Here is a 122,500-nt window from a genome sequence, read left to right on the forward strand (position 1 = left end):
GAGCACTTCTACGACACCTGCTGGATTTGAGATTTGAGTTGGATCTGTCATATAGTTCGGCGTATATGTTAAATTACCATTAAATGTGATTTGTTTTCTCACATGGCAACACTTAGCTTGTAAGTCAAAAGCAGATGGATTATAGACCGTGTGTTATTAAAAGGAAGGAAAAAAACCATCTAACTTGGCAGTAAGAAGGTCAAAACTGTAGCAAAAGTCAAACAACAGACAATGAGATTCTTCCACAGATGACAGTCGGACCCAAATAGGCTGCAGATATCCAAATTTTCATTTCACGTACATCGTCATCTGGAATTCATTTGATTTTATTCCATTAAGTTTAATTTCTCTTTCATTTGAATAAGTCCAATACAGCAGAGCTCATATAAGTCCAGTTTAAGTCCCGTCAGTTCGGATCACTCAGTTCATTGTAGTTCAGTTCAGTTCAGTGTGGGTTGAGATATTTATGATGCACAAATTCACAACAAACCCCATCTTGAGAAGCTTTATGAATACAGTTTATATGAAACTATATAGACTGTTTTAGTACAAATAAATCTGGGCCAAACCAAAATAAATACAATCAATTACAGTCCAATTCAGTCCGACTATAATAGAGTATGAGTCACAACGACGCATGCAGACAGTCATAATTACGGGCTGCATTCTGAAAATTAACTGCTTGAAATTTAACTTGTATTAACAAGGCAGTAGTATTGCTCTTCTCTCACAAACTAATGAATGACACGAAACTAAGATGTAATTAATATAAAATCTAAGTCTTGTAGCTACATTTCTCTTTAGTTTTTCGTTAATTTAAGATCATAGAGCATAAATGTTTGACAGTGATGCTTATCCCAAACCTTTGCTTTTCTTGTATTCTGCATAGATCAAGAGTGTGATGCGTGGTCATGATGAAACAAGAACTCTGAGGATTCACGAGAGGTTTGTCGCCGGCTCTTTGGCTGGAGCAACAGCTCAGACCGCCATTTACCCGATGGAGGTAATGGGCCAAACGTGTGCGAATCATTCGTCGGCACTAAGAGGAAACGCCAAGGTTGCTTATAAATGAATCATCTCAGTCCCTCTGTCTATACATTAGGTGCTGAAAACGCGGCTCAATCTCAGAAAAACGGGTCAGTTCAAAGGGATAGCAGACTGCGCCAAACAGATCCTGCACCGGGAAGGCGCCGCGGCCTTCTACAAGGGCTACGTCCCCAACATGCTGAGCATCGTCCCTTATGCTGGTATTGACCTGGCCGTGTATGAGGTCAGAGGGAGACGCGCAGCTCTCAGTGTGGCGCATTTCCACTGGCTCTTCACTTCCCACTCATTCTTGTCTTCCACAGACGCTCAAACTTGCATGGCTGAACCGGAACACGAGCTTGTCTGACCCGGGGGTGATGGTGTTGTTGGGATGCGGCGCAGTCTCCAGTACATGCGGGACGCTTGCGAGTTACCCGCTGGCGCTGGTCCGCACACGCATGCAAGCACAAGGTTAGGACAGGTGCTGGCAGCTGGATTCCACCAAACTTTTCAGAGAATGAAATATAGTTTCACATCAGCCAAATTATACATCTAATTACAGTGGATGTATGATTTGATTGAATTGACATTTGTTGTAAATTGTCCTTTTCCTACGATTGCTTCCTGGACGGGTGGACTGTGTTAAGGTTTTCAATTTTACCCGATCGCTAACGTTTGTTACCGGTTCAGTGCTTTGAAGCTTACCGGAAATTCTCTGCTCTGCAAACAACCGTCTTCCACTGCAAAGAGAGACGTGCTATTCTGAACGAGGCAGATATTGATCTTAATTCAATATCTGGAAGTGTGGCCGAAAGACTGAACGGCTTCATTCACTTCGTGGCTGAAACTACAGACAGACTACATTTCTAAAACAGTGCAGAAGATCGACATAATTGTTCACAAGTTCTCTTTCTGTTCGCTGATCGGCCCGGGTAAAAATCTACCCGTGGGAATCCAAGGGAAGGACAAAAAGCCCAGATTGTATTCAGGCAAAACTGCACAGGAAGGCAATGGCCAGTTCTAAATAAATGAGATTAACTGAATTTAATTAAATTGAAAGAAATACAAAAAGCAGTTTTCAAATAATGATTTAATTTAATAAAGGTTGAAAGCAATCAAAACCGACTAACTTTAATCAACTGATAGATTATTAAAAAACGATTACTTTAAATCTATCAGTTTGTCTGCTGATATTTGAAATCCAAAGACTCAACATCTTTGGGTGCAATTCCCGAACTACTTTCTTCATTTTAGAAAGAGACCCAAAGTTCCTTTATGTGTATCTCTATTATTCTATAAACATATATATAAAAAAAATGTTTTTCTTATTTTTCCTAACTTGATCTTTCCTATATTTCTCTCCAATCAGCTTCAGTGAAAGGATCCCCTAAACTTTCAATGCTGTCCTTGCTCCACAACATTGTTACACAAGAGGGCATCACCGGACTTTACAGAGGAATCTCCCCCAACCTGCTAAAGATCGTCCCGGCCGTGAGCGTGTCCTACGTCGTCTATGAGTACATGAGAATAATGCTAGGAATGGACTTCGAGGGTAGGAGGGAAGGGAAGGGGCACGGGTAGATAAAGGAGACGTGGTTTGCTGTGAGTTTTTGTCTGCAAGCATGTGCAGAAATGTTGTCAGTGCATGAAAAAAATGGGCTTTACCCGTGAATAACTTTGAGACAACTTGACTTGCTTTTATGACGCCTTGAAGGAAAAAAAGACTACTGCAATTCCGGACAAAAAAAGTTACCAGACGTTGTACTTATATTTAATTTATTTTGGCTTAACAATAATTTGATGGTAATTACTGATCATCAACTGGAGGAAAAAAAAGTACAAACTGGGCTTGAAAAGGTGCAGAACCTTGTGGACAGGCGGCTGCAGGTGAACAGAGGGAAACAGCTCACCATGTACAGGGTTTGGATCCAGTGCAAGTACCGCAAGCCTTGTTGAGAAATAAGGCGAGACGAGAGGAAAAATCCTCCAAAGATTACAGCTTTTTCCAGAAGACATTGGGAACAATGGGATAGTGGAAGTTTATATATATATATATATATATATATATATATATATATATATATATATATATATATATATATATATATATATATATATATATATATAACCCTAACCATCATTATAGTTTTAAACAAAACTTCACCCAAGCATGATGTCTTGCAAACATATTCAGACCTCTTTAATGTTTTCACATTTTGTCAGCTAAAATTATTGCTGACTGATTCAGATGTTCTTGTCATTCAGCTTAACATGCACTGCTGAACAAAATTATGACACATGCTAGGTCACAAATAGAAACCAGCTGGACAAACTATAAAAGAATATAAAAAGAAGTATAAAATAGAATAGGAACAAGAATATTTTATTGGGAGTTAAGGTAACAGATCCAAACAGAAATTCTCGAGAAGTGGAAGTAAAATGATGGGGGAGACGAGAGCAAGTTTGCATTCAACCTTCTTTTCCTCTGATGCCCCTAAATAAAATTCAGTGCAACTACATGCCTATATGAGGAACTTAGTTTACAATTCTGCACTATTTTTGTTGCTCTATGCCAAAAGTCCAATATACAATACAATGAGGTTTGTAGTTGTAACATGATAAAAATGTGAAAAGGTTTAACGGGTAAAAATACACCTGAAAGACAGAGATGACTGGCATAATATGGCCTATGCAGAATTATGGCTTCACTGTGATCAAATAACTAAAAGGCCTGAAACTCACTGCTGGGCTTCTAAACCACTGGTGGATGCTGACAGAAATGAACCCTTGATGACATTAACCAAACCACATTAGTGCGGGAAACGCAAGCAGTTTGTTTTCAAAATCAGGGTGAAAAGATGGGGAAACATCTAAATGCTGTATAATGTAATGGATAATCAGGCTCAGTCTGCACAGGCTGCTGTTAATTTCTGGAGTGATGTGCTGCTTTTGAAAGCAAACAGCTGTGTGGGGAGTTAACCAACAAGCATCTCACTGCTTTTGCTGCTGCTGCTGCTCCAGGAATCTGCAAGGATGCAGGCTTGCATGAACTTGCCAGACACAAAGTAACCTCTGGAAGGCAGCTCATGGTACATTCCTTCAGCAATGTTTTCTCTACCAGGTGGGGTATAGAGAAGATTGGCTGTGGGAGGAACCTGCACAGACTCAGGACAGTTACTGATGGGTCTTAAACAAATATTACCTATACCAAAGCACAATGACAGCCTGACGGAAAGCAGGCGGTCGGTAACATTATCGCATCTTTGAGTGAAAGGACAGTGGTGAGAAGAAGAAAAGACGCACACAGAACTGCCTTTATGGACTGAAACCGGACAAAGGGTTAAGGTGACCTCACCTGCCATAACATTACAACGGTCTATGCAGAAAAGTGTGGATTGGGTGATACCTTTCAAAGACTTGACATGGTCCACTGGCACAGCGTGTTTCCTAAAAGGTTCATTGTATCTGTTTGTAAAACAAGAAGTTATATTTAATGTTTAAAAAAATAACATGCATGCAGACAAACTGTATGCACTGTGCTGCTTTTGTGAACAATTTTCAGATTGCTTTAATGTAAAATTAAAAGAATTATATTAAACCTTTGTACATTTTTGATGTCAACTGAATAAAGAGAATTAATATTGGACCTGTTCCTCCACAGGCTCAGGTCTGTTGTATTATTGTGTGTGGAAATTTGGGTTATTTATCCATCCATCCAGGGTCGGGTCACGGGGGTAGCAACTTAAGAAGGGAGGCCCAGACCTCCCTTTCCCCAGCCTTCCGCGGGAATCCCGAGGCGTTCCCAGGCCAGCTGAGAGACATAGTCCCTCCAGTGTGTCCTGGGTCTTCCCCGGGGTCTTCTGCCAGCAATGCAGACCAGACTCTGACACCGGTCATACAGGGACCCTGACAGCCTGTATCAAAGGGCCCGGTACCCCATACTCCCGGAGAACCCGCCACAGGGCTCCCCAAGGGACACGGTCAAACTCCTTCTCCAAGTCCACAAAACACATGTAGACCGGTTGGGCGAACTCTCATGCTCCCTCCAGGACCCTGCCGAGGGTGTAGAGCTGGTCCAGTGTTCCACGATCAGGACGAAAACTGCACTGCTCTTCCTGAATTCGAGGTTCAACAATCCGATGGAACCTCCTCTACAGGACCCCTGAATAGACCTTGCCAGGGAGGCATGAGAGTCCCCCTTTTTGAACAGGGGGACCACCACCCCAGTCTGCCAATCCAGGGGAACTGCCCCCGATGTCCATGCAATATTGCAGAGTCGCACCAGCCAACACAACCCTACAACATCCAGAGCTTTAAGAAACTCCGGGCGAATCTCATGCACGCCCAGGGCCCTGCCACCGAGGAGCTTTTTAACCAGTGACCTCGTCCCCAGAGACTGGAGAGCCCAACCCAGAATCCCCAGGCTCAGCTTCCTCAATGGAAGGCATGTTGGTGGGACTGAGGAGGTCTTCGAAGTATTCTGCCCACCAGCCCACAACATCCCGAGTCGAGGTCATCACCAACACTGTGTTGGTGATGCACTCCTTCCCCCTCCTGAGACGCTGGATGGTGGACCAGAATTGCTTTGAAGCTGTACAGAAGTCTTTCTCCATGGCCTCCAAACTCCTCCCACTCCCGAGTTTTTGCCTCAGCAACTGAGGTACCCATCAGCTGCTTCTGGAGTCCCACAGGCCAAAAAGGCCTGATAGGACTCCTTCTTCAGCCTGACGGCTTCCCTCACCTAAGGTGTCGACCAGCGGGTTCGAGGATTACCGCAGACCCTCACAACACATTTGGGCCTGCCAGGTCTGACTGGCATCCTCCCCCACCACCGGAGTCAACTCACCACCGGTCAGTGGACAGCTCTCTTCACCCGAGTGTCTTGGGTTATTTATATGTGTTTAATAAAGAAACATGCCTGAATATTAACAAGTTATATTCAGTTTATTTATTAAGTACTTTGAAGGCAAATGAAACATCCCGTATATTGTTATCGTGGCCAAACATTTGGGAATGTTGCCGTAATCAATGCCACGAAAGATAAATGCATGGATGAGTTTCTCCAGATCCTTTTGGGACATTAGTCCTTTAATCCTACAAACGTTCTTCAGGTGACAGAAGACCAACTTTGTAACTGTCTTTATGCGTCTTTGAAACTTCATGTCTGAAACCCTGATAGGATGGTTTCATGCTCTCATTATACATCACAATACTTACTCTACATCTGCATGCAGGATGTTGCAGCTGATTTATAGAATCAGGCAACATTCTTCCGTCTTTGGGAGACGGAACAAAAAAGAATAGGCCGACCTGGTAGGTTATGATGAAGGTCTGCGCAGCGGGGCTTCGTTCTCAGAGAGGATGCCATACTGTAACTAATGCCTAAAAAGGGTTAATTGTCCAGCCAGAAGGTGGCGATAGTTGTAGCTGAATTGGTAAACCAGTTAAAAGACTTCGGAAGAAAACCTTGTGCAGCAGGAAGCAGTGTGATTGGTAATCTTGAGAAGTTTCTACCGGCGTGCTGCGCGGCTCGCGTTTCTGCCCCCGAGTCCGCTCCTGGTAGCCTTCCCGCTCCTCAGCAGCTTCGACCCGGGACAAAGCCTCGCCTGTTCTGCAGCTGTTTGCTCCTTTAGGGCAGCATGTCGGATTACGGCGGAGTCTCCTCTAACGGTGTTGGCGCTGGGGTGAAAAAGGACGCCTTTGCAGACGCCGTTCAACGAGCCAGACAGGTCAGTCTGAAACGGAGGAAGCTAGCTAGCAGCTAGCATAGCTGACGTTAGCGTCTCACTGCCATTCATTAATTTTCTGTCTTTAATTCTATTCAATTCGTCGTTTTAAAAAATGTAGACTGTAGAATGAAAATGTAAACCTTTTATTTACACATACGATGATTTTAGTATCTGTTTTTATTGATGGGTTTAAGTAAAAACAAGCTAAGTTAGCTCGGTTACCTAGTTAATGTTTAAGCTGATCATAGAGATCTGTTAGCATCCCACATGAAACCTAATCTAAAATGTTACTTAACTATCGGCTGTTATATTTAAGCTCTATTTCGCAGTTTTGCTACAGATCATTTGAAATAATTCGTGTAATGACCTAAAATGTTTTGTTTACATTTTAATTGCCAATCGATGAGAAGACACATGTCGAAAACGTGTGTGGGTACAAGAACCTGAAACAGACTTGGGAAAACGTTATTTCACAGTTGATTTGTCTGTTAATTATTATAAGTAAGCACCCATCTAACCCAAGGTATTTCTTAACTTGGGTTAGAAAAGAAATATAATTCATCCGATCTTTCATTCATTTTGTATTTATACTTTAAAGACGCTGTTGAACATCTGTAGTGTATTTTTTTTAAACATATTTTACAGACAGAAAAATTATTTGAATACAAACAAAAGAAGCGTGTGGCTTGAATATAGGTCCCCTATTTTCCAGCGGTCCTCAGAAATGGACACGTCCCTGATGAAAGTCCCACGTTTTTCACATCGGAGGTTCAGGCTGTAATAAATGAGCATTCAGAAATCCCAGCAATGTTTAATCAACTTTATGTAAAACGGAATCACCGATTCACGTTGATGACCAACGGGAAGGCAAACGGTCAACCAAACAGTACGTCAAGCAAGTGCAGAGCACAAAATGACTGAACTGTTTAACATTTATTTAAAATTTTTTTATAAAATGTGCATTTTTTTGAAGCATTTCATAAAATACAGCTTTACGTATTTAAAAAAAAATCTGCACCCGTTGTTTTTGTTTTGTTTGCCTCAGATCTCGGTGAAAAGTTTAGTCGACTTGGTTCATTCATTAGTGAAGTCATGTCAACCACCTGAGAGCGCTGGGACGTCCGTTTCCTCCTCCTCAAAATTTCTGTATCTCTGTTATTTAGTATGTTATTGAAGAGACGAAGACAATAAATATCTTAAGAAATAAATCTTTTCAGTTTTATTGTCACGCAGGTAATCAGTGGCAGTGGACCTGGGGGGAATGAAATAAAGGATTGCTATTCTAGTTAGATTTTTTTTCTTCTTGTATTTGCTCTTCTTCTCCCTTTAGTGAAAGCCATAGTTTGAGGTTTCAGTCAGAGGACACTTACAAAAAATCCACAACTAAAATTTCTAAACATGTTTTAAAATGGGACGCTTGGCGATCTAGATACCAATACCAGAAGCAGCTTAAATGGAATATTGATATTTCACACACTACTGCGCTGACGATGTGTTCGCATTATATTGTACAGATTTAGTTTTGTGTTTCTGATGATTTGTTTAACATTGCGCAGTGCTTGTTCGTATGTTCTTTGATGATCAACCAGAGGCATGTTGCCACGGTTTCTGAAAATTTCGTCTACTTTTGGTCGGACCGGGTCTTTAAAGATAATAAGTCCAGTGAAAACGTCTCGGCCTCACTAGAGTTTCCTGGAACCTTTTAGAAATTATGATTTGGTTGAAACTAAACAGGACCTTAGTTGTAAAAACTGTGTTCGGAACAAAAACGTGACGGTGGCAGCTGAAGACGTTTCATCCAGCTGAGTGGCTGTGCTCAGCAGCATTTGTGAGAGGTTTAGATCTTCTCTTTGTCATGGGTGCAACTAATGACTCTTTTAGCAATCAGTTATTCTATGTAGACTATTCTGACAGCCAGTCGGATAAAGAAAATGGCACATTCTACAAATTTTTCATTCAACAATTTAAGCATTTTTATGCAATATTAGAAATATACGGGACAATTAATTCAATTCCTTTTTAAATTAAGAGAAACATTTTATTGCCTAAAATGCAACACCATAGCATTCCTTCAGAAAATGTGAACCAGGTGAAGATAAAACTATAAAGGTCTTGACTAAACCCTATCTACAAACATTCATGTTTTTATCTTAAGTACAAAATGTATTTATTTTTTTGTATAGTTTTGGCTCGGTTACTGTTCTGAACATATGTATTTTTTCTGTAAAAGGCCTTTTGAGTCTCACTACTCCAGTTAATTAATTGATTACTAAATTAGTTGGGGGTTATTTCAATAATTGATAAATCCCATACTCCTGATAGAGCAGCAGAAAACTCATTTCTGGCATTTGGGTGAAAGTACTTCAAGCAGGAGGTACAGGATGATGGAACATTTGACTGATTTCGAGACTAGTGCCAGTACCAGTAACTGACCCACCACCAGTCCTTAATATTAACCTCTCTTTCTGACTTGGCAATCAGTTTGTCCTTTTCTTCATCCTCCGCTCTCTAGATCGCAGCTAAAATCGGTGGAGAGACTGTGCCCCAAGTGACAAACAACGGAGGAGCTGAAAGTTATCCGTTCTCTGCACAGAAACGATCCCTTGAAGAAGGAGGTGGGAAATCAAAATCAAATAAGCGCTTGGTCAACATTCGCTTAGTAGGAATGCCCAACTATTTATTTATTTATTTATTTATTTATTTATTTATTTATTTATTTATTTATTTATTTATTTTCTTTCTTTCAGATGAACCCGATGCTAAGAAGTTAGCATCACAGAGTGAAAGAGATTCAGCAATGTGTATGTTACAAACACTCTGTGGATTTCTGAAAAGCTTTTGCTTTACTTTATTCTCCAATTAATTGCGTTCTCCACTTTTCCCTCCCTCACAGCTATTGGAGCTCAGTTAGCTGCTCTGTCCCAACAAAGGTGGGCTTTTTCCTCTGCGTTTGTTTATTTTACATGAACACTTCAGCCTTGGTGGTTGTGTTAAACTGATTGTTTCCCTCTCCTGTATCTCCAGTGTCAGGTCCTCCACTATTACAGAAGAGTACAAGGTGCCCGACAGCATGGTTGGCCTCAGTGAGTACGAGCCCATATATTTCACTTCAACAACGCAGAATAGGGCTCCATGTTGCATTTGTTCAAATTAAATTCAAAACGTATTTTTTTTTTTTCTTTCGTTCCCGTCAGTCATTGGACGGGGAGGGGAACAGATCAACAAAATACAGCACGACTCTGGCTGCAAGGTCCAGATTGCGCATGGTGAGCTGCGTGAATCTCTTTATTTTGCACCACCGCTGTACGATACGTTTTAAATGTAACAGGCATTTTGTCCCGTTTATCCACAGACAGCGTCGGTCTTCCAGAAAGAAGCATTTCCCTGACTGGATCACCAGAGGCAGTACAGTAAGTTTGGTAACCTAATTGTTTTGGGGTTTTTAAAAGAATTCGGTTAGCTTTCTTTAAAAAATTTTTAACTTATTCATTTTGGGGTTGGTAAACCCACTACAAAATAGCCTTCCTGTTACCACTAGAAACTTCTTTACTTTCTGACAGCTTTGATGACTGTCGGTGCATTTCCATTACGAATGTACGCAACAACTGTTGTCAATATTCTGCTAATGTCGAAAAAATACAATTTTGGAAATTGCGGTATTTCACTTAAATAAGAAAAGCAATTCAAATTACATGTGAATAAGTCTGTTCACAGGGTAAACACAAGATAGATATTTCAGGCATGGCACTGTAGGAGACGTTGGGATCTTATTCATCTATACTCCCATGTAGATGAATGAGATCCCAAATATCTGCAGCGTTTTTGGAAAATTATAGTCTGTGATTTTACAGAAGCTGTATGTATTCAACACCTTCCGATGATAAACTCAACTTCTGATGCTGTGTGACCTCTGAAGTCAGCTGAGCAATGTCTAAGTTATTATTGTATTTGTAATTGTTTTTGAATTGGATCCAAAAAGACGAAAAAGATCTTGTTTTTCCACATTTTCCATTTCAGTCTCGGATCAAAAATATGACAATGGGACCAAATTTGACTTAAAGATTTTATCGCTCAGGCTTTTGCAACCCCCAAAAAATTTGTTTTTCCAAAATTTGAATTTTCTCCCAGGAGGGCCAAGGCTTTTTTAGAGGACATTGTGTCCAGAGGTCACGATTCCAGTAATGGTCAGTCCGGCTCCATGCAAGAGATCATCATTCCTGCAGGAAAGGCCGGCCTAATAATTGGTAAAGGAGGAGAGACGATCAAACAGCTCCAGGTGAGACGTCCGTGCTCTGCTTTGGAGAAATATTTATAGAATCAAATGCTCCAAAGTGCCATTTTTGTTGTTGTTTTTTTTTTTTTTTTTTATAATCGGCGCATCATGTTCCTGTGATGAATTTCTAGGAGCGAGCTGGAGTTAAAATGATTCTTGTTCAGGACGGATCACAGCCACCAAACATAGACAAACCCTTGCGCATCATCGGCGACCCTTACAAAGTGCAGGTACCGTCTGGACGCAGACAACACGGGTTTGTTTCAAGATAACGTGTCCGCTTTAGTTTCTTACCGCCTCTTCTCTCTGTCTCTGCGTGTTCCTGCTGCAGCAAGCAAAGGAGATGGTGAACGAGATTCTACGAGAACGGGACCACGCTGGGTTTGGCGATAGGAACGAATACGGCTCAAGGATGGGAGGGGGCGGCGGCATTGATGTAAGTGATTCCTACTAAAATCTCAACGACACAGTCACTTCTAGATGAGTATTTTTCAGCATTTCAGAGTTGTGATCAGATGTCTTGTAATCCTACAGATAGCTGTACCGAGACAGTCTGTAGGAGTTGTGATCGGTCGCAGTGGGGAGATGATTAAAAAAATCCAGAGTGATGCTGGCGTGAAGATCCAGTTTAAACCAGGTAAACCACACACAGGCCAGATGCTGGTGATGAGACCTGATTTTATTTTAGTACACAAAACTGAATCATAGATTTATTTTGCTTTCTTAGGATTTGATCATAGTGGGGGTTTTTTATTTTTATTTTAATGTCTATTTTGTAAACTAATTCACAAAATTAGGATTGGAAAGGTTCTTAAAATGCTTGATTCAATAAGGTTTAATAGCAACTTATGTTCAAGTTGCAACCTCTAGTTACAACTTAAACATAATTTACTCTGCAGGAAACATTTGGTCGTAAAATAAGACAATATTCTTTAACATATCTTCTAATGGTAATGCCAAGTGTAACTAGATATAATGGATTACATCATCACTGATGGCTGTTCCAAACATGAATAATTGGCAAAAATAGCTTCTGTCGATTTACAATACCTTAACATCAAAAAATTATTTTAACATGTAGCGTGGTGCATACTTTTTTATTGTAACCTTGTTTATTTGTGGGGGAAAAAATACTGAAATAAGTAATTAGATTCTCATTTTGACCATCTAAGGTTACAGCTGGATATGACTCTGTGCAAAAATGAGAGCTTTTGCTATTTTTAAAAGTGAATTGCCTAACATTGTTGATCTTAAGGATACCATTATCAGGAGGGCTTTCCCTCCCAGGCACGGCTTCTTACAAGTACAACTTGTACTCTCAATTGTCCATATTCAAACAAATCCAAAGAAACTTAAAATGTTTGTTCCTTTATTTACTATCAGATGTCAGCACAGTCTTACTAAAAAAACTCTCTAAACAACTTTGGCTGTTTTTAAGTAGTTTAATTGTTGTACAATTTTATGAACTCACAAAAATAAGCCATAATCTCCAGTTATCTCTGCATTGGTTTCGGTCTGAAATACTAGAACACATTAGTAAAACCAAGTCCTTTCATAAAGTGCCTAAACTATTGTGGCGCTTTGAGTGAGATAAAACATTATGGTTTAAATTCTGCAAAACTGTATAGGCTGTGCAGCAGGTTGTCATGACCACCAGGTCTTTACATCCAGGGTCAAATCTTGCATGCGATGATGAAGATGCTACTTTTATGGTATAGATCCAGCACTTTGACTGAAACACTGACGTTCACCCTGCTCCAACTCTGGCCTTTAGAGTTGTTTATTAATACCGTATAAATTACAGATGACGGTACAGGCCCTGATAAGATTGCACACATCATGGGCCCTCCGGACCAGTGCCAGCACGCTGCTTCTATTATCACTGAGCTGCTGCAGAGCATCCGTGCCCGAGATGAAGGCGGGCAGGGGGTGAGTGACAGGAAAGCCCTGGATTTCTGACTTTTGTTCCCACGCTTCTGAGGGAGGGGACAAATGGCATGTTGCTGACTGGTGTATGGTGTTTCTGCGATAGGGCCCTCCAGGTCCCGGTATGTCGTCGGGAGGCCGAAGTCGTGGTGGAGGTCAGGGCAACTGGGGTCCTTCAGGAGGAGAGGTGACCTTCTCTATTCCCGCGCACAAATGTGGGCTCGTCATCGGCAGAGGAGGAGAGAACATCAAGTCCATCAACCAGCAAACCGGGGCGTTTGTGGAGATTTCCCGTCAAATGCCACCAAATGGTGACCCAAACTACAAACTGTTTATCATCAGAGGCTCCCCTCAGGAGATTGACCACGCCAAGCAGCTCATAGAAGAAAAGATTGAGGTAAATTTTGGGTAGGCTACTTATTTGAAAGTCGTGTAATTTCTCGACCAATCCTTGAATGATTTGATCTGGTTTTTCCAGGGTCCTTTGTGTCCAGTAGGAGGTGGTCCCGGTTCTGGAGGTCCAGGTGGGCCGATGGGCCCCTATAACCCAAATCCCTATAATGCAGGGCCTCCTGGTGGAGCGCCGCAGTAAGTGCAACACGCTGCAGTTGTTGGTTTATTTACATTTAGACTGGATTGAAGTGTTTAAGGTGTTGTGTATAACTTTGTAGTGGAGCTCCTGGGGGTCCCCAGTATTGTTCTCAAAGTTGGGGAAATCCTTACCAACAGTGGCAAGCTCCAAATTCACATGACCCCAGTAAGTGTCTCCAATTGGCCACATTCTCTTTTTCTGTGGTTTTGAAGCATGATTTATTTTATGCGTGTTTTTTTAAATTTTGTTTTGTTTTTTAATTCTCTTTAGACAAAGCAGCTGCAGATCCAAACGCAGCATGGGCAGCGTATTATGCTCAATATTATGGGCAGCAGCCAGGGGCCGCCATGGCCCCCCAGGCACCAAGTGCCCCTGCAGGAGCAGGGGACCAGGGCCAAGGAGCTCAGACTTGTGGCGGCCAGCCTGACTATACGAAAGCCTGGGAGGAATATTATAAGAAGATGGGCATGAGTAAGTTGGATGTGATAAAACAAAAATCTGACTGAACTTTGAAATGCAGTTTAGTGGCTCAGGCTGCACCAGTCGATCTGCTAGAGATTTGAATCCCCTAAATTTCTCCTGAATGCTTCCTATTGGTGAGCAGCAGGAGCAAATACTGAATTTATGTTGATACTTTTTTTTTTTTAGGGGATTGGTGTGTTAATAAAAAATCACAATGGTGATTAGGAATAGAAACAAATAATCAACTGATGATTGTCAACTAATGTTTTTTTTTTTTTTAGATTCAAATTAGTAACAATCCATAACAGTTCACTTAGACTTTCTTTCAGTGTTGTAGTTTTGTTGCCATCCAGCAGAGGGCACCGCTGGTCCTCCATAAGCAGAGTCAATTGATCAGGAATAAAGGTGGCAGGGCCATACAGTCTGGTTTTGGATGCAAAATTCTTTTGTTGTGGTTCTTTTGTAAAATGGAAACACTTAGCAGGTGCCTTAAGTTTCAAATTAATGGCACTCATTCAGTAAATATACGTAAATATAAATATACGTTTAATAATGGGAGAAAACTGCAATTAATTAGTCGGTATTGGATCCAGTTGCGATGACTCAAAATAATGCTAAATTTTACTTAATTTTTTTTTAGATTCAGCATATCACAAAAAAAGTATTCCTTGATGTTATGGAAAGACGGTCATAACTCTTGATACAAGAGAAAACGGAGGATTTAAAAAAAAAATGGCCGCTTAGTCGATCCATTAGATCAATCTACTTGAAATTAATTAATCAATAACTTGCATCCCTAGTAGGAAATTATCTCTTTATCTCTATCAAACAACTTGCAGTGCATCTTTTTTCTTATTCATTATTGCCTCGTCAGAATATGCTGATGAGACCTCAAAGAAAACTGGAGATCAATATTAACCAGGAAGACCGTGCATCTCTAGTTTTGTCTAGTCTAGACACTCAAGTTCTACAACAAATTACTTTTTTAAAAATTTATTAACGCTTTCTAACTTTCATTAAAACATACAATTGCAGACAGAGCACAGAAAATGACAATCTAAAATTGATATTTGAGTTGAAAAACTCAAATAGTAAGCAAAGCAGCCTGATCTGATTAGCATCACACAGTAAACTGTCTATAGAATGACAGTCTTCAATCTGGATGCCTTTAATAAAATAACTGGTGCATCTCTAATCGATTTTGTGACTTACTGATGGATTTTTATTTTTATTTTTTTTTCCAGCTCAACCAGGTGGAGGAGCAGCAGCCACTCCAGGCTCGGCACCAGCTGCTGCAGCACCAGGTGGCGCTGATGCTGGTGGACAGCAGGACTACAGTGCAGCCTGGGCTGAGTACTACAGACAGCAGGCCGCCTACTATGGACAGGCAGGACAAGCTCCCGGACAGGCAGGTGGTCCACAGCCGGGACAGCAGGTAATGCACCTCGTTGCTTCTGATGAGACATTTTTTTTAGAACACACGTTCACAACCTAATATCTCGTACTTTCTGTTGAGGCTGCTAAGTTATTTACTCTTGAGAGAATCTTAGCACACAAAAATAATCATCCTGTGTCTGTTTTCTCTTTTTAGCCCCAGTAAACCCATGGTTGATCTGTTGGACGGCTGTATTGGATCTCAGGATGCGTTTACTTTTCCTTTATTTGGCTTTAATAAGACAAGGCCAAGGTCTGCTTATCCCTCATAATGTTATCCATGTGACATAGTTTTTGTTTTTTTTATGGATTTATAAAGGGGAACACATTGCGCCCATAAATTGAACAAAGCACTAAATACCTTTCCTGTTCGGTTTTCCCCTTTACATGACTGCCTCACCTCATTATTCAAGTAAACGTTTCATTTTTTTAATTATTTTTTTTTAAATGAAAATGTGAATGAGCAATTTTGCTTGCAAGCTATCACAACAGCATCTCGATACTGATTCACATTTAGTATTTCCCTTCAGTTTTCAGAGGGTACAAAAAGCTGTCTAGCAGTATTTTGAATATATTCACTAATTATCTTTGTATGAAAGATAATTGCAAAGTTGTTTTGACCTCGGTACTTTTTTTTTTTCAACATTCCTAGTGTGTAATTTGCAGGTGTTAATCTTCCTGCCGTGAGGATTTTTTAATTGTATTCTTTCTTTTTTCAAGAGGGTATTGAGTGTTTGTTATACCTGTAATGCTACTGAATGCTACAGAAACTGAATGCGGTTTGGCAGCAATTGGTCACTAATTGTCCTACTAACTGTAGGCTGGTTCTGTGTGCATGTATATTTGTGTGCTTGACTGCCCTCCTTTTCATTGTCAGCTTTACTTTTGACACATTTCTTCAATTAGGTTCTGTCCTATTTTTACTTTTTTTTTACGGTTTGTTTTTAAAGACTTCAATAAAACATTAATATGATACCGCTGTGTTGGTGTGGCTTAATTCTTATCCACTTGGTGATTTCATATTGTTTCTCATGGAGAAATATTAACCAAGGCATATTTAAATCACCCAGTGTGTAGACTACTGCAGGGGCATAACCTCGTTTGGTTCAACCCTTTGAGGTTTTGATTGAGATGTCCACCAACCAATAGGAGTTCAGTGTTGTATTGTGAGAACCAATCAGGATACACCTTGCTTCAACTGGGAACAACGGCTTGGTAGGATATGGCGCCCAGCTCGAAATCTGAAAAGGACGATAGCAAACAGAAAACACAAAGAAAACATAAAGACCATGTCGTAAAGCTTCTAGTACGTGGCAAGGCGAGTATACTTAATATTGACCTAAAAATAGTAATCTAGTCAAGAGACATAGACAGACTAGTTGAGACCTCCCCGTTTTTGCAACCGATGAGGCTATTAGCCAGTTGCTAACCAGCTCAGCAGCTAACCAAGAAACAACTGGCTAGTGTCAGGTGGCTAATTAAGCTAATGCTACACACAGTAAACCTTTGCCGTTTTCTGGTATTTTAACGTTTTCCCAACATTTTGTCCACTTGCTAATGAGCGCATACCTTTTTAGAATGAAGTTGATCGATGACAATAGGTCAGTAACAACATAAACGAATTATTCTTTTTTTCTTGCTATAATTCGTCAATGTCTGGTACTACCTGTCTACTTATGTCCTCTCATTAAACTTTTTAAATAAATGGAGCTCAATTGTCAGGCCAGTTGTTTTTGACGATTTATTTTATTGTTGTATAACTACAATCCAAAATGCTAATAAACTTCAGACCTGAATATTTAAGAGTGCGTCCATGACTTTTATAAAATATGAAAACATTGAAGAATGAGTAGCTTCACCTTCCTAATTAAATGGGTTTTCTGATCACAACCCAAAATCTTGCTAATTTCAAGAGTTCTGCATAAAGACATTTTTCTTTTGTATTTTTTTTTTATCTATTAATTCTCCAGGGAGAGATACAGGCTGACTAATAATAACAACTCGATAGTGTTTATCTCCTGAATCCTCTCTTTCTCTGTACTCTGCTAACCTTCTCCTCCTAATATGCCTAAATTCAACAGTTATTCAAGTTTATGCGGCTTGAAGTTAGAAAATACACATAAAATTGAGTGGGAACATTTCTAAGTTGCCTTATAATTGTGCAAACAGGGGTTTTAATATTTATATTTAACTTTTTGAAATAATTGGTGAAATGAAGAATTAAATTTATTAGAATTCAACTGTAGAAAAACAGCCTGTCACTGTTTTTTTGCTACCATTTTCTTTTGTTCTACAGCTGTCGGGACAGTTTTCTCAGCGCCTGTTTAGGAAGCTGCCGCCTCGGGTTTGTGTCCCATTGAAGAACATTGTCAGCGAGGAGTTTCTCAGAGCGGGGTCTGTGTTGCTTCATATTTCAAAATGTTTTTACTTGTCTGTAAGTTAGTTTTAGAAGTAAAGATCCTTTTCAGACCTTTTATCAACGCACGTTCTGGCTTGGATAGAAATGGAAGCACAAAAACATTTTATCACCCTGAATGATCGCCTCCTTTACTCGCAAATAATCACTTAGCCACATTACCCAGTGGACTTTCAGCTAAACAACAGATAAGTCTTTAGATATTTCTGTAACAAAATAAATGCAGGAGTCATTGGAGTTTTCTCCAGCTGCAGGGAGCAGAAAAAAACATTTTTCCAGCAGAAGAAAGAAAAGTTGGTTGGGAAATCTTTCCAGTTTGAAAAACATTGGCAGCCATGGTGTTGAAACTGAAGATGTGCTAACCATCACTTGGACTGAGCTGTCAGAATAATATCATCTTGTTATGTTAAACTCTACAAAAAAACTAAAAAAGACAGAAAAGGATATTATTCTGATCACTAAACAGTTTCAAACTAATCCTAATCAAGCTTAAGTTTCAAATCAACATAATGAACAAATGCTACTGATCTAACTTCTGTCATTGCTGCTTTATTTAATAGCAGTAGCAGCACTATTTGTTGTTTTTCTCTTTTAAATCAAAGCAGTTTGGCATTTTTATACATTTTCCTATATTTTATTGTAAGTATAGTGTTGCTGCAATATATTTCCCAGAGGAAATATATTGCACTACGTTTTAAAAATAGTTTATCTTCACTGTGTCAGTGTGCAGCTTTTATACCGCACATATTTTCCAAATGTTTTGAATCGAGTCTCTGCAGCAGACAGCCGTACCTCACTCACATCACTACGCTCACCAGGCTGAAGGTCACACACTGTGTGGGAACAACTGTAGCGAAAGCTGTGAGAGAGAGCGGTGCTGAACGAGTAGATTTAGTACAACTGATATGATTATCACAATATTAAATGTAACACTGCGCTTGCAAGATTTTTTAGCCTTAATACCAATGTTTTCTCTTTTTCTAAAGCGTGAAATTGGATTTCTGCATGCTGTCCTGTACGCAAATAAACAGTAATAATTGTAGAAAAACCAGAAATGTTCTCTAAAAATGTGCTTTACGGCATCAGTGTCAGAGAGAAGTTATCAAAAAAAACAGCAGATGCCTCCAAAAATGCCGCAGAAGATTTTTCCATTGCTCATTGAGAATGATGTAAATAATTTTCCGTTAGCCGCTGTTGCTCACGTGCTGCAGTTCAAACGGCGTCAAGTATCACCGTTTGGTTCCAGGCACATCTTCCTTGGCTTCACCAGATGCGGCCGCTACGTTCTGTCTTACACCAGCGACTGCGGAGAAGACGACGATTTCTCTTTTTACACCTACCACCTCTACTGGTGGGAGTTCAACCTGCACAGCCGACTCAAACAGGTAAGTGGAAGGAAACCAAATCGTCCTTGCAGGCGTTTTGATTGGCAGACCTCTGTACGAGCATCTTCCCTCTTGTTCCCCTCAGGTCCATCATGTGCGACTGTTTGCAGGGGAGGAAATCTACAGCGACCTGTACCTCACCGTGTGTGAATGGCCAAACGACCACACCAAAATTGTCATCTTTGGTTTCAAGTAGGAACTACTGCTGGCACGCTTGGTCTGAAATTCTGTCAGTGCCGATGGTTAGCTAAGAGGTTTTTCCTGCTCAGTACACGCAGCTCAAGTTCTGTGTTGATGAACCTGATGATGAGCGATGAGAACAACCGGGACATCTACATCACCATCGCCTCCATGCCTCCGTCCCAGCCGTGCTCAAAGTGCTGTCCGCTTCCTTCGGCCACCACCATACGAACGGGTGAACCTCCACGCACACGCAGCTTGCTCCTGCTCTTGCCTCCTCCTCCCAGCCGCGTTAATCCGTCTGTCTCCCGCAGGAAGTGGCGAGTGCCTCGAACACGGGTACGTGCTGAACAGCAGGTACCAGGTGGTGTACCCGTTCCCCACGTTTCAGCCAGCTTTCCAGCTGAAGAAGGACCAGGTCGTCCTGTTGAACACTAGCTACTCCCTGGTGGCCTGCGGCATCTCGCTCTGCCCTGGTGAGGCCAAAACACGACGAGAACCATCTAAAACGTTAGTGCGGATGCTATGAGACACTTTCAGAAGAGAATTAAAGCAGTGTTTAACTTCACATCCACTTTAAAATGATGTTTGGGTTGTACAGGTATATAATATCCCCCAAAACCACTGAGGTACTCCATCTTTATCAGGTTAAGTAGAAAGGGCCGAGCTTCTCACATGTTGTCAGAAATGTTTTATTTTCCCCTAATCTGTGTTCACTTTTTTTCAGAAAAACAAGACCAATCATCCCAGATCCTTTACACAAAGGGAGCTGCCCAGTCAACTCAAACCTCGTCCTCTCTTTCCTCAACGTCACCTGATTCTTCATCGTTACCCCAGGGGTCCCCAGAAAGCCAACTTTTTCCCTGCAGGACCCCTCCGGTTCCCTCGTCGCCCAGCCAATCGCAAGCAGCCATGAGAGCCCGGGAGTTTGCAGCCGACCTTTTCCGGCGAGCCCAGGGAGGGTTTGGAGCGGCCAGAGAGACTGAGCGCCCCGGGGAGAGGAGAGCAGCTGACGGCGACGAAAAGGAGGCACCGCATAAAGCGGCAGATAAAGGGATTAACTCAGGCACCGCAAGAGCGGAGGAGGATTGTAAAGACAGGAGAGCGGAGGACAGACGGACTAGTTCACAGCAAGCGTCTACGTCGTGCGGAAGCCCTCGTCTCGCCGCGTCCCCCGCCTCTCCTCCACCGTCACTTCCATCAACCTCAGCGCCGTCCTCAAGCCAGGAGCCGAGCCCCAGCGAACCCGGATACGTCAACTACTCTCGTTTCCATTACCGCCTCCAACAGCAGGGGGCAGCAGAGCAGAGTTCAGGTGAAGCTGGGGGATGAGAGTTCCAGTGCCATAGAGTTCCTTCCACACTTTCCTTAGTAAACTAATAGTTTGTTTTCCCAGGCTATGAGGACGATAAAGTCCAGCTGCCCTTCACTGTTACCGATCTAAAAGGAAGAAACCTGCAGCTGGTCACTGGGCCGCATAACGGACAGGTGTGTGTCTGACATTGTTATGTTAGAGAATACGTCCGTCGAAGCCAATTAAGGTTGCTAACTGCTGGTAAAATAATTGCTTGACGTGACTTTTGCAATCTCACAACAATCTCATACTGACCTGCTTCCATGTTAGTCGTAATGTTGTGGGGTTTTCATTGTGTGCTGGGCTCCATTAATTGAATATACGGTCGTAGTAACGGAACAAACCATTCAATTTCCCATTTAGCCAGTTTCAAGCTGCCTTCGTGTTTCTGTGGCAGAGTGTTTGTGTAGAACAGCTGACTCTGGACTTCGAGTATCTCATCAACGAGGTGATCAGGAACGACGCTGCCTGGGCTCCTCTGTTCTGCTCCTTCAGCGATTATGACGTCGTGATACTAGAGGTAAATACACACCCACTCACTCGGCACGAGTCACAAAGTTAAACGGGAAGTCTACAGAATTGGGAAATATGCAGTTATAGCAAGAGTTTTTTTTTTGTTTTTTTTATCATCAAGGAAATAGTTGGTCGAAGCTTCCATAGAGGAAGGAATAAAAAGCAAACATTTCATTCAGCAGCTCCCAGAAATCTTCAGTTAAAATGTCAGCATTTTTTCCCCAATCAAACTGTGTAGTTATGGAAATAAAATCAAGTTTTGCTACAAAGCAATTGCAGAGAAATATATTGGTTCGCTTATCACAAAGCATACTGTTTATGCAGAATCACCATTTTCACAAATTGCATGCTTTCTATTCCACAATCCTGGTTTATGTAACATAGGACAACGAAGAAAGATGTTAATAGCAGGAACAGTACAAAAACTGCACATTATTATAAAATATATATATATATTAGAAAGACAGTAAAGAAACCAGTCAGGGAGGCGACAAGAGCCAAGCAGCAACACCAAAGTGTCAGGAATTTCCCACAAGGCTGCTTTTGTCAACATGAAGCCAGAAATATTACAAGACGTGGGACGAATACGGACTGAAAGCGAAAGCTGTTGGATCTGTTATTTCAGCACAACTATTTTAACTTTTGAGAGCCACTGTGTACCTGTGCCAATTTTTCAAAACTGATATTTTAACTGATTATGCAATCTGGATACTTAAATTTTGACAAGTTGTGAAGTTAGATGACTTCCTGAAAACAAAAAAACATGAAAGATGAGCCCTATTTCAGTTTTCTTTACTCTTCTAGTCATTGTAAAGTTTTGGCAAAGATAAAAGAAAGAATAGATGCTACTATAGTTAATCTGGATTGTATATATTGTTGCTAATACTTTTAGAAAACTTTGTTTTTGTGTGAACCTTTATACCTTGATGCTGCTGTTATACCCAAATCTGTCCTTTGCTGGACAATGAAGTCTGTTTCTATTCTATTCTATTCTACTCTATTCTATAGTATCTCTTGTTGGTTGTCTGTACAGCAGGAATCCTCTAGAGTCTTGATTTATTTAGCATGATGATAAGTGAAAAATGTCAGATAAATACATGAAGAGGGCTTGATGCTCCTCAGGTTTGCCCAGAGACCAACATTGTGATGATCAACATTGGTCTGCTGCTGTTGGCCTTCTCTGTCTCAGACGAGGAGCACTGCAGGTAGAAGGTCCTTCTCTTCCTCTTCCTCCTAATTCCACTCTTTAGCCTTTTCAGCTCAGCGTCTCTCTCTCTCTTCTCATTTGGTGTTTTTCAGGCCGAACACATACCATTCCAACCTGCAGGTCAGTTGGGACCTGAACACAGGCGTGTGTCGCACTGTGGGTGTGGGTGACTTGACGGAGGTTAGGGGGCAGACTAGGTGAGCACACAACACACACACACACACACACACACACACACACACACACACACACACACACACACACACACAGATCTGGCTGTTCCTTGAAAAGCTGAGTGTAAGGGTAATTCCTCTCTGTCCCTGGTAGTGGGAGTGTGTGGAGCTCCTACAGAAAGTCGTGTGTGAACACCGTGATGAAGTGGTTGGTTCCTGAGAGCAGCTCCCGCTACATCAACCGCATGACCAACGAAGCTCTGCACAAAGGTGAGCGTAGTCTTACACACACACACACACACACACACACACACACACACATCTGCGTCATGTCATCAGTCTTGTCAAATTAACTAGGATGAACATAAAAATAATGTTTGGCGATTTTATCGATTAATCTAAATTTTGGTATTTGGGAGATGTGGATTTTTATTTATTTGTTATTTTTTCCACCAATGCTGTCTTTGGGGTTTCCATAGTTCTGAGTGATGTCAGCACGCCCTGAGCAGCCATCCTGCTTGACAACCGTGTTTTAAATTTGAGTGAAAATCTCTTAAATTTCACGTGCGAATCCCCTCCTAATTTTAAATAGTAACTCTGGGAAAAAAAAAAAAAAAAAAAACATTGTTCCTACAAAATGTTTTAACGTCTTGGTCAACTCGTCTCGCTCAGGCTCTTCTCTGCAAGTGTTGGCAGACAGTGACCGATGCACCTGGATTGTATTATGAAGGGAAATTTGGAAGGAAGAAGAGTTACAGAAACCAAATCACACATTCACCCATGAAGGCGCGTCCTCTCTTCAGCGAAGAGCTCCAGTCACAGCAGCACTCTCCACTGTGGAGGTTTGAAGTTTGAAAGTGGAATTAAAACTAACCAAACAAAAGGCTTGTCTGCTGCAGATTCGTTTTGTTTATAGATTTTAGTTTTGTAAATCTTTACTGTAAAATTGCAGCCACCGAAACCAAGAGCTGAACAGAACAAAGATCTCCTTTGTACTTCGTTTTTTGTTTGTTTGGGGATTTTTTATTTTTTTTAACACAGGAAGGTATGCCGTCTTAAACCAGAACCAGCTCTGTACTGTTTTCATATTCCTGTTATCATCATCTCCCAACTGGATTAGAAATGACTGTCTGACAGGAAATATTTTGTTAAATTAAAATATCTGAATTTAAATGTTATTTTGAGTCTTTTGTGTTCACAACCTGACAGATTTCAACAGTGGCTTCATGTTGCAAGATTGTATTTTAAAAGAGCTGTTTTATGTATTTTCCAGGCACATGCTGTCGTTTTCTAGCACAATTAAGTAACTGTTACGTTGATTTAATATAAGTACGCCATAAATGTCAAGAAAAGAAATTTGACTCTCTGTCTCTTTAAGAAACTCCCGTTCTTTCTGACGGTCCGCCCTCAATGCATCGTCACAACAACATAATGGTTACCATGACAACATCCTGACAGATTCAAGGATTTGCCAAACATGCATGAAAGAATCATGGTGACCATTCATGTTTTTGATGAGAAAATAACACAATGTGAAGTTCAAAGAGTTGATTTTACATAATGCAACCCCATTAAAACTTCTTCCACAGATATTGACATTAATCCCACACATTTATTTGTGAAGATAAAAGGTGGCACAGCATAGCTCACCCTTAACGCTTTCTTTACCCACTGATCAGATTTGGTTTCAACATTCTTAAATTCATACCAGCCACCAATATTGTTGATCTGATTTACCTAAAATAAAGTTAACGTTTCTGTCGTTCTTTGCATCCACATTCTTTAGATGACGCAGTTTGCAGAGAAGCTCCAGAATGGAAGATGCAAAATTCACAGTCTGACTACTTTCTTTTGTGATATTAGTGTTATTTTGTTGTTGTTGTTTTTTTAATGGGGCCAGTTGTAAACTTAATGATCAACTATGGCTGAAAGTTTAATGCTCTTTACACACTTCCTGAATAAGTGGTCAAATAATTACCAGCTAAGTTGATCTGAGAAGTCTGTGGCCACATGGCCTACGGTATGTTGTTCAAGTAGACGACATGTTTAGATGTCGTCTACTTCTCAGTCAGTTTGTCTTCACATTTAATATACACATTAAATGTTTGTTTTTTTCTTCACTGTGTATAATAGTTACTATTATGACTAATACTTTGGACTTTTATTTTCTGTTTTCGTGTTACAGCCCCTAGAGGGCGATGTAAATCAGAAATGATACATAAGTCTTGTGTGGCTTGTAGACTTTTGTGCTGTGCTTCTTTAAAAAATACTTTAAACTTTTGCTTCGAAGGTTAGCCTAAGTATTCAACATGCTAAAGTGAGAGAATCTTTATCATTGCAGACAGAGCCCCTGCATATCGTCTCGTCGTATTAATAAGTGAAGATACTATTGTGTAGCTGCTACATTTGTGTAGGACCTTTGTAGTTCTTGTTGTGGCCCTTTTCAGTGGCATCTTTAAGCATCTGGAAGCTGCTTGGTTTAGCTGGAGATTAAATTGTGTTTGCCAAAGCATCTGATAGATGGAAGGTTGAGGCTGGAGTTTATTTGCTTAAAAATAAGATATGTAACGTTATGTCAGAGTTAAGATTAATACGTTTAATTTTCAAAATTGAATTTGAACTTTAATTTGTATTGCAAAATATATATATATATACTTCTGGAAACTTAAAGGCCTAACTTGGCATCTTGATCAGATGAGAAAGACGTGTATAGGTGAGGAACAAAGACGGGACAAAACTCAGGCGTGGAGAGGAATCACATCTCTTTAGTTGAAGGGACGAAGCTACAAACGCCAATCACAGATTTAAGTACAAAGATCTCCAGTATAACATCAAGATGACAGAATTTAGAAAAAAGGTTCCCCAATACAAGCAAGGAACAAATTCACAAACGTTGACATCAAAAGGTTAATTTATACTTTTCAAGTCAGATATTTCTGTCATGTACATTTAAACAGAACATACCATTATTATTTATTTCTTTTTCTCTCTTTTCATTTGCAAAGATCTTTGGTGGGATCTCGGTGAAGAGATGGTCCTGAGAGACATCCCACAGCTAGAATTTTTTAGTTTCACACTTGGAACATAAAAGTCATTTTTGCTCATGCAACACAAGAAGCTGCAGGATGTGAGCATTATGTTCTTTGGAGGAGGGAGAGGAGCGGAGTCCACACAGAGCCACCATATTTCACATGCTGAGACCGATATCACAGAGGAAACACACGCCACGTTTTCACTCCGGATGACGGAGTGAGTGTTGACGTTAGGACAACATCTTAAGGCAATAATGGTAAGACGACATAAAAAATAGAGCAGATATAGATATTTAACCGTTTTCACAAAAGATACACAATAGAATTCATCCACAGTATGCCATTTCATAAAATCAACATCAACTTTCCTCTCTACAAAAACCTCTTGAGACAGCGGCAGCTGGTACGACGCATCGGAAATCCTCCTCAAGAGCAGGGATGGGCTTTGGCCTGGCCATGTGACCCGCTGAAAAGGGGCACAGCATCGTAGAAAAGGTGTGTGTGTGTGTGTGAAGGGGTTGCACGTAAACCAAAGGATGGGTGAAAGGAAGTAAAGAAAGAAACACCATCACCTAGCAGGAGTGCCACCATCGTTTTTTTAAAATAAATATACAACACCTTGCAAAATTATTCATACCTTTTTTTTTTTTTTACATTAGAACCAAAAACTTATGTTTTTTTTTTTTTATTGGGATTTTATGTGACAGATCACTTGGAAGTAGTGAGCAACTATAAAGGGGACGGAAAATATTAGTTGTATTTTATCTTTCTAATAAATATTCTGAACAGATTTCCAGTTTTCCACAAGCAAAGTAGGGGACACATGTTGTGGGAATTCTTTTGTTCAGTGGGAATAAGGAAGAAGGAAAAACATTTTTTTTTTTAAACCTGCAGGAAATAAATTCAATATCTAGATGTGGAAAGGTGGTAGAAACATATACCAAAGAGACATGAAGCTGAAACTGAGTTGAAAGATGATTTATGGAAATACCCGATTGACAGCAAAACTAAAACAAAACCGCATATTTTTTTTCCTTCCACTTAACAGTCATGAAGTACTTCCTGGTGATCTACTCCATCAAAATCCCAATGAAATCTGCTTTTGAGGTGCGATTTTAAACAAAGAAGTGAAAAAGTTCCAAGGGTGTGAATACTTTAGACAGCCACACTAGTTACTCACTGTACTAAAGTTCATGACAACACCAAGACCACTTCACAGGACATTCATTTATTAATCCACAATGCAGATTAGAATATATGTGTCTTTTTATAGATCGCAAACTTTTTGTGTGTTTGCTGTCTTTTTTTTTTTTTTAAGATTAGAAATCTCTTAAAGGCACAGATCATCAGTTAGGTCAAAAACAAACTTCAAAAAAAAAAATAAAAATATGGCAACCTCACCTAAAACTGTTCAGACATAATTCATGCTGCTGTATCGTTCCAGATGCTACTCTTAGATGTACGTTTCTTACAAAGACATTAATTAAAGTCCTCCACCCCCCCCCATCACACCCCACTGCATAGTCATTTCATTAAAGGCAAGCAATGCGTTTGAGTTAAAGAAGTACTGCTGAAGGAGACGGGACGATTCCCATCGCTCCACAGCACTCAGGTCAGTGGTTAAGGCAGGACAGGAGGGAAGTCAAGAGCGTATCGTACTGACAGGTCAGGCTTTATGGGCACTGGGGCAGACGGGGAAGGCACAGGGAGCAAGGGCAGAAGGGCTGGAGGCGGTCGAGTGAAGGCAAAGAGGTCAACGACAGCAACACAAAAGTACAGAACAGAAAGAGAGAGAGAGAGAAAAAAAAAATCAGAGGTGGGCTCTTCCACATTCCCAGGCTTCACAAACAGACAAGCAGACATGGTGCTTGTCCAGACCGCCGTGGTTTCAGGACAGGATGGCATGATCTGAAACGTGAACGCGAGCGCGCGTTTAACTCAGGGTGAAGCGCCGTGGGCCTGGGTCAGGCCGTGGTGCAGGTTCAAACTGGTCCTGGGCTGCTTGGCCGGCGGCTCCATGTCGCACTGCTCCTCGTCCACCTTCAGGGAGCTGGACTGCAGCATGATCTCGCCGCTCTCCTCCTCGCTGTCCTCCTCGTCGTCGTCCTCTTCTTCTTCTGACGGACAAATGTCGGCGGTAAGGGCAAGAGCGTGGGCGAAAGCTAAACGCGCATTGCCGCGACAGAGGAAAATAGATCTTCAGACAACGTTACAACGTGATGATCAGACTGTACAAACGTGACAACTTCTTCCACATGGTGGCGGTAGTGTGCTTTAGGCTGCATTGACGAGACTCAACAGAGGAAGGAGTTTATATACCAGCCTAATTTCGGAATGTTATGAGAAATAAATGGCTAAAAATATGGGTAGCTTATTGCTGCTATTCCTACAAAAAAAAAATCGTAGAAATATACATTCCCCATGAATTTAGGTTCAGGATTCACATCAAGGCGTAGCGTCGACTGCTTCCTTTGCCTTCGATCCAAACTACTGGAATCAAGAAATTTTAACGAATGTCTTTTGTAGCTTTCCAGCCGGTCAATTAGGAAGGCTGCCGCATCTAAAGGATTGCAGTGACAGTACTGGCCTTCATTATGAACTAAAACCACAATACCACCGCCTTCTGGATGAAATCATCACATTTATGCAACATCATTGTCTCCTTTTGTCCAACATAAGCGTAACGTTGCAATGTGACAGCCTGATAATGTTCAAACATCTATTTTCCTCCATGACAGCATCGCTCCTCTGTGCATCAGGGATGTTTTCTTTACCTTTATCCAGATCCGGATAGTTTCTGTTCTTAACGGTGCTGGCAAACTGCAACAGAGAAACGACAAAACAGCAAAAGATGAGAGGAAGACCGAATCCGAAACACACTGCACCTTGCGCCGAGAGAGCGCGCGCCGTTCCAACATACTTCTCCCATGACCGCGATGGGCGTCTCCCCTTTGGCCTTGGCCACCCTGTGCTCGATCAGGTAGTACATGTACTCGTCGTACAGCAGGCGGATCAGGTGGAAGGAGCCGAAACTTGCGGCGCTGCGCAGAGTCAGGTCCCGGATCACCATGGAGCTGGGGAAGAAGGAGGTTATGTACAAAAACGCACGTTGAAAGAAAAAGCCTCGAGCGTTTCCTGGGTTTCACCAACTTAAATTTAAGACTTTTTAAGACGACTATGAAAAGGATTCACAAACTTCTTCCAGCCAACTGGCAATAAATGTGCACTTACCTATAGAAGGACCAGTTGAGCAGAAAGACTTTGGCCGCCTTGGGCAGCGACGCTGGGTTTTGCTCATAGGGCTTTAGCACCTGGGAAACGACTCCGTCCAACCAGGACGCCCACTGCTCCAGGGAGTTCTGCTGCTGCAGCGTGGCCTTGAAGTCCTGCTCCAGCCGCTGGACCACGCGGTCCTCACACTGACACACCCAGGATGCCTGCTCCTGAGGACACGGGGACACGGGGCTCAGTGTCCGGCCCGCCCGGCTTCACAGAGACGGGCGGACGGCGAGCATCAACACCGACCTGCACGTTGGTGAAATCGACGCGGTTGAGGTCGGAGAGCATTTGGTTGATCTGAGCAGAGTTCTTGAGGACGGCACGGGCGGCCTGCGCCAGATGGTTCAGGCTGGTGTAGCGGCGTAACGTCTGGGAGAACGAGCCCACGCACACGACCTGGAAATGAAACACGTGGGAGCCTTAGCAAATGGCTGAATGTCAGAAAAGCACAACATAAACATCAATGTCAAGTTGTTGACATTGATGCGCTAGGAAAGACGCGCTAGGAAAAAATAATTTTTGCTTGGCCCCTGACCACAGGTCAAGAATGGTAAAAATGGGTCCACCAATAGAAGAAGAAAACAATCGCAAAATTTGGAAATTGTCCGTTTGCCTTTTAATAAGGCAGAAGTCTGAAATTCCTTTAACGATATACAGATTTCGTTAAAACTTTGCTTATTGTTGCACAGGTAAAACAAACAAAAGAACAAAACGACACACAATAAACTTGTTTTTCTATTTTTTTTTTTTTTTTTGTGCCAGTAGTTTAAATTAGCCAGTTTTGTCCACCAGAGCAAAACATTTTGGGCTCCACTAATCTAGGCATTAGGATTTAACATAAATCCCACCTAAAAGACGCTTTGAGGAAATAACACGACAAAATGTGGGAACGTTCAAGGGCTATAAATACTTTTCCAAGGTTTTGCATTCAAAGACATATTTAAACTTCTAACATGTTTCTAAACCACCTTAATTAAGTTGTTCAAGTAGTAAAACCAAACAGCAAGTCTAAAACAACCTAGCATGGCAGCCGGTCTGTAAAAGTTCTCACACCTTGATGCGAACCATTTCCTCAGGGATGTTCATCATGGCGCCCGTCAGCCAATTCTCCAGACTCTTGGCAAAGTTGCGGATGGCCTGAGTTAAGGCACCTGAAGGCGGGAAATTTGTTACCAAGACAACAAAACGTACCATGATCTCTCTAAACATTCGAAAACAAAAAGAACCGTTCTACAGCAAGCTAAATATGCAACCCACTGGTAAAAAAAAATAAACAATTTCACATTTACTGTAGTTTTTTTTTTTAATCACAAATTATTTTACATAATTAATATGAACAGATTTGATTTTTCTTGCTTTAAATGCAAACACATGAAAAAAAATATAAAAAATTTGCCACAACATCAGCACGCCCTCGTTCTTTTGGCCGCTAAGTTCGACGCGGCTGAGAGCTGCTCTCCGGGTTCCCTCGCCGACTTACTGGGAATGGGTCTCAACACGTCCGGGATCAGGATCTCCACCAGCGTCTGGTAGAGCAGGTTGTCGCAGTCCCTGGTCCACCGCAGCACCGGTTCAAACTTGCACAGAGCCACCAAACAGGACCTGGGCAACCGTTTCTCAGACTCGTTGTGACTGACAGCGGAGTTTGCACAAGAGAAGAGCGTTTCTGTCTGTGAGTTAGGTCAGGCTGCCTCCTTAAACGTTCATTTATCTTATTGGGATTCTATGTGACGAAGGAGCCCACAGTCAGAAAGTGGAAGAAAGATACAGTTGAAAAAATAAATAAATAAATGTAAATAATCATATTCGACACATGCCGCTGTGTCAATAAACCATTTTTTTTTTTTTTTTTAATAAACTGACATTTAAAAAGTTGGCTGTACTGAATTTTGCTTAGGGATGTCAGAGTAAAAGGGGGCTAAATCCAGACGCACACCACACTTTTTAGATTGGTATTTCTGAAAAAGTTTGATCACACTGTCACTTCACTTCAACGTCGCAGTCAGGAGCTTCTGCGTCACATAAAATCCCAATAAAATGAGAATAAGAATATAACTTCTTGATCACCAGACGTGACCAGAAGTTAATCCAGCCAAAGGGCTAAATATCAGAAAATATTAGGCATAAAATGTGTAGCGCAAGTGTGAAATTACACAGAACCTAAATGAATAAAATTAAATAAAAACAAATATGCACATGGAAATATGCAAGTCTATAAATCCACAAATGACTCCAGAGTAAATTTAAAGGCGTTGTCTGATGGCTGCATGCCGAAATGACTTTCTGTGACGAGGTTCAAGGGGGGAATCATTAATCCTTTTGAGAAATTTTACTAAGGCGTTCATAATCGTGTTTAAGGTGCTTACAGGTTGAGAGATTCTGCGTCGTTGCTCTGGCTGAACCTCCAGAAGGATTTCCACAGAGTCTCAACCAGAGTGAACTGAAGGTTGATCATCACGTCCAGAACAGCCTGTGAGCGAGAGGGAGGAGCGATACGTCAACGTTCGACTGGAAACGTATATTGTTTTTACTCTAAAAATCCAATAAGATACAAACAAATGGAATTCTGTCAGTGAGTGAAGCCATCCGGTTCCTACCTCACAGTGCTCTCTGTACAGAGCCTGGAAGGCCTTCAGGTGCTCCACGTGGATCCCGTCGGGCAGGGCTTGATCTTCCAGATCAATTTTCACAAATTCTGGCAGCAGCTTCGATGCTTCTGAAAGCACACACACACGCGCACACACGCACGCACACACACACACAAAAGAAAACAGAACATAAAGACTTAACTTTTTTTTTTCTTCTCGTTTCAAGAGAAAACAAAAAAAAAACACAAAGATGTTAGCATCTGCGGCCTTCCACTTAGTCACCAGGCTACGAAGAAATCCACTGCTGTGATAAAACCATGTAACAATAAAGAGAAGGGGAAACATTTGGGGTTCCCGTTTCTCACCGAGGAACTGCTGATACTGTTGCACCTGGGCTGAAATATCAGAGAGCGCCGCCACCTGCTGCTGGCCCGCCACACCCGATGTCCCGTTAGCGATCCCCTGTGTCTTCTGCAGTGGCTTTATCCTGTCAAAATCATCAGGGAAACGCATCGGAGCGCACGAAAACCGTCAGAATACGACAGGTGGGACAGCGGCTCATACAACACGGAAAAAAACAAACAAACAAAAAAAGAGTAGGAAATGCATTTCAGATGTTACCAGATTTTTGGCTGGATTTAGGTCAGGACTTTGACTAGGTCATTCTGACACATGAATATACTTTAATCCAAACTAACTGAATTGCAGCTCTGGTTGTAAGTTTAGATTGTAGATATTTTTATATATCTTATCCAGCTCCATTCATCTTCCCATAAACTCTGCCCTTGCTGAAGAAAACTTGCCTACAGCACAATGATGCCACCACCATGTTACATCACTGCTATGATGCCACTTTGGCTATGTACTATGGAAATGTATTCAAAACATTAAAATTAGTTTTTTACATCATTAAAGTACCATTTTTGACACGTGAGATTGTGCACTGTACAAATTGTGGGCACTTCCATATGAATGGCCAATCAGCACTAAAATGATTAGTTTGTATTTCAGTCAATCCGCTTCTTTAAACTACGATAAAAGTATTTTTCATTTAAAGGGGCAGTATTCTGTATTTTTCAGCCACATAGCACCATTTTATAGCACAATCAAGTAACTCTGTTAGCTTCAGTTACTATAAATGTGCTTTATATATCAATACCAACCACAACTTAAAAGGAAATTTTATTTCACAATTTAGCATCTTGAAATCGGACCTCTGCCTCTTTAAGAAGATGATTTTCTGTCACACTCCACCTTCAGCACATCATCACAACAATGTTTCTCCATTAAGCCTTTAACGTTTTTCTTAGGAGCCTTGAACTGAGAAGCAGTTTGTATGATGAGCTCAGCAGGTCGTCAGGTGTTTGCTAATTGCTGCCGCCGCTAGTTTGAAGGAGCTGAGTGGGGAAGGTGACGGGGACGATCCTTAATGCTTCCCCGTTTCCATAAGGAAACTGGAGTGGAGGAGCTTTGTGGAAATACATGTTGTTTTGTGAGAACAAGCACCTAGGGACCCCTGAATGGTTGCCACGGGAGATTCAAGGATTTCTCAAATGTGTGTGAAAGAACTAAGGCAACACTCCAGATATGTTTATAATGAGGGGATTAACATTATAACATGATGTGAAGTTCTCAAGCCGATACCTGTTTTTCTGTGAGAAAGGCTGCTGCCTCATGGCCATGTGCTGCTGCTCATCCATGAGTCTGAGCAGAGGGGAGCCGGATTTGATCCTCAGGCCATAGTAGTGGTACTTGGAGTTTCCTCTGCAGAGGAACGCAAAGAGAAGAAGTGATGCCTTCGCCCTGGACGCCGCTCCTACGTAATTCGGGTAAATGTGTCTACCTGGTGCCCAGTCTTCGCGTGCGGAGCCCCATGAAGACGGACCTGATGAGTTTACCAAAGGACGCAGCGTTAACTGGCTCTAGTTTCTGCTCCTGGCAGTGCAGGATGTAGTGGTAGTAGAGGGTGCAGCGGGGCAAGCTGACCCCTTCGGCCCCCTCGTAGTTTTCCAGCAACCACTGGACCTGAGAGGAGGAATGGGAAGAGAGGGAGGACATGAATGGTCTGGACTTCCTGGTCACTGCATCTCTTTGGATCTCATACACTCACAGTAGCAGGAGGGGCGCGAGAGTTGGGGCTAGAGTAACTCTGTCCTCCCCCTCCCCCACCTGCTGCTGCTGCGCCTCCTCCTCCCAACAGATAGCCCCCCTGGATGACATATCCTGCCGCTCCCACAGCACCAGCCCCACTGTTGGCTACTGCCGTCGCCACGGAAACCGCCTGCGAAGTCACAGATCCGGGGAGGTCTGAGTCAGAGCTGGGCGTGGCTTCGTAGAAGGCGGAGGAGGATGCGGGAGGCGTCTGGGTGTAGAGGGGCGAGTCGGAGAAAGGGAAGCTGTTTGATCGACTGGAGAGGGGGGAAAAAAAACCCAGATATCAACACCTGCAGACAGAATGTTTCCACCTGCGTGTCAAAAAGGATTATGAGGCGGTGCGCACATTCCGGATGTGGTAAAATCCGCATCTTCTGTTCCATCCACGTACTGCACCTGGTCCGAGTAAACGTGTTCCACCTGAACAATCAAGAAAGAAGAGATTAGCATTAATGGCTTCCAGTCACAAGGCAAGAAAACTGGTACAAGTGAAGTTCCATTCTTAATCCGTTGGGATTAACATGATGCAGGCTTTGGGCGAGTTTTAGAATCTTTAGAACGTTTGTGAGGTCAGACACTGATGTTGGACAAGAAGAACAGGCCCTCAGTCTCTGCTCTAATTCATCTACAATCTCCATTTTCTACCACAAAAATGGGACAAAATTGTCCAAAATGTGTTTGTATCCAGAAGCATTGAGTTATTTTCACTGGAAATAAGGGGCAAAGTCCAACAGCTTTCAAGCAATCTGATTATAATTTAAAAGTAACAACACAAGGTTAGTGAAAATAGTTGACAATAGAACATTTTGGGTTTCAAATTATTCTTGCCATATGTTTCCGCTAGTTTCCTTTGGCTGGAACAAAAGTAGTACTAAATGTGACTGACACCTGATAAGCTTGAGAGTGAAACGCAAAACCAAACAGTCGTTTTCAAAAAGTTGAAGGAGATAGATAAAATAAACAAAGTATTTAGGAAAATACTCTAATATAGCTAATGTTATCATGGTGGTGGTTTTATTTTGGAATCCTGCATTCCTGTCATTTTCATACGTTTTAGGGGAAGTCAAATACTTGTCGGTATATTTTAGTCTTTCAAAGTAACTAAAGGGAGAACCTTTTTAGATTTTGTTTTTTTTTTAGAATTGATGCTTTTCGAGCCACCTTTAGTTTTAATGTTACTTAAAAAAAAAAAAGAAAAAAAAGTCCAAAATTTGTGCATCAAACAATTAAAGCTCCAGTGTTCTTCATTTCCATCATATCATTATTTTCTCAGGAGTTACCATAACATGACTACTTCATTCTACTAATGTTGCAACCTTATTCTGGTAATATTCTCAAAATTAAACAAATTCTGGTCCTGATCCTCGGTTGAAGCCGGCTCTCTGCCCCAAGGCAGTTTGAAGAGGAAGGGAGCATGGGTGACTGAAGGGGCTGAGTTTTGGGGTTTTTTTGTTTATCAAACCAATAAAACTCATAATCAGAAAACCAGTCAATGCCCTGTTACCACATCCACCTGCTGACTAGGCCCAACAATATTTAGCAGAGCGTTAATTTAAATGACAACCAATACACTCACACCTTGTTTGTATTATCACAGGATCTTTAAAAAGCAAAATTATACCAAAACAAGCCAATAAAAAAAAAAACAACAACAATCAACAAATTAAGATCCACATTTTCACTCTGAACAAATCATTTTGACCTCCTTAACTTTTAGTTTTAGTTAACTATTTGATGTGCACACATTTAGTTAACTTTATTTGTCAGTTCTTTGTATTTTTTTTGTTAAAGACAAACAATTAATTTCTTCCTTTTGAGTTATTAGTTTCCTTTCTACCTGCCCCTGGAAATTGCAGATGAGCTCCAGCTGAATGAGGTCCATTCATGGCTGTCAAACTTCCTCAGCGGGCCGGTCCATTTGTTCACTATTTGGTTTATAGTTTATTTTGACCATTTATTTAATGTTTCTTTTTTTTTGAAAGTTAGTTAAAATTTGATATTTATTTAATTTACAGATTTAATAATATTCTCACCAGTATTTGTTAGGTTCTTGTGTGTTTAGTTACCCCCTTGTGTGTGTTAGCAGTGGTCTGATCAGCCACTATTTAAGTTTCCCTCATGTCTTGTTTGTGAGGTCAGTTTGTGCTTGAGTTCCTTGTTACCACTTGAGTTACACTTTGTTATGTTGACCTCAGTTTTGGGCCCAATTTGTCATTTTGGAATTATTTTTGGATATTTTTTGTAATAAATTAAGATTATTTTTGGAAATTATTTTACATCTCTCTGGCTGGTCTATGCAAAACCCTCACATACATAAACAGCAATAAAGCTATATTAAACATCGTATGTCTAACTACAAAGATGCAACTGAGATACATGATTTATGTGACAATCACAGCCTACGTGCATGGATCTTATCTAGTGTGTGTTATGCAGAGAGAGAAAGAGAGAGTCTGTTTACCTCCTGGTTAATATGCACAGACTGCAGGCTGCTGATGTGGCCTGTCTGAATCCTCTTGGTTGGCTGCGTCACTGCCTGCAACACTGACCTCTGTGGGAGAGGCAGTCCCAAACTCGTCAGCTAAGGCAGGCTGCTGCACAGTCGTCTGGACGGCATTGTGCGTTTCTCACCTGTGGCGGCGTCTGCACGGCCTGGACCACCTGAGTAGGGATGCCAGGAGCAGGTGGGCTGGAGTCCGACAGGCTGTCGTTGGAGTGAGCCGATCCCTCTGAAAGACACGAGAGCGATGGAGGAGGGAAATGTTCACCAGAAGACAAAAAGAAAAAAGAAAAAAACCCAAAACAAAACAAAGAAAAGTCACAGAGACCCTAACAACAAGTTTGGTACTCACGAAAAACCGCCTCCAAGTCATAATAACAGCCGGCGCAGAACATATTGCTACTTAATTTATTTTTTGGGCTCCACGGAGCAAACATGGAAGAGGGAAAGTGTGTCTGTCCATCTCTCCCCTTCTGTCCTTATATCTCGCATGCAAAAGGACAGCCTTGGACAGCTAATCTCCCCAGATGGAGGCAAAAATCCCTCCATCTTGTAAACATGCAGATCAGATGAGAGCGGGAAATGAGAGGTGCATGTGGGCCGACGGACAGGAGGAGGAAAACAAAGGATGGAGAGCAGGCAGTGGAGAGGGCAATCACTTCTTTGTAACCTTCAGGATTAAAAAAAAAACCTGGAGCAGAACCCTTCTTATCGTGTTGCTTTTTCTCTTCAAACTTTGGCTGAAAACAGCTGAGCTACTGAACCTCCGCCTAACTGTGGCACATATGAATATTAAAATGGATAAACTATAGATCAATTCTCACATTAGATGTGCCTAAAGTGGCTTTTTTGTAAAGCCCACACACACACAAAAAAAAAAAAATAAATAAAAAATGGTGGAGAGTTAATGATGGGTTAATGCAAGTTTCACCAACTCAAATTTAAGGCTTTTCCAGACCTTTTAGGATCATTATCAATTAAGACCTCTCCCATAACAGACATGTACAAAAGAAAATCGCAACAGAAGTCAGCCAATGGTTAAGATGGACATCGTCCGGCCAGCGGGCGATAAATTTCCACTCACTCACAATGGACATATAAAAAAGGCTAGCTAGCTTTACCCTTGCTAGCTTACTGGTAGCCACAACCTCTTTGAGTCACAGAACACAGTGAAGATGTCTGCATGTGACTCAAACTTTTGCCTGACAAAAAAGTCCTGTGAGAAAAAAAAAGAAAAAAAAAAAGACTTATATACAAGATTCAATAATCTGACCACAACCAAATTTAAGACCTGTGATTTGAGGCCAACTTACTTTGTTTTAAATGAAATTCAGAAATGTAAGGCCTTAATGTTAGATAAATTTTAGACTTTTTAAGGACGTAAGGACACCCTGAATAAAGACTTAATCCAGATAATTCTCACAATATTTACCAAAATATATACAGTACAGACCAAAAGTTTGGACACACTTTCTCATTGAATTCAATGAGAAGGTGTGTCCAAACTTTTGATTTGTACTGTATATATATATATATATAAAACAACATGTCTTCCTGAAATAAGAGCTTTTTTTCACTGCGCTATGATGATCATTCAAAATGCTAATTTATATAGCATTTTCAAATGTTGCTAATGTTACTAACTGTAGTTTAAAGTCACCAAGATTAAAACTAATTGTAAAATTTTATTTGAAAGAAAAAATAAGCAACAAACAAATTTTTTAATCCTGAAAGCTTATAGCAAAACAAAACAACAATAAATAAGCTGAATGGGGTTATTTTATGAGTTGGAACTGCTAAGAAATATTCAGATTCAGAGTTGTAGTCCAACTAGTTGCACTACATTCTGAAATGGGAACAAGGCCCGGGCCTGTGAGCTTTTAACTCAGGGTGAGAGGGCACAGTGTTACCTGATACAATCAGGGAGAGATATCTAGGTATAGATAAGCCCTAAATTTAACATACAAGACACATAGGATCAAGTTATGGGAGGTCCATTTGTTTGAAAATGTTACATACACACAAAAGACAAAAAAACCCAGCTGAGCTAGTAAATACCCATTAAAATTGATTAAAGGTTTACCATGGTTTTAAAAACAGTTTGAAATCTTTTAATGAGATGCCAAAGAAAGTGAGCGCAAGCAGAGTTTTCAGCAGCTGTTTGGGAGCGTGGCGAATCTCAGCACGGCCCCTCCCTCACCTGCTGTTACGCACTGTCACTTAGAGAAAGCTATCCCGCCTGCCCCCCTCCTTCCAGGGAAAACAAATTTAGCTGTTTGGAAATATTTCCTTTTAGCAACAGCGGGAATATTTTTTTTCATTTTTGGTCTTAAGTAAGAAGACGTTAAGTAAAACTGTTGTAGTAGCCAACCCACAGCTGCACACTGACAGTCAGCTGCAAACAGGCTAGACTTTAGCCCCAGCATACAAGAAAGACAAATTCAGTGGTTTGGACATATATCGGGCTGAACTAGTAAAATTTGTGTTAGTAATTAGATCATGTTAGCAATCAAAACATGCGATAAGCGTACGTTTGATTGTGTCCAAACATGATTCGGTGAAACTAATGTATTTTTACTCAAAGCCATATTAATTATAAAAAATATATACGTTCAGGACCTCAGATCCAAAGATGGGGTCCAGCACTACTGTCACGCAAACAAAGTTTCAAAAGTTATAATGCAAAAACATAAAATCATACCAAGTATTTTTGGTTTACTTTCTAGGACAAATATCTTAGTACAATTGAAATAAGACAAAACTAGCTTACAAGTAACTTTACAGCAAGATATAGGAGATTATATTAAGTTCATCATTTATTAATATTGACTAAAATGTCTTACTTAAACTTAGATATTTTTTCCATGTTATGAGTGAAATAATCTGTCAGTGGAATTAGTACTTTTTAATAATAATAACAATAAGGAATTATTGACCAAAGCCAAGCTCCTATATCTTGCTAAAAACATACTCATAAGTTAGTTTTGTCTTAATCCAAGTGCACTAAGGTATTTGTATTAGAAACTAGACCAAATATACTTGATAAGATTTTGTGTTTTTGCACTGTATTGATATCCAACAGGAGAGCAGACTTGCACAGAGCTGCTAATTTATGACATATTCAGTGTCATTCACACACAGTAATGCGGCTTCTAAAACTCAAAACAGATGGAGACATCTATTATATTTTATGCTTTTCTAAAGGGCGTAGCCTCTGCTTTGTGAATCTGGTCACTTCATGCTAAAACTAAACAATCCCCAGACTGAGTTTACCTAAGGGCCATAACGAATGAGGAGTAGATGAACCAACTAATGTGATGTAATTATACGACAGCCTCTCACCTGTAACAGTCACTATGATATACTGGGGCGAAGCGCTCTGGCCATTACTCTTCTGGACAGCAGCGTGCTGGATATCAGGGCCCACGTAGTGCTGCGTGGGCGTAGTTGGCACCACTGCCTTCTGGCTCTGGGTGGTTGGCGCTTGTGAACAAAGTGCATCCTGTCCTGCTTTGGAGGCCCTGGCCGCTTGGCTGGCCGACGAAACGCTCCCAGAGGCTGCCGGGATCTCGGACAGGAAGTGTGCAGCTTTGGCAGATGAGGGCGTGGTGGTAGCAGGCGTTGCTATGGTTACTGCATTGGCCTGCTGAGGCTGAAGGTCCTCAGAGTATCCACAAGTCGCCATGGCAACCAATCCGTTGAGGCACCAGTTCTGTGGATGAAAAGGAGGCAGCGCTCATTAACTAAAGTGCCGGGAACAAACAATGCAACCCAAATTGCTTACTTATTATCGATACGCTACATGTTTTACTCAAGCGGACCTTGTGTGCACTATTTTGTGTGTGTGTGAAGCAGAATAGGTCTAAGAACTTAGCAGTTTCCTTTTTTTTTTTTATCTAGTAAGGATGTTTTAATAATAAATAAGAAAATGGCCTCTCTTTCTAACTAATGTGATGTAATTATACATGTTTATGATTTTATTATATGTCTTTCAAGGACAAGTGATTCTATTTTATTACAAATATTATATTATATTAAGTGATAATAAGTTCATTTGTATAGTACATTTAAGCAACAAGGCAAATCAAAATGCGTTGCACAATAAAAGCTGAAGACAGCACACAATTATGAAGCAAGGAGCAAGCATTACATTTTGCCAAATACCTTTGTCAAAATCATCAAGAAAATATAAATTGAGTATATTCATCAATGCTACTAATCAAAGGCAGCTCTAAACAAATGGTTTTTCAGCCTTGATTTAAAGAAATTCTGTTTCAGAATTTTTACCTTTTTTTTTTTGCAAGTTTGTTTCAAGATTGTGTAAGCCTAATATGGGAAGCAATTTTACGACATAATATGTGGACAGAGTCCTCCAACCAGATATTTGTCAAATCGGTTCTTCATATTTAAAATTAATATTTATTTCAGCTGTGCAAAATACTGCTTGTGTTATTTCAGTTTTCTCAAATGTCATTCCTGCTACAATAAATGAGGTCACTGTTACAGTCCTTGATATCTGCCAGAAAATCCTTTATATGTGCCTGAATTGTTTTTTTTTTTACTAAGTAATCACATTTTAAATAAGACCTCACTGCAGCAGTGAGAAACATGGGAATGAACAATTATGAATAAATTAAATTGATTGGGTTTATTGTTACTAGTACATCAAGAAGATGTTTTAGACAACAGCAAAGTAATTTCTGGCTGGAGCACACATGGAGTCATTTAACCCTTTAGTATAAAAAAAACAGCAAGCAGAGTTACCCTGTTACCGTTTGGAGGTTGCTATGGCAATCAGGTTATAGAGAGTATAGCTGCCTTGGATCAAGGCCAATAAAATAATAACTAACTATACTAATAAATTGAAAACTCTTGGTAATTTTGATTAACTACTATACAGACCTTACTGGATTGGAAGAATTATTCAGAATAATTTTTTAACGATTGTGATAAACTCTATTAATTATACATGGACATCTGAAACTTAAAAGTCCTACACAAATTAAGGAAGGAACTTCAGAAATAATTACCTATTTAATAGATAAAATGCTGATTGTAGGAAAGAGTTGAAAGCTGATGTGTTACTTTTCTAAACGACAAATGTACAACTCACCGGCCAGTACCGCCATCAAAGCATCGTCTTTATACCCTCTGATGTTTCTTTTACATATTAAATAACCCCCCCCCCATTTAAATATTTCTAGAAATACTTGTTTTAAGTAGAAGTCTTTCATTTAATTCTGATCAGTAAAAAATATATATATTCCGACAAGGGGAAACCGTATTATTTGCATTTAAAAGTAATTAGTAATCCCAGTGTGACTTTACAAACGGCCTGCCATACCCTCCACTCCCCACAACTCGTCGGTCATGTGGCATACCGTGCGCTCGGGAGTGACTTCAAGAATTCAATGTCACACCAAAAACTTTTCCAAAGTCGCAAAAAGATTGTCAAACATACGCGTCTCTCATTTTCAGAACGCATACAGACTAAAACTGTGGGAGTGTTTGACTCGCGTCGATGATTAATGCTGTTGGACAGCTGCTTGATAAGTGAGTTCAGCGCGAGAAAGTGATACGTAGCTTTCCTCGCTAGCAGCCTGCGTCGACTTGTGACGTTTAAGTGAGCTAGCTGCCTAGCTTCCTATATCTCAAGTAGATAACCACTCTACACAATCACGCCTCAGCATAGTTTCGAGGAAACTGACAAAAAAACCCACACGAACATGAGGTCAGAAAAAAAAGTACGATTGGCACTAGAAGCCAGCCGCCATCTTGTGCTCTTATCAAAGATCTGACATCGCCATAACAACGGTCTGCGTTTGGAAAGAAGCTAGCAACCACTTTTCATCACACGACACGCTCGACGGATTGCACGTTTCAACACAAAACGCACCAGCACACGCATGTAATCAACATAAAAACTACACGATCACTTCTGAGAGGTTTTCACCTGTATTTCCCGGCGTTGTCCTGAATAGTCGATAAAGTTTATTCCCTTTGATCCCGCTTGTTGTTGTTGACTTCGGTTGCTTGGCTCTTGTCGCCAGGACTACCGTGACTATGGCGCCTAGCCTTCACCGGGGCAACTGTTGCTACCCTCCATACATTGTGCCGCCCCTTCTCCAATGCTGATTGGCTTACACGTGAGGCGGTTCTAACGTCAGTGCAATATTCGCTTTCTGATTGGTGGATAGGTTCTGTCTGTAACTTTCTCAGAGGCCTGGCATTAAATCACCGCTTGTGGTGCTGTAATTCTTTTGTAAATTGCACACTGTTGATTGATTAAATCTGAAATTCTTTTTTCTTGTCTAGTCATAATCTTTATTTAGTCAGGGTTGGTACGAAGATGTTATTTAAAACAAATCCATACACAAATGATCAAATTCTCAGTATTTTATGCAAGATTGCAAAGAATAAAAACATTTCACGCCGAGCTCTTGGGACACAAAGTACTTTGAAAACCACCAATAAAGTGGACAATTACTTGGTAAGTTGTAAAAGGCTGCAGAGGTACTCAATTTATGAATCTCGTGTTGTTCTAGTTGCTTTTAATCAACCAGTGCATGTTCTTGTCTTGAGAGACCACTTCCAGTTCCTGTTTGTACTTTTTCCATTTGGGATTAGCTTTGATGCTGCTTTGTAAAATACATCAGAAAACAGGATTAGAGGTATGGAGCTTTGCTATCTTACAGATAGCATATAACTGTGAAATCAAAAATGATACATACATACAATAAACACCCAATAAGCATGAAAAAAGGGGCATTGATTACATCAGACCAAACCAACTTTTTGTCCTAATGGTGGCTCCCAATCCTGAAGCCATTTCTGAATAAAACAGTAATAAGAATAGAGTATCTTGTGTGTGTCTCCAGCTTATTGAATCGTGGGGATTTTTAGGGTGAATGGATTGTAATCTCCATCCAAACTGGAACAGACATCGACGAGGAGACGATTCTGATGACATACGGCACAACCTGATTGATGTCAGGGACTGAAAGGCCAGCAGAAGGTCACAGGTGATTGGATTACCGAGAGTTCTGTCGACACCAGTTCTCGCATCATTCTTTTTCTGCCAGCATTGTTGCCCCTAAAGGTTACCAGTTTTATCTTTGAGGATGCTGATAAGTGGAAGTGAGGCTCTGAAGCCTTTATAAGGTGATGAGACCATCCAAAAATAAAAAAAAACAAAAATCCTGAGCCACAGAGACATTCGTTCTGTCATCATGTTGAAAGGAGCCCTGTTGACATTAGGCCTGGCCATAGTATTTGTGCACCTTGCACAGTGTACCGACGGCCATTCTTTGCTTTATGGGGTGAAACTGTGTGGAAGAGAGTTCATACGAGCCGTCATTTTCACATGTGGTGGTTCTCGCTGGAGAAGAAGCGTGGAAGATTCAGGTAAGATCATAAAAATTCACTTTTGAATTCACCATTTTCATCATTCAAATTCAGATCTTCTGTACTCTCCCTAAAAGGGAAAAGCTGGATTGGCAATCATAGTAGAAACAGACAAACAAACAAAAACAACGGCAACCAGTAACCAATAAAATAATAAAACAATGTTTAAAGTAGTTTTTTAAGAGGTATAAAAATCAATAGAAAACCAAATAAAATAACAAGAAAAGATAAAGAAAGTGCTAGTAGTTCAAAGTGAAAATTAAGCATCAGATGTAATGAATGTGCAATTATTTCTTTGACTTCCTTTCATAGGGAGAAGGTATGTTTTTCCTGAAAGAAGAGTAAAATGTAAAAAGGGACCAATTATTTGGCCAGAGATCAAAATTTACCAGTTTTTCTTGAATGGCTCTAACTGGTGATCTACTGGTCAAATAATTAAAAATCTGATTCTTTTTTTCCCCTGTTCATTAAATGCATCAAAACTAATCATTTTCCTTCTAAAACCTCATCAAACAACGACCTGCGAGTGTTATGGGCATATGGCTTGATTCAATATATTAGGGTAATCTTGCATTTCTTTTTTTTCAGTTGGACTAAAAACAACTACTGCTATCAAATTTACAGCTCAAGCCTTAAATAAAACCTTTAATCTGTGCCAGTCAGGATAAACATTAGCAGCTCATCTGTAACAAGTTCCTTGAAAGGCTTTCTGCAAGCCTTTTCCGTCAATGCAAAGCATCGCGCAATGCTGCTGTACACCGGCTTTTTAACAGGTACCAATCACAAAATTGGACAGACATTTTTGCTCTGTAAAAGCAAACGGAATGAAAGGAGATTGTACAGAATGTCACATTTGATTATGTGACATTTTTTCATAATAAAACCACTGAAGCATTTTTTTTTCCACTTCAAATGTTTTCAGTTTGCACAAAACAATACCTAAAGGGTCATCTTTGTAGATTGCAGGAGTGTTGCAGTTATCCTGAATGGTGTTTTTGTTAGTCACTGTCTTGAGGAACATATCATAATCAGCCATTTCCACAGCTAAAAAGAAATGACTGAAGTTGGAAGAAAATGATTGATATGTCCTTTATTAATTAGTAAACGGATAGTTTGATATTTTTCTTCCTAAGTGAAACAGTTGGTATGAAAATAAACTAAATTTAACTGATTTGGAAAGCAGCCACATGAACTGTTTAATTAAACCAGTACAAGATGTTTTCATGTTATTCAGCTTTACATTTATGTTAGTCACTCAGACTGGAAATGCTTTTGCTCTCAACAAACATCTCAACTATTAAAAGAGTCTTGCAACAGCCTTTGCATAATCCACTGTGACGTTGTTGGTTTGTTTTAAGATGGTTTAAGTTCGCTTTAGTCTTGAATCCTCTTGGGAATGTCGTTGCATTCAGCCACAGGACGAACTAACCTAAATTTAGAATAAATGAAAACACTAACATAGTTTATCTACTGCAGGTGAAATACAAACTGCTTATAAAATTTTACTAGAGCTAAAGGAAGTGGATGCTGCATCATTCCACAAAGTCTGTCACAACTTGGGCTGATGGCTAACTTCTCCATTGTGTAGCGGACTGACTCACTATTACAGTGCCATCAGCAAATTTTGAGAAATTCCTGAGTGTGGCAACTTTTGCTGTCATTAATATATAAAAACACAGAAGCAGAAAAAAATAACACTCTCCCTATAGAGAGCCAGTGACCGACATCACCATGTTTCATGTTTCCTCTGATATCAAACCAGGATTTTGATACATGTTCTCCTTCTAATCAGGCCTCATGGGAGAAGAAATCCTGGATCCGTGGCAGGCGAATTCAATCCCTCAGCTTTCTGAGCAAGATCCTGCTAATTCCCAAACACTGAAAGATCAAGTGATGAATGCTGTTGGGTTCAGCCGCTCAGCTCGCTCACCGCTCTCAGAGAAACTGCTGGAGGCTCTGCAGGGGGAAGACAGGAAAGGACGGGAAGTAGAGTTCGGACTGTCCAACGCTTGCTGCAAGTGGGGCTGCAGCAAGAGTGAGATCAGCTCTCTTTGCTGAAGATGATTTACCCCCCTTCACTGACTGACATGCAGAATTGTTTTTATAAACCCCCAGGTTAAAACTAATGATTTTCCATATATTAATTTAAAAAAATTACTGACTGTCATATGCTGAAAATGTGTTTAATAAAGCTTTGAGTTATCGATTTAGAATCTGTTCCTTTAAAAAGAACAACTGTGATATTTCATGCAATTAAAGATCTTTCCACTTACACAAAATATTGTTTCACAAACGGTGTTGTCAAGGATTTCAAAATAAAGGAAAGAGTGATGAAGATACATGACGAAAAGGAGTTTCGAAAAGACACAATTTGTTATGAAATATTATTTTTTTCCTGCGAACCACAACTCGGGTGCCTTTTATTATTGGAGATTTGTTGTGTGCTTCAGTAAGCTCCCTGTGTTTTCCTACCTTTATTTTTAAACAGAAGGACCTCCAGAAATAAAAACATAAGAAATCATTCAACTGAGGTTCAACTGAATCATTCAACCGAAGTATAAAGTGAAATCCTGCCTTTTATATATAAATTTGTGCACTTAGGGACAATTCTAGAGATTCCAGTATGCAATAACCCATCAACCAAAAGCGTTGTCAAAAGAACAAATTCTTATTTTAAATAAGAAAACAAAGAATCACATAATAGCATCATTAAAACAAAATATACATGCTTAAATATAAAGTGTGATTATTACTTATTACTATATCTATTATAAATGAATATTTGTCTAGTTTATTTCATCCAAATGAGCATCAAACTCCTACCTGTTGCATGTAGATGTTAATAAATTAGGATTGAACTACAGCAATCAGAACCTGGCGCCATCTAGTGGTCAAGAGTAAAGCTCGAAAGAAGTCATATACAGTATTCACGAAATTAAACACACTGCGTATTTTTGTACTAAAAAGATACATTTTAGAAACCGAACAGCCACACTTATAATAAGAAAAAGGCAGTTATTTTAAAACATGCCTTACTGCGTAATCACCTGGTTCAGCACCGTTGTCTACGGCAGCCGGCAGGAATCAAACAGGTCACCCGGCTTGATCGCAAGGCATGCAATCTCTGTCATACACAAGCTAGCGTAACAAATACACAGACCTACAGAGACTATAGTTTTTTTACACAGCCACACAGATAGCTGCGATATTTTGTTTAATGTTAGTTTTTTACAGCGTGACTACACCCTTTTCCGTACAAATATAAAACCAGCACACCGGAGTAACCAGGTAAAATCTTTCGCGCTACTTTCATACAGATGCTAACTAGACATGCTACATGTTCTAGCTTTGGGTTGATGTCCGGTTGTTTATATCATGCATATAAAAGTCTTTCTGTAATTGATGTTAATTACTCGTTCAGATATAAAGTACAGTGGCCGGAAATCTGTGTAATTTACGCCTTATAGCCGTTCAATACTAGTGAATACGCATTTTAATCCATGTTGACATTAAGCTAGCTTGCTAGCTGTCTCAGAGACATTGCGCCGTCTGGGCCTCATGGAGAAAACTCTCATCAGCTCTTAGTTTATAACTTATTAGAACTTACCAAAGCTAATTCACCATAGTTTAGCACTCGCTTTTATTATTGTTGGGATTCATATCTCAGAAAACAGGAAATGCTCCTAGCCACTCATGCTATCAAAACGGGTTCTCGATAGTATTTACAGCCTTTTTCATTTTCTGAGGATTTCAAAAGCCAGTTTCTGTTTGAGTCAGATAATGTAACGGATGGTCAACTAGCTTTAGTGAGTGGCTTGCTTGTTTTCTACGTATAGGTGTGAGTGAGAGCACTTAGAGGCGTTGTTGTCGTGCCTTCCAGACAGCTCATCAATGTGTTATCTTCACAGGATGGAGTGGCAGCCAGACGAACAGGGTCTGCAGCAAGTGCTTCAGCTGCTCAAAGACTCCCAGTCCCCAGACACAGCCACTCAGAGAGCTGTGCAAGAAGTATCCTTACCTCTCAGTCTGCGTGGAAGTTTAACCATGTCTAAATGGATGCCTGGTGGAAAGCTGCTTTGCGGTGTTGGCTCACTGCAAAATGTTTGGTGCAAACCCAAGCTGGACCTTTTCAGAGTGGAGTTTGCATGTTCTGTGTTCAGGCACTCCGGCATCTCCTGAAAGCCCAGGGTTTCTATGTAACCTGGAAAAGTATGGAATTTGATTCAAGTATTTTCCAGGTCTGGATTAGTATGGGAAAAGAAATGTAATCATTTAACTGTGCAATCAGACATATATTTTATTATATATACATTTATTAAATTGCATTTTCATGACTAAAATGACTGAAATCTCTAGAAGATGGAGTCTGGAAAAGTCTAGAACTTGGACATATCAAATGTGCCAAGTTTAAAAATAGGCAACATATGTTCAGTGTGTGTACATGATTATTTGTCCTATGTCTCTTTCATGGATCCCAGTAATTTGCCTCAGCACCACTCTTGAGCAAGATTTACCAAACATAGAAGACGCATAAATGCCAGAGGCATAAGGGTGCATTCACAGCAGCCCTGTTAAGTCTGCTTTCCTCTCATTTTAATTTATCTAGAAAGTCTGATGTGTTTGGAGAGGTGTGAATATACAATCGTCCTCTGATGCAGACCAAAAAGGCAAACTCTGGTCCGCCTAAACACCTAGATCTCAGCTTGGGTGAATTGAACTCTGGTGCTGTTTGAATTCATATGAATGCCAAGCAAACCAGAGACTGCTACAAAAGCAAGAAGTGGACTACTGCACAAGCAATTCTTGGTAAATACACCAAAACACACACAAGACTCCTATGCCATAGGGAGAAATGGTTTATGGTCTTTTACCAAGACAAAAGAGAAATCCTACAACCATTAAAATCTGACACTACTCCGTTTTTGTTTGCATTTCATGAAGAAGGAAGTTGCGCTCATGTCTTCTTAAGACGTTTTTGTGTCGTTTCCGTCAGTGGTTCTTGGTGCAGCACCACCACAGGCGAGGGAGGGAACAGGTTTTTCAAAGGGTTTGGTTTATTTTGACAGTGCGGTGTGAAAGCGCACCACACCAGCTGAAAATGTAACAAATGTTGCCACTTTGGTCCTCAAACGAAAAGAGTTTACCAGACTATGAGGTGTGAAAACAGCCAACGTTAGATGAGGGTGTGAGAATGTTTGTGCCAAGTGTGGATGGTTGAACTCCTTAACCGATGCCCCAGAAACTGGAGCAGCTTAACCAGTTTCCTGACTTCAACAACTATCTTATCTTTGTCCTCACAAGCCTCAAGTCCGAGGGTATGATTGAGTTTAAAAAAAAAAACATTCCATTGTCAATATTGCTGATCTTTCTTTTCAGCTGTGCTAGCGTCATGCTAATATTTCAGTTCTGCATCCAACATCCTGCTTCTCACATGGTATAATGCTGTTTCATTCTCTGTTTCTGAAGACGAACCCACTCGCTCGCTCAGTGGTCTGATTTTGAAGAACAATGTGAAGGCTCACTACCAGAACTTCCCCCCTAACGTGGCTGACTTCATCAAACGAGAATGCCTCAACAACATCGGAGATCCATCGCCGCTTATCAGAGCTACGATCGGTGAGGGTGTGGCAGAAAGGGGAAGGTGGGAGGGGTGGGAGAAAAGCAAAAGAAGCGTTACCCTGTAGTGATTGTGAGTCAGTCTGCCATGTGGGAGGCTGACTTGTTACACAGAAAAGTTGCTGTGTGGGTGCTCGAAAAAGATTTTTGCAGATGTTTATAGCTGAAGAAGGCTATGTTGTGTTAAATAGGGTAATCCAGAACTGTCAGCTGCAGGTTTATTTAATATATTTTTTGTCTTCGTCGTGAAGGGATTTTGATCACAACTATAGCCTCTAAAGGAGAGCTGCAGACTTGGCCGGAGCTCTTGCCTCAACTTTGCAATCTGCTCAACTCTGAGGACTACAACACCTGCGAGGTACAGCCTCTGCACGACTTATTGGGTTTCTAATTGTTCATGTGATTGGATCGCTCTGATTTCCCCTTGCTTTCAGGGTTCTTTTGGAGCACTGCAGAAAATCTGTGAGGATTCGTCTGAGCTGTTGGACAGCGACGCTCTGAACAGACCTCTCAACATCATGATCCCCAAGTTTCTCCAGTTCTTTAAGCACTGCAGCCCCAAGATCAGGTTGGTAAACCACTGTTGTTTTTCTGTCATGTCCCTTCTCCTTTATTCAGTCTGATTTTAGTAAACTCTTGGTTTGGTTTTCCTTTAGGTCCCATGCTATCGCTTGTGTGAACCAGTTCATCATTGGTCGAGCTCAAGCTCTGATGGATAATATCGATACTTTTATTGAGGTGAGAGATAAAAGGATTTCATCTGGCTTGTTCTGCTGAGTACAGCATTTCAGCTCTGGGTCATTCTGATGGTGGAGGACCAGAGTCCTGCCTGTTCAAAATCTTCCAGTCTGTGGAGACGCCTTATGTAGAGGACCAAGGTGAACTTAGTGTTGTACTGAAGAGTTAATTTAACTTTTGCGATGAGAGTTTTGGAAGACCCAATACTGGTCTATTCTTATTTATTGAATGGTTTTAGAAAACACAAGCAGTGAAAGAGTTGCTGCTCTCTGTATGAACAGAAAAAAAAAACATATTTTATGTATTCTAGATTTGGAGAAGGAGCAAATCGAAGATGGCAAAGAGGCCAAGCAGATGATACGAAATAGCTTTTTATCGTGCTGCTGAATTAAAAACACGACTTCAGGCTTGTTGTTTCAAGATGTCTAGATAATGCTGTTAAGAAAACCCAACTTGGTGAATATTTTATGTTCAAATATCCAGAATGGTATTTAAAAAACTTCAGAAAATACAAAAATTTCAAGAACCCTGGACTTTGCGTAAAACTTTGACTAATATGGTGGAATGCAGCAGATTAAGTTCCATATTACCCCAAACCTTATTTTACCGTCTTGTTCTCCAGCTCCTCCTTCACTTAATCCGTTCATCCTTCTTCCTCTCTCCTTTTGCAGAGTCTGTTTGCCCTGGCCGGTGACGAAGACAGTGAAGTGAGGAAGAACGTCTGCAGGGCTCTGGTCATGCTGCTGGAAGTTCGCATCGACCGCCTCATCCCGCACATGCACAGCATCATCCAGGTGAGGCGACCGTCGGATCTTCTGTCACCACCACCATCGTAGATACAGTCCTCCTCCTCTTCCTCACCACCAGCCGCTGTGTTTCTGTCTGCAGTACATGCTGCAGCGAACGCAGGACCCCGATGAGAACGTGGCTCTGGAAGCCTGCGAGTTCTGGCTCACTCTGGCTGAGCAGCCCATCTGTAAAGAGGCCCTGTCTGGACACTTGGTCCAGTAAGTCAAGATATGCTGACAGAGGGATTGAGGTAATGAAGGAGGAGCTCACCTGGTTTAAATCTTCTTTTTATTTTTCATTTTTTTAAGACTGATTCCTATCTTGGTGAACGGGATGAAATATTCAGAGATCGACATCATTCTCCTAAAAGTAAGCAGCTGTTGTTAAATTAAATGCTTCTTCCACACAAACTCTGCCCTTATAAGAATCTAGTTTACTTCAAACTTAATCTTTATCGTCCTCCAGGGAGACGTCGAAGAGGACGATACGATTCCCGATAGCGAGCAGGACATCAAGCCTCGCTTCCACAAGTCTCGCACCGTGACCCTGCAACACGAGGGTGGGGAGGGAGAGGAGGGCGAGGACATAGACGAAGACGAGGATGACGACGACGACACGTTGTCTGACTGGAATCTTCGTAAGCTACTGAAATGCGTTTAGACATTTAGGGTGTATTCATACCAGATTTATTTAGTTTTACTTGGTTCGTTTAGGGAGGTGTGAACATGCAGTCGAACTCTGATGCGGACCAAAAAAGCGAGGCCTGGCTCATTTCAGTTGAAGTGAACTCTAGTGTGGTTCATATTAATGGCAAGCGGACCAGAGTTTTCTCCAAAAGCAAGAAGCAGGCTATTGCGCAGGACATTCTGGATAAAGATCAAACTCACGATCAAACTCTGAATCTATTGCCAGCGGGAGAAATGGCTAGTGGTTCTTTTTACCAAAGACAAAAAAAGAAACCCTACAATCACAAAAATCTGGCATGTTCGTTTACATTTTGAGAAGGAGGACGTTGTGCTCATGCCGTCTTTGAAGGTTTTGTTGTCGTTTCCTTCAGTGGTTCTTGTTGCAGCGCCGCCACAGGCGAGAGGGGACACATGTTTTCAAGAAGTTTGATTTGTTTGATAGTGCAGTGTGAAAGCGAACCGCACCAACTGAAAATGTAACCAGTGTTGTAATTTTGGTCCCCAATCGGACCAAGGTTGAAAATATCCTTAAACATCTGAAGTATGGAAAATATTTCTATTTCAAAACTTTTTACCTGTCAAGTTGTCTCAGTCTTATCTGTTTCTTGTTTTATTACCCCTCTGTTTTCATCCATTGTTAAAAAGGAATTACCGTATTTTTCGAACTATAAGCCTCTACTTTTTTCCCCACGCTTTGAACCATGCGTCAGTTTTTAAAAAAACAACAACTCTATAGTCCGGAAAATTCGGTAGCTTTGAATGACAAAATTCTTGATTTTCTCATTAGAAGCCCAAATTATGTTTGATGTTACCATTAATTTTATTGGATTTTATGGTATCGATCAACAAAACGTGGTGAAGAACAGTGAAGTGGACAGCAGAAGTTTCTCTCCTATCGGTGCGTCTCTAATCTCGTCCATCGGTCTCTGACTCCCAGGAAAATGCTCAGCTGCGGCTCTGGACGTTCTGGCCAACGTGTTTCGTGAGGAGCTGCTCCCACATCTCCTGCCTCTGCTTAAAGGCCTGCTGTTCCATCCTGACTGGGTCATCAAGGAGTCTGGCATCTTGGTGCTCGGCGCCATCGCTGAGGGTTAGACATAGACTCACAAATTACATTCAAATCTAAATTTTAATATAAAACAGGAAGAAAGGTAAGCTCTCATCCTCTTTTCAGGCTGCATGCAGGGAATGGTTCCCTACTTGCCAGAGCTGATTCCTCATCTCATCCAGTGCTTATGCGACAAGAAGGCTCTGGTGCGCTCCATCGCCTGCTGGACCCTGAGTCGCTACGCCCACTGGGTGGTCAGCCAGCCCCCCGACGCCCACCTCAAGCCCCTCATGACCGAGCTTCTCAAACGCATCCTGGATGGAAACAAAAGGGTGCAGGAAGCGGCGTGCAGGTGCGGCTCTCAGCTTTCCTTAATGCTCTTCTTCACTTCCTGCTCAGACATCTTTCTCACTCATACCCTGTTGGCCACAGTGCCTTCGCCACCCTGGAGGAGGAGGCGTGCACGGAGCTAGTGCCGTACCTCAGCTTCATCCTGGACACGCTGGTTTTCGCTTTCGGGAAATATCAGCACAAGAATCTGCTGATCCTCTACGACGCTATAGGAACGCTGGCTGATTCTGTGGGACACCACCTCAACCAGCCTGTGAGCTCAGCAGTCACACACACATTCACACACACATTGGGACTGAAACATTTACTTTTCTTTTTTTTGAAGGAGTACATCCAGAAGCTGATGCCGCCTCTGATAGCCAAATGGAACGAGCTGAAGGACGAGGACAAAGACCTCTTTCCTCTGCTGGAGTGTCTGTCGTCGGTTGCCACGGCGCTGCAGAGCGGCTTCCTCCCGTACTGCGAGCCTGTGTACCAGCGCTGCGTGACCCTGGTCCAGAAGACGCTGGCTCAGGCCATGGTGAGCTGCGTCACAGCATTTTACCTTAACACGCTGATTTTAATAGTCAGGGCTCGTATGGGTGCTTGAATTTAAATTAGGTTTTTTCAGGGTTTGGAACGTGCTTGAAATACTCGATATTCAAACTGCAGTTAAGTTATTAAGTCCACAATAGAGAATTGCAGCTGTCATTTTTGTTTCATTTCTGTAGTGTGGTGCTGGAAAAGTTTGGAAACTTGCCATGAAATTGCTTGAAATGTATTGGGTTAAAGTGTGTGAAGCATGTATGGCTGTATGAAATGAGAACCACTGTGTTGGTGTTTCTCAGATGTACAGTCAGCAGCCAGACCAGTATGAAGCACCAGATAAGGACTTCATGATTGTGGCCCTGGATCTATTAAGCGGGTTGGCCGAGGGTCTTGGGGGCCACGTCGACACGCTGGTGGCCCGCAGCAACATCATGACCCTGCTGTTCCAGTGCATGCAGGTGAGAGTACTTCAGTGGATTTCATCACCTTCACATCCCATCTAGTCTGAGAAACCAGCTTCTGGTCTTCATGATGTGGAATTGTGGAAAATGTGTTCATGTCTTCTCTTTCTATAATTTTTATTGCAGAAAAAGTGTTCCCACTGTTTAAACTCTTTCACTTTTTTTCACATTACAACCACAAAATGTTTTGATTTGGGTTTTTTAAGTGAAATGCCAAAACACATTGTTGGATACTTGTGAAGTGGGTGGTCTTTTGGGGTGTCATTCGGCAATGGTGGATCCAGAACATTCTCATAGTGGTAATCAGGACGATGTGGTGGTTAACAATTAATTGGCACTAGGGCCGCTTCGGAGAACGACATCCGTATTTTGCCAAATAATTCACTAAATACAGAAAATATTTTCTGGAAGCTAATAAATAAATGCCATCACCTCTGGCTCCAACAGTTTTGGATGGGAACTGCTTGTTCTGGTGGTGTGCTCTACTGATGAGTTACCTCCATATTGGAACAACCAATTGTCTGCCCGGGAGGGTCCAATGATTGTCCGGGGGTTAGAGGTCATGGCCACCCCATGGGAACCCTCTGGTTCTGCCCTTGCATTTCGGATTTCGGGGTTTTGACCAGGCTCAACTCAGGCTCAGTCAAATTAATCAGAGAGCGTCCATCTGCCACAGATTCTTACATAAATCTACATCCATCCATCTTTTGGAGATCTATTGATACTCTAATTCAGGGGTCCCCAAAGTGGGTCCTCGAGGGCCGGCATCCTGCATGTTTTAGTTCTCTCCCTGGTGGCACCAACAACCTTTTCAGCATGTCAATGTTCTTCTAGGGCCTTCTAACGAGCCGCCATTTGATCCAGGTGCGTTAAACCAGGGAGAGAACTAAAACATGCAGGATGCCGGCCCTCCAGGACCGACTTTGGGGGCACCTGCTTTAATTGAACAAAGAAGAAGAAGATAGTAAAACCAACAATCCAGACAATGCCGACAGTTGTGGGAGGTTCCAAACTTTATTAATTGTAAGTTGTTGTGACAACAATAAATCTAAATTCTTGTCATTACAAGAAGCTTATTATGATAAATGATAAACAGTACGATAAACACCCACCGCTAGGTTCAAGGCATGTTGAAGACTTTTGAGAGATACAGTTTTATCCCCAAACTCGTTTACTTGGTGTAGAAAAATATACAACTGAGTTTTTCAGATTTACATGTAGACGCAGGTAGACCGACCTCCCCGTCCATCCATCCATTTATTGATCTGTCCGTCATGCGTTTGTCCATCCAGGTAATTGGATGATGTGAAAATTTGTATGAAACCTGTTTACTTGTGTGTCGGCTCTGAGCAGTCCCAGGTAGTCAGTGGATGTGCCATTAACCCATTCCAGGTCAGCAGAGTTTGTTTCTATTGGTCTTTCTTTGTGTGTTTTTGTTTCAGGATACGATGCCTGAGGTGAGGCAGAGTTCATTTGCTCTGCTGGGTGACCTGACCAAGGCCTGCTTCCCTCACGTCAAACCGTGTATTGGTAATCATTCCTTTCTCTTCCTCCCGAACACTAAGCTCAGCTTATTAAAGGCGCTTGACAAGGGCCTAGCACAGTGGAGAAATGTTTTTTTTGTGAAACGTGACCGTAAAAAGTTAGGGAAAAAAATTACACAAATCTGGATGATTATTTTTTTAAATTCATTTTTATCCTTTAGCTGAATTTATGCCGATCCTCGGGACAAATCTGAACCCAGAGTTTATCTCCGTGTGCAACAACGCCACCTGGGCCATAGGGGAGATCTGCATGCAGATGGGTCAGTACCGCCATCTTGATGCTCCTAGTTTAAACTTTAGATACTGTGCGTCTGACCTCGTTCTTTCTTCTCCCATCAGGAGTGGAGATGCAGCCATACATAGCTATGGTTCTAAACCAGCTGGTTGAGATCATTAACCGACCCAACACACCCAAAACCCTGCTGGAAAACACAGGCATGTAGACGTTCGCTCCTCGTGTGCTGCTCGTGGCTGACACCTTTGTTACTTGCTTAATGCCATCTATGCTCGTGTTGCAGCCATCACCATCGGCAGACTGGGTTACGTTTGCCCTCAGGAGGTCGCCCCCATGCTGCCGCAGTTTATCCGACCCTGGTGCGGACTCCTCGCCTTCCACGCAAATCGCAGCTGTGAGAAAACCGTAGGAATCTGCTGCTCATTGCTTTCTTGTTGACGTCCTCCAGGTGCACGTCTCTCCGCAACATCCGAGACAACGAGGAGAAAGACTCTGCCTTTCGTGGGATTTGCATAATGATCGGTGTGAATCCCGGAGGCGTGGTGCAGGTGAGGCGTCGTCCGCTGCAGCTGTATGCGTCGTCCGGTTACCGTCTGTTGAATTAGACCCGCTGTACCTTTTTCTGATGCTCAGGATTTCATCTTCTTCTGTGACGCCGTGGCCTCCTGGGTGAACCCTAAGGATGATCTGAGAGACATGTTCTACAAGGTATGTAGCAGGATAACCCAGGAAAGATTCAATATTATGTCACATTTTGCCTTGTGAGTCACATTCTGCAGTTCAGGGATTAACCTGCAAACACAAACCTCTGCAGATGGATAGGCCTGTCACAATAACACCTCTTACTGGTTTATTGTCCCAGGGATTATTGCAATAATCAATAATATTGTTGCCTCGTCACCATTCTCAAGTCATATATTTATGATAGTATAAGAATGCAAGTTCCCTCTCTCACTAATAAGCTTTAACTTTGTACACAAAACTCCACACTGAACTGGAATGCATTTTAAATATGTAAAATAAAACTTGGCGACCAAAAACAATACATAAAAAGGAGATAGAAACCACGCCTTAAATAAAATGGATTATAAAATTTTTGTTAACAAAATTGCCCTTCAAAGAAAATTTTAATCATCAATATTGAAATTATTACGGTCATTTTAATTTTTCCTTTGATTAAAGAGAGTGTCCACTCTTCCTTAAAAAGTCTTAAATTCATTAGAAACGATATTAAGTCGTTAATAACAGGTCTTAAATTTGTTGTTGCAGGACTATTTACTATTCAATGTAGTTTATTTTTCTTTCTGGGTTTTTCTGTCAGGCAATAGTTTGAGACGCACTCACATGTCTTCATTGTTTTCTGTGACTTGAAGCTACTTCTAACTAGCTGCTAACATATCTTTGCTAGGTAGCTAGCTAGCATTTTGTATCTATCTTTGGTAAGTGCAAATTTATTGCCAGTTTTCTGGAGGAAGTTTGTCTTTGCCTGTACAACGCTACAGTCATTCTGTGCTATAAAGCTTCGTACTGTTACGCTTTAAAATATGCAATTTTCTTTTGTACATTTCTGCCATGATTAGGTCTTGAAATTAATTCATAATAGTCTGAAAAAGTCTTTGCGTTGATAAAACCTGCAGTAATGCTGTTAATTGATTAATTGCTTGCTGCTACGGGCATAACGTCAACATAAGTTAAACATAAAAGGCGTTTCCCATGTACCCTCGACATCAGTTATGTTTATCAAATTTTTACTTTTAATAATCATAATTCGAATCTTTAATATCTCCTAAATATGTTCTCTTTGCTCACACACGTTGGATTTGCTGAGTGTGTGTGTGTGTGTTGGTCTCCACAGATCCTTCATGGTTTCAAGGAGCAGGTCGGGGAGGAGAACTGGCAGCAGTTTTCAGAGCAGTTCCCCCCACTGCTAAAGGAGAGACTGGCAGCCTGCTACGGCGTTTAGGTTCTCCACACCCACCCAATAGGTGAGCCACCACGCATTGGGTTAGAGCAGTGCTTCTCAATTATTTTCTGTCATGCCCCCCCTAGGAAGAAGAAAACATCTCGCGCCCCCCCCAAGCCCCTGTGACTATTAATAGTATCACTGTCAATAAAACTGTTATAAGTACACCTCTGCATAACACTGCATACTTATTAACATATAAGAGAATATAAAAAGAAAGAAATATGGATCGACTTACCACAAATAATAGTTTTATTAACTGTAACAGAAAAGATTTAAAGTGCATCTGAAATTCAAAAATAAAATGAAATCCTTGATTAAACTATTAACATTTTTTGACTGACCATGTCAAACCATATGATACTGAAAAATAAAATTACATAAAATCGATAAATAACAATGCATTTAAACTGATCACCAACATTAACTCAGGAGCACAATATTTAAAAAAACTTTAACCTGCAAAACAAAAATATATAAAATAATCTGTGCTGATTTTTTTTAATCAAAGATGATGTCTGGATTAATGGCTACATTACATTACACATTAAATACATTACACCCCAATCAGCGTGATTGGGGTGTAATGTATTTAAGTGACGCCTTAATTTATTTGGCTTCATGCTGTCCGCTGCCAACAGTAAGCACACCGGTCTTTCTTCGTCTCCCACCGTAGTCACAGTGAAGCCAAACGCTACATACGCTTCGTCATATTTCCTCGTCTTAGCTTTAGGAAGACTTTCGTTTGTCTCTTTATCTCCGTCTCTCTTCGCCTGTCTTCTAATTCCTGTTAAATATTTTTCCATGGTGTCACTTGAGGGTCTGCTACACTTCGTGTCTACACTTCATACTCATACTATGTGCAAAGGCGCACACCCCTACACCACCGAGCAAATGCTCCCTGCGCACACTCTGCCAATGAGAGCGCCACTGTCCCCTAATGTGGTGGAGGTGCAATTGCACTTTATTCTAGGACAGTCAAAAAAATCAAAATAAAAAAATAAAAAAGCATGTTCCCCGAGGTCAAACGCGCCCCCCTTGATGGAGCCTCGCGCCCCCCTGGGGGGGCGCGCCCCACTATTTGAGAAACACTGGGTTAGAGTAAAGAAAAACTGCATTGTTGCTCCATTAACATCTTCATGTTGGTTTGTGTTTTTTGTCTTCAGGTGAGCCAGCAGGAGGAGGGTGAATGGGAAACTCATCCATCTGTGTATTGCACGGCCCTGATCTGGGGGGAGGGAGAGGGACGCTTTTGGCCGCTCCCCCTGATGGACGGCCCCCACGCCCTATGTGTTTGTCCATAGAGGGAGGGTGCGCGGGTGGGAGGGAGGGACAGGGGGGACACCTCTAGATTAACTAGGCAGGGACCTGACACAGAAAAAAAAACAAAAAAAAAACAACAACAACTAACTGGTAGGGACAGATAGAGAAGGAGGAGACCAGCTGGAATAGAGAGCAGCACAAAGAAAAGTTCAGGGACAGACAGGGAGGGGATTCACTAACGAGGCAGGGACAGCAGGCAGGAGAAAGCTTGTTTCCTGGCTGGAACGACAGGGAAAGTTAGGATTTTAATGGGATTCTTAAACTTAAACCAGTAGCTGGTTGCTCAACAGACTCACAGACATTGAGTTGTACATGCAGTACCTGGGACAGACTGTGGGTGGCACTGTGGTTCAGACTTTTTACAGACCTACTACGTGTAGCTAGGGACAGACAGGTAAAAAAAACCCACCTCTCTAATAACTTCATTTTTCTGGGGGAATAGGATTCAATATCAAATACTCCATCTGTGCTCCACCCGATTCTGCTTCTCTGTAAGATGATCTATCCTCATCCATGTTTCCTACCTTTCATTCTTACCAGAGTGCTGCTTTACAGAGCTGTCATCTATCACACCTATTGCTGTCTACATGTTTTTTTCTACCTGATCGAACGAGACAGAGAGAGAGAAAGCGTGGGGAAGCCTTTTCCCACCGAAAACAAACCATTCCTCTGGGAAGGGGGGCTTAGGGCTAATACTTCTGTTTTCTCACCTGAGCGGGAGGAAATCATACAAAGAAAATGCATCCTTAGTTTTGTCTCCAAGGTTCAGCTCGACGCGTGCATGTTGCAAGTTTGTAAATCCTGATTTCGGCATTCTTTAACAGTGTGTGAAATGTGTATTTTTTATTTTTTGTATTTGTTTTTGGACATGGTACCGAGCTAAAACTTGACTCCCCACCGCAATGTCCTTGGCACCTGTTGACTGTGACCAAGTGTTTGTGTATGTGTGTGTGTGTGTGTGTGTGTGTGTGACTGAGTGTGTATGTCTGTCTGTCTACATTTGTGTTGATATCCATTTGATGCCATATTGATATCTTTAGTAAAACTGATTGGTTGTGATTTTTATAATGTTTTATAATTGGTCTCTTTTTTTTTCTTTTTTTTTTTGCTGCTACTGATGAGTTTTGTTTCTGTAGTGAACTGAAATTCACACACTTAACACAAAAATTGAATTGATGCTATATTCAGTGACTGTTAAGTTGTTTTTTTGCACTTTTTATTTTATTCAGTTTTTTTAAATTTTATTTTATTATTTGTATGGTATATATTTTTTAAACTTCACCCATATGATATGTCTTGACCCTAATGTCAGTGTTTGTCATACTGTGTTGCACTGTGAAATTAAGTGTCTTTGACTGGCAAAAATATCTCAATACTAAATGGCAAATAAAAGCAAATTTGTGAAACTGCGACTAATCCGCACTTTTACAATTACTAACCTTGCCATAACGCTGTGTGTGCGTGCGTGTGTGTGTGAGATCCTGCATGAGAGAGTGCATGAGGAGATCTAGTATTTGCCAATAAGCATGTTTGACGGAAGAGTGTGATACGGTTAAAAGAAGGGATGTAGCCTGCCTCAGCATAGTTTGTATGCATGCTCTGTTTTTCCACAGTAAAGATGTACAGTGCCTTGCAAAAGTGTTTATACCTCTTAAACCTTTATACATTTTGTCTAAAAACTACAAACCTTGGTGTATTTTATTAGATCTTTATGATAGCCCAACCCAAAGGAGCGTATGATGATAGAGACATTACTATCCTTTCTGCTCAGTCTTACACTGAATGGTTAGCAACAACACAACTACTACTACCCAACTCAAAAATAAATTTCAAGTTGCGTTTAGGTCGGCACTGCCCTGGTAAAAACCAGCACTTGTTCTACGCTTCGCTTCATCCAGAGGGTCTGGACTCTTGGCTATTGAGAAGCAATTGCTTCCTGGAGGCGTGGAGTTTGTTCAAGTCTTAAATGTTGCCCAGTCGCTAACGTTTGCCCATGACGTAGCCGTCCTCCACTGCAAAGAGAGAAGTGCCGAGCTGAACGAGGCAGATGTTAATATTGATTCAGCATTTGGAAGTGTGGCCAGCACAGATTGAACGGCTTCGTTCACCTTCTCTGCTGCCTTCACTAAAACTACAGGCTGCAATTCTGAAACGGCCCAGAAAATTGACATCATTCCGAACTTCTCCTTCTGTTCACTGATTGGCCTGATCAAAAATCTATCAGGGAGAATCCCCTTCAATGGGAGAAAGCCTAGGAGGAGCAGTGAAGAGAGATTGGAATTTAGAGGCCAGTAGCCGGGCTAGGTTGGGACTTTGACTGGGCCATATTTAGCTCAGTCTCAAGTCTTTTTGTAGCCTCTATAACTGGTTTTCTTCCAGTATGCTCCTGAATTTGGCTCTGTCTTCCTCTCTGGTCTGACTAGCTTCCTTTGCCCTGCTGAAGATCCCCTCAGCATCATGCTGACAACTACTACTCTGAAATGAGTAGCAGTTGTCGTGTTGAGATGCTCCAATCTGAGTTGTAGATCTCTGTGACTTATCCAGAGTCTCCATGAGCTTCTCGTAAGCTTTTCCAATGACACGATGTCCTTTACATCGAGTGTCAACTGACCCTTTTTGGATTGATTAAGCAAAGCTCTGTGGGAGATTCACAGCTCAACATATTGTTTTACAACATATGACTGTGCGTCTGCTGAGATCATAATACAAACTACTCACTTCAACGCTCTTAAGTTGGAAACAGCATAATGGCAGCATTGTTGTGATGACATGCTGAATATGGAGAGTTGAAAAAGTAGGAGCTTCTTAAAGAGACAGAGGCCAATTTCAAAGTAGATTGTGATGTCAAATTTCTTTGATGTCCTGTTTGATATATGCAGCATTTTTAGAACACCTGTAGCTAACATAGTCACTTGATTGTGCTACAAAATAATATACATCCTCTTTAAACTTGTCCTGAACTTTTCTCCCTGACCCATCTGTTCCATATCCATATATGCGCACCACACTTTTCAGATATTCAGTTTTAAAAATTTAAAGCAAAGTCTCAATCCATTTTCACTTCACGATTACACACCACCTTGTGTCAACTCATCAAATGCCATTCCAATTAATAGGTGTATCACTACTGCTGTGGGCTTGTAAGAGGACAAAATGTGGAAAAGCTCAACAGGTATGAATACTTTAGCAATGCACTGTATGGGTGTGTGTGCAGTAGTGCATGTTTGGTGTATGTTTCAGAGTATTATGACTGCCCTTTATACACCAACACACCACCTCGACTCACAAGCAGAAAGGGACGGTACATTTAGATAAAAAGCTAGGACACTGCCAAAGAGCAATAGCCACTAAATTAGAAAGCTGGAGTAGAAGGAGAGGCCACCTGGAGCGTGATGCGGACACACAGGTACAGCCGGACTGTAAGGATGATTTCTGATCACGATTCTGCCAGCAAAATTCAACACAGGGAAGCGTGTTCATTTTTTTAAAAATATATGTTTTTTAATTATTATTTTTATTTTCTGGCTCATTGATATTTAGATGCAGACAAAATGTTGCCGCTTGATTTGACCTGGACTGTGACCATTAAGGTAATTGAACCAATCATCCGTCACTTAAAAATGGGAGACAATCTGAGTCTGTTTCCTTTCTCTCAGTTCGGATTGTGAGGGATTTTTTAAAAACATATATATAAATGTCTCAGTGGCTCAATGTTTCTACGTGATTTCATGTGCTTCTCTGATGATTTCTAGTTCCATGAGATTTTTGTATTGTGAACTTTTTAATGGTACTGTAGAAGTCTGGTTACGGACCAGTGATGAATGCAAGTAGAGAGAGGAGACATGGTTTTTTTATTTCCATTTTTTAAATTTATGTTAATGTAATAAGAAGCATGACACTGAGTAAGATTTAAACTTTTAACATGGAAAATCAGCCTGATTTACAATAGAGCAAAAAGACTTTGGTACCTGCCTCTAATCTGTTTCCCTCCATTTATTATAATTTGGGAGTAGAAATGAAATAGTTTTGGGGTGATTTTAATCCTTTTATAGTTTGTGTGTAAAACTGACTGAAAATCCAGCTGGATTGTGGATTACCTGAAATAAATGTTCTTGTCATGCATGCTGAGAAATGGCTGTTATGATTTTTGGTGCTTTTTTTTAAAGTTAATGTTTTGTTGTTAGTTTTTTTTAGCTCTGTTTCAGATAAATAGTACGGTTCCTGATATATGAACTCTCAAATTAAAAATCAATGTAAAATGAGGAGTGCAACGTGGGCACTTTTTCTGACAATCACCTTCATTGTTCAGACACAAAGGTGTGATTTTTATTATTATTATTATTATTATTATTATTATTATTTTTCAAAATTTGGGTGTAAAAGTTAAAATTTGCAGCATTTTTTTATTATTATTATTCAAACATGTTTAAATTTAAGCCTCCAACAACAATGATATTTGGAGAAATGTCTCTTACCATGTGGCAGAAAACCCACTTAGTTTTGGTTAAATCAAAAACTTAATGCTAAATCTTTTCATCTCCTACAAAAGAAAAACCAGACAATGTGTGTTTGGACTATTTCAACATTGGGACGCTCGGTTGTGTCATATTTCACCCATCCAACTGACAATGTGTTGAAATTGTCAGCTAATTATTCCAGCCATTTTGTCCAGTGCAGCAGTACCACTGAAAGCCAAATAGCCCCAAAGCATGATGCGTCCTCCACCGTGCTTTACAGTTGAAACAGCTTGGACGTTTTACCTTAATTCCACCAAACACTCAGCTTGTCATTTTATCCCAAAAGCCAAATGCTTGACAATAAAACCTCTGGCTTATAAAAACTTGCATATGATCTCAGTCCCATAGAAAAGTCGTGGTCAGCACGACTTTTCAGCACCGAACAAACCTGGCTCAGTCACGCCAGTTCTGTGAGGTCGGAGCGAGTCGAACTTCCACCGAAATGTTGTGAGAAGCTTCTGGAAGAAGAGCATGGCTCATGTCATGCTGTTTCAAGGCAGTGCAACAAAATACTCGAGAATTGTGTATTTTGAGCCTGAATAAAAGATTTTTAAAAATTGTCTTTGTTGTGTTGCCATTTATCGAATAGTGTTATTAAGTCTAACTTATGTGAATCAGGAAATGTTACTTCAGATGTAAATGTCAGATCAGACCATGAGAAAAACAAATACGTAGACTGCCCCATTTGAAAGTGATACTAACAATTTTGTGAAAATGACCTAAAATGAGCCGATAAAATCTTTAAAAAGTAAAACAGATCTACTGTGAAACCATCTAGACTGTGAATAAACAACCACAGGTGTCGAATATGGACACAATGTTACAAGAAGATCCTCTTGTTGTCTGCAGCTTGATGTAAGTTTTTTTTGTTGTTTTTTTTTTCCCCAGAAGCTTAGGGTGGAGTTTGGGTAGAGCCAGGTTAGGAAAGTCCCTGCATTCTTCCATTTCTGCGCTGCTATCACCATTTTGAAGCTCTGTTTCAGAGTAGTCTGTGCTACAAATCTGCACCCTGCAGAGACTGTGAGAAAGCTTCATGTTTTGAAAGACAAATTAGGCTGCATAAGCAAACAATCCAAAGCAACCTTGGCCTCTTCGTAGTACTTTACCTCCTCAGCTTAGAGGCACTTCCTGATGGTCAGATCGTGTGTTCTTTAATTTAAAATGTTGACAAAGTTATTTCCTGTATTTCAAAAACAAGCTATTTTGTTTTGCTTTTATAGCTTTAGACAAAAATTTGCTTTACTGGACTGAGGAGATAAAAAAAACTTCATAGGGTTATAAAAGTTGCTGACAACTTGACAGGAAGAAGATGTTGGAAATGACCAGGGATCAGAAATCGAACTCGGGTCGCCCCACATCCTCCATAGCATCTTGCCCCTGATGTACCACAGACACACACACACACACGCACACACACACTTACACTGAGGACAATTTAGAGACTGATGGTTCTGTCATGTTTTTCACATGCGGGAGGAAGCTGCAGCACCCATTCCGACTTCATTTGCATATTTTCTGAACATTTAAGTCCAACGTTTGAGATTCAAAATGTAGATTTAACATTTAGGATTTAGATAAGAATTCAGCATTTAAATTTAACATTTGCATTGAAGATTTGCTTAAATTTGATTCAACATTTGTTTCTTTTACACGACTACGCTTCATGTTTTTTTATGGGTCGTTCATCTTTTTAATCATGAGGTATTTTTTTTGTTTTTTTAAATCTCTGTTCCTTTATTTTTCCTGTCTTAGTGGTGCTATGCAGAGAAAAAAGCAAAATAAAAAACTTTACTTGGCTATGGCTCTAGGGCTTAAATTCAACATGTGTACGAAGATTTAATATTTGAACATTTAAGTCAAGTTCAATATTTTTGATTTGCCAAACTTATATGAGTTGTCGATATGCCATATTTTTAAACAACTTCCATCTCCAGTGTGACAGACATCTGCCATGTGTGAGAAAAGCGAGCTGAAGTGGAAAAGTGTCGGCTAAATGTTTATATTAAAACGGATCACTTGTTGCTCCATATTTGGGGAACTGCAGCCCTAAATAATCACGGCAATGCACACAGATTCCCAAAGTTTATTCACACTGTTAAATAACAGTATTTAACAGTATTACCATTCAAAACATACTAACTTAATGTAATCAGTCGTTATTTACTTTATAAACTAGAATAATATTCGTTCTGTGTGCACATTTAAAGTTACACAGCATCTATTACAGGAAAATGTTGCATTTGACATAAATCATAGGTTCTTCTTACCAACATATTTCAACAAAGTTTCATCTAAACTGATGCTGGAAATTTTCTGCTATTAATACAGCCGTTATACGACAAACATTGCATAATGTTGCATGCTTACTTCCTGCTTTTGTTATGAATGTCCTTCACATATCTTTACAACAGACTTACACAGTAACAGAAAAAGAAAATCAGCTGCTGACAGATTATAGAGAAAAACGGCAAACCTGAAAAATTCTCGACACAGATCAGGTCCTATAAGAAAGTTTCCGTGGTGCAGATGCAACTTATTTGAATATTCCTTTGGAAAAGTTTCTTCTGTTTGATGTCCTTGCAGTAAAGTTGTTCACATCACAAGATCAGCTCCTAATCCTGCAAGACTTTTGTGCACTAAAGCAGTTTTTGCATGTGCATCTGCTCTTTGTTGAACAGGAAATATGCTTATTGGAGTGTTAAAGCTTAGAAGCAGTTGAGTGATGAGTTGTAGTTTCTTTCCCATGCCAGCTTTAACACGGCATCTCACTGAACAGTCAAATGTTTTTTTTCTGTAACGCATTGCATGCACGGAAATATGTTTGCCTTTAGAGTTAACTGTACACATTGAGAATAATATTTGATATTATGGACTAATTTCACACTAAACAGTAACTACCTTTAATTTATATTTCTGTCCACACGTGTAGAAGATGGAAGAGTCTGTTTTTGGTATAAATAGTGCAGATTCATTAATAAAATTCTCGGTTCAAAAGTTGCTGAAGAGCTCCTGCTTCCTGCTCCAGTCCATAGGGGGCGCTCTCTTCTTGTTGCGGGTGGCGAGGACCTTTTGTCTCGCCTCAGCAGCAGTGGGACTCAGGCGCAGGCCGTTCTCCATGAAGGGGTCTGAAATGCGGCTGTCGTCATCTTCAGGAACCTGGAGTCCGTGCAAACAGGTCACGATTCGCTCCAAACTGAGAGCCGCTGTCGGCTTCATTCTTCACTCACCTGGAAGCTCATGTCTGAGCTGCTGATCTCTGACTGGGTGGTGGAGCTCCTGGAGGAGTGAGACGCCGAGCTGCCGTTGGCTCGGGATTTCGGAGACGTGTTTGCGATGCCCGAGTCTGTCAGAGTGACGCTTATGACGGGCGCGTCCGACGCGGGGAGCTCAGTGGTCGGGGACGGGGTCGGCGGGGTGCTTTCTGCCCGTCTTTCATCCACGTAGACCTCTGTAGAAGTGGAAGCAAGCACAGTTCAGCATCGTCTCAGTGGAGTTGCGTGTTAGAGCTGGAGGGTTTGGTTGACCTTTGGTGTGGGCGATGGTTGGGGTAATTCCCAGTCTGCGGAAGAGTTCATCTGTTTCCTGGTCGACCACCAGAAGGCTGACTTCATCCCCTCTGGATCTGATGAGCGCCACCACCTCCGAGTGCCGCAGACCCTTGGTGTTTACGCCATTTACCTGAGACACAGAAAAAAAGTCAAGTTTATTCCTACAGCACAATTCAGCAACAAGGTGGTTTAAAGTGCTTTAATAAAAACATAATACAATCACCAACTATGAAACAAGCAATAAATATTTCATTTTGTCAAATGCCTTCAGTAAAATCTTCACACAAAAAAAAAAATCACATCAAATATGCTGATCAATGTTCTAGTTACAACTAATCAAAGACAACTCTAAACAAGCCTGCTTTAGACTTAATTTAGATAAACTCTGCATATATTCAGTTTTCTAGAAGTTTGTTCTAGATTTGTGGTGCATAGAAGCTGAATGCTGCTTTTCCATATTTGGTTCTGGTTCTGGGGAGGCAGAGCAGAACCAGAAGACCTGAGAGGTCTGGAAGGTTGACACAACGGCAGATGGTATTTTTGGTGCCATGTCATTCAGTGATTTATAAACCAACAATAAAGTATTATAAAGTCTCTTCTCTGAGCTACAGGGACCCAGTGTTTGGACTTTAGAACTGGTGGGATGTGCTCCGGCTTCCTGGTTTTAGTCAGAACGCGAGCAGCAGCGTTCTGGATCAGCTGCAGCTGGAGGATTCAATTTTTTAGGCAGACCTGTGAAGATGCTGTTCTAGTAATCAATGTGACTAAAGACAAATGCACCTCGGTCTTAGGGGAATATTAGTTCTTTAATCCTGGAAATGTCCTTCAGGTGATAGAAGGCCGACTTTGTTATTGTCTTTATGAATTGTCCCTGAAGCGTCAGGTCTGAGTCCCCCTCTACGTCAGTGCAGATAAGGTTCTGTTGGAAAGGGGAAGGCATCACTAGTGGTGAAACACGAGAGGCAGGGTGCAGTGCTGCGCAGAGAGTGTCTGTGATTTGAGAGGAAGTCGCTTTGCATGAAGTCCTTTCCTGCGTCAGCTCTCTCCATTTCCGCGTCATTAACCGAGCTCTTGATGCAGATGAGAGTGAAAACAAAGTCTCAACTGTGCAACACCATGACTGCTACACAAAAACTGGCATACAGGACCCTTCAAACCTATTAGCACCCCTGGTAAGGATGAACCAAAGCCTTAAAATCATCTCTTTTTTCGCTGCCAATATTTTGTCCATTTTCTCAATAGGAAAATTTCACATGGTTGGAGCATAAAGAGAGAAACATTATGCAGGGGGCACAAGCTAAGTTTTTTTTTTTTTCTGTGCTACTTTTTCAGGACTGCACTACATGTTATCCAGCTGCAGTGTTTTCAGGATTTTCAGCATGGTGGCTGGTTTGGTTGGCGTTGGGTTCATGCAAGAATCTCCACTGAGTATAAAATCCACATTATTTTAACAGCATGAGCTTCCCATTTCTTAAAGAGTGGCCAAAAGGAAAAGTCCTCTGTGTCACGTTATATTTAGTCCCCATTTTCAGTGTAAGACAATATAAATTCAGTAGAGGCCTTTTTACCCATCTTTGCTGGACGTATCACTCAGGCTGGAGAGTACTGTGGATATCTATCCAACAATGTTCAAAAGAAATGCCAGAAAAATAAACAACATGCAACCCTGGGTTATTTATAAGACTAGAAAATATTTTTTCCTCCAATAAAGCACTTTTAAACCCTCCTCTTTTTTTTTTTGTAAGTAAGCACATCTGTCAGCTGTACCTCCACTAATCTGTCTCCAGTTCGGAGGCCAGCTCTCTCTGCTGGTGAGTTGGGGTCCACAGAGCGGACGAACTGGCCGCCTTTCTTCTTATCGTTCTGCAGGTTGAAGCAGTAGCCGTTCTCCTCCTTCACCAGGCGGCACAGACGAGGGAGGAGCTCCACCGTCGACTCAGGGATCGGCTCCACCTGCAGCGGATGGAACATCTTTGATGCTTAATGTCTGCAAATTAGTTTGATTTGAACCTTTAGGTATCTTTGTGTTGGTAAAACAAGAAGCTACAACTTATCCATATTAGCAGGAGTCTTGCATTACTTTTTCTTTGTTTTAGAAAACATCACATCTGGACTGGTTTAAATGTTTTAATTTAATTAACCCGTTTCCGTCCAGTTTTCAGGACAGTTGTTGCCTGGTAGATGTGCTGGTTCATGTCATTGACAGACAAAATACTTGTCAAGTTAAAGTTATTGTGAGTCAAAGAGATTTTTTTTAAATTATTGTTATTGAATAACTTTAAAAAAATATTAATCTTATTTTGATTTAATATTGTTGATGGTTCTGGTTTACAGTTCCCTGCAAAGGTATTGACACTAGTAGAACTTCTCCACATTTTGTCACATGATGATCTATTTTATAGGGATTGTAGTTGACAGATCAACGCAAAGTAGTGGATAATTGTCCATTTTATTCATTTATTGTAAAAAAATTACTGCCAGATGTTTATAAAATACTTTGTTTTGTTTGTCATATTATATTTGAGTCTCTCAATGGCCGTTCCTTGAATCTAGGCTCAACTTCTGCTTTCAAAATAGTGGATAATTGCAACTGAAATGACATATGATTTTCAGTTAAAAATATTGATCAGATAAAGAATATAAAATAAAGTTGGGGTACGTCTCTGCCAGCTCTATTGGCCTCAAAACTTTATTATTATTTTTTTCATACCTGTTCTTTGTTATAAAAATGTTCAAACTAAGTCAGGTTGAGTGAAGAGCATCTCTCATTATACATCTTCAGCTCTTGCTCGGGATTCTCAATTGGATTTATGCTCAGATTTTGACTGGACCGCTCTAAGACATGGATATGCTCCGATCTTAACCACTCCACTGTAGTCCTGTCTGCTTGTTTATGTCTTCTGAAGTGTCTCATGGCTTTTCTTCCAAAGTTTTCCTGCTACAAACGTATTCCCATCTACTCTGACCAGTTTTCTTGAAGACAAGCATGCTGATGCCTTTGCAATGTGTCGCTCCGGTGTGATGTCTTGAGATATGCAGGGTTAGTTATTCTGCTATAAATGACGTTTTACTCGTAGGCCAAATTTTTCAAAGAATTTTATATGGCTGTATCAGGGCAAAAAGGGCTGAAAACAAATGCACAATACATTTGTGACTTTTATTTGCAAAGAAAATATAGCAAGGATGGTTCCTTGCATCAATGCAGGAGGACAGACTTTGCAAAACTAAAGTAATAGATTGTGGTTTGTGATTATAACATGATGAAATGTGAGCTTTGCATGACACTGTGCTATCGTGGGATCGTTTGCTGCCAGGTTGACCTGGTGGTCACAAAGCTGACCGAAGTCGACTAAGTGGATCTGTCTGAGCCATTCCAGCTGATCCAGAGCTTTGTGTCCAGCAACAAGAGCTGACACTCTGCGTGACACCAGCCTGGACACCGACCTCCACAACAAGCCTCTTGCTGGGTGTGTGTGTGAGCCTGACATGCTGCAGGGGCTTTACGTTAGTCATCGTCCTGCAGGCAACGGCGCTTAGCGACCGTCTGGTGATGCAGCTGAGGATCTACCTTCACAGTGAACTGTCCTCAGGGCTGACGGGTCTATTTCCACCGTCAACAGCAGACAGAATGAAGGGAGAGTCTTTGTTGTGTGTGCATCTGTGTATCATATCAAGCGCACCGACCTGTTTGACACTTGCATTGTAAAGCTGCAGTTACGAAACAAAGGCTCTAAATGACCAGACAATGACATGCCTGCTTGTTTTCAGCAACCTGTTCATCGCGCTGTCCTGTGAAGTAGCTTCATCTGAACAACAAACTCAAGCCACACGCATGGCTCAGCTGTAAAGAGCTAATATGTTTTTTTTATGTTTTAAAAGAAAGAGAGAAAAAAAAAGCATTTTTAATACAGTATGTAGTCATAATAATCCCTTCAGTTATTGCTAATCATGACACAGAATAATTTATGACGGCATTTGCAGAGCCCTCTAAAAGTACACACACATTTCATCCACAAATTGCAACATAAGTTTATCTTCAGCCAACAGTGCTTTAAAAAAAATCAGCTACAGCTGATCCGGAACGCTGCTGCTCGCGTTCTCACTAAAACCAGGAACACAGAGCGCATCACCCCAAAGTCCTTCCACTGCCCTCCTGTTGCTCAGAGAAGAGACTGTAAAATACTCCTGATAGTTTATAAATCACTGAACGGCTTAGCACCAAAATACATTAAAGATCTGCTGTTGTTGTATCAACCTTCCAGACCCCTCAGGTTTTCTGGTTAAAGTTTACTCAGCATCCCCAGAACCAGAACCAAACATGACGAAGTAGCGTTCGGTTTCTATGCTGCACAAATCTAGAATAAACTTCCAGAAAACTGCAAAACTGCCAAAACACTGAGTCCCTTTAAACCATGGTTTGAAACACACCTGTTTAGAGCTGTCTTTGATTAGCAGCCAGTAACTGGAGAATTAGTTAACATATGTGTGATGCATTTGCTTGATGATTTTGATGACGGTATTTGACAAAAAAAAAACCACATTTAACCGCTTCTTTCATAATTGGTTTCTGTGCACTTTGCCTTGTTGGTGAAATGTGCTGTACAAATAAACTCGACTGAGCTTGACTACAACATTACAAGAAGGAATAGGGTACAGCCCCCTTTACTCTGATACACCAAAAAATTTAATATATATGTCCGTCTGCATGCAATATAATCTCAGGAAACATTCTCAGGTTTCTCATCGTTCAATCCATTATTTAAAACTAAGACAGAACAAACTCATACGTTTTATCGAGTGGAAAATGTAATAATTATAGAAAAAAAAACATGGATTAAAAAGAAAGTTTTAAAAATGTGTATTTCTTTTTCCTTTACTCTAATTTATTATGGAGTCATTGAACCAAGCCACATGGAAAACTCAAACTTACTAAATAGCTCAGTTCTACATAATCTTTGACCAAAACAACCAAGAGATATCAAATAAAAAGTATAAACACGAACAATTACTGAAAACGTCTAGGGATATGCATACGTAGTTATGCTAGAGGCAGTAGATGACATAACTGAGTGAGATTCGTGAGAATATGTGAGTGTGTGAGTCAGCAGTCTGGGGCTTTCTCAGCTGAGGTTTCGTTCGCCTGCTGACGTCATAACATCACGCAGCTGAACGTTCAGAGAGGTGAACGTCAGTCACAAGGCAGTGAAAGTGTGTGTCCTTTGTGAACTGGGATTAATTTGCCATTTTGGTTAATCAAAACGAGGCTCCATCCGCGCCTTCTCTTTAGATTACTGATTAAACACAAAGTATTTAAAGCAGGTGTTGATCGTTACACGACTGGTTCTGGTTGATCTGTTTTGCCTCACTTTCCAAGTGATCGTTTAACCGAAATGGGGACAGGCAGCAGTGATGAAGGGCGACGGAACAGCCTTTATTTACTCTGCTTTCAGCTAAACACATGGCCGGTTTGACGTGAACCGCTAACCTCGCATATCTGGGCCCGGTTTGTTTGGAGTCAAAACAACGAGCCGGGTCCGTGAGAGCCAGTTCTTGGTTATTCTGACTCCCAGACGTCACACAGGCGTCACAAGTGCAAATGCATACAACGCGCTGAATTTTAGGAATCTGAATGTGTCCGTTTGCCGATTTTTCAAAGCAAGTGGCACTAATCTGGCGGTTTCCCGTGACTGCAGCTCATTTCATTGTGCATGCGGTCAGTTCTGCATCCACAAGTCAGATGTCTTGTGATCGCATTTAATCGATCGACTTGGCTTTGTTGGATTTGATCGCTATCTCCCATTTTTCCCCAGACCACACCAAATGTTGCTCCAGACTCACCTGGACTCAACCAGTTTAAATACATCGTAACAGTTGTAAAAGCAGGTAACTGACAAGAAGAATTGCTGCAAAAGTGATGAAATAGCTCTGGAAAAAAAATTAAGAGACCACTTTCTCTGATTTTACTCTTCATAGATAAATGTTTAGGTAAAATGAACATTGTTCTTTTATTCTATAAACAATTAACAGCATGTCTCTGAAATTCAAAGCAAAACTTTAGCATTTATTTACAGAAAATGAGAAATGGTCAAAATAGCAAAAAAGATGCGGCGCTTTCAGACCTCAAATAATGCAAAGAAAACGAGTTCATATTCATTTAGAAACAACAATAATAATGTTTTAATTCAAGAGTTCAGAAATCAGTATTTGAGGTTTTCAAATGGTTTCAGTCCAGTGACCTCTTTATTTTTTCCAGAGCCGAATTTAAACTCCTAAATATCGTGGTTTTCGATTTCTTGCAAGTAAAAGTCTGAAAAGTGTGGCGTGCATTTGTATCTGCTCATCTCTATTCTGATATCTCTAAATAAAACAACCAAACGGTCTAACAAAGCCAGCTAATTAATGCAATTCAATTTCATCCAATTGAGTAAAACATTATTTGTTCCCAAGAGGCAATTTAAGGGCCCTGTGGAGCAGACATCGACACATTAAAAAAACAAACAAACAAACAAACAAACAAACAAAAAATATATATATATATATATATACATATATATATATATATATATATATATATATATATATATATATATATATATATATATATATATATATATATATATATATATAAAATTAGATGGAGGTATTTTTTGTTGCTTAGGAAAAGCTGAAAAAAACACAATTTAACTAAAAGTAAAAACAAAGTTTTTTTCTTCTAAGCAAACATCCTTCGTAGATCCCAGGTACAGCTGTGGAAAGGTTTAAATGGCGATCAGATTGTTAAACAAAACCCAATAAAATATCGAAGATCAAACTCCAAGATATCATCTGAGTTCTGAAGGAGCTGCACAGATTCACGTTTCATGTGGGGGAATCGTTTTCAACCCAAGAGTCTCATCTCTATGTTGAAGTGGAGAAAATAAAAGCTACTTTTTAATTTTTTTTTAAAAATGAAGTTCTACAAATTGCAGGTTGCATTTTCTCAAAGGTCATGTAAACGAACATGTGGAAAAAGAAGAAACAGACCCAAACAGAACATTCTAGCTTAGATGCAAAATGTGATGTGCTGGGAAAAAAAATAATACTGCATGTCATGGAGTATTATCAGATTCTCCTGAGGGAAGGTTTTCTTTTTTTTGAGCGGGGGGAAGAGAGGAGCAGGAGAATCATTTTTCTTTTTTTTTTTTATTACGAAAATAAACATTTTATTGCCTGGAATGCAACAGGCAATATTGTCTACTGTACAGTAAATGTGTCGTTTGTGGTTTCTATATGTAAAATTATCTAAAATCATAGAGCTGTATTTTATCATCTTCACAACTATGCGCTACTTTGTGTTGGTTTGTCTCATAAAATCACAATAAAATACAATTAAAATTGAGGTTGTAACAGGATATAATGGACGCTCGTTTTCTCCCCATTTTTTTCTTCTACATTTATTTTATTTCCCCTCCGTCTTTCATGGATCCACTTTCTCGATGGCAGTGCTTACCTCGGTGTCTGGCGCTGAGCTCGTCATCGTCGAGGCTCTCGTTTCTTTGTTTTCAGAGGATGCCTGAGGGGGCGAGTCTACAGCAGGAAAATGGAATAAGTGTCTAAGGTTGGATTTGAGAAACAGCGGGGAACCCTCTCTTGGTACGGGTGACGCTGAGGGCGTGGTGTTGGGGGACGGGCGTGGGGAGAGGTTCCCCATTTCAATGGCCTGGTCCTCTGTGCAGGCCAGGCCCTGGCTGCGCAGGTAGTCGTCCGTTTCTCTGTCGACTACCAGCAGCCTGGTGCGGTGGGGCGTCTCACAGATGCGGTTCACCACCTGCAGAGAGGAGAAACAAAGACGCAACAAAAAGAGTGACTTGATTAACACAGAAGCGTTGCGTTACACCCGTCGCGGTCATGAAGACGACCAACAGTCGCCAAGCAGACAGTTTGCAAAGTCATTTTTGGTGTTTGGAGGAGATTCACAGTGTGAAGTCTATGGATGAAGTTTATAAAGTTACAACAGAGAGACTTATCAACAGTATGGGCTGCTGCTGCCACAGCCACTCCTGAACCTTCAGACGCATCCTAACTGGACCAGAGACTGGTCCAGAGTCATCGTCTTAAATAAAAGTACATTTTATATTCAATTTGGAAACCAAGAGGAAGAGTGGAGACTGAGCCCCAGAATCCGCTTTTCTTGAAGTCCAGAGTGAAGATATTTCACCCCAAGTCAGCGATGACTTGGGGTGAAATATCTTCTTACTGGTTTTGGTCCACTGGTGTTTTTTGGAGTCCTCTGTCCATCTACCAGACCGGACAAACGAGATCCAGAAATGAAACTGAGCCTTAGGAGAACCTCATTTGAATCTAGTAATCTAAGCCTTGTGGGAAGGGATATTAATCCAAAATAGATGGTTAATTACCGCTAAAATAATGTGAAGATAAGTATTTTTTTTCACGTAGGACCAGAGGTGGGTATAGTACCCAAAAATTTTACTGGGCTTGGAATAGCACTACTTCTACATATTTTTACTTGACTAAAAAAAAGCAGCCATCCTAGAAATTACTCAAGAGTAAAAATGTATTTGAGTAAGAAGTCTACAAGTATTTGATCAAATCATCAATCACTGAATACTTAAAAATTTCCCCACCAGACAGCCCAAAATACAATATTACGTGGAAATTTTGGTATTTTTAAAAGACCAAAATGAAAATAATTCATATATAAATAACGTAATTACAAAATAACAAAATCAGACAAAAGAAAAAAATTTTTTCCCAGATTGTGAGGAATTGTTTTTTTTTTCTTTGTGTTCATTTAAGTTTGTGTCTGAGTCTCCGTGATGTCCTGTCTACCTCTTGATTACACCTGTGTCTTGTTTCCCCTGATTGTCTCCCTGCGTATTTAAACCCACCCGTGTTTCTTGTTCTTTGTCGGGTCCTTGTCTTGTCAAGCTGTCTAGTCTGCTGTCAGATGTCTCTTGTTTTCCAGTTGCTACCAGTTTTGAGCCTCAGTCTTCCACTCATTCAGTGCTGCCTGGATTTATGGATTTGTGTTCACATCATCATTAAAAACATCAATGTTTCACTCCAACCTGGGTCCTCAGCGTCATCCTCACCACCTCTACCACCGCAAGTCATGACAGATCAATTTCTTTCAATATAAAACTTAGGAAACTTTAACAAAAATCCCCCCCAGAAATCCGAAGTTGGTCAGTTGGACAGTTTCTTTGTCTTCACAATGAAATCAGTTTTTTAAAACTTCTCAATGGTATTTTTTGGGTTATGTTTTTTTTTTTTTTGTCAGATTTTTATTTGAAGATCTAAAACATTTTTTCAAAAGCATAAACTGAGAAATTCGCAATTGGGACATTTTATTCACGCTGATAGCGCTATACATGTGTTTTACTTTTTGAATTGAATTGTCTCTTTTTTCTGATTATGATGATGATGATTAAGCATCATGTGCACAGTTTCAGCATTTTGTCAGTCTGTTTTGCGTCAATTGAAATTTTAGGCTGCTGCAGAGTCCGCTTACATTTCGGGCCTGGAGCTGATTTAAAAATAATTAATACGGTATTTGGCTCTCCCGGCGCCTGCTGGCACATAACGCTTTTGTGTCATGACAAAGACGAGCTGTGATTTCCATTACACAGGCTCACACTGACCCATATAGGGCCGCCCTCGTCTTCAGGCAAGAAAGAAAAAGTTGTCCAACAGGTACATAGTGCATTGTTCCTCTCCTGGCTCATCTTTGCGTAGAAATGTCACGCAGTGTGCAGTTAGTCACTCGCCTGATGATGACTTTCTTTTTCCACGTTCTCCCCGTTCACCTCCACCAGTCGATCCCCCGGCCGGAGCCCGGCCAGGTCAGCAGGGGAGCCAGGCTCCACTGTGCGGATGAACTGTCCGCCTTTCTTCTTCTCTCCGTGCAGGTGGAAGCCATATCCGCGCTGTCCTTTGATCAGAAAGCAAAGCCTGGGTCTCAGCTCGTTCTCCATCCCGGTGTGTGAAGGTGGAAAAAAAGAAAGAAAGAAAGAAAAAAAAACTCAAAGTGCGTCCCAGGAATAAACGGGTAGATCTTCTCCAAGAGCTTTGGGGAGTTTCTGGCTCCTAATCCAACGCGCTTCCACTCGCTCCAGAGACAAAAAGCTCATCGTCGTTATTCGGCATCATAAGAATCCCGTAGTAATCCACAAAAACCTGCAGAGTGCAAATAAAAATATGGCAAATGCCTTACCCCTCACTCAAATAATAATAATAATAATAATAATCTGGGGATTAATCCATTTTTAGGGCGCAAACGCGAGCGCGCAAAGTGGTGCGTAAAATAGCTCTAAAGGGGAAACACGGACACGTTAAATCCCGTCCATCAGTATAATCCAAGAGATCAGAGATTAGAAAGCCGGTCCACGCACGTAACACTTAATTCTCCTCGCCAGCGGGGGCGTGTGTGTCCTCCTGAGCGACCCGGAGAGAGTGGGGAAGCGTCAAGAACACACGCCACTATCCCCCGCAGCGCACACCTGGAGACAGAGCCCCGCCGCGCTGCAGGCTGGCAGGACAGCAGCTACTGTAAATATATAGGCGGGGACACTTATTGTTGCCCCCACGCCCACCTTGGAGCGGGCAAACGTCGCCCTGAGCGGTGCGGCTGAAACCCGACAGGCTGTGACCTGAGAAATCAAATCTTCCCCATCAGACCTCTGCCTCCGTATCTCTGCTGCAGATCACCAGCAGAGCGATTGCGTGAAAGCGGGGTGTGATGCACGTGAAACAAAAGCTTTTCCGTGCGATTGTCCGTGCGTATGTGCACGGAGTTCATCATATATGTTTGAGAACATCTCGCCTTCCTTGATTTGACTCAGATGCAGGGAAGATGAGAAGTTTGCATTTTTGCAAATGAGTAAAAAAATCCCCCAAACAAACAAACAAAAACTTCCTAGACCTTTCTGAGTTTGTTCAACCCTGTTGGGTCATATTCCCACACACAAACAAGAGAGGAGTGTCTTTAAACCTTAAAGTTGTAGAAAATCAAAGGTGATGCTGCTCCATTTTCACTGAAGTTTTCCTTTATAATTGCTTTAAGAAAATAGTGAAAAATACAGAATTTCTAATCTTGTATAAAAAAAAACCCAAAGAGAAAAGCTAGAGTTTTGTTTGTTATTGTGTCTCCTGCTGCTTTACATGTTAAAGCTTCTGGTATTGTATCCTAATATGTTGTGCATGACTATATTTCTGAGAGCCCAGAGTCCAAAACAATGAGCAAGATACTAAAAGCTGATGGTGAAATCAGTTAAATTAAAACTGATTTAAAATTTTTCTGTTACAACTTAAATGACAAAACTTTAAGCAGTAAAACAACAAAACAAAAAACAAAAATTCAAACATGGCGCTACAAAAACTTCAGTTCTTACTTTATTTATTTGAGTTGAAAAAATAAAACAGTACAAAAATATTCCTGTAAATCCCTGCATGTGTTTAATTATGAAACATATAATGTGTTTTTCTGGCCAACATCATAAATCAGCAGTTCAGTGTTTTTTTGGGTTTTTTTTATACTCCTTCTTAGTCTGGTGGTGTCTGGTTTGCTGCTGATTTACTTCTGGCATCATCTTCCTGTTCAGATTCAACCTTAAATTTGCGCGATGGACCTGGAGAGCGTGGCGATCCGGGTTTGGGTCTTTTTGCGGGAGAACATTTGTGTGCAGATGGACAGCTGTGCTGGTTCAGACACACGGAGCAGAGTGGGCTGACTGGAAGACAAACCTGCTGCCCAAAACCAACCAGCAGCCAGTTGATCTCGCTCCACAGCTCCCTGCAGCAGAAACAAAACAAAAAACATTCAGGTGAGGCTCAAACAGACTTTTGTTTGTCCACCGGGGGGCAGCATAACAATCTACAAAAAGAAACAGAGGCTGATTTTTACATGTTGAAGATATAACACTGAAAGTGATTCATTGAAAAATGTTTTTGTAGCCACCTGATAAACATAAAGTCTAAAATAAACTAAATATTTTGTATTTATTTATTTAAGTCCACATATGAAAAAAAAATCTGTATAATAAACACTGAAAGAGAGAAAGAAAGGAAGAAAGAAAGAAAAATAGAAAAATGGAAAAAGGATGGACTGGAGGTAAATGAAAGGAGAATTACAGAAAGCAGGAAAAAAGACAGACACAATGATACAAGTAAGGAAAGTCAGAAGGATAAAAGAAAAATGGACATAAAAGGAAGGGAGAAAGAATGGGGGACACAAGGAAGGTAGGACATTAGGAAGAAGAGAAACGAAGGAAGAATGCAAAGAAGGAAAGGAAGGAAGACAAAGCAGAAATGAAGAAAGGATACATGGCATGCAGAGGGAAAGAACAAGGGCAAAAGTAACTTGAACTAAAAGCAAATCTTTAAGTAAAAAAAGGTCTACAATCTTTTTGAGTCTATTTTTTAAAGCTGTATCGGACATGACTTGGTTACCTTGGCAACCACTCCTCCAGGGCCTTGCGTGTGTCTTCTGGGTTCTTGGTTGGTTTCTTGAGCCAGCCCAGCCTGTTGGAGATGCGATGCACGTGTGTGTCCACTCCTAAACACAAACCACCAGTGAAGACAAGGCCCCTCAGGGAGCACGCTCACACTCACGCACACACACGCACACTCACACTCCTGCAGCTGTGGGTCAGCTTAGAGACGAGGTCCTTTAGAGAACAAGGTTCGCCACGTTGTTCATCACTATCCAGGCAACACTTTATTCATTTCTTATGACAGATAGCTGCATATATTTACATTTTGAAACTATTGCTACTTCAAAATGGCCACCATTAGTGATAAAAACCTATGCCAGACACTTGGTCCCAGGCGATGTCCATAGCCAGGTGGGCCATCTTAGGTCCGACTCCTGGCAGGCGAACCAGACCCTCCACGCTGTTCGGGATATCTCCCCCGAACTCCGTCACCAGCATGGCCGACGTCAGCTTCAGAAACTTTACCTTGTTCTGCAGAGGAGGAGAGGTTCAGTTTTGATTCCTAACTTTCTGAGTAAACAGAAGAAATTAAACAAGCTGGTAAAATCACGGGCGTTACCCTCCAGAAGCCGACGGGATAGATGAGCTCTCCCAGCTTTTTGTCGTCGGTGGCGACTATATTCTCTGCAGTGCAGCCATGCGCCCGGAGCCTCTGCATCGCTGCGCCCGTCACCTGGTCCTTTGTCTGGCTGGACAGCATGAGCGACACCAACACCTGGAAACGCCTCACCTGTGAAAATCGACGGAGTATTTAACTCCACAGACACAGTTTATTGTAGAACTTTAAAGCAAACACGACGCAGCTCACACCTACATGTGCGGGGGCTTGTGTGTCGTAGCATTTCTCAGCTCCCATGTTGTCCACTGGGGCGTCTCGACGGCTCCTCATTTCACGGATGAAACCCAACTGTTTCGTCCAGTTCGGAGGCTCCCAGTGCTTCGCCTTTACCCGGGAGGCGCCATCGTCTCCGTCATACTCCACCTTAACCTGTCTCCTCCTGCGACCGCGAGGAAGCAGCGATGACGCTTCAATCTCTGCGACAGGCCGGAGGCGTTCCTGGCACCCATCTAGACAAAAGAAAACATAATAAATGGAGTAAACATGGCATCAAAAAAGAGAAGGAATACACAAGAATGCATTTATAAGAGACTAAATGTTATAAACATGTCAGTTATTTGTTCATTTTATGACTTGCAGATCTGTCTTGTAACCAATTAGGTCATAAAGGGCTTGTGCATGAAAACTGATGGGCAGAGCTTTAATCAGAGAAGCAGCCTATAAGTTCATGGTAACTCTGGAAGAGGTGCACAGATCCACAACTCAGGTGGGAAACTAACACTCCAGATCCCCCTAAACACACCACCCCCAAGGTGAAACATGATAGTGGGAGTATAATGGTGTGGGACAGAGTTAATGGGGAGAAGGATGGAGTTAAATACTGGGCAGTCCTAGAGGAAAACTTTGTCAGAGACTGCAATATATCTGAGACTAGAGTAAAGGTTCACCACTGCAACAAATCCACACAGTTGAGAATTTGTTGCAAGATTTAAATATAATTTTTACCGAAAGTCTCTCCCATATGACCGAGTTTAGACTGTACCACTGATACTCTGAAGAGTAGCTTGAATCAACAAAGTTAGAACTTATTCAGTACGAAGGCCGTCTGGTGACATGGGAGGAAAAAAAAAAAAAAAGCAAGTCGTAGCCACGACTTAACATCTGGAGGCACAACTTTTATTATTTTCTTCTCCCATGTCACCAGACGGTCTCCGTACTTTAGACTTTACACATGCGCAAATAACCTTATGCAAAGTATTTAAATAAGGGCCTGTTTCTGTTTTGTCAGATTTATAATGCCAGTGTTTCTAACGTGAACATACCGCTGGATGAAGGGGTCAAAGAGGGCTTCTCTTCGGATACTGTCGCCTCCACCGCCTCCACCTTCACCTGCCGTGCAGGAACGGCGTCCACAGCCCCCTGTCTGCTGCTGAGTTTGGACCTCAGAGAGGCCGCAGGTCCACCGCCCGCACCGTGACTGCTGCTCCGGGTGAGAACAGCGCTGCTTTGCATGAAATACGGAGAACTCATTTTCAAAGTCTGAACTACATAACACAGTGTCCTCGTCTCACAGCGGACATTACGAAGCATTGCACAGGGCAGTACTTGAAGTCAGTTTCAGGATCGTAGTCTCTCAGCTCCACGGGGGATTTATAATTCTATGAAACATGTTTAAATATATATGAGATTATACACTGCTGTAGTGGTAAACTACAGATTTTTTTTTTTTTTTTTTGACGAAAGGCATCATTTTCCAAAATACCATGTTAAAAAAAACATTATTGCTAATAAACTAAACAAATAAACTTTTCATATGCAACAAAGGAAAACCAAATGTATAATTCACAATTTCTGAAGTTCCACCGTCTTTGTTGTTGAATATTTGGAATATCACTTTTTCTAGAAATTTTGAACATTTTTACTTTTTTGTTGTCTTGCACTATGGCAGGGTGTCTAAGGTCAGGCGTCAATGGCCAGGATCCTGCTACTTTTGGTTTGGTCCTTGGTTCAGCACAGCAAATGATTGTTCATTTTCAGAGCTCTGCAGAACACATTTGCACTTGTATGAAATTAAATTGGGTATATAAAGTCTGTTCAAAAAGAATAAAACATGAAACTGAAAAATACTCAATTTCAAGCATAAATTTTTGTTTTCAGTATCAAAACTTTTTTTTAAATTTCAGATCTTGTCATTTTAATATTTTGTGTTTCAATCTTTTTTCAGTTTCTAATGTCTTTTTTTCCAGTTTAAAATATTTGTTTTCATTTTTCAAAATATTTTTTTCTGTTTCAATTTTTTTTGTCAGGTTCCTTTTTTTTCTTTTGAACAAAATTTATTGCCCCAACTTAGCCCCATACAAATCACCTTTCAATTTACTTGTAAACGATATGTTCAGGTTGTGTTTGAGTAAATACACAAATGGCTTCCCATAAAAGCACATAGAAGACGTCATAAATCAATAAGAAGCCAACTTCAGCAGTTAGCACGGTTAGCTAACACTTAGGCCAATAACTGTAAAAGCTTCATTTTACATAGCTTGTCAAAGACTTTCCTTCAATAAATAGTTTCACCGTGGTTTATAGTACCATAAAAATTGCTTACTTGTTTTGAAGACACGCTTTACTCACAATAAAAAACTAGATTGGGGGGAAAAAAACACATTCAACTGTCCTAAAACTCCACTTCCCATGAGGGAGCGCGGCAAGCGTGTTTTCACAGGAAGTGTCGCTTGTCAGAGCATTTATGTGTCATCCGGTTGGGGAGTGGAGGTCTGGGAACAGGCTTTCGGCAACAAATAGTAAGTTATATGAATGCACAGCAGCAGCGGATGGCCTCTTTGACTTCCAAAGGGTGAAGCATTGGATAAATGTAGAAGACAGCGACTGCGCTTCCGTAAGGTGAGAGAAAAAAGGCCCAAGAGGTGTCGCTATCTAGTTTAGGTTCATAAATCTTCCAATACGAAAGCAATGTTAGCCTGTGTGAGGAATGGCAAAGCACAGCAGAGCCTTCAGCCGAGCTATTGTCCGTTTCTTATGATGGCGCATTGTTTATGGTGTCCTTGCAGTCATGTTTCCCTGTGGCAGGAGGACACCTGGCACAGATGTTGTTGTTGTTGTTGTTGTTGGACTGAAACAGACCAGCCGTTGTCTGGTTCCTCCCTCCCTCCTCTCTGTCAAGTCCACATGACAGTAAACTCCTAAAAACAGACCTCTGGGTTTACACATTTACAGGCCACTCCGCGACAGCATTAAATGACCTGTTTAGACTATACACGCCAGTCATTTAGAAAGAACTAAATATGTTGTTTTCTCACTGTTTTATATTTGGTCTTGTTAATCTCAACAATTTATAGTTTATGGAGTTCAAGTACAACACAGCAAATTGCTGATTTGCAACCTCTTATCACTATATCTGTTTTAAAAACTAAATGATGGCGTCCTTGTTTCTTTTTCAGAGGCAGCTTTGAAGGACCTTCGCCATGAATAAGCAGCAAAGCAAAGAAACGCTCAAAGAAAAAGTGAAGGGGATCTTTGGGCTCGGGACGCAACGGCAGCAAACGAAGCAGTGCGACTCAAAGCTGCCAGAGTTTATAATCACAGCCGACATAATAAAGGTGAGTAAAACTGCGTTTCTGTACATTTTTGTTCAATCCTGGTTTCTGGTCCTGTCCCTGGCGCTCTTCCTTCGTTTGTGTCTTTGCAGCTGAGAGTTTCCATGTTAAATGCAGCTTGAGATACTTTGACTCTGGTGAGACCGGAAGCCTCTGTCGGTGCAACCAAGCTGATATTTTGCAGATGTTTTGTGTCTGGTATCGAAGGGCCATTCTCCATGGTCATTTCAGACAGATTACACCATGAATTCAGTGAAACTGGTGAAAAAATATCAGTTGTGTTGAATATTTCAAGGCAGAATGTTTTGTGATAGTTTTTGTGGGTTTAAAGGTGAAAGTTACTTAGAAACCACAAACAGAAGTTTTGATTAATAAATAATAAAAAAAAGAAATTAATCTACTCATGAATATTTTCAAGGATTTTGATCTTACCTAATACCTTCCCTCATATTTTGCATGGCACCTTTGCTTTTTTTTTTTTTTTTGCAGGAACTGCATCCTGATTGTGGCCTGAGCAACCGCATCCGGATGATGAACCAAATCTGCGATCTGGCTAAAATCAAAAAATTCGAAGAGGTGATTGACGTGTTTTTGTTTTTCTACTGTTTTTTTTTTTTTTTTTTTTTTTTTTTTTTGTAAGAGCAACATTGTGAATCTTTGGTATTCACGAAAGCTGTGATTCGTGTCGTTCAGAATGCAGTGGAGGCTGTGTGGAAAGCCGTGGAGGACATGCTGTCCCCGGAGCAGCCGCCAGAGGCCCGACACGCGGTCCTGCAGCTCCTCAGGGCCATCATACAAGGACAGGTAGACACGATTCATTTTGAGCAGCGTGTGCAAAATCTGTACAATTTAAAGGGCAGTATAATATTTGTTTCAGTATCTGAGGTCGAAACAAAATCCTCAAACAAACAAACTTGGAATGAGAACAGCTGGACCCGGTGCAAAAGGAGAATGGCATCAGAACGGAGAACTTAAATCTGGGCATCAACAACCAATAGCATGCCCATCTAGGAAAGAAGCAGTGATGATGAGTTGCCATTAAGAAGGACAAACAAAATAGTTTCATTTGTGTTTTTTTTCTTTTTTCATTGTGCTATGGCAGGTTCCAGATTCCATGCAGTAGAAACAATAAAAAAAGGTATTCCTCAGAAATTTAAATTTGAAATCAGTTCACAGACTTCAGACACAGCTACAAGCAGAAGGCTCAAACAATAAGAGCATGTCATCAGTCTGATGTTACACACACACAAAATGTCATAACATCTCTAAAAGTGTCAGATAGTGACTCCCAGAAAATGTCATAACATCTCTAAAAGTGTCAGATAGTGACTCCCAGAAAATGTCATTTTGTTCCAGTGAGTCCAAAATGGAGTAATCAATGTGGTTTTTTTTAAGGGTGAGTGGCTCGGTCCTCTGAGGGCGTACTTTTTTAAGGTGATCAGAGACTACCAACCCTGCAACGAGGACCTTTCAGAAAGACTGGAGGTGTTCAAGGCTTTGACTGAAAACGGGAAGGATATCACATACTTGGAGGAGGACATAGGTAAAAAAAAAAAGAGTAAATAATTTCTTTTAACTAGCAGGTTTTTCTTTTGCATTTTAACACACCAGTCCTAATAATAGGTTTGCTTCGCTTCTCATTTCCACAACGACTTGAAAAGTATTCTTCTCCTCTATCTCTCTCAGCACGGTTTGTCCTCCTGTGGATGGACATAGGTCTCACCTCAGACTTTCTCCATGTTCTTGTGAATTTGGTCAAGTACAACAGCTGCTATCTGGATCAGAACGTCTCCAGCATGGTGCAGTAAGTTTCAGTAACACTTAGAAATGCACTCATTGCTGAATGGGCTTCAGGGTATTTTTAGAAACTCCAGAGACTGAGGGTTTTATTGCCTTCTTTCTGTCTGACCCACTTCTGTATAGATGCTTTTTTTTTTTTTTTACAGTTTGTTGATATTTTGCATGTTGAAAACCTCATTGGCCGTCTGTGCTTTCTGCAGGAAAATCTGTCTTCTGTGCAACAGAACAACGTCATCCACTGACATAGAGGTTGGTGTCGTCTCTATGGTCCACTTCTTAAAAAAAACAAACTGCTTTTCTTATTGAAATATTGATTTGTGTCCTTATACCTTTTCTACTGTCGGGCTTACAATACTCTACAGGATGATCCATATTGGATAAAGGTTATAGATATTTCATATCCAGATTTCATTATAAGACTTTATTTGTGATGCCAGGAGAAGACATGGTTTCAAATAAAAACTAAGAAAAACTACATTATGATCAACTGTTTAACCCATTTCACTTTAACTTCTGACATTTTTCTAAACTAATTAATAGCTAATAATTTAGTAATTGAAATAAGCTTAATTAATAGCCACCGTAAATTTAATAGGGACTGTGGTCCTCTGGAATCCTATCCAGAGTTTACAAATGTATTAGTGCTCCTCAAGAACAGTCAGTGACCTTAAAACATTAATTTTTCTCAGGTATCTTCTTGATCAATCTTCCCTTTTACACTAAAACATTCAGAAGAAACTATAAAACTAGCAGTCATAAGCAGTGGTGGTACTCGGTTGTAATATTTCTGTGTAGTTGAGTTGCATGTTAGCGATGCTAATCGTAGTTTTGGTTGTGTTTCTTGCGTCCAGGTGGCGCTGCAGGTCCTGGATGCCGTCGTGTGCTACAACTGCCTGCCCTCCGAGTCCCTCACCGTCTTCATCATAACACTCTGCCGTACGGTTAACGTGAAGGAGTTCTGTGAATCCTGCTGGAAGGTGGGGGAAGGGAACCGCTGTAGATAAATATTTGTTTTGATTTTAGAAATGCTTATACATGTGGTTCTCGTGTATTTTTAAAAAAATTTCCTTTTTGCTGCTGTGTGTCTTCAGCTGATGAGGAAGGTTCTGGGGACGCATCTGGGCCACAGCGCTATTTACACCATGTGCCGCATCATGGAGGAGAGGTATCGTTCTTGTCTTATTTTTTTTCTTCTTCTTCTTCTTTTCACTAATGCTTTGTTTGAAAAATAAATATCCTGGTGTTTAAAGTGAATTCTTCACCAGGGTGTACATGGAGGACGCTCCACTGCTGAGAGGAGCCGTGTTCTTTGTGGGAATGGCTCTGTGGGGCGCCCACAGACTGCCTGCTCTAAAAAACACACCAACACTAGTGCTGCCGTCTTTCTACAAGGTAACCAATGTATTCATGTTGAGCTACTCACACACATTTACAGCTTGAATTGTTCATATTCCAATATAAACACATCTGAATCTGAATCTTCCTGAGACTTCACATGAATGTTCCAAATATGACTTTTCCTCCAAACATGAATGTTCAGGATGACTATCCTTGGATGTGTGTCTTTGTTTTGCCAGTGGGCCCCACTAGTTCCCCAGTTTTTACTGTGCATGCTGCAGCCACGGCGTTTAATAGCAACCGCTCTCCTTCTCCTTTTTGACCGAAACAGGCCAGCAGCGGGATGGTTTTTGGCAAAACTCGATACAGAGAAATGTCAAAATTTGCGCAGAAACATAAAGGTAGAACCCCAAATAATCGACTTGCACAGTTTATTAGCGATGCTCACAGTGGGAGGTGGAAAGACTTCCTGTCTCATTCAGCGTTATGGCAGACAGATGCAGAAGGAGCTTGTTTATGTACCGCTTTCTGTGTAGTTGTGAGCCTTGTCAAGCTTGTCGAGTGTCTATATTTTACAACAAAGCTGCATAAAGTGCATTTTGGATCTTACACCGCACTCTGTTTGGACCATTTCTCTTTTCCGTTTTGGTATGGCTGCCATTTTTTTTCTGTATCAACTGACTACTTCAGGATGACCAGTGGCGCTCTCTGTTGGATGGCAGCCAAACTGCAACACCGAAAGAAGATCTAGACTAGAACTAATTTCCATCTAATAAAGTATTCCTTTTTTTGGCTTCCAGGTGCTTATTGGTCTGAATATTATATGTTCTGCCATTCTGCTCTTTTCAGATAAACACAAGTATAACACTGTGATTGGCTTGTTAATAGTCAGGGTGTCCAGACTGTCATGGTCTGCTTAAAACAGAATATGGTTTCAAAACAAGAATAATACATTGTGCTTCTTTTGTTCCAGCATCATAACTTGACTCATTTTGAATCATCAAAAATATATTGAAACAGGTTTAATACTTTGTCTTACAAGTAAGAGCAAGATGTAGTACTCTGCTTTCATCCAGCTGCCAGACAGCAAGCAGCAACAGACGACGGAGAGGCATCGTTGCTTCACTCTTAGGCTAACGCACTTATTGCGTTCATTTAGCATCCAGCCGAGTCAGACGGACCTGCTGAGTAATAACTGTGGCCGCCTGACTTCTGCTTTCAGGCCATGTCATGTGCCAACGAGGTGGTGTCGTATGAGATCGTCCTCTCCATCACCAGGCTGATTAAGAAATACGGCAAGGAGCTCCAGGTTGTCACATGGGACATCCTGCTGGGCATCATAGAGCGGCTGCTGCAGCAGATTCAGGTTCACACAAACATAACGCGCACGGAGAGAAGGTGGGAAACCAACAGGTCTGTAGAGACTGAGCTCGTTTTATTTTTGTGTGTGTCGTCAGATGATAGGCAGCGCAGAGTTGAAGGCCATCGTTTATGAGCTTCTGACCACAGTGGAAGAGCTGTATGAGCAGAACGGCTACCACGGCTCCACGGAGAAGTTCTTCAGTCTGGTGGAGAAATGTGCAGACAAGAGACCCGTTCGTACTCCCCTGCGTTTCATCCTCTCCTCCAGGTCGCCTTCCGTTCTCATTTTTAATCTCCGTGTGCGACAGGACGCCTCGGTGCTGACCCTCGTCTCGTACAGAGCACAGTCCATTCAGCCCGCGAAGGATGGCTGGATTCAGAGCCTCCACTGCCTGATGGAGAAATTCTTCAGGTAGGGCGCCCTCTGTCGGGAATCAGTTCACCTGTTTCGGCTTTGATCGGACTTCTAATGACTCCTCTCTTTGTCACTCTGGAAGAAACGAGACGCGCAGTGGCATCAGGATCAAAGTTCTTCACATCCTGTCGTTCGTTCTGAGTACTAATCGCCAGCTCTACGAGGTTTGAACACTCAGCTTCATTTTTTAGTAAATTCAGTGCACTGATCAGATGAAAGACTTTCTAATGTGGGCTGTTTTCCACTTCAAAGCTATTTAAAAGTTAGAAACTAAGCTTGCTTTTAAGCATCTCTCTACTTTTTTGACGGGTGGTAAAGTTTGATCATTTATGTTAACTTTCGGGCTGCAACTAACGATTACTTTAGTCAACAATTATTCTGACAGCAGATGTAAGAAGAAAAACCCTCACAAGCCTTTTGTATACAATTTTAGAAAAATAGCAAATGATGCAAATTAACGAATAATTAAATTCCTTTGCTTATTTTGAAATTTCTAATTTTATTGCCTAAAATACAACAACATAGGATTTCTTTAATGAATCTGAAGTGGTTGAAGCTGAAACTCTGCCACTTGAGACGTTTTGGCTAAAACATAATGTTTTTCTTTTAAATATATATATGTTTTATATGCTTAGGACTTTTACTGCTCTGTATGATTATTTATTTATTTTTATTTTTTTCCAGCAAATGACGTTTTTTTTTTTTTTAGTCTGAATACTCCGCTAACAATTAATCGATTACTAAATTTATTGAATACAATTGATTATTTCAATAACCGATTAATTGTTCCAGCCCTGATTAATTTGATATAAAGTAAAGATTTCTCTAGAAGCCCCTGCTCTTTTTTTTTTTTTTCCCATTTTGTTTCTTTTTCTGCAGGACGAGCTAATTGAGAAGGTGGTGATCCTTCAGCTCAGTGGGATTGCTGAAGACCGGGACCTGGCGGTCAGAAAGCAGGCCACCCAGCTGCTGGTGGACCTCGCTGAGGGCTGCAACACGCATCACTTCACCAGCCTCCTGGACATCATCGAGCGGGTAAACGCAGGCAAAGACGAGATCTCAGAGACATTTAGTCACTTCCAGTTCAGTCAGGTTGAAGTCTAGTTCTCCGTACAGGTGGCCAGTCGCTCTCTGGTTTGCTCTGGATCCCTGGAGGCTTCTGACCCCACAGCTGACTCTCCCATGGAGGATGTCAAGACTGCAGTGCTGGGGCTGCTGGAGATCCTGCAGGTGCTTCTCTGGCAGTGTTGTGTCTGTTTTTACATAAGTCTGTTATCGGTGTGGAATTGGATCATGAAGAGCTCTTATTCTGTCCTGCAACAGAGCAAACTTTACAGCCTGCCAGCCAGCCATGCCAGTCGTGTTTATGAGCTGCTTATCAGCCACTTGCAGCTCCACTACAAGAACAAGTACTGCTCAGCTATCGCTTCTGCTGTTAGGCTGCAGGTAAAAGCCAATCAGTTTTCTGTTCACGTTTAATCTCTGCTCAGCTCCGGCCTGCTTTATTTATTTCTTTTCTTTTCAACTTGTTTGTTCAGGTGTTTGACTTCTTCCTGATGATGCGTGCCGACTCTCTGCACCGCGTCGGGGTGCCCAACAAGGACGGAATGATGAGGTTCAGCCCTTACTGCTACTGTGATGCTGGGTAAAAACGGAAACGTGCACAAAAGAAGCCCGTCTCTCTCGAAGCAGCCTGACCAAGACAAAACCGTTTTGTTTTTCAGGGAGCCAGAGAAGCGGGTTTGCGATAAGAAGCCGTCTGGTTCCATATCGCCCCCTGCTGGCGGTCCGGCGGCGGCTGCTGCGGCTCCTCCTGCTTCAGCAGCCTCCATCCGGTCAGCCTGTCTTCCCTACGCGCCTGCCTTCAGCGTCCTGCTGCAGTGCCTCAAGATGGTACACAGAAACGTTGAAATAATGCAACACAGTGGTTCCTGTCCTACATTTTTTATGTAGGACAGGAAGGATTTACTGTGGAAAAACTAATAATCACAGGAGCTTTGGACACATTTGTAGACATAAACTAGATCAAGATTCCTATGCACACTTAAAGTTTAGAATAAGTTTTTATCATGTTCCAAGTATTGATCAGTTTTAAAAAAAGGATAAAATGTAATAAGTCTTCATAAGTACATTGATTTTAACACATAAGTATATTGAAATGGTTTGTTTTATCCCTTATTTTTCACTTCATTGATTTAGCATTTTACCCCCTAATATTTTGGGATTTTGAGTTGGCGACTGCACGCTCATTACTCATTATAACTCAGAATTGCATGAGTAAATATATTACAGTCTCTTATTTAGTTTTCTGGTCCAGACAGGTCAGCGCACACAAGATTTCAGTTTGGTTTCATTTATTCGTTTCCCAGGAAACTGACTGGAAGGTGATGAAACTTGTTCTGGACAAACTGCCTTGGATGCTGCAGTACAAAGTGCTGCTGCTCACCTCGTCATGCAGCTTGGACCAGCTCTGTTCCACACTCTGCACCATGGTAGCACACACACACACACACACACATTAACGAGTTCACAAACCAGTAATCGTTGTTGACCCGCATCGTTTCTGTCTATAAAGGTGACGGACCGTCAGATCTCGGAGCGTTTGAGAAAGATGCCCGAGGGTTTTTCCCGCACAGACGTCCAGCTGGCTGTGGTTCCCGTTCTCACGGCGATAACCTCTTACCATAGCTACCTGGACCAGTCCAGACAGGTAGACATTATTAGGTTTAGAATTTTAATTATTTTTAGATTTCTGATTAATACCGAACCTTCCTGGCTTTAATTTCCTTCTCCTACTGCAGAGAGAGTTGGTTCAGTGTCTGGAGACCGGCCTCATCTATCGCTGTGCCAAGCAGTGTGTGGTGGCTCTGACGATGTGCACAGTGGAGATGCCTGACATCATGATCAAGCTTCTCCCGGCTCTTATAGTCAAGCTCACCCACATCTCTGCTACCGTTGCCATGGCGTCTCCCATGCTGGAGTTTCTCTCCAGTGAGTTCGCAACGCTAACCTGTTCAGTTCTAATCTCAGACTGAAAGTGTGTAATGTTTGGGATCCTCTGTGTCTTGCAGCTCTGGTGCGCTTGCCCCATCTGTACGCCAACTTTGTAGCCGAGCAGTACGTAAGCGTGTTCGCCATCTCGCTGCCCTACACTAATCCGTCCAAGTTAGTGCCGTCACATGTTAATGTGCATTTTGTCAGCTGCACAGGCTCTCTCTGATTTATTTCTGTTCATCCCTATCAGATTCAATCAATACATCGTATCCCTGGCCCATCATGTGATCGCCATGTGGTTCATACGCTGCAGACTCCCCTTCCGCAAGGACTTTGTTCAGTACATCACCAAGGTGAAGCAAGGCAGTCATTGACGAAACTTATTTTTAACGGTTCATGATATGATGAATGTTCACATTTAGATTGGAAACAGTCTAGGTGATTGGATTGGGTCGGGTTGTGTTGGGCTCAGGCTTCTGTGGTGCGTTTAAAAAGCCTGGAATACATACAGAGAAAACCAAATGAGAATCCACTATACAGTTGTATTAAACTACTTATTATAGTCTGAATAGAGGTGTTGAATCTTATGTTGACACAATACATTTACATTTCATTGCTTTACATTTACATACCAAGAACAAAACATGCAAATTTGTCCATTCTCATTTTAGTTACAGGCTTTGTTAAAATATCAGCCGCCATTTCTGTTGTTGGACAGTATGAGAGAGTTATTTTTCCATCACTGAGTGCTGACCGAATAAAGTGATGTCGAATGTCAATGTGTTTGATGATAGACCGGACTTTTAGAAACAGCAATTGCACCTTGATTGTCCTCAAAAACTGTCACAGGTGCATATTCACGTCCAAAGTCCATTCCATTCATTAGATTCACAAGATAAATACTTTCCTGTGCAGCAACAGCCAAAGCAATATATTCTGCTTCACATGTAGATAAAGAAACTGTGGATTGCTTCTTGGATTTCCGGGAAATAATAGGTCCAGTTTCAGATAGACTTAAACGGTAGCCAGTCATACTTCGTCTGTCCTTCTGGTCTCCTGCCCAGTCTGCATCACAGTATGACACAAGTTTAAGATTTAGATCATTTCTCTTGCAGCATAATTCCTGATTTAGCGTACATTTCAGGTACCTCAATTGACAGCGTGTTGAGGAAAGAAAGACGGATGCAGATGTTTATAAATGCGTGTGCAGCTGCGCCCTGCTCCGCTCCTGTCAGTCACAGCGGATTTCCACTTGACTCTCACTGTGGTTACAACAAGCAACAAAATGAAGCTGGAAGATGTTAAACAGAAGCTGAAAATGGGAGAAGTTACTCAAATTATGGAATAAAACCGAAAGCAGTAAAATCTTAATTAAAATATGTCTGTTTTACTAATTACAGTAAAACAGGTTGTAACGGGCTCAGGATGGGTTGGATTTTTTTTGTTGTTTTTTTAAAGTCCTGATATAAACTCTAGTTTTGTATTTTTTCGAATTCTGTGGACTATGTGCCACATTTAAGGTGGAAAAAAACCTCAAAATAATTTGTTTTACTCGTTTACATCACATCATCCTGGCACTTAAACCCAAATTCACGCCTGTTCTCAATGTTTGCCTCTGGACTGACTTGCGTCGGCACATTTCAGAGTGACGTCTGGAAATGTTTCTCTGCAGGGCTTGCGCTCCAACGCCTTGCTTCCGTTTGACGACGGACACGAGCAAAGCCCTTTCCGCGCGCGGAGCACCAGCCTCAACGAGAGACCCAAAAGGTAAAGCACATTTCCTCCCTCTGCTGACGTAGCAGCCGGCAGCGCCGCACACAGCCCAATGTGGCCGATGTCAGGAGTGACGGGGGGGTAAATACGCTGATGTGTTTGACTGCTGTGACTCCTCTCGGGTTGCCATGGTGATCGTTATTCCTTCTACATCTTCTGTTCGCATTTTTAAAATCGGTTCTGTCACAATTTGTCATGCAAGTGATTCATAGTGGATGCTGTCACTTGTGTGATGTTGTAGTATTTACATTTTTTTTAGCTGCTAGCATCATGTGATTTGGCTGTTTGTTTTTTTGTTTTTTTTGTACTTTGTTTCTCACTCACTACTTTACAATCATACAAACACCAGGATGAGATCAGAGAAAAGCGGAAGTTCTTTCTTCTTTCACTGGTGTTTGTGGTAAGAAACACATTCCATGTCCATGAGGGGAACTCTTGAGTTGTTCTTTGAGCAAGTTGTTTCTTTTCCGTTTTTGCAGTTGAACCAACTAAAAGAAACAGAAGTACAAACACGGCTAAGGATGCTAACGCTTTGGATGAAGTCTATCCAGCTGAAATTTAACGACTCAAAACATCTTCTGAAGGGAGAGCTGTAGTTTTAGAAATATTGTAAAATAAAAGCAGAAACGTTATATTAAAAATACCGTTTTATGGACTGGATCTTCATGTCACTAGAAAAATCAGAAAACACCATTGAGTATTAGCTCTACTTCCACCTGAACAGCATTAAAAAAATATTTAATGCTTTTCGGTATTAAATAAAATCAATACTACGCGGGTATTGATTTTTATTGCCTGAAAGTAACTGGAGCTAGTTAGCAAATATTGTTTTGTTGGAAAAACATGCATATATAAGAGATTAGTTTGGTTTTGAACATAAGGTCAGTTCCTCTAAAGAACCTCATGAAAAATACCAAACAAAAACGCCTCTTCCATCCTCCAAAATGCTTAACGAATGTGGTGTTTTCACTAATATATGGGACTGATATTCAGTACTGCATTGGCAGTACGGTGCCTTTCAAGGGGAATTTGCAACTTTAGAGTTTGTCAAGTTGGAACCATAAATTCCTGTTTTGTTAATGTGATAGGCTAACACAAAGTGCTACATATTGGTGAAGTGGAAGCAAACCCATGCATTGTTTTCATCGCCGATACAAACCTTAAAAGTGTAGTGTTCATTTTAATCTTATACCACTAAATAAAATTCAGTGCAGCACGATGTCCGGTCTTTGATTGTTTTAGATCAAAACATACTGATTTGGCATAAAAGCCACTGGATGTCTGTGGTCCTATTTACTATCAAACTGAATTAGTGGTAATTTTTGACTATTTTTGTGTTGGGGAAGATCACCTCGAGGGCCTCCGGCTGCATTTGGACATTTGGTATGTAATATAAAATGTCTGTGGTTGCAACATGATAGATATGACAAATGCAACTGGAATGAGAACCTCTGTCAGGTTCTCTCTGTGGTTCCTCTACTAATATTACACCAATAATCAATATTACGCCACCTCCAGTAGCTCACACATGGCATCATCATCCTTGTGCTTTTAATGTCTGCTGCAGGATTGGTGCTCAGCACGTCATTACATTAATTCATTCAACGCTGGTTTACTTTCAAGATTATTATTTTTAAAAATCCAAAGCTTTTCTCGCATTTTGACCCGCTGTTCTCCAATCCACATCTTTAGTCCATTAGCTTGATTTTGTTCAATTTCTGGTGTTTTGCTTTCTATTTTGCAAAACCTGTGCTTTAGTCCTGTCCTGGGCCAAAACTGCCACAATCCAGTAAACGTATGTTTACTTCAGTCTTATGGATGTGATAATTTAAGAAAATGGAGATAATTATTTGTAATTAGAATTGACTGTAAATATTTGACTGTCTAAATATTGACAATCAGTAATTTAGACTGTCAGTTTCTTAAATACAGAATAAAAATAACTGTTTGTGTGCTAAAATCATGTATTTTTGTAACTTAAAAAATATATTTTTGTACTTTAGTTCATGAAACAACAGACCAATGGCTTTGTTTTTAGCAGGCCTTGCCCCGCCCCCTGACTTTGACAGGTAAAGAGTACAGATAAGCACTTAAACTTGAGCATTTTGATCAGATTTAAATCATTTAATTTTAATGTTTAACTGCAGAATATAAATAACATCTATAACATTGAGTGTTCTGATAAAACACAAAAAATGTTTTCTGATTAAAAAGGAACACATTTCCGTTTTATCAGAAATGTGTTATATGTTAAAATGTTAATATTTTAGCATACTTAAGCATTTATTTAGCAACTTTATTTATTTATGGATTGTGGCACTTTTGGTCCTCCATACGACCCATCACTACTTCTATAATTCTGTCACATTAGTTGTTTCCGTCACTTTGAACCTGCTGAAATGTGTATTTTGTTGCTCTCCTGAATACTTCCTGTGTATTTTTTGATTTCTGAGTAGCAGAGGCTGTTTGACCCTCTGCTTTGTAGCTGGTGTGCTTTATTTTTGGTTTTACCCTTTCTTAAATCCTCTTTTCTTTCTCCGCTCTCCTGTTATCTGACTCATGTTGTTCACTGCTGTTAATTTTCACCTTATGTTTGTTTTTTGTTTCTTTATTTGACCCCTCCTCCTCCTCTGCTGCCTCCTGCGATTGGGTGCTGCGTTGTGGTTGTGGTTTTGGGGTGGTTGTGTCATCCTGGATCCTCCCCCCACATTGCTCCTGGCCCCTCCCCTCCTTTGATGTCTGTTCTCCGTGCCCCGCCCTCCTCCCCACCTCCTCTGCGTGGCGTTCGCCCCCCGTCAACTGCTCGTGTTGCTGCGGTGCTCGGGTGATGATTCCTGCTGTCTCCTGGTGTACATTTGAAAAAACCACTCCTTCCACTATTGCTCCCAAACCACTTCCATCGTCATGACAACCCACCCCTTTACCGCCCAACGTATTGCCCACCTCGGCCACCAGCCTGCGGGCTGGAAAAGTGGCAAAGCCGGCAGCATCTGTAGCCAATAGCAGCAGCTCTCCAGTTAAAGAGCTGAGGGACCTTTCGGCCATGGAGGCTTTCCGCTCCCGCAGCATCAGCGTCTCCGAACACGCGGTTCGCAGGTTAGAAAAGAATCTCCTTGGTAACGAAGCAAAAACAAAACAAACCAACAATAACAGCTTAAACACTTGTTGCTTCCTCCATGGGATGGTTGATGGGGGGTCAGATGGGTCTGTCGAGGAGTCGTAGGGGGGTTGTTGTAAGCGGGACTCCTGGAATGGGTGGTGCATGCTGGAGGAAGGTGTGTGATGGCCTTTTTGATTTGTTTCCGGCTGCGTCTGTACATGTGCTGTTTTGTTTTTTTTGTTCCTATGATTTGCTTTTGCATGCCGTGTTTGTTGAAGCCATTGGAAAACATCATTATCCACTTTGATGTTTTTATTTTTTGTTTTTATTTTTGCTCTAACACAAGTTTTGCTTTTTTATAAAAAAAAAAAATATATATATATTTTATGACTTGTTTGCACCTTTTTATTCAGCTTTACGTTTTGCTGGGTGAATTGCTGACTGGTTTCGATTGGCTTTAGTTGCAAATGAATGCCAAGAGGGACTGGTGCCGAGCACGTGCGTTCAAAATGGCGCCGTCTTTATTTCCCTTTTTACAGCAACTGCGACCCACAGCTTTGGTCTCTTTCGCTCAGTCGGGGCGGGGCGGGCACTTCTCCTTCCTCTGCCAATGATGGGCACAACAGCTTTGTTTGCCTGCTTGACATCTTTTTGGTTTCATTTGGCTTCACTATGACCATGGCAATCTATTAGGCTGGGATGATGCGAGTAGCTTGGGCTGAGGTGAAACTTTGACTAAAAAGTTCTCAATCACCGCACACAGATTGTGTCTGCATCACTTGTTTGCCTCATTTATGCTCGTGTGTCTGAGTAAAAGGAGATTGAACGCTGCAGTTTAATTCTGCCACAGAGCCTTGGAAAAAATATTCACACTTCTTGAACCTTTTCACTTTATGACCAGAAATAGCTGCATGATACTGTGGGATTTTACATGATGGGCCAACACAAATAAGAGCAGTGAAAGGAAAACATATTATCTCTATCACAGATATTTTTCTTTGCTGAATCTGGAAATCCTTAAAGGGGCGATGTCATGTATTTTCCATAAACACGGTGCTGTTTTATAGTTACAATTAAGTAACTATTACCTTTATCTGTTATAAAAAAATACTGTATATATCAAACAACTTTAAGAGAAATTTGACTTTGCAGTTTGATGCCTTGAAATGATCCTCCATCTCTTTAAAAAAAACTCCTCCTCTTTGCTATATGCTGCAACACTTAGGATCGTTGGACTGAGAAATAGTTTGTATGATGAGCTCAGCAGATATTCCACCAATTGCTGCTGCCGCTAGTCTGGAGGAGCTGAGTGGCATAATAGCTCAAGTTCATTCTGATTGGACGGAGAACAGTTTTGCGACAGATTCTTAGTTAGATATAGCTCTGGGTTTTGACTGGACCATTTCAACGCATGGTGGCTCTTTAAAATAAACTGTTCTAGCATAGCTCTGGCTGTCTTCTTCTTGTCAATATCTGCCATAGTTTCAGCTCGTCTTTTGGCAAACAGCTGTGAATAAATTAGTCTACAGCTGAGCTCAACTTAGCCTCAGGGTGTTGACATTATTTATAAGAACCAAAGTTGGCCTGAATACTAATGCCGACCACACTTCTTGATTATGTTTCACAGTTATGTTATGTGTTATGTTGGTCCATCACATAAAATTCTCCCAAAATTCAGTTCTATAAACAGAATTGGTAATAACGGACATATTACGCCTCAGTTTCCCAACAGATGGCAGCAAAACAGTGAGGTGTGTAACTTTTGGTTGACAAACTGTTTTATTAGAAAACTGCAGTGTAGATCTTCTTAACCTGCTTTCATCTGTTAAAAATTTAAGTTTGTTTCATTTTGTTAAACATGTGTCCATGTGGGCACCAACTCCAACATGACCACATTTAACACTTATCAGTTTTATTTTTCCATTGACTGTTTACTTTAAAAGCATAGAAATATTTAACTTTGACAGCTACAAGTTTGGAGTGTTGACTGGTTGTGTTTTTATGGAGTTTGTGCCCACTGCATGTTAAAAACAAATTAGTTAAAGAAGAAGAAATAAAGGTAAGAGGAGGAAAATATTGTAATTATGATTTAATTCAGTTTCCAGGGCTTGGTCTGAATGAGAGTTTTTTATGTATTTATTATTTCTCCTTCTAAAAGGACAATATTTGTAACATGAAGCCATTTTAATTATTAATTTTTCTACTTTTGTTCACAGACCTCATGGTCTGGATAGAGAAAGCAATAATAAACAAGCAAATTAGCACATCAAGAGGAAGATGTAAAGCTAAATTAATTCACTTTGATGCATTCAGTTAATATTCAATTGTTTCTGGCCATCTATTATTTGTAGATACAATTTCTTTTGTAGGTTTTTCTGTCTTAGTGATTTGGATTTGAAACAGTCTCGGTCCACGTGACGTGTGGCTCTGAAACAGTCGTTGCCACCACAGGCTGCGTCTTGTTTCCGTCTAAATTCAACTGGACACAGATAGAGATTTGACTCGCTCTTAGCTGTTCCGTTCTGTCTGACTTGAGTCAAAAATATATCATTCAATTAGTCCCTTCAACAGATCTGCCTGCATAAAACTAGCCGCACAAAAACAACCTAAAAATATGTGTTGCCTCTGCGCTCTCTCAGACCAAGCTGCAGCCTTTTCCTGTGTTTTGTGTGCTTGATATAAAGTCCTATCATTTTATGTTTAAGCGTGCATATTAACGCTCTTTTTGCATGTGATGTAGGTAGAAACATGATGACTGGTGTGTTGTCTCTGCATTTTTTTAAAATTCCCATTTAATTCCCGTTGTCTCGGAGCATGCACGCCTACCTACTCTGAGTTGCATCCCTTTCTCTTGCTCTCCTGCTGTTTAGTAATCTCTCTTTATTTCCCGTCTTTTAGGATGCACACTTCTACCACGACCTGCAGTCTGGGCTCTGCCGATGAAAATGCAGTGACTCAGGCCGATGAGGGACTCAAGACCGTCCACCTGGAGCTCACGGAGACGTGTCTGGACATGATGGCGCGATACGTGTTCTCAAACTTCTCTGCTCTGCCAAAGAGGTTTGTGGTGGTCTGTGTGTGTCTATCTCTGATCAGATGTTTGAATGGCTCGTCACCGGTCGGGACTGAACGGGGCTGGAAATGGTCCGATTTCGGCCACCAGCTGACTTCTCGTGCAGTTTCAGTATTTCTGCTGGATTGTTGTATTTGTTGAGTAAAACGTTAAACGTCTCGCTCCCCCGCTGTCGTCTTAGGTCTCCGATCGCTGAGTTTCTATTAGCCGGAGGTCGCAGCATGACCTGGTTGGTGGGCAACAAGCTTGTCACCATCACAACGAGTGGCGGTGTCAGAACGCAAGCGTTGCTGGGAATGGATATGTCGGAGCGTCTGGGAGGAGGAGGAGCAGGAGGAGGAGAAATGACCAGGTGATGCTGGCTTTTGTTGTTTTTTTTCTTTGACCTATCTTGACAACCTCGCATGTACTTCTCATCAAGCAGATAACACAAGAAGGTGTAAAATTTCCTCTTAGCTGTTTGTCTTTTAAGAAAAAACACATCTATTCCATTTACAGGCAGTTTTAGAAACAGCCGAAATTTCCTAGAGGCAAATATCATTTCCATTTTTTTTTCTGCCTTCTACCATTTCGCTCAGTCTGCAAGGATCTCTGAACTTCCTTTCCTCCGTTGGGTTCGCAGGTCAGATCCGTCTCTTCACACCCGAATGACTAAAGAGGCTCCGGCCAAACTGGAGTCGCAGTCCAGTCAGCAACAGAACAGAACAACCCGGACCCGAGTCCGCTCCAGGTCGGGTAAGACTTGCTCACTTTTCCAGACGATCACCAGCCGTAGAGCTCCTGAAATCAGGTAGCTTTCATTTCCTCCTGGACGTGTCACTCTGTTCCTGTGTTTTTCTGAATTTTTCAGACTTTTGTTGTGTTATTTTTATTCTTATTCTCTAAATAGTTGATCTGTGTTCTATTTCCTCCTCTTTCCGGTGTAAATATCTCATCAGAGCATCTTTTTGCCTGCACTCCAGCGTGAAGAACGTCTGTCTTTGCGATTAAAGAGACTCCCCTTGTTTTGCAGGTGGTCACGCTCTGCGTGCCGGTCCTATTCCGAGTCTCAGTCCTCTGGTTTCCCCCTCTGAGGGAGAGTTGGCCTCTCCTCTGTCTCCTTCCTCTGGCCCCACCCTGGATGGCGTCGGTCCTCCCTCCTCCACAGCTGCCGCTCTGTCCGCCCCTCCTCCGCTCAAAGACAACCCCAGCCTCGCCGAGTTTGTTCCAATGCTCACTCAGGGCTGGGCAGAGATCTTCATACGGAGGCCCTCAGGTACATCATCCCTGGGCCAGGCCCTTTGTGTTTTTGTTGTTTATTTTTAATCCACTATTATAACCTTTGTTACCTCAGGTAACACCAGCTGGCTGATGTGTCTGGAGAACCCACCCAGCCCCTTCTCCTCTGAGCTGGGCAACATGCCGCTGCAGGAGCTCTCCACCGTCCTGATGGCGATGGAGGGAGTGAAGGAGCCTCCCACTCAGACAGCCAGCGCTCCGACCAGCACGGCCGCCCCAGCGCCAACGTCTGCCTCCGAACCGCTCACTCAAACACACAGCAGTGCCGGAGGAAAGGCCAACCCTTTTCATCGCTCCAGCACCGGTGAGTGGCAGAATAAGGAGTCTTGGCGGACATGTTTGTGGTCGTGAGTTGGATCTGAAGTCATGGATTTATGATAAATCTGATGAATCTGTGTCAGCTGTCTGTGGACAAATTGTGGGAAGGTTTAACAGCTACAGATGCTAAGTATGTCTGGTAAGTAATTATATCCTCCAAAGCACTACACTCAGTGCCACCTTACCTGCCAGTGCTCAGTCTCAGTGGAACGGTTGCCAGATGACCAGCTGGTAAGAAAACGGACTAATCCTTTTAATCGTCTTTTTAATTCTGTAATTTTTTTGCAGCAATTTTGTTCTTTTTTTCTTCTTTTTTTTTTATCCTGGACTTCATTTTTTGAATTTATTTTGTCTTTACTCTTTATTTACTCCCATTATCACATCTTAATTTTTCACTCTTTTTTTTTTTTGTTTGTTTTTTCTCCCCCAACGTTTTACCCCCTTGTTCCTGATTGGATTCTTCTCATGGTGGGAATGCTGGTTTGTGTTTGGCTGTGGTGTGTTTTGTGGCTCGATGTGCCCCTGTCCTCCCTCTCCCTCCCGTTCGTCCCGCCTGCAGTGGGCGGCTCGCTCTGGTCTCTGGGTATGGCCAGTGGCCCCCCAGGACCTCTGGCTCCTGGCAGGTTGCACAGGAGCATTTCCTGGGCAGGTACCGTCATCATGTGTGACCCCCACACCTCTGCCTCCCTCCTTGCTTTCCAGAAAACTCCTGGGGTGGTATATTTCTCCTCGCTTGTACAAAGCAGTGGTCTTTCAGACACAATGCAGACACTTTGGTGTCATTCTGGAGATTTTGATCTGCAATATTGAACAGATTTAAGCAAATGAGACAAAAATGCATAACATCCGTATGCATTTAGGAAACACAAATGAACTTTTAAAACAGTAATTACATAGATAATGAATATCTTGCAAAATGTTTTCTTCTTTTTTTTTCCACATACAGATTAAATATTACAAGAATAAAGTGATATGAAATGAAAGTCTTAATCCTATGAAAATAAAGTTGTATTATTTTGTGAATACATCTGTAATGTCACCAGAATAAGGTTCTGGTAAACACATCAGCTTATAATCAGGAGCAGGACACAGCCTGCTACTATTATGAATTTATTTTCTCATCACTTCGACGACCCTGGTGTTCTTACAACTTGTGATATTGACTTGTTTTATATTATTTTGACTTTATTCTCATAACACTTTGACTTTATTCCTGCAATTTTATTTAGTCTTAGCCCGGCCCTAATGCTTTGTGATGCGAGACGCCACTTTCCCCTGAAGTCTCCTCTGAAAGCGTCTTTAGCTTTCTAAGCTGGTGAACTCCTGATGGGTTCTTGTAAATAATGGAGCTCAGAAATTCACAGTTGTCATTGGAAACAATTATGAAATCACTGAACTGCAAGTTTGTACTTTCACTCCAAGTGAAATACGAATTAAAGGAGCATCTTGTTAGTTTTCTATCCTGCAAACATGAAATAAATCTCTGTTGTGTCTTACGACGGGCTGTTTTATGCTCAAACTTTGTACAAGTTGGGAACCTCACCGTCCCTGCTTTCCGTGAACGTCTCTTCCTAACCCTGGAGGGAAGGTCATCTGTGACTGATGACTAAGTCGTGCCTGCTCTCGGATCGGTCAATCAGTAGCAGAGGAAACGTGGAGTTAGTGTAGTTTTTGACCCCTCCTTTGATTCTTTTTTCTCTTTTCTTTCCTTCCCAACGTCTAACTCTCGAATTTCTGAAATATACCCCCAGGCTGCCCCTTAACGTCTGTTAACAGGAAAGCCCAGATCTCATTAGGCACTCCTTTGCTCTGCTGGGAAACCAGTGAAGCAAAGAAGCGGCTGAAGTTGCATGAATCTGAATGATAATGGGGTAGACGAGCGTGTGACGAGTAGAACCTGCCAAACTGACCTGAGCTCAGCGTTTCTGTGTGTGATTCTCTGCAGGTCGTGATCTCCTGCGTGGGCCTGACTCTGCTGATTGATGTTTAAGCGTGTTTGATTCTGTTTCATGTCGGAATGAATCATTCGCCTCTAAAATCTTGTTAGTCTTCGGAGGGACTGTGTCAATAATAACTACTGACAGCTGCTGAAATATTTACTCCTTCACTCTTACAGCAGTACATGTAGGTGTGACTAACCTGGACGTAGCTCAGAGTGAATTGTTGACGCGTCTCTCCATCTGTGATGCACGTTAACGATGGATGTGTCCCGCTGCAGACTCGGTGGTGGTTCCCGAGGAGGGTTCAGGGGTCACAGCAGAGAGCGCCCCTCTCGACTGGGTAGAGGGTGAAGAGTTTGAGCCGATTCCCACCGAGCCCATATTCATGTCCGACAAGGCTCCGCTTCCCGGACCGCTCAGCAGGGTAAGTCGCTGATTGTGGCCCAAACGAACCCAAGGAAGTTTGATTCTGACGAGAACCGACGGTTCCTGCAGGATGTATTTCTGTCCAACTCTCGAGAGTTCGACGTGATAAACGAGCCGCTTTTGTGTACTGCTACTTATGACTGCAGCGGAGAACAAAAACAATTTATTTTACTTAATGGAGTATATTGTCCGTTTTAAAAGGACAATATAAGGAAAGTGGTGAGAAAATGCTTTTTATTCGATTTATTCACATCTACGTTTATGTGTAGGCCTGCCAGGATAACACATTTTGCTGAGCAGTAAATTACCCTGAAAGCTATTGCAATTAATTTTCTTTTTTGAGGCAACTTTCAAGTAATATAACGGTTATTGCATAACAATGCAAGTACACCCTCTCAAAGATCAATAAACTTTAAATTGAATCTCTTGCTCAAATGTATGAGTTTATGTAAATGATCAGCAGGAGGCTGTCGCCAGGATTAACTTAAAGTTTTTGTTTATGCGTGACCTTTTATTCTGTGCCACTCAGTGTGAAGCATGATGATGGAAAACACTGCTGGAGACATGATTTTTTTAAATTTATTTTTTCAAACAAAAACAAGATTGTCTATTTGTTTAACTGTAAATGGGTTTTTCTGGGGGGTTTTTTTTCTAATTTTTGGCAGGAAAAAAACCATGTTTGGTAGTGTATAAATAATATTTTTGTTGCACCCTGATGTGCGCTGGGATCATCTGGTTTGGTTATTATGCCATAAATCAACTTGATTCCTCTTGGAACCAAATTAGATATATTCTTTATTACTTTTTACAAGTAATAAAATCTTGTTTGTTTGTTTTTTTAAAATATAATTTTATGAGTAAATCCACTAGAAATATGCTAAAGGAATATTGCTGTCCTTGCCTTTTGTCTGACTTTCAGTCCTCCTCCACCTCCAGTCAGGATGATGAAAAATCCACTCTGGAGGAGGTGAGCGAAGGAGCGATTCCCATCGATCAGCCCAGCGTTGGCCCCTCCACCCCGGGCAGCCAGGGCCCCGATCTTCCTTTTCAGAGCCACTCTCAGTCCCAGGGTCACGGACTGAACAAGTCGAGCTCCTCCCCGGAGCTGCAGACGCTGCCGGAGGCCTTCACCAAGGCAGCGCTGGAGTCTGAGAAAAGTCAGGGAGACGCCGCCGCTCGGCCCAGAGCGCCCTCAGATGGCAAGCCTCAGGCACTGCAGCAGCCCTGCTCAGACAAGGTCAAAGTAGAGGGGAGCACCGGGGCGGACTTTAATGGACCAGGAGGTCCGGCCCAGGGTGGTGAGGGCTCCGGCTTGCCGTCTCAGAGTGGAGGAGCTGCCATGAAGTTGGCTTTTCCTGCAGCGCCAGCTCTGCCTGGACCCATCTCTCCCGGCGGAGGCCACCGACCCCGAGGTCACACCATCTCCGTCTCCGCCCCGTCCTCCAGGAGAGAGAGGAAGACCGAGAGGGACTCGTATCACAGCCGACCCGGGCCCAGCAACACAGAGAAGATCTCCGGACTGAGTCCCAGGTAGTCGGCAGATTATTACAGACGGGACTGGACCTGGGCTTTAATCCACCATTACTGGACAGATGGGAAAAACAAAAAGACCCCAACTTTATCTGCATTTTCTCCCGTAGGAGTTGAGCTAAATCTCCACTCAGGTTTTAAGTTTATGTTTTGAAGATTTACATTTCCAATTCATGAGGGGTTCTCTGGAGCCCCTTCGAGTAGTCAGTGTCTTCCCTGCACCAGACTGATGAATGGCAGCCTCACTTGTAGGCAAAATCAACAGCTGAACAGATCAATGCATCTTAGGAGCATAAAGCTTTATATCTAAAAACAAACCAACAGCGTTTAGCATATTCAAAATATTCTTTTGAATATTTTATGTGAAGATTCTCATTCCAGAATAATTTCTTGAAACATTTTCTTCTTATTTTTAGCTTTGTCTTCCTTCAGCTCTATCACTCTCCTTTCTTTGGGAATGAAGCCAATAAGCCGCTGCTGCTGCCCAAAACTCAGGTAAGCCGCCTCTTCCCCACGTTGGTCTGATCCGATCCAGTCAATGAAAACCGAGCGCTGCCGCTTAGACAGTCAAAAGAAAGCAAACTCTCTTCCAGTTTCTAGGAATGTATTGAACATGATCTGGCCTCCATGATGTGTGGAAATGATTGAAATGTAATCACAAGTGTACGAGACACAGAACTGGTTCCATACTGGTATTTATATATAAAAAAAGTAATAAAAAAGGCAAAAAAATTATGTAAATCCTTTAATTCAACTGCTTGTATTGATTTCATTACCTGGTAAAGATCGGATCATTCTTTTATTATGTCTGGAAATGTAAGACCTTACATTTTATAAATGAGGCAGAATTATTGCAAAAATGTGATTTACCTCAGAAGTGCGAGCACCTGATGAAAGGTAACGCCATGACAGTCCAATCTCTCTAAGAAAGCCATTAACCCTTCGCTGTCCGCTGTGCGTCCATCCTGTCCCCGGCTGCAGGTGATTGACCGGGCTGTGAAGGTTCTGGACCAGATGCCTCCTTATGATACCCATAAGATTGGAGTTGTGTTTGTTGGAGCTGGCCAGGTGAGAACACGCCTCTTATTACCTCACATGCAGCTGTGAAAAGCGATCGGGGGAGGCCAGCAGCCGTTACAAACACCTGGCGGACACTGTGCATCTGCTGAGTTCATCACACCGAGTACTTTTCAGGGCAACGCTGCTGAGAGCATAAATAAAGGCTTAATGGAGGCATGTTGTGAGAAATTTTTATATGTATAGCAGGTAATAGTTTCTCGATCGTGTTATAAAATGGCTCCATGTGCCTGGAAAACAGGTAACACCGCCCCTTTAAGGAAATAATAACTATCCAAGCCAGCCTGGGTCAATGTGGAACAGGAATTACCCCTACATCTAGGAACAGGTTCATAATGTTTAAAACCGTTCAGACTACTTCATGTTGTCAGATTCTGTTCTTCATTATTTGAAAGCTGCAGTTTATTTCCTCTGGTTATTTTGTCTCATATACCACCATTTCTTTGATGATGTAAAAACACTTAGCTGTGGCGAAATAGCAAACACGGAAGAAGTTTGTTAGTATGTGCAAATGCTTTCTCACAGCACTGTTCGCCTTTATCCTCTTCATTCTCTCTCTTCAGGTTAACAATGAAGTTGCCATCCTGTCCAACGAATACGGGTCGAACCGCTACGCCGGCTTCCTCACAGGCCTCGGCAAACTAATCCACCTGAAGGACTGCGACCCCGACCAGATCTTCCTGGGCGGGCTGGATCAGTACGGGGACGACGGAGAGTTCACCTACTGTTGGCACGACGACATCATGCAGGGTGTGTGCACTCGCGTTACACCGCCGGCTGTTTCCATGATGACTAGTGGTTAAGCTGTGAATGAAACCGTGTGTCTGCAGCCATCTTCCACATAGCCACGCTGATGCCGAACAGAGAGAGCGACAAGGGCTGCTGCAACAAGAAGCGACACATCGGCAACGACTTTGTCATGGTGGTCTACAACGACTCGGGAGAAGATTACAAACTGGGCACCATAAAGGTAAATGTGCGAACTCATTCGGAGAAACCACTAGAATGCATTTTAGTTTTCATTGCAAAGTATGTTTGTCTCCGTTTTAGGGTCAATTTAATTTCGTCGAAGTTGTTATTAAGCCACTGGACTATGAATGTAACCTTGTGTCTCTGCAGTGTCGGAAAGGTGAGTTAATTGCTGCCGTCTTTGCTCCTCATCATTATCAATGTGACTCTGCGACTCGTTTTATTCTGCCTTTTCAGACCTGGAGGGCCTGGTTGACACCACTGTCGCAAAAATCGTATCTGACCGCAACTTGCCACTCTTAGTTCGACAGATGGCTCTGCATGCAAATGTGAGTCTGATCCGTACGTCTGCAGGGTCTTGTGAAAATATTCACCTTGGTTGAAGTTTTGTCGAGTTTCACCCAGAAACCTCAACGCATCTCATTATAGACCAACTCAATTTAGTATAATTGTGAAGTAGAAGGAAAATGATGCATAGTTTTCATGGGAGAGTGTGTCATTTAAATTTTTAACCGGTTTAAACTTCACATCAGTCTCTTTTGTCTTGTATTCGTGTTCCTCGGTCTTCATGATGTTGTTTGTTAGCTAATGTTCTCTAACAAACCTCTGAGGCCTTCACTGATTATTTGGATTCACACCGAGATTAAATTTCTGACAGACTGAGAGTTTATTAATTAGGGAAAGTTTGAAGGCATTACATTAGGAGATTAAATATTTATGCATTATACATTTTCCATAAAAGTTTCAAAGTCATGTTTTCTTTTTCCTCCTATTTTATCATATAAATACCCCAATAAAATAAATGGAGGTTTGTGGAATTGACATTAGAAAACATGAAATACTTTCAGGCGGTAAAAAGCACAGAGACCCTAAACGAACATTGAAAGAAGAAATAAATAAAAAAGAAACTTTCTGCTGCACACTATGTAGATCTCTTTTATTGAATTAATTTGTTCCCTGAAAAGACTCTTCACATTCAATTTCTTCCCTAAACGCCCCCAGAATAAATCTTTGCTTGCTGTGTCCAGATGGCTTCTTTGGTGCATCAGTACAGAGCGAATCCCTCGGATGCTTACGCTTCCAAGTGGCTGGCCAGATTACGACACATAAAGAGGATCAGGACCAGAGTAAGTTTAAAAACTCAAGAACTACAAGGTTCCCCCTCACCAACACGTTTTTCCTCTTATGTTTGCCAGTCTGAATTTAAACCGTCTTTTCCCAACTCCTTGCTGCGCCTCAGGCTCAGGAAGACATCCAGTCCCGTTCGACTCCAGGAATCTCGCTCACCCAAGGACACACTCAGCAAAATAAAGCATTTCAACAAGGAGCTTCAGGTCCGACTCCTGAGACGTCGGGACAGAGAAAAAGACTTGTTTCAACGGTGGACGACTTTACTGATTTTGTTTGACTTTGTTTGCAAGGGTTACTTTGTTCGGCAGACTGAACACACAAACACAAACACACGCACACACACCCTCTCTCACGCGCACACACATACAAAACACAGACTGGTTGTGTTTGTCTCAACTACTGTGAATTAAAAGTGATCATTTAAAAAAAATCTGAAATCTTGTGTTCCTTATGGGGGGTTTTTTTTGTGTGTGAGGAAACAAAGCCTTTTTGTAAAAAACTTTGAGTTTTGTCTTTCAGTGCTGAGGTAGTTATAAACTCTTTTCCAACAGTCTGAAGACACTACCGTTCTTTATTTTATTTATGGCCAGATATTTGAGATGCTCAGATCTAGTTTTTTGAGGGGGCATCTCACCCAGTCCTGACATTTCTATTTCCGGCATCTTGTGGTCAAAATATTTTCTGAGCAGGAATGCTTTTTGAACATTTAGTGTTATTTCTGGGCATTTCGCTTCTTCCTCTTGTTGTGCCTGTTGTAGTTTTGGTCGTTTGGAGATTTTACACTGACGTCCTTGGGGCTCATATTTTGATGTAGCTAATAGCTAATTAAATAAAAACAATAATAGTTTAAATACAACTAAATGTGATTTTATAACTACTAAGTATTATGCAGCACAAAAATCCATCAAAAGACAAAATTTTTGTTTTGTTTTTACAAAAGTCATAGAAATTGATTACAAAAAATAAACTGCCAGGCAATAGTGTGAGCACATTGATACATAATAGTTTACAGATAGGAAATGGAAGTAGAGAGAAAACCGTTAAATTAACCACTGGTTTACCCACAAAGACACTGATGTTTTTGCTGCTACAGTTTTTTTTTGGCCGCTACTTTGTAGTGATGTTTAATATAAGATGGATTATAAAGTAGTGTACCAGAATATGAGCCTTTTTCTAATAAAAGAAAAACTCCACAGACCTGCAGGTATCAATGAAAGCAGTAATGGAGTCACCATTTGATACTTCAAGCATAATCTTTATATATTTTGGGGTTTCCAAAGGACAGTAGATATATTTTGTTCAGAGAAATAAAACTTTTTTTGGACGTTAGTGTAGAGTCAAGAATGCTAACTTGCTACATTGCAAATTAGCATGGCAGAAACTTTTTCCTTTTCTTTGGTACTTTTTTTTTTTGCTTAGATTTTTTTTGTATTATGTTAAATGTATTTTGATATTCACTTTATGCCATCCATCGGTGAGAAATACACACTTTCAAGCCTTTTTTTGTCCAGTTGCCATGGTGAATCGGTGTCTGCACTTCTTTGATAAGGGCTGCTTCTATTTGTATTCTGAGCTAGCCAGCTAGAGCGCTAGCTAGCTTGCAAGCCTACGTAGCTCAGAGCTAAGTAGGTTTATTCAGAGTATCTAAACAGCGGTTTGTTAACTCGGCTTTCTGAAACGAAGCCCTGAAAGTTAATAACGCAATAGTTTTCAGTCAACACATTAGTTTTGTCCCAACCCGGAATTACTTACACCGTCCAGGGTTTAGCTGTCAAACACTTTATTCGACTTTGTCAAGTGCAAAAGCATGAGAGGTGCTACAACTGCATTGATACAAGGGGAGAAAGCGCGGAGAAATGCTTTTAAACTCACTTTCAAATCACAAAGCTTTTTATACAACACACTACAAAAAGATACAAACAGTTTAGCTTTGGCACCATGCTCTTGCACACACTACACAAAGAGAGGAGAATGACTGCTGAACTTCCTGTGGTTTCTACTAAACTGGCAGTTCTCTCAAACACTGAACGACTTATATTTTTTGGCTGTTGTGCATCATTTAGACCAGAAAAATGTATAACTTTGGAGATTGCAACACCAGTGCTTGACATAAGCGTGTGCCACTGTGCACAAATAATACAGGTACTCAAAAAGCGGAAATATATACATCCCAAATAGGCCCAAATATATACACAAATTATACACAGTGAGAAGGGGTGTCTTTTAATGCTGAATGAAGTAAAACAAAAACAAAAATCTGTTGGAAAAGCTAAACATTCATCCTCTTTTACAATGAGGCCAACACAATGCAGTACCGCTCCTTCAGTATTTATATAACAAATACCAGTATGGGATTATCTTTTAATAACTGGACACTTTTGCTTGGATTTGGCTCAAGCTGTGACAGAGAGAGAGAGGACGGTTCCCTGAGTTTTGTCCACTGGACACAGGAAGTTCGTGTGTTGATAGGACAAAATTATAACAAATCAAAGAGCTGGCGAACGAGCAAACAAACAAATAAAGCCAAGCTACTGCTTTAACCACACGGCGGAAATGCTTACGAAAATGTCCCCTTAACGTAAATGTACTCATAACCTGACACATGATTAATTAAATATGGTGTTCAACATCATCTACGTTAAAGAGTAAAGTGCAAGTACAAAAAAAAAAAAAAGAAAAGAAAACAATGAATGTTTGTCTAGATAAAATCAAAATGCATAAATGATTTAAAAGCTTTGGCAGCGCTTCTGGTTAAGTAATTAAGTACAGTATGAGTGAAGCTTTCTGTTTTTGGCATAGATACCAAGCTTATTACTTTATGCCACATCGCATTTAAAATGACCTGCAATAATAAAAAAAAGTGCTTTAAATTCGATTCCATATTAAACACAACAGGAAATATAATCAGAATGGAAGTCAGTATAGCTTTATAATTGGTGAATTTCATGTTTAGCTGAAACCGCCCATATAACCTTCTTCATTTCCATCCTTTAGTCCCTTATTCTGTTGGCACTTACTATGACTATCCTTCAGAACTCTGCCTTAGCTTTCTGTTGTTTCTTCTGGTTCCGATCTCCCTCCTCTCACATGAACTGTGCTGGTCACATTTATTGTCATATTTATTGAGGAAAGAATGTGCGAAAAGCTGTCAAATAAATCAACTAGTGTTACTAATCTGCTGATGGTTTTTATGTTCAAATGTATTTTTAAAGTGCTACTTTTGTGGTTAGAGCACTGCAGCTAGAACCGGTGAAGGACGTGATCGCAACTTCCTCCTTCACAAAATGTAAACAAAGAGGGAGTGGCGTCAGATTTTAGCAGTTGTAGGATTTCTCTCTCGTTTTTGGCAAAACAACAGGAGCCATTTCTACAGCTAGTGAAAGACTCTCACGTTTGTTTTGGCTGTATTTACCCAGAATACCCTGCGCTATAATCCACTTCCCGCTTTTGCAGTTCACTTGAACAGAAATGCGACCGAGGTTTTAAGGCACACCAAGGTCTGATTGGACGTTCATACCTCCCCAAACGAACCAGACGTTTAACGCAAACTAGAGTTTGATGGAAGTGGACTAAGCAGGGCGGCTGTGAAGTGAACATTTCCAAAGGTTCACAAGAATCCGACAAAGTCTAAACAACTGTCACAACGGACAGAGTTAACTAGACTCCTGAAGTTTAATTCTTTATTTTGTCTGTGCTGCTTTCATCCTCTTCAATAGCAACAGTTTGTTCTTTATGCTAGTTTTTCAGTTTGCTTTAGTACCAAAGATAGTTCTGTTATTAAAAAAAAAAAATCATTATCTCTGTGCATATATTTTCCTCAACGAATCAATGCTCTCAAATTAAAGTTAGGGATTTTCAAAAATTTTTCAGCTGTGCTAAGACATTAATAAAACTGTAAGACTTTTGCACGTATGCCTCTACATATGGCCGGCACTGTATCATCAGCACCCTCAAGAAGTGACTGCTGAACTCTCAACAGCGTCACACACGTGCACGCCTCTCCTCGTACCCCGTAGAGCTGGTTGCATAAGCCACATTTACATCTACTGATATGTAACTACAGTGTTATATACATGCGTGTACGATGTGCGTTCCTGTAGGAGTCTTTGGTTCCAGGATGCATGTCTTGAACCGGCACCTGTGGTGTCCAAACTGCTGACATTTAACAAAATAAAGACAAACAAATATACAGAGAAGTGGTGCTGTACAGTCTGGTGAGCACCTTCCTGTGCTCCTGTCACAGCGCCATGAGACCTCCAGGATCACATGACGACGGGGAAAGGGTGAGGGGGGTTTTTGGAGAACTAAACACAAGCATCTCTTGGTTTCACTGTTTCATCGGTCAGCTTAGGTAGCATCCAGTGACCTGCACCATGCTTTAAGGGTGAGCCGAGACCCAATTCTTCTGCTTCCGATTACCCTAAATCTTTTCAATTATTCCGTCTTTACGTAACTTTCTCATCTCTTTGCGATCCCCCTCGGTTTCTCTTCTCTGTCCCAGGGTTTAAAGAGGTGCGTCTGAGGACAAGACCGGCTGTCCTCGTTCTCCTCTCGTCCTTAACCCAACGTTTTCCTCCTACGTTCTCCTTGTCCTCTAGTTCCCACTCACCCCTAAGGGTTTTGGGGACGACCTGCTAAGTGGGGTGCACCTTGTTTTTCAGGGGAGGGGGTTTCCGTTTCCTCTTCCATGTAGGGATGTGAACAGGTGACAACGGGCGTGGGGCCTCGGGCGGTCGGCAGGGAGGGAGTGGGTGCTCGGGGGTATAAAGGAGCGGAGGGTGTTTTGGAGGGTGGGATGTGGAGAGAGGAAGTGCTCGTTGGGGTGGGGTCAGTGGTGGGTTTATCTGTGGCCGATGACTGCGAGATGTGGGGCTGTGCGGAGGCCATTGTAGGTCTGGGCTTTGAAAAGGGAATCGGCGTGGCGACCGGAGTCTTTTTGGTAGCAGGCTCTCTAGGAAGTTCAGTCTTTTTCTCCTTTCTGCCCCTGGTGTGCTTCTCTTTTCCCGTCCTTCGTTCTTTCACGTCCTTGTCGTCTCCCTTCCCTCCTCGCTTACTCTCGCCTCTCCTGTCATGAGCGTCCTCTCCTCTTTCTCTCCTGCTGCGCCTCCTTTTCCGCTGAGTCCGCTCCAGCCTGCACTCGATGTGGTAAACATCGTCTGTCGCCATGTTGACTCGGTCGAGCTGCTGCAGGAGAGCATCCAGGGTTGGGAGCAGCCTCCTCAGAGAGGCTTCAGTCTCCGCCCTCTCCCTCCAGCTCGTGCCCCCTACCAGCACTCCCGGGCCAAGACCCAGGCCCAAACCCAGACCCAGGCCGAGACTGACCCCGGGCGCCTCCGTCAGGCTGCAGGGGCTGGAGGAGGCTGGACGCCACGAGGCCTCTGAGCCAGCATCGATGCTGTCCGGCGTGGGCGGGGCGTCCGGGCTGTCCAGCGGGGGCAGACACAGGGACTTGCAGTCGCTGGTGGAGGATGAGCGGGACGGCGGGAGCTCCATGCCTTCGAAACGGACTTTGTGACGAAACTGTGAGGGAAAGAAGGAATCATCAGACTGAGTATTTGTGGATCTGGTTTGTTCATTTTTTTTTACATTCTAAACTCTTGCCAAATACATACAACTCAAAAGTTTGGGGTCACCCAAAAACATTTGTTTTTCCCAAAAAAACCCTCACATTTTATTAATCTAATGAACTGCTCCTATTCTGTTAGAGACAGTTTCCGACGTTCTTTGAAGGAAGTGCTGCACACCGCGGTATGAAAGCTTCACTTTCTTGACAAGTTACCTTATGGAAAAGCTTTCATTTCTCAGAACAAGATTAGACTGACAAGTTTCAATAGAAAGTTTTTTTTTTGGGCCATGTGTAGATTATAATCGAATGCACAAATGCTGATGCTCCAGATACTCAACCAGCTAAACAAAGATCAATTTTATTGCTTCTGTTATTTAGTACAAACGTTTTCAGCTGCGCTAAAATGATCAGATAGCATTTTAGCATGATACATTTTGATTTTCTAACAGAATCTACTATTGGAACGTAGTAGTGGTGATGCTGTGTGGATTAATGTTTTCCCAATAAAAAAAAAAAAAAACAGCCATCTCCTGCTTTAATAAACATTTATCACATTAATAATGTCCAGTCTGTATTTTGTAAATAATGTAATCTAATGTTATTTTAAATGAAGAAAATTGTGGCTTTTTATCAAAAATGAGATTTCAAAGTGAACCAAACTTTGAGCAGTAGTGTAAATCAAATAAGATACAAGCCAAATTATTATTTTTTAATTTGGTAAAGTGCTTCACATTTTTACCCTTTTTTTTTCCCCTCCCCAAAACTTTATTTTCAATTATGCATAATGCTGTTTCCACAATCTCAGCATTTGGAAAAGACAATCATATGTATGAAGATAATCCAAACAGAGAGGGGAATGCTAAAGGAGGATTCGGTCAATACATGCAGTGCAGTACATATCTCAATTTTTTTAAGTGCCAAATTTTCCAAATATAAGACTTGACCTCATGGCTTTCTGTCAGAGTATTTGCTACAGTGAATTTGACATTTTTCCAGTATTAGCAAATTATTTATGAGGTACTCAGATTTATTATGCATGTGTTTTCCATAGAAAACAGAAATGTGGGTTTAATAAAAAAAAAGTATGCTTAATGCCAACTTAAATGTCATCTTCAAAAAGTATGATGAATGAGCCTCATCAGAAAGCATATTCTAATTTATCAAACACGACTGTCGACCTTGTCTATCTTGCAAATGCACAGTGAGCTGTGGATGGTATGTTTTTTGAAAATCTACCTAATCCATTTCCTTTTTTTGGGCAAAACTTTTCTAGATCATGGCGCTAGATGCAGACTTCCCCAAATCTGTCAATCTGAATGATGTGCTCGTGAAAACGCTAATGAATTCTCCATCCTGCCTCACAGGGTGAGGCGTGTCCTGGTCAGAAACTGGCCAAAATCCCATAAACAAGAGGCTTACCTCTTTGGTCCTGCTGAGTCCCATCCACATTTTCAGCCGTCTGACAAACAGCTCCACCATCTCGTAGTCTTGGAGATCCACGGCGGGGCGGTACAGCTCTGCTCGGGCGCGCCGGTAGTTCCTCAGCAGCACAGAGATGATCAACCACAGGAAAACCAGCCGGAGGACGGCGAAGGTCGCGTGGAACGTCAGGGAGGAGACGGTGTTTGAGGACGGCCTGGCTCCAACAACGACGGAAGAGCTGCAGGGGGAGGAGGGAAAACAATCCAAAATAAATGCTACATAAAAGTTAAAAACTGCATCAGAAGATCTGACCAGGTGTCCTTTACATGCACTTCAGTTGTAGTGACATCTAAATGCAGCAACGTATTTTAAATTTCCCTCATTAGACTCCAATAAGTACCAAATAAACGTTACATATGCTTATTTTAAAAAAAAATACAGATTTCTTTTGCACCCATTTCCACATTTTATTAAGGAAAATGTGAGATTTTAGCAGCAAAAACTCACACTAACCCACAAAACCCAACATTTAATCTATGTACATTAATTATGTGGGGGGAAAATATTCACTATTGAAAACTGATTTGAACCAAAATAACGGTGTTATTGAGTTATTGACCCCACAGTTTGTTTTTCGTGAACCTTTCACCTGTCGATGCAACTTTAGCCAGTTCCAGTTTCTCTGGAAGAGCATCAATTACCTGCATTTAAACAATAATTACATTAACAATTTTGTAATGCTGCAGGCACTAATTATTAATATTCGGAGCATAGGCGATCGTACACAGTGTCTGATAGAGTATTACTGGAAAATTGGATTGTACTGCCATTATAAATAAAAATCTAAAATGAACTTTTGATTCCTGGTATTGCCTCAAATCTCACTTTTCATAAAAGTTCACTCTTTTATTAAAGAGTGAACTTCAAACTTGTCTGGACACGTCACAGACAATATGCTTCCCATTTAAATGTCTTCTGTGCCTATTGAGGATTAATGAAAAATGCTAACACTGAATTTTCTTTAGGACTCAGATTTGATGCGCTCACTGACAGTAAATTGATAAAATTTTGTTTCTGACTAGTTGTTAACAGCTTAATCCATTCAGCCTGATTTCTCTTTGCATCTCTGGTAAAAACAAAAATCTCCAAATCGCACCAAGAACATACGCACAGCGGAAGCCAATAAGTGTTTTATAAATACATTCTTTTGTTTGATCTTCACCCTAAATTTTTTCTTACCTTTAGCACCAGAATGAACAGTAGCATGGCAGACATGACGCCGTACAGCTGACTCTGCCTGGCCAGCGGGTGGAAGTCCGTGAAGGCACCTCGCCGTCGCTTCAGGAACAACGTCCACTGCTGCCTGGCCATGACGGAGCGGCTCAGGTGCAGCCCGCACACAGACGCCGCCAGACACAGCTTGCATATACCCAGCACTCTCCACAACGACAACAGGTACGTGTAGCCCTCCCTGAGGAGCCCCAGGATTCCTCGCACCAGGAAGTACAAGATGAGGCAGAGGAGGACCAACTGGAAACCACAGACAGACACAGAGGTCAGAGGAACGGAGGGAAAGGTTTCAGTCACGCCTCACGTTTCGCTGCCGTGTGAGGCGGATTTACCGTGAGAAGAAGCTGAAGGTCCAGGCCTGTGATCGGCCACAGAGTGAGGACACTGAGCTCCAGGCTGGACTGAGCGCGCTCAGAAACTGGGAACTCAAACAAAAACCGGAAAACAGCCAGCAGATTCGTGTTGACGTTGTAGAGGGAGAACTCCACACACACAGCTCGAGTCCTGCAAACACACACACACACACACACACTCATCAGACTGATGTCTTCAGCATGTTTTACTTGCTGTTTTTGAAAAAATGTGCTTGTGTCAAAAGATCTATTACAGAAGAAATGCTAAAAAAGAAAAAAAAAAGCAGAAGGGATCAAGTTACATTTATTATCTTTAATTGTTGCTTTCTCCATTGTGAACATTATGAACCTGAAACAAAAGCTGTCCCAACAAAATGAAAGACCACACTGAGGCCATTTTTATTTCACAATAAAATCCCACAGATGTGTCAGAGTCTTTGGTTCGTCAAAACGTGAAAAGTTTGAAGAAGTATGAAGAAGTATGAACACTTTTGTGAGATGTTTCACATATTTATGCAGCAGAGGACACATTTCTCCATTTCAAACCAAAATCTCCAGATCTTCCTACAGTCAGTCACGTCGTTACCTGTGGTCGATCCAGTGCTGCTGCTGCAGCTGCTGCAGGGAGGAAGAGGCCTCCTGCAGGCTTGTGTTGAAGTGGTGAAGAACATTTCTGCTGTCTGCGTCCTCCATCCGGGCCCTCGGAAAGTAAGTGAGCGAACACAGTAAAGATTACTTAAAAACAAACAAACAAAAAAAGATCAAATGTCTTTCATATGTTTGAAAGAAATTGTTGCCATCCAAACCGTATAAACCGTATGTTGTCAGTGTTTTTCTTACCAATCTGTACGGATCGCACTAGTGACCGTCTCATTCTCTGCGGCTCTAGTCAGGGATGTAACCAAGGGAGGCGATCGTTCCCCTGCAGGCGGAGGAAAATGTGAGATATGAGCAAAACAACGATCTGATCATCGTTTTTAATTTCCATCGGTTCCACAGAATAAGACTTACTTGCTGATCTATTTATTGGAATAAGAAAAAAAAAAAAAAAGACTTCAACATATCTTTTTCGGTTGCATTTTCATCAATACAGACAAATAGTCAAACAGTTTGAGAAAGAGAGAGATGGATGGTTTTACAGAGACACTTATTGGGATTCTTGGTAAAACAGTGATGATGCTTAGAGCATATTTATGCGTTTTTAAAAGCTGTTTGAATTAACTTACTTAGACAAAGAACTGATCTAATCTGCTTAAGCAGCCATAGTTTCCAGACCACTCAGGTCCAAACCCCCACAAATATGGAACAAATTTCCAGAAAACTGCAAAGATGCTGAAACACTGAGCTCCTTTAAGTCACAGCTAAAAACCCATCTGTTGAGTTGCTTTTGATTACTAATAACTGGAACACTGGTCAACAAATTTGATGTGTATTTGCTTGATGATATTAGTGATTTGACAAAATCTGTTTTACTTGTTTCACTGGTATGATGTTTTAATGATGTAAATCACTTTGAGCTGCCTTGTTGCTGAAATGCGTTATGCAAATAAACTTGACTTATTAAAATGCTTTATGCCTAATGTAGTGCAGACTTAGCTCACGGGGACTCTAGATGGTTTTGAGAGCAAAAAAATAAATCAACAAAATAAAAAGCATCTCTACAAATAAACTACTGTCAGAGAAGAGTTTTGACTCATTGGTGGGTTGAAGGTCAAAGTTCACGATGGAGTAAACTCACCTTGTATGTCACGGGTTTGTCGGAGCCTCGGGGAGCCGAGCAGCAGGCTTCCTGTGTCTCTGAGGAGAGACGACTCATCCAGCAGCCGAGGCAGCAGAGATCCATTAAGCCAGGTCAGGACGGCGTCTCGTCTTAAAAGACAAAGAAACGAATTCGTCACCCACACAAAGGAGACGTACAAAACAGACACTAGAGTGGGCAGAGAAAAGCAAATTAGCTTTTATTGATTAACCTCGCTCTCTTTTGTTTATTTCAAGCTCGTAAAAAGGTCTCAAAAAACAAATGACTTCCCCACACTTGACAGATCAGCCAAATGGGACTGAAAAAAAAAAAAAATCACAGCAGGTGTGACATTTTAAAACCACGACTCCACTGTGTGAGCACCTGCTGACGGTGTGGTACTCTGGAGTGTGCAGGGCTCGCTGCAGCTGAGTCCGCAGTCTCAAGCTGTGCGTGTCTTTAGCCGAGTCAGAGTAGTTCAGAAGCAGGACGACCAGCAGGAAAAACATGTAAACCAGAAAATTCTGCAAAAAACAAAAAAACAAAAAACGGGAACAATCATTTCTGTTAAGTCTACAAAGCGAAGATTTGAATGCCTCTGTTTGCCACCAACCTTTAGCATGGTGTGCAGCATGTGGACCTTGCGGGCCTGGTGCCGGGCCTGAGACAGAGCGAAGCCCTGCGGCGGTCTCACCCTGGCGACCCGCTGCACCACTCGCTCCTCCCGTGGGAAGTCCACCAGCACGTCGCTGTCCTCTGGACGCAGCCGGCGCACGCACGCAGCGAAGTAAACGGCCTCGCATAGCACCTGAGAGCAGAGGGCAGCTGTTAGGTCTGCAAACGTTGGATCTGCACCAAACAAGACGCCTGACTCTGATAAACTGCAGGAGGAACGGAAAAACCATACTGGAGGTTTTATCATTTCAAAATAAACACAGACTGGAGTGTATTTAGCCAAAACAAACATCATGTAAGTGCCAGAAACATAAAGAGAAGTAGTTTGAATACAAGTTATCGATTAATGAGTTAATTGATTTTATCAATTGACTAACAACTAATTGATAAGCAAATATTTTCTTAAACATCTGAGTTTTCTCTTGTGTCAAGAGGGCCAAACGTCTTTCCATAACATAGCAATATGTTATGGAAACATAACATATTGCTGACTGAATAAACATCACTAAACTTCAACATATTTGTAAAATGCAGCAAAACAGAAAAGTCTTGGGTTGCGGAATAGAGAAATAAAAGATGAAAAGAATAACATATGTGGAACACATAAACAGAGATAGTCATACTCTGTGTGGTTGCTTTTGAAGCAATAATTGACAATTAACTGAGTTAATTCATTGTTTGCATCTCTAATTTGAACTGATGAACATGTAAAACATGATGAAATTAGAAATGAGTCTGGCTGTGGATCACGTACTACCATCACTGAGAATAAGAGTTTGGGTGTGTTAACCTTAATTGGCTCCAGCAGCAGACAGGAGCACAAGAAACTGGCAAAGCAGGAGATTAACCACATCATGGCCGCCTTCTCACTGAACCCGTGGCCCGCCCAAATGGAAACACAGCTGGCCAGAGCGATTCCTGCCCAGCTGCCCCACAGCGCCGCCCGTCCACACCAGGGAGGGAACCGTCGGGGACGACACACATCGGTCACAACTGGAGCCACAGAAACAGAAATCAGTGGTTAAAACACGTCAAGAAACCTGAAGAACTACAGAGCTTTGAGAAGATGCCCATACAACTTGACCCTTTAGAGATTTTGTGGGAGATGATGCAGTCTATACACGGCTAATAATCGTAAAAAACATTTAACAGAAAATCAGAGCTTTCCCTTGAAATATTTGTTTTGAATGGATCTTTTAGAAAAGTAACGAATATGGAGAACGTTACGTTTTGTGGTGCTAGACAAAGGTACTTGGTGGGCAGAGATGCAGTTTGAAAATAACTGATTCACGTGGTGGGAAAAAAAAAAAAGTTTCTGTGACCTTTAAAGTCCGACTCTGAAGGTCACCAAATCACGTCGATTCAGCCTGGCCTTTAAGACGTTAGCTGCAGAGAGACGTTCTTGTCTTTTTCAGCAATGTAAAGTTGACCAAACTCATCTCAAAATCTCAGTAACGAGACAGATAAACCCGACTAAGAACTGCTCTCTGTTAACAGAAAGCCATTATAATGCTAGCAGAAAAATTTAAACAACAGGATCTTTCTCCTTAGTGTTTCTCAAACTTTTTTTTCCTTTATGTTTTTAAGACAGGATTGTACATGTATGTAAGCACAGCAATGATGTCTCACTTTTGCTAATATTTATTCTTCAGATTCTGATTTAACCAAACCATGTAAATCAATTTCTATTACTTGCTGTATATTTAGCATTCAGTCAGTACACATTGCCTTGGAAATCTCTTCTTACCTCTTGAACTCTTTCAACAACCACAGTTACTTCACCGTTTGTATGGAGATTTTTGGTGATAGTGTAACAAATTAATGCATAATTATGACACGTTGTTTTCTTTTCTTCTTTACAATAGAAATCCAATGTTTTTGGAAGGTGTGTCTCAACTTTCAGAAAAAATGCAGGGTAATGTTCACTGTTCCAATGTATTACACTGAATTTGCGTAGTAAACGGCTGGATACAAACTGATGCCACAATTTTCTGATTTGCGTTTAAAAATATTTTGAAACCACTAAACATGTTCTTTCCGAAAAGAAAACATGATTTAGGTGCAGATGACTTTTTTAGATTTTTACAGGTCAGAAATTATTTTAATAAAGAGCTAAAAGTACATTTACATAATTTGAGATTTGTGGAAACGTTTATATTACTAACTAAATCAAAACCTGGTAAAACAATTTCCAGGTTATATGACGCCATCCTACGGTGTAAGAAGGACAGCACTGTTTACATTAAAATGAAGTGGGAAAAAGAAGCCAGCCTGACAATTTCAGAAGAAGATTGGGGCCACATCTGTAAGATTCCATGGACAACAACAAGATCGAAGGTTTGGCGTGAATTCTGCTGGAAAAATATTATAAGATTTTTTATAACCCCAAAGCAGAAACGATACCAGGGAAGGGGTTTTACCTGCTGGAGATGTGGAAGGGATGACGCCAAACATTTCCATATTTTCTGGGATTGCCAAACCATTCAGCAATATTGGTCTCAAATCCATAATCATTTACAGAACATCTTCACGGCTAATTTTCCTTTAACTTTTGAATGCATATTTTTATGTAACATACCGGTTGACAAACTGAACTACAATGATCAAAAACTTCTGTTCATTTTACTGGCCGGGAGCAAAAAGGCCCTCACAAGAAAATGGCTTACAACTGATGACTGGATAAATGTAGTGAAAGAGATCTATATACTGGAGAGACTATCTTTTTCCATTAATGTGCAGAGAGATGCTTTCTACAAGATATGGTCAAAGTGGACAGAATATGTTAAACCTGTTGTGTCTGATTTTTCGTAAACCTTGCTGTCATTCAGATTTATGCTCTAACTTGATATGTCCATTATTGGTCGGTACTCGGGTTGCCCCGCCGCTCCCATTTTTTTCTTTCTTTCTCTCTTGTCTAAACTTAGAAAATAGAGGAAGCATGTAACAATGTGAATGTATTTGGCGCAATTATATAATTGTATTGTAATGTGCCTTCTCAATAAAAATTGTTAATAATAAAAAAAAACATGTTCTTTCCATTTCGCAGTTCATGCGCCACTTTGGGCTGGACTGTTTCATAAAACCTCAGCAAAACACGTTTATCTTGGTGGATGTGACAAAATATGGAATATGATTCCTGAAAAACCCCAGAGCTCAAACTAACGATTATTTTAGTAATCGATTACTGGAAAATAAACAAATAAAACAATTGCCACAATCTGAAGGTTTTTCATTTAACCACTTGAGGGTTTTATTATATATTAGAAATGCACTAAAAGATGCAAATAAACAAATAAT

The 122,500-nt window shown here is 41.2% G+C and overlaps 10 protein-coding genes across 20 annotated transcripts in view; 6 read left to right on the forward strand and 4 right to left on the reverse strand.

Annotated features, from left to right (window-relative positions):
• slc25a23a (solute carrier family 25 member 23a) overlaps positions 1 to 4,701 on the forward strand; it is a 14,574-nt gene extending 9,873 nt beyond the window's left edge. For 3 of the 4 annotated variants that reach the window (XM_044114348.1, XM_044114347.1, XM_044114350.1), the window contains 4 exons: positions 890 to 1,003; positions 1,103 to 1,270; positions 1,350 to 1,497; positions 2,396 to 2,712. In XM_044114348.1, the coding sequence (XP_043970283.1) occupies positions 890 to 1,003; positions 1,103 to 1,270; positions 1,350 to 1,497; positions 2,396 to 2,607 (642 nt within the window). In that variant the 3' untranslated portion in view covers positions 2,608 to 2,712. Of the gene's footprint in view, positions 1 to 889; positions 1,004 to 1,102; positions 1,271 to 1,349; positions 1,498 to 2,395; positions 2,713 to 4,147 lie in introns of those variants that run through there. The other variant, XM_044114349.1, reaches the window with a different exon arrangement.
• Positions 4,702 to 6,352: 1,651 nt separating this feature from the next.
• LOC122829608 (KH-type splicing regulatory protein) lies at positions 6,353 to 16,415 on the forward strand. Its single transcript, XM_044114311.1, has 18 exons — positions 6,353 to 6,755; positions 9,268 to 9,370; positions 9,503 to 9,556; positions 9,649 to 9,685; positions 9,780 to 9,838; positions 9,950 to 10,021; positions 10,108 to 10,165; positions 10,884 to 11,031; positions 11,160 to 11,258; positions 11,360 to 11,464; positions 11,563 to 11,665; positions 12,833 to 12,957; positions 13,061 to 13,351; positions 13,433 to 13,542; positions 13,626 to 13,711; positions 13,817 to 14,017; positions 15,253 to 15,443; positions 15,600 to 16,415. Exons 1-18 carry the CDS (start codon positions 6,666 to 6,668, stop codon positions 15,606 to 15,608), a joined length of 1,941 nt encoding a protein of 646 aa, XP_043970246.1. The 5' UTR covers positions 6,353 to 6,665; the 3' UTR covers positions 15,609 to 16,415.
• A 209-nt stretch (positions 16,416 to 16,624) lies between these two features.
• Positions 16,625 to 23,555, forward strand: dcaf15 (DDB1 and CUL4 associated factor 15). Of its 2 annotated transcripts, none has more exons than XM_044114312.1 (13): positions 16,625 to 16,760; positions 17,739 to 17,836; positions 19,105 to 19,243; positions 19,329 to 19,435; positions 19,513 to 19,658; positions 19,738 to 19,899; positions 20,151 to 20,738; positions 20,820 to 20,911; positions 21,175 to 21,297; positions 22,413 to 22,495; positions 22,590 to 22,694; positions 22,825 to 22,940; positions 23,343 to 23,555. In XM_044114312.1, exons 1-13 carry the CDS (start codon positions 16,665 to 16,667, stop codon positions 23,396 to 23,398), a joined length of 1,911 nt encoding a protein of 636 aa, XP_043970247.1. In that variant the 5' UTR covers positions 16,625 to 16,664; the 3' UTR covers positions 23,399 to 23,555. The 2 variants fall into 2 exon arrangements, with proteins under 2 accessions (XP_043970247.1, XP_043970248.1); XM_044114313.1 differs by having other exon boundaries at positions 16,634 to 16,748.
• Positions 23,556 to 26,914: 3,359 nt separating this feature from the next.
• rfx1b (regulatory factor X, 1b (influences HLA class II expression)) lies at positions 26,915 to 42,331 on the reverse strand. Of its 4 annotated transcripts, none has more exons than XM_044114296.1 (18): positions 42,177 to 42,331; positions 39,566 to 39,935; positions 36,355 to 36,452; positions 36,185 to 36,274; positions 34,070 to 34,143; positions 33,680 to 33,977; positions 33,413 to 33,594; positions 33,214 to 33,333; positions 31,935 to 32,056; positions 31,579 to 31,697; positions 31,348 to 31,451; positions 30,462 to 30,613; positions 30,035 to 30,132; positions 29,228 to 29,377; positions 28,934 to 29,145; positions 28,623 to 28,776; positions 28,477 to 28,522; positions 26,915 to 27,816 (listed from the first exon to the last, which is right to left on the reverse strand). In XM_044114296.1, the coding sequence occupies exons 2-18, from the start codon at positions 39,906 to 39,908 to the stop codon at positions 27,641 to 27,643; spliced, it is 2,538 nt and encodes an 845-aa protein (XP_043970231.1). In that variant the 5' UTR covers positions 39,909 to 39,935; positions 42,177 to 42,331; the 3' UTR covers positions 26,915 to 27,640. The 4 variants fall into 4 exon arrangements, with proteins under 4 accessions (XP_043970231.1, XP_043970228.1, XP_043970229.1 ...); XM_044114293.1 differs by having other exon boundaries at positions 26,915 to 27,819; XM_044114294.1 differs by lacking the exon at positions 42,177 to 42,331 and adding an exon at positions 41,605 to 42,025 and having other exon boundaries at positions 26,915 to 27,819.
• A 1,089-nt stretch (positions 42,332 to 43,420) lies between these two features.
• On the forward strand, positions 43,421 to 46,090 carry rln3b (relaxin 3b). The gene is made up of 2 exons (XM_044114406.1): positions 43,421 to 43,627; positions 45,420 to 46,090. Exons 1-2 carry the CDS (start codon positions 43,453 to 43,455, stop codon positions 45,683 to 45,685), a joined length of 441 nt encoding a protein of 146 aa, XP_043970341.1. The 5' UTR covers positions 43,421 to 43,452; the 3' UTR covers positions 45,686 to 46,090.
• Positions 46,091 to 46,703: 613 nt separating this feature from the next.
• LOC122829603 (transportin-2) lies at positions 46,704 to 60,321 on the forward strand. The gene is made up of 24 exons (XM_044114292.1): positions 46,704 to 46,915; positions 47,536 to 47,635; positions 48,867 to 48,942; positions 49,094 to 49,243; positions 49,495 to 49,601; positions 49,678 to 49,811; positions 49,900 to 49,981; positions 50,653 to 50,775; positions 50,870 to 50,988; positions 51,079 to 51,139; positions 51,236 to 51,407; positions 52,394 to 52,546; positions 52,631 to 52,856; positions 52,937 to 53,108; positions 53,181 to 53,375; positions 53,683 to 53,841; positions 55,287 to 55,374; positions 55,550 to 55,648; positions 55,728 to 55,823; positions 55,907 to 55,982; positions 56,072 to 56,171; positions 56,257 to 56,331; positions 57,479 to 57,608; positions 58,753 to 60,321. The coding sequence occupies exons 2-23, from the start codon at positions 47,537 to 47,539 to the stop codon at positions 57,584 to 57,586; spliced, it is 2,670 nt and encodes an 889-aa protein (XP_043970227.1). The 5' UTR covers positions 46,704 to 46,915; position 47,536; the 3' UTR covers positions 57,587 to 57,608; positions 58,753 to 60,321.
• Positions 60,322 to 65,495: 5,174 nt separating this feature from the next.
• On the reverse strand, positions 65,496 to 78,328 carry LOC122829637 (Na(+)/H(+) exchange regulatory cofactor NHE-RF2-like). The gene is made up of 6 exons (XM_044114376.1): positions 76,742 to 78,328; positions 74,464 to 74,781; positions 68,742 to 68,927; positions 66,951 to 67,104; positions 66,654 to 66,874; positions 65,496 to 66,582 (listed from the first exon to the last, which is right to left on the reverse strand). The coding sequence occupies exons 1-6, from the start codon at positions 76,946 to 76,948 to the stop codon at positions 66,415 to 66,417; spliced, it is 1,254 nt and encodes a 417-aa protein (XP_043970311.1). The 5' UTR covers positions 76,949 to 78,328; the 3' UTR covers positions 65,496 to 66,414.
• A 77-nt stretch (positions 78,329 to 78,405) lies between these two features.
• nthl1 (nth-like DNA glycosylase 1) lies at positions 78,406 to 81,649 on the reverse strand. Its single transcript, XM_044114380.1, has 6 exons — positions 81,347 to 81,649; positions 80,280 to 80,533; positions 80,025 to 80,195; positions 79,777 to 79,936; positions 79,422 to 79,527; positions 78,406 to 78,765 (listed from the first exon to the last, which is right to left on the reverse strand). Exons 1-6 carry the CDS (start codon positions 81,612 to 81,614, stop codon positions 78,516 to 78,518), a joined length of 1,209 nt encoding a protein of 402 aa, XP_043970315.1. The 5' UTR covers positions 81,615 to 81,649; the 3' UTR covers positions 78,406 to 78,515.
• Positions 81,377 to 108,592, forward strand: tsc2 (TSC complex subunit 2). Of its 4 annotated transcripts, none has more exons than XM_044114284.1 (41): positions 81,377 to 81,513; positions 83,480 to 83,638; positions 84,125 to 84,211; positions 84,329 to 84,439; positions 85,031 to 85,178; positions 85,322 to 85,439; positions 85,636 to 85,684; positions 86,287 to 86,412; positions 86,527 to 86,600; positions 86,701 to 86,827; positions 87,996 to 88,139; positions 88,231 to 88,368; positions 88,444 to 88,547; positions 88,633 to 88,714; positions 89,430 to 89,585; positions 89,667 to 89,780; positions 89,874 to 89,996; positions 90,089 to 90,195; positions 90,275 to 90,443; positions 90,920 to 91,042; positions 91,126 to 91,260; positions 91,352 to 91,541; positions 91,622 to 91,715; positions 91,795 to 91,897; positions 93,217 to 93,311; positions 96,273 to 96,413; positions 99,316 to 99,477; positions 99,672 to 99,842; positions 100,113 to 100,225; positions 100,503 to 100,745; positions 100,824 to 101,072; positions 103,305 to 103,450; positions 104,372 to 104,982; positions 105,399 to 105,477; positions 105,964 to 106,050; positions 106,623 to 106,809; positions 106,890 to 107,029; positions 107,110 to 107,188; positions 107,266 to 107,357; positions 108,057 to 108,155; positions 108,269 to 108,592. In XM_044114284.1, exons 2-41 carry the CDS (start codon positions 83,504 to 83,506, stop codon positions 108,434 to 108,436), a joined length of 5,619 nt encoding a protein of 1,872 aa, XP_043970219.1. In that variant the 5' UTR covers positions 81,377 to 81,513; positions 83,480 to 83,503; the 3' UTR covers positions 108,437 to 108,592. The 4 variants fall into 4 exon arrangements, with proteins under 4 accessions (XP_043970219.1, XP_043970218.1, XP_043970220.1 ...); XM_044114283.1 differs by lacking the exon at positions 81,377 to 81,513 and adding an exon at positions 82,757 to 82,922; XM_044114285.1 differs by lacking the exons at positions 81,377 to 81,513; positions 96,273 to 96,413 and adding an exon at positions 82,758 to 82,922.
• Positions 108,593 to 112,770: 4,178 nt separating this feature from the next.
• The window catches only part of pkd1a (polycystic kidney disease 1a), a 78,914-nt gene continuing 69,184 nt past the window's right edge, over positions 112,771 to 122,500 (reverse strand). Inside the window, exons 45-54 of the mRNA XM_044113751.1 lie at positions 119,994 to 120,196; positions 119,142 to 119,336; positions 118,913 to 119,052; positions 118,529 to 118,659; positions 117,631 to 117,712; positions 117,377 to 117,490; positions 116,770 to 116,941; positions 116,370 to 116,677; positions 115,145 to 115,385; positions 112,771 to 113,679 (exon numbers count right to left, since the gene is read on the reverse strand). Of these exons, the coding sequence (XP_043969686.1) occupies positions 112,771 to 113,679; positions 115,145 to 115,385; positions 116,370 to 116,677; positions 116,770 to 116,941; positions 117,377 to 117,490; positions 117,631 to 117,712; positions 118,529 to 118,659; positions 118,913 to 119,052; positions 119,142 to 119,336; positions 119,994 to 120,196 (2,495 nt within the window). The remainder of the gene's footprint in view (positions 113,680 to 115,144; positions 115,386 to 116,369; positions 116,678 to 116,769; positions 116,942 to 117,376; positions 117,491 to 117,630; positions 117,713 to 118,528; positions 118,660 to 118,912; positions 119,053 to 119,141; positions 119,337 to 119,993; positions 120,197 to 122,500) is intronic.

This window comes from Gambusia affinis, linkage group LG04, assembly GCF_019740435.1.
Source record: "Gambusia affinis linkage group LG04, SWU_Gaff_1.0, whole genome shotgun sequence".
Classification (NCBI taxonomy): domain Eukaryota; kingdom Metazoa; phylum Chordata; class Actinopteri; order Cyprinodontiformes; family Poeciliidae; genus Gambusia; species Gambusia affinis.

Bases quoted from the DNA above. Each gene is read 5' to 3' on its own strand.
- nthl1 (XM_044114380.1), bottom strand. From the start codon at position 81,614: ATGCTTCGTAATGTCCGCTGTGAGACGAGGACACTGTGTTATGTAGTT. The intron at 80,534-81,346 runs GTATGTTCACGT...TCTTTTGTCTAG, and splicing joins TTTGACCCCTTCATCCAGCG to ATGGGTGCCAGGAACGCCTC. The intron at 79,937-80,024 runs GTAACGCCCGTG...CCTCCTCTGCAG, and splicing joins ATCCCGTCGGCTTCTGGAGG to AACAAGGTAAAGTTTCTGAA.
- LOC122829608 (XM_044114311.1), top strand. From the start codon at position 6,666: ATGTCGGATTACGGCGGAGTCTCCTCTAACGGTGTTGGCGCTGGGGTG. The intron at 10,166-10,883 runs GTAAGTTTGGTA...ATTTTCTCCCAG, and splicing joins GGATCACCAGAGGCAGTACA to GAGGGCCAAGGCTTTTTTAG. The intron at 11,259-11,359 runs GTACCGTCTGGA...TTCCTGCTGCAG, and splicing joins GCGACCCTTACAAAGTGCAG to CAAGCAAAGGAGATGGTGAA.
- LOC122829603 (XM_044114292.1), top strand. From the start codon at position 47,537: ATGGAGTGGCAGCCAGACGAACAGGGTCTGCAGCAAGTGCTTCAGCTG. The intron at 55,649-55,727 runs GTCAGTACCGCC...TTCTCCCATCAG, and splicing joins GGAGATCTGCATGCAGATGG to GAGTGGAGATGCAGCCATAC. The intron at 55,983-56,071 runs GTGCGGACTCCT...GACGTCCTCCAG, and splicing joins CCGCAGTTTATCCGACCCTG to GTGCACGTCTCTCCGCAACA.
- tsc2 (XM_044114284.1), top strand. From the start codon at position 83,504: ATGAATAAGCAGCAAAGCAAAGAAACGCTCAAAGAAAAAGTGAAGGGG. The intron at 89,997-90,088 runs GTAAAAGCCAAT...TTGTTTGTTCAG, and splicing joins CTTCTGCTGTTAGGCTGCAG to GTGTTTGACTTCTTCCTGAT. The intron at 91,261-91,351 runs GTAGACATTATT...CTCCTACTGCAG, and splicing joins ACCTGGACCAGTCCAGACAG to AGAGAGTTGGTTCAGTGTCT.
- dcaf15 (XM_044114312.1), top strand. From the start codon at position 16,665: ATGGCGCCCAGCTCGAAATCTGAAAAGGACGATAGCAAACAGAAAACA. The intron at 19,244-19,328 runs GTAAGTGGAAGG...TGTTCCCCTCAG, and splicing joins TGCACAGCCGACTCAAACAG to GTCCATCATGTGCGACTGTT. The intron at 19,659-19,737 runs GTGAACCTCCAC...TGTCTCCCGCAG, and splicing joins GGCCACCACCATACGAACGG to GAAGTGGCGAGTGCCTCGAA.
- rln3b (XM_044114406.1), top strand. From the start codon at position 43,453: ATGTTGAAAGGAGCCCTGTTGACATTAGGCCTGGCCATAGTATTTGTG. The intron at 43,628-45,419 runs GTAAGATCATAA...CCTTCTAATCAG, and splicing joins AAGAAGCGTGGAAGATTCAG to GCCTCATGGGAGAAGAAATC.
- rfx1b (XM_044114293.1), bottom strand. From the start codon at position 39,908: ATGGCGACTTGTGGATACTCTGAGGACCTTCAGCCTCAGCAGGCCAAT. The intron at 36,453-39,565 runs GTGAGAGGCTGT...CGTGTCTTTCAG, and splicing joins TATCATAGTGACTGTTACAG to AGGGATCGGCTCACTCCAAC. The intron at 30,133-30,461 runs GTAAGTCGGCGA...TCCCGCCTTCAG, and splicing joins CGTGTTGAGACCCATTCCCA to GTGCCTTAACTCAGGCCATC.
- LOC122829637 (XM_044114376.1), bottom strand. From the start codon at position 76,948: ATGGAGAACGAGCTGAGACCCAGGCTTTGCTTTCTGATCAAAGGACAG. The intron at 66,875-66,950 runs GTCAACCAAACC...CCACTTCTACAG, and splicing joins AACCATCGCCCACACCAAAG to AGGTCTACGTGGATGAAAGA. The intron at 66,583-66,653 runs GTGAGTGAAGAA...CACGGACTCCAG, and splicing joins GCTCAGACATGAGCTTCCAG to GTTCCTGAAGATGACGACAG.